We start from the raw sequence: 121,896 nt of genomic DNA, 5'->3' as shown, positions 1-121,896 counted from the left end.
TTCAAGACTGTCAATGTCCCTCAATATTGCAAGTTTCCTCTTCAGATCAGCAATTTCTGACTCTAAAGAGAGCACCCGCTCACACTTCTCACAGCGGTACGCTCCATGGAACAGCGCTCCAAGTGCACATACATGTGGCAAAATGTGCATTGAGTGGCATTTTCAATCCTGCTCATTGTAGCAACCATGCAGTTTATAACACCTTCCTTGTTTAAACTGCTTCTAGCTTTAACTGCACACTTAATAAAACCAGCACTTGAAATCAACCAGTCACGCAGATCAGGACACACGATACATCGACATCCATATATAGAGACACACACGCACTTCTTTTAAGCATTTTCTTCAACACTTCCACATCATATGTAATTTATAATATACAGTCTTTTCTAATTTTTCACTCACATCTGAAATACACAACATAGCCCAAATAAAATCAAAGCTTTTCTTTATTATTCCAAAAAAAAAAAAAAAAAATGTTGTTAGCTTGTATAAATAGTGTTGGGTAGGTTTATTCTTAATATGGCACAATAAAAGGAATTCATAGTGATGTTATTAAAATGCAAAATACAAATTTTGATGCAGCTTAAAATACCATAGTGTAGTGGTTAAAAGGTTCATGTATTCAAATAGCACTGATTTTATATAAAGATTAATTCTCTGATATTGGGATACAACAGACGCGCTTAACCCCTCTGCAGCAAGAGGGCAGCACGGGGGTTTAAAAAAGGCAGGTTTAAGTGTATTTCCCTGCGTTAATATTAAATGGTATCTTGTAACTGTTTATTAGTAGTTTTGCTCTAAATGCAGCTGTTATATAACCTATATGTGTTTTGTTCCATAGAGGGGGTATTTGGAAAACGCCACGAATTGTGCTGTCAATTGCTAGGATGCCCATCAAACTCCTGATTCAATGTTATCATTCAGATTTCACAGGGCCGCCAGCAGATGTACCCGACCCCAATCCATCCGAACCCTGCTAATAAAAGAGAAAATTCGTATTAAAAAAGTTACAATCCAATGTTAGTCTCCACAAAACATTTTATTTTACGTATATCTCCATATCTAACGACTGATTTACCATACATTAAAATCAGCGGTGCGCAAACCGGGGGCGTGAGATTCTTTGGGGGGGGGGGGGAGGTGCGGGCGGTTGCAGAGGTCACGTGCTCTTCTCCAAGGCGTTTAAATTAAATGCCGGGGGACCGTGCGAGGCCTCTGCACTCTGCAACCTGTACTTACCGAGATTCAGCCGGCTTCAGGACGCGTGACCATGGTAACGCGACGTAAAAATGACGCCGCGGCAGTCATGTGACGTCACGGTTGCCATGACGCCGCGGGGTCACGTGATGGCACGCCACCCCATGACACCGCGTGAGGTAAGGCGGGGGGGGGGGGGGCGCAATAACGGAGAACAGGCAGGGGGGGGGCGCAGCAAAAAAAAAGTTTGCCCGCCCCTGCATTAAATGATACAAATTTAAATTATACACGTACAGAAATAGAAAAAGTAGTGTTCATATTGCTGTCAGTCAATGTAACAGTGCCCATTATATAACATACAAGTTTCATATAAATTCCCATCTTAACCCCTTCGTGACCGAGTACCCTTAAGTTATTGCTTGTGCCTGTATATACAACCCTTCTACTTTATAACCTGTTTAAATAGAAACCACCTTGATGTATGTATCTATGTCTTTAGTTATATAGCGCCATACAGGTACAGAGCGCTTTACAATACACATGGCATAATATTATAGCACATAATTGGAATAAGCGCTTCAGACAAAACTATAGGAAAAAGAGTCCTTGCCCCAAACAGCTTACAATCTAAGCGGGAAGTAGTTACAGAGACAGAAGGAGGGTGTTCTGGTAAGTGTGTCTGCAAGGGGCCAACATCCGTGCATATGAGATTTATAGTATTTGCCAGCGGAACTACTCATATGCTTCTTTAAAGAAGTGTGTTTTAAGAAAGGTCCTAAAGGTGGAGAGAGAGGGTGCTAGTCGGATATTGAGGGGAAGAAGGGCATTCAAAAGGTGTGGGGCAGTGAGTGAGAGGGCTTTAGATACAAAAAGGGCAGAAAGAAGACATCCTTGTGCAGAACGCAAGAGTCGGGATGGTGCATAGCGACAAATTAGGGCTGAGATGTTAGGAGGGGCAGAAGAGAGAAGTGAGGAGGAGAATTCTGTAATGCTACAGAGTTTAATAGGAAGCCAGGAGTGGGATTTCAGCAGGAGAGACGCTGAGATAGATTTAGGAGACAGCAAAGCGATTCTAGCAGCGTTTAGGATAGATTGTAGGGGAGACAGGAAGGCTGGACAGTAGATTACAATAGTTGGGACGGTGAGAATCAGGGCCTGAGTTAGAGTTTCAGCAGCAGAGGGACAGAGGAAAGGCCGTATCTTTGCAACGTTACGGAGGTAAAAATGATAGATTTAAGCTACATTGTAAATATGAGAGAATGTGATCCCTCAAACACCTTTATTAACTGTTCCATAGAACATTTTAAAAACACTTTTGAGGCTAATTCTACAACGGCCAAAGCATCTGACTGGGCCATTTTCGGCCGAATTTCCCCATTTACTACAGTAATGGAGAGATGGTGGTGCACAGCGCAAATGAATAAAGGGCTGGATTGCAAGAAGTTGCTTAAAAACTTGATTTATTGGCCCATGGCTGAATAAAAAATAAAATTAAAACATTTACTTCAGCTGCTTTGGCAGATATAGAATAAGCGCCTTTAAGTCATTGTCTTTCTTATAATATAGACAGTAACACTATGGGTGTTCTAGTTGCTTTGGAAATGAATCATTTTTTCGTATTGGAGTCTCTGAATGAGAGCCAAGTGTTTACTCAACCTCTAGCCTGCCCTGTCAGAGCCAATATAGATAAGGGGGGCGGGGATAGATGGCGGATTTATCTGTGAAAACTCTTTCTGCAACACACTGATATCAGACAAAAGGAGCAGTCAGGGGACATTAAAATACTCCCCAAGTCTCAGCTCAACACGTTTACAAATTGACTTTAATTTTTCTATTAAAATTACATACAGGTGTCAGATTTCCTTTGCACAAAAAAGAAAGGCGTCAGTCACCCAGATGTAATCACCTCAACATGTCACTGCCATTAGTACACTTGGGTTCGAGCAGGGACCGCATGTTGCTCCTTATGCTTCTAACAGGGGAACAGCGTTAAACATGCATCTGCAAGTTATACATTTTGGCCCCGTTTTTAAAAAAAATTAAAAACTGGGGCCAAAATGTATAACTTTTCTTGCTGGCAAAGCATTTAAATATACTTACTGGCGACAGTGGCTTGGAAAAATTCATGTGTGCGTAAAGTAACATTGCAATGTCGTTCTGTCCCGCCTCCAGCGCTATCGAGAGAGCGTTGCTACCATCCTGAACAATAGAGTAAGGCAGTAAAGTGTTTAACCTTTCCACTGCAGAACAGTATAACAACTAGCAGTGCAATGCATTGCCGGAACCCTGTGGCAGCGAAACAGTCAATAAACAATTTAGACATTTTACACTAAACCCTTTCGCTGCCAGAGGCAATGCGTTGGCATGGAGTTTAAAGCAGAAACCCGCAAATCTCCATCCCTCTAAAATGTTTTTTTTTTTTTTTAAATCTTAGAAGATCCAGAAGGGTTCCGTGGAGCTGAAACGTGAGCACCCGTTTGCCGGTAACATTTACAGTGATGTCACCCCGGCGACCATATTTTGATTTTTTTTTGCCAAGGCTGACCTTGTGGACATATTGTTCTCCATGACAAGTGTTCTTGTCCAGGAGATTTAAGGGTAATTATAGCAGCAATAATACTTAACTCCTTTTTTTTTAATTTCTATATTTAGAAATATATGCAAATTCTTCATTGTTACCCAAGATGGCAATTGTTTAGTGCTTCTGTTATAAATCTAAAAATCCTCATTGTGTGGCCGCCTTTCAGTTTTAACAATCTGTCAGTCAGTGCAACTCAGCAGCTACAATGTATCCTTATATTACTAAGATAATATTATTTATTGTTACAGTTTATAGCTGAAACGTTGGGAATATTGGCAACAAATTATCACAAAAAGGAAAGGGTTGCAAACATCTTGCACTGCTTGGGAGGTTGGCTAAAACCGGCTATAGAAACCAAAGGATGCTTTACAACGCATAAAAAATGGCATTGAGTTGAATTAAAAAGGAAAATAAATAAAAATAGTCACTATTATCTAATACTACAGAACGGATTTCTGAAAAATTGTTATTATTATTTTTTTTTTTTAAACAATTTACGTTTTGCTGCTTTAAGCGACAACCGGGAGGTCTCTGGAAATGGGAACAACACAGTTGATCTCCGCGAAACTCCCCCGAGTCACCAAGGTAAGTACTAATACCTCTCCCCTTTCCCAGAATTGAGCAGCATGGATTGCTCCGTCAGGCTGCGGTTATAGTGCCGGCGACGTCAGGCTGCGCTTATAGTGCCGGCGACGTCAGGCTGCGGTCGCTGGAAAAATCAAATTGAGATGACTTCCAGCGATCGCGACCAAGCCGTCGCTCCGTGCTTACTATAAGCGCACGCGACGGCGGCGATGCTTTTGTTTTGACATGACGTTGTCGCCATCACTTTAAGCGCAGCCTTAAAGGGGAAGTCACATGTAGAGGGTTAAAAAATAAACAAACATTTGTTTAAACAATAAATCAGTGCAACCAATTCCTTAGAAAGATTAAGTCATCTTAATCTGGAGTCTATAAATGGCAGAAGACACTATTAGCCCCATGCAGTGTGCTATTGGCAGGATTGTCACCTTCTATTGAAGGCTAACCCGGTAATGTTTTGCAATAATGTTTTTTAATTTATCTTAATATATATCTTAATATATATATATATCTTAATATCTATATATATATATTTTACCGGCGGCATCATCTCCCCCTTCAAGATCCAGTCAGCATGGCTCCGCAACGTCAAATGGCGCGCGTTGCCATGACAACGGGACTTCACGCAGCGTCGTTTTGTCATGGCAACGCGGCACCACTTGACGTTGCGCAGCCATGTTGACGGCATTTGCAGGGGGGAATTCTGGGAGATGCTGCGGCCTCCCGTAAATGTCTCGGGTAAACCCGGAGATACGTGGCCGAAACCCGTAGTCGCCAGGTCAAACCCGGAGTGATGGCAACCCTCGTTACTGGCCCCTCTGGCAGTAAACGGGTTAAGGGCGGCTCCAACCATATTCAGAAAACCTTTGTATGTTTTCCTGTCTGTGTATAATGTACACAGCTCCGGAGGCAGGGACGACATGCAGTCCCAGAGCCAGGTCGGATGCTGGGGCCGCCCCTTGCAGGTCCCGTTTTCTATAACCTCTCGGGTAAGGACTGCTCCCTAAAACCTTACAATTATGACACCATACATCAATTACATTTTGGCATCTATAACAGTGGGCAATTTGTCATGACCCTGAATACATCCTGGACTTGAATACACCTATGGATCGAAATTGGATAACTGCACCCTCCCAGACCTGTGAGAGACTTATTCCTCTGCCATACAGAGCTACTTTGCACATATACCACTTTGTATCCCCTGGCAGTGGACATCTATTGTTTTTAAATGTTTCTGTTTTTATACCCTAATTAAATTTATGGTCAATTTATTACTTGCATATTCCGTGGTGTCATTTATACGACACTTTATCTTTTTTTGGATTGGTCCTCGCAAGGAACAGCCCCACAGTACATTCTGTTTTATGTACACCTATCCCTTCCCCAAACCCTCATCCATTAGAGACTGGTTGGTATAATGTACATTCACATTTAGCACATACATACTCTATGTATTTATTTAAATAATTCACTTTTACTTTTAGTGTTTTTACACTATACAGATTTTAATATAAATATACTGTGTGTGTGTATATATATATATATATATATTTTTTTTTTTTACCATACTTGCTGTAGGTAAATAAAGATAGCACTCAGTCCAGTAATCCATACATGATGTATTCAACATGTAGAAAAAACAACGCCCATTCCGACGTTTTCGATCCCGGAACGAGATCTTTCTCAAGGGGTGCCCCCCACACACTTTTGTACATGTGTATGTATGTCTAGCATTTCACTATTGTCATTTCATTTAGGTGCTATCAATTTTCTTTTGTTATATATATGTAAAAAATAGAAATAAATGCAAATATAGTGGATCCAATACAATCAGATTAGTATAAATTCACAAGAACCCGTGTAGGTAATCTACAAAGACTAACTTTCCCTTAACAAGGCTGCCTATCGGAGTTCAGCCCTACAAGTTGAAAGTAGCAAAGGTTCTTTAGAAAAGGTTCCTTGGCGCAGTGTCAGGAAAGAACAGAAAAATAGAAAACAGTGACATTAGTTTACAAATGTGAGTATTGCACTTATCTCAAGTTTTCTTTAAATGAGCGTGTCTCCCATCATGGGTATAGACGTGTAAAACTGATCCTGGTAGTCTGAGATAGATCTCCTCCCCGGCTTGTGTGTAGTAGTGGCCTCTCAGAAAGAAAAAGAAGTGGCCAGTGTGTGTACCTTCTAACATGAATTAAGTAGAAACAGCCGTGCTAGTCCAGTTGTGATATTGCAGAGTACTTTAGTATTACAGAATGAGACACTCCCATTTAAAGAAAACTTGAGATAAGTGCAATACTCACCACACAGGGAGGTTAACATTTGTAAACAAATTACACGACGTTTTCTGTTTCTTTCCTGACCCTCTGCGCCTAGGAACCTAAAGGCTAAATATCAATAAATCATCCCAAGTAATGACCTTTAATGGTTTCCCTCTGTGTGCTGCCATGTTCAGTGTTCTGCATCTCTCTGCTGTCCCACTGTCCCCTCCTGTGATGTCATTTACAGCTCTGCCTGTGACAGGGACCATTTGGTGTCAGCAGGTGAGGGGTGTTCGAAAGGAGCGGGATTTTAATATAAAGTTCTCTTTTCAGACACAGCTTCTTTAGCAGCGATGTGTGTTGGATGGATTTAGTTACATTGTATCTTCCTGTTATATGGTGAGAGCTGAAAGCTCGGGGAAATTACATTGATGTCTGTAATACCTGGAACTTCCTGTAACAAATTATATCAGCAAAGTGGCAACATGTGATACTTTCTGCCATCATTTTTTTCCCCTTCTTACATTAACTTCAAAAAGAGCAGTAGAAGTAGACTGCTCGGGACTTATAGCCCTGTAAGGTGCTACACAACTGAGATATGAGAAATCCATACAAGAAGAAGGGATAGCCCCAGACATATAGTTATAGGTGTGTGCACACTAGAATAATTGTAATAGTAAATCTATGATGAGGTGTAAATGACCATATTTGTAACATACCATTTAATAGAACTATCCTAAAATATATACATCTATAAGTATTTACAAACCAATTAAAAAAGGCGGGGTGAGGAGGGTAGCTGGAAAGAAGAATGTAGCCGGAGAATAGTGTTTCAAGAAAAAGGATAGCTCACATGAATAACAACCAAGCTATTGTCTACAATATGTGTGTATGCACTGTATGTATATATAGCGCTTCAGAGCAGTAATACAAGTGACAATCATATAAATAACAGATCATGGGAAGAAGTGCTTCAGACATAAAAGTAACATTTAGGAAAATTAGTCCCTGCTCCGAGGAGCTTACAATCTAATTGGTAGGTAGGAAGAACGTACAGAGACAGTAGGAGGGCGTTCTGGTAAGTGCGTCTGCAGGGGGCCAGGGTTTATGTATGAGGTGTATAGTATCAGCCACGGAGCTACTCATATGCTTCGTTAAGCAGGTGTGTTTTAAGGTGGGTATTAAAGGTGGATAGAGGGTTCTAGTCAGATATTGAGGGGACGGACAGTGTGGGGCAGTCAGTGTGAAAGGTTTAAGGTGGGTGAGGGCTCTAGATACAAAGAGGGTAGAGAGAAGACATCCTTGACCGGATCGCAAGAGTTGGGATGGTGCATAATGAGAAATTAGGGCTGAGATGTAATTAGGGGCAGAAGAGTGTCAAGCTTTAAAAGTGAGAAGGAGAATTGAGTGTTTCATGCGGGTTTTGATAGGAAGCCAGGAGAGGGAGTTCAGCAGGGGAGACGCGGAGACAGATTTAGGAAAGAGTAGAGTGATTCTGGCAGCAGTGTTTAGGATAGATTGTAGGGGAGACAGGTGAGAGGCAGGAAGGCCGGACAGCAGGTTACAGTAATCGAGACGGGAGAGAATGAGGGTCTGAGTCAGAGTTTTAGCAGTCGAGCAAAAGGGCGTATATCTTTGTAATACTGCGGAAGGAAAAGTGACAGGTATAAGAAACTACTAGTATGGAGTAAGATGTGCTTACCTTTAGGTTCTTATAGTGTAGATAATAATTTAAACAAGTCAATGGCATGCATCCCTGACACTCACATTGTCTGTGATGGTCACGTCACACCCCGCCTGCGCTAGCAGCAGATTTACGGTCTCTGTGCGCCCGTGCTCAGTGGCGCACATCAGGGCCGTAGATCCCTCATCATCCTGGATGTTGACGTTGGCTCCACAGGCGAGCAGCGCCTGCACCATTTCCTGTCGCCCATGGCTCACAGCGAGCATCAACGCGGTCTGACCGGCCTGAAACAAGGGCAGTGTCAGTCATGTGATAATCCACCTACCACACATCTCAGCCTGGGCTTGGCGGTGGAAGAGCCTTGGGTATCTGAAGGCCGCAACGGTCAATGGCTCTCCCCTTGTAGTGTTGTGCAAGGCATTGTGGGGCACGACTTAGGGAAGTAGTGCAGTAATCGCTCTGACAAAGATGCAACCTTTCTACATGAACTTCTTCCCTACCACCATAAATGGAGGTTCCTGGAAGGTTGCATAGGATTATACTTAGAAGTCTCCACGTTGCCACGTTGATGATGTCACTTATGTTACAGGAAGTTCTAGGTATCAGACAATGTAATTTCCCAGAGCTTTCAGCTCTCCCCATATAACAGGAAGATACAATGTAACAAAATTATCTAGCTCAGTGGTTCTCAACCTTTTGTGAGCACGGGCATCCCTGGAGGATTTTTTTAAATCTCGGTGCACACAACCACACACACAACCACACACAACCACACACAACATAGTCATCTCCATCCCCCTTATCACATGGCAAAATCATCTTTTTTCTCAAACTGCCCTCCTCCCTTCTCACATAGCACACTCATCAGATTTCGACCACACACTTAACATTCATAGCGGGGAGGCTGAGATCTGCCTTTCCTCTGTGTCGTGCTGAGAGAGGAGAACGGAGTAGACGCAGATCAGTCGCTCAGTCTCCAGACAGCTGAGCAGCCAGCAGTATTTCTCCCACGGGCCATCGGAACTCTTGGCAAAGGGTCAGTGGCTGCGAGCGGCCTGGTAGTTGTAGGGGGCCTGGTAGTTGCAGGGGGTGCAGCAGCTGGACCGGACCTCTGGTTGCCACCGCCGGGCCCCGGCTCTCCTCAGCTGCTGCCTCCTCTTCCCATGACGGGCCTCTCGCTCTCTCTCCAAGCTGGGTGCACCTGGAAGTCAGGCTCAGCCTCCGGCATGCACCGGTGGGAGAGAGGCCCGGCGGGGCACAAGGCAGCAGCTAGGGAGATCCGGGGCCCGATGATGGTGGCAACCAGAGGTAAGTGTATTTGTGGTGGTGGGGCGGTGGTAAGTGTATTTGTGGTGGTGGGGCGGTGGTAAGTGTATTTGTGGTGGTGGGGCGGTGGTAAGTGTATTTGTGGTGGTGGGAAATTGTATTTGTGAAGGGGAGGAATTGTATTTGTGAAGGGGAGGAATTGTATTTGGGGGGGTGGTTGTGGTGTCTGTATTTGGGGGGGTATTGTGTGTGTATTGCAGGGGGTTGTAAAAGTATTGGGGGGAATTGTGGACAGGGGAGGAGGGGAAAACGAGTGTCAGGAAAGGGGGGATTGAGTGAGAGGGGGTAATTGAGTGATAGTGGAGGGGGGGCGGGAATAAGAAGAGAGGGGGTGTAAGAGAGGGAGGGGGAGAGTGAGGGAGGAAGTAAGGAAGAGGGTGGGGGGGGGTTAAGAATGAGAGACAGAGGGGGAGGGAAATACAGGTGTTGAAGGGGAGGAATTGCAAGGGGTGGCACAGGCGAAGCTCTAGTCCTGGGCCCCGGGAAATCTGTCTGCGGCCCTGCAGGTGTAGCAGGTGTTACTGCTCCTGTTAAAGCTGGGTAATGCAGATAACAACAGTATTATCATAGGAGTTGGAATGCTTAGTTTAATGTAGACTTAATTCAATCTCTATAGTAGTTATGTTCGTAGTATAACTGCTTACTTCTTACCTTTCCTATCTTATAGATTAAATATGCAATTTTGTCACTTTATTTTTCTAGTGTAATTATGATTATAAATGTAGAACCGTAGTAGCACCATGAAATGGTAGTGGTAAGAACACTGCTCATGAAGTGGGGGAGCCTGGGTTCAAATCCAAGTGTCAGCTCCTCCTGGGGCCTTACAAGTCACTTTATCTCCCTATGCCTCAGGAACCAAAATTTTATTGTAAGTTCTTCAGGGCAGGGACTCGTTGTGCCTGCAAAACTCTATGTACAGCGCTGCATGCACGGACGGCACTATACATAAGAAATATTATTATTATTACCTGGCTGGCTTTGGCATTAACGTTCCCCAGGCTAAAGAGTCTGCGCACAATATTCATGTCATCCTGCTTCTCCACGGCGGCGAGAGCAGCGAGCATGATGGCCGTGTAACCCGCCTTATTCTGCCGATCAACATCGCAAACTCCTGAATTAAGATAAATAGAAGTAAAGTTAGGGAGCTCTGGTCATATTCATTCAATATCATCAATTTAAGAAACAAAGTATATCATCAATTTAGTTTGTTTGTCAATGGGAGACGGCGTTCGGGATTGGATAGCAAGAGAAAACAACGCCCTCTCCCCTTCCCGATGTCCAGGCCGCAGCTGCGGCATTGCTACACAAGAGAGAGCACATGGAGGCTGCAGACAGCTCAGTACCTACTGCTAAAGGGAGTGAGCGAGACGAACAGTTCCAAAGTGCGGGGGAACAGTTTCGGGCGAGGAGAACAGGGCCGCTTTTTACATTAGGCCGACTAAGCCAACTAGGCACAGTGCCTAGGGCCTACGAACCTTTTAGGGCCTACAATATTTCACTTGAAAAAATACCTAAAACAAAAAAAAAATCACAAAATAAGAGAAAACAGCAAATTTTAATTTAAAATGCATTTGAAGTATCGATACCTTTAAATATCGAAACAAAAGTATCGATGCCAAATATTGCTATTATCGAAAGAAACAAGCAAACGATGAAATTAGCATAAAAATGAGGAAAAATATCGGACACACAGGCCTCTAGAAATAAAAGTGCCTAGGGCCTACGAAGGTCGTAAAACGGCTCTGGAGGAGAATCCTGCTTGCGCAGCCAACACAACATAGACAAACACATTCTTCAAAAGGCAGGTCTCCTCTGGGACAGAGGTACAAAGTACATCTCTACTCACAAGCTCATAATGCAAATCTTCATTTATTGTGACAGCCAAGAACAGGGGAGAAACAACGTTTCAGGTCCCAGATCGACCTTTCAGTGAAGGAGTTGCCACGTGCGCTCTCTGCTGCAAACTTTGTGCCGGTTTAAAGAATTACCTGATATCAAAAATAGCGGAGGGCGAAAAAAGTCCTTCCAGCAAATCGAAGGTTGAAAATCAAAATCAGCTGAATCTTGAACAGTTACTTAAAGCCGCAATCCCATATACACGAGCTTTTTCACATACTAATGTGTTGTTGCCAAGGCAGCTTATTCAACATTATAGTGTTGGTTTCATTGAACCATTTGAAACCCTGTTTTCTTTACAATAAAATATAAAAACAGACAGTCTGCAAATAGAAAAGTACTGGTACTTCTGGATATTTATAAAAAATGCTGTGGCACCCCTGGATTGTAAATATAAAAGTGATCTTAAATTTGTAAATAAAAAAAAGCCACAGTACTACGTTTGTAAATATCAAAAAGCAGCGGTACTCCTGCTCGCATCACACCTCGATCACAGTGTGCGGTCCGAAAAAGCAGCGGTACTCCTGCTCGCATCACACCTCGCTCACGGTGTGCGGTCCGAAAAAGCAGCGGTACTCCTGCTCGCATCACGCCTCGCTCACGGTGTACGGTCCGAAAAAGCAGCGGTAATCCTGCTCGCATCACGCCTCGCTCACGGTGTACGGTCCATGCTACATACCTGTATCCAGCAGCATTTCAACTATCCGAAAGTTGGAGTGCGACACACTGTAGTGAAGTGCCGTGTTGCCATTCCCGTCGGCAAAGTTTACGACATGGCCCAGCATCCCCGGGGAGACTTGGGAGAAAGCCTGGAGGTAGCCGGCCACGTTGTCGGCTGCGGAAGACTTCTGGCTGGATGCCTTGAACCACTCCTGCTGTATCATGTGGCTGCTGGACAGCTGAGGGAGAAAAGTCCCAGTTAAGACTTCCATGCGCTGCTACTGTACATCTGGACCAATTAATTTGAAAGGTCCGTCCAACCCAAGATCAAAGTGAACGAATGGCAGTGTCATGTTTAACAGGTTAAATAACACTTCCTTATTTAGCAGGTACAACACTGGATTTGGGGGTCTTATACCATATAAAGACTCATTGGTTGAAGCCGAGAACCTTTAGCTAATTAGAGCAGCAAACAACTGCCAACATACATGTAAAGCAAACCGTGCGTCCGACGAATATTACAATGAGATGGATTGTATCACTGCCCCTATATAGGTTTATACAAACCAATATAATACAATATTGTTTGTAAATGGTTCTATATGCAAATTGTTAATCACTACTTAAACTGAGCAACTTATTCCTAACACAAAGCAGGGTTGCAGACCTGTCAGACATGCGAATGTGCTCACAAATCCCACCCACTTTGTGCCTTCAAAGCGCCATATCAGAGGAGTTTAGAATAAGAGAGATAATATAGCAGGCAGCTTTATACGTCCTGGTGAAATGGATCAACTGATGACAGCAGATGTTGCCATGTAGACACTCTACTGCAGGCTTTGGGCCTGTCATGAAGGCACATAAAATAAAACATAGCTAGTGAAAAATAAGCAAAACAAAGAGAGATTACAAGGTAATAACACTTGGTGGCTAGGTGGATATAACAGGAATATCCTGTAGAAACTTTGTATAAGGTCGTCTCAACATGGCAATAAATGGAATGTTCTCACCTTAAACATGCCCTGGTATATATCCTCATATATGCAGCCAACATACAAAATCCTGGGATTTCTACCCACCCAGAGCTCTGAATGGGAAGAACAACCATTAGAGAGCGAGAGGAAACAATACACCATTCTTCATAGACCAAAGTTACAGTTAAAAATCATTTTATTGTTACTAGTAAAGAAAAAAAAAAGGTAATACTGTTAAATGCCTCCGCCATCATACCCGGCCGGTTTTGGCGTGGAAGTGACACCTAAATCTGGGGTTAAAGATGGCTGGAAGTTTGGGAGGGTATGAAGACGTCAATTCCTTGCCAAAATCTGTCAGGTTTGTAACAGTGTGCTACCTTTTTTTATTTAAAACCAGCAACAATAAAAATGATGTGTAACTGCACCTTGGGGCTATGAAGGATGGTATATTGTTTCTACTCTTTCTCCAATGATCGTTCTCCCCATTCAGAGCTCTAGACGGGTAGCAATCCGAGGACTTCTGCATATATGAGGATATATACCACAGCACGGTAATCTCTTTGTGCGCTGCAGGTTTGTAGCCCAGGCTATGTCACAACAGTATATTGCATATCTGAGACCTTATCTAATTTCTGATACAATAAAAATAAGGACAGCTGCTTTATACTGTCACTCAAGTTCAATGTTATGCGGAGGATAAACCATGCCTTTTTTTTTACAATTCAGCAGACTAAATTCTGAACCGTGCAATTGCACACTAGATGTAGACTGATTATACATGTCATAATCATATCTCCAATAAAGACTATCCCTTGTGAGCACATTTACATGTCCTAGACAGGTCTGCAACCCTACCTTTCAACCATTATCACCTAGCATACAGTGCTCCCACTGCAGCAAGGGATTCTGGGAAATTACATGCAAATGAGCACACAATGTGTCACCTTTTGCCTGAAAAGCCATTTACAGGGAGTCCATATAAGCAAATGCAATGCTGTTCACACAGCTTTTAAGCACAGCATGGGATATGCAAAGCCAATAAAATTACTCACATACATGTTTCAACCTTGATGGGTATCAGTGTGAGGTTGGTTGTATTGGCTTTACAAATTTTTCAGGCTGGGTAGGTTTACCATACACATTTTAAGTTATAGTGGGGGAAAAAGGCAACAGAAAACCTCCACCGTTAGCATATAGCCAATGTGAGTAGTTTTATTTGCTTTGCATATCCCATGCTGTGCTTAAAAGCTGTGTGAAAAGTATTGCATTTGCTTATATGGGCTCCATGTAAATGTCTTTTCAGGCAGAAGGTGACACATTGTGTGCTCATTTGCATGTCATTTCCCAGAATCCCTTGCTGCAGTGGGAGTGCTGGGTGATAATGGTGAAAGGCCGGGTTGCAGACCTGTCTAAGACATGCAAGTGAACATACATTAATATTTCCATTTGCTATATGCTTTACTGTGGAGGGTTTTTGTCACTTTTTTTTTTTACACACCATCCATAACCTAACCAGGTCTGTGTATGTGTGTGTGTGTGTGTGTGTGTGTGTGTGTGTGTGTCTGACCTTTAATATTCACTCCGTTGCGTAGACACTATGGACGGATGCTTTTGATTTTATTCACCAACTGGATCAAAGTGGAGACCTTTCCAAGTCAGCGACAGTCTCTTCTTGCCAGATAAATACTGGATGCAGGGTAAGGAGCTGTTAGAGATTCCAACAGCACCGTCACACAGATGTGATTTTGGGAGGTTGATACCTGTAGCGTGACAGGTTTATAGTGTGATCTATGACCCTCTTGTATCTTCCTCCCATTGACTTTTCTCGAGATACTTATTTGTGTAGTTATCAGTGCTCTCCCAGGTCATTAACCAGCCATCCAAAAGGAAGCCCCAACTGGGGAAGTCCTGGAAGGGGTACCTTGGATATCTTCCAGGGGATTCCTCCCCCCTGCGTACACACCCACTGCCACATGCACACAGATATATACAATGGTATACACTGCAGTAGTATTCCGGTTTCCTAAATGACTGGTATAAATAAGTGGTGCTTTATATCACCTAGTACGTCACATATCACCCACTGCCCAGAACAGCCTCTTACTTACAGCCTCTTCGGTTTTCATGGTGCTGGAATCCTTTAAATGAGAGTTAACGATCAGACAGGCTTCCCGCATCTTCAGGCTCAGCCCAAACCTGGGGCAAAAACACAACAAATCAACTAATAACAGTGATTACTCAACAGAGTTGTAGCGCTTTCCTAGAAAATACAACGGATCGAAGAGCCGGACCAGCTACTTCATGCAAGATCCATAAAAGAGCAATCCCACATAGCAAGCACAAAAAAGTGTGCGCACACATACACACAATATATTTAGTGTGTGTGTGTGTGTATGTGTATATATATATATTCCACGCTGTTTCAAATATGCGCAGATATCTATTAGCTCATTGTATCAGGAGGTAATAAAGAGGACATTCCACTTAGCACATCACAAATATTTTTCCATGTCACTCACTTCTTTACATCATGTTTAGCTGCCCTCTCCTCCCTCTCTTTCTTCCTCCTCTCTTTTGCTTTCCTCTTCTCCTCTGCTGCAGGGTCCTCTACATCACTGTCGCTGTCCTCCATGTTCACGTTCATCTCTTCCTCGGACGTCTCGATGTAGTTTAACGTCTCGCTGTCCGAGCTGTCGCCCGATACTTTGTCCGATGAGCTGTCTTCCTCATTATCACTGGAGTCTTCACTTGACGTACTCTCGTATCTACACAGTGACCAGGCGAAAAAAGATTCAAGGACAAATCGATTAGAAAAAAAAGACTCAGCTCTATAATGTCAACCACTACAGAGCAAAGGGACCTGACTGTCATTATTCCAGCTATAGACAAAGCCCTATGTATGTATGTGTGTGTGTGTATGTATGTATGTATGTATGTATGTGTGTATGTATGTGTGTGTGTGTATGTATGTGTGTATGTATGTGTGTGTGTGTGTGTGTGTCTGTATGTGTGTGTGTGTGTGTGTGTCTGTATGTGTGTGTGTCTGTGTGTGTGTGTGTGTGTCTGTATGTGTGTATGTGTCTGTGTGTGTCTGTGTGTGTCTGTGTGTGTCTGTGTGTGTCTGTGTGTGTGTATGTCTTTATTTATATAGCGCCATTAATGTACACAGTGCTTCTGGGTTGCTTATAGAAAGGTTTTAGCAGCAGGAAGAGACAGGCCACTATGCCACTTTGTGGATCGTTGGCAAGACCTCACTGACCAGTGTTCAGTTCTGGAGAAGTGCTAGAACAAGAGGTCATGCTCTGACGCTGGAGGGTGGGAGGCTCAGGGGAAATGTGAGGACATCCTTCACAGAAAGGGTGGTGGACTCATGGAATACACTTCCAAAAGGGGTGCGATAGGCCAATACAGTAATTAAGTGCTGAAAAATCCCCGGGTGAGACACAAGGTGATCATAAATATGAAAGGTGCGATATGGGTTATCACAATGCGACCCTGCATTACAGGCCACTGACTCGAATGGCAGCTAACACTGGATTGTGATTAACACGGGCTAATCGATATCTTCATTTAGCGCATTGTCTATCTCTTTTGCAAACAATGTAACTAGGGAACTCTCCCTCCTCCATGCCTCAGTTCATGTTTACAAACGAACGTAAATTTTTTTTATTTAAAAATACTTTGAGGATTCTTATTTATGTAACAAAAGCATCAATCACCCAGATCTAATGCCTTAGATATGTTGGTGTTATTGGTAAATTTGCAGTGTACTGCTGGCCTTTCTGGCAGGGAAAGGGTTACACTTGTCTCCAAAAGACACACAATGCACCTTTATCTGAACTCAAAAAAATAGGTTACCAGCTACAATTATCAGTGGTGAGAGGTGCAGGAGAGATCTGACATCTTCAAGGGCTTCCTCAGCATTGAAGGTTATACAAGGACAATGTGACAGTGATGCTCCGCTTAGGAACATATCAACATTATGATGTCAACTGGATTCCAGCACACACTTAGGTGGAGATAGTGGCTTAAAAGCATATAGACACGGGTCAAAATAATAAAAAAGTTGTGGCACAGTGTTTCCCACACACACACAATTGTCAGTTTAGTTGTACTGTGATTGTGTTGAGTGTGTGAGTGTTATTTACATACATACTAGTCAAAGTACTCATAATTTGCAGTTTCCCCATAATGCTTAATTCAGTGCGTACAGCCAAGTCCAGTTCATCAAAGGACAGACTGAGCAAACTCACCACATGATGGCCGATTTTTACTCATCACCCCGATTTCATTTGTAGCATCTTCTAACCAATATATGTATGTAGTATATCTTTATTTATATAGCGTCACAGCTGTACTTAGCGCTTTACATGAGACATTACAGTGAATTATAGTACAATAAGTGTAACAAATAAGATAAGACAATAGGAAAGGGAAAGCGGACTAAGTTTGCTTGTGTGATATAATGGGGATCGGCAAGCACCCTTATCCAGCGACAGATGTAGCAGACTTTCTTGCACACCCTCGTGCCTTAGTCCCACCCCATTTTTGCATAAGCCAATTTTATCACATGCGGCTACTGCATTTACGATGGCGGTTTCTCCCACTGGCGAATTGTGTGTGTCCTGCTGCAATGCGCCAGTGGGATAAATGACAGCTGCAACATCTGTACACTGTACTGTGGTGTGGATTTAGCCTTATTGACACATATATATCTGCCCCAGAGGGATATACCCCCCAAAAGCTTTCCATGTTCCTTTGGGAAAACTTTAGGTCAAAGTTCAACCGTCAACAAGCTATGCAAGAGGTGTGAGAACTCTTCTGGCTCTCTAACCCTAGAGAGTATTAGGGCTGTACCAAGGTAATTATCTTAATGACGTTCTGACCTCGGTAATTAAGGCTGTCTGAGTCTGCAGGCAAAGTCATAATATGCAGGAATGATCACTCAACACAGTTACTGCTCTTTAAATTGTAAGCTCTAATGATCAAATAGAATGACTTATTAAGGGGCAACCCTATTAAATAGACAAATTAATTAAATCCGTTAATCCTTGATCGCCAATGTTTTAACGGAATAGTTAAAATAGTCCGCAAATGTTTTTTTTTTTTAAACAATTTAGTTTAACTTTCTTTATTCTTTATAGCAAGATTCAGTCACGCGTAAAGTTAATGTTTTATAAATTATGTGAGAAATAAAGATGTTTCTCTTTCTTTTGGTTGGAGTAAATCTAATCTGATCTGGTAGAAAACAAGAATGCGGAGAAGCTGCACTGCTAGCCTGTAAGTGAAAAAATCTAAATAGTTTGTGATACATCAATAGTTGTTGCTTATTAGTTTACATATTGAATACATATGTGTGCCCGAGGGGCCACAGAAAGTTTCCCATAGATTGCACTCAGTGTATGATATATTTAGGTAGGAACTCAGTGGTCTTCTAGATACAATGCTAGATAAGTGTTACCAAAGGCGACATAACTCCCAGAAAAATAATAACATTTTATTAATACATATATCAACAAAGTGAACTCATGTATACAGTGGTTTAAAATCCTTGGTGGTGGGTGTAGGATCGAAGTGAGGTCAATTCAAGACAAGTGAATCGCTATCCTCATTGAATGACTAAATGTTTGTACTATTAACCTGGATGATCACAAATGAAAAAGGGGATGTAACAGGAATATGTCCCAATACCACCCTAAAGTTACAGAGAAAATGTGTCTGTGTGAATGGATAAAACACAGACCTATATTAACCCCTACACAGTACACACACCCCCGGTTCAGCTCCAGAGACCCCAGCTTCCTACACATACAGACTTACTGCCCCCCAGCGCCGCAGACTAACAAGCAAAAGTCAAGCGGTGCTAGGGACAGTGCCAGCTGCAATCGCGCTGCAGGGGGTCCATACGCCATACTTCTGAATGGGACCCCCCCAGAGTTAATCCTTCTGTGCGGTCTTGGCACCAAAGACATTAAGGTTGGCTACAGCTGTATAAAAAAGAGGGAGAGGCAAAAAAGATCTAGTAGGGGTAACTGCCCCTTTAATGTACAGTATGCTGCTGTTTTCCTGATCTGTGGACTGTGGGTGTTCATCCCCGACATTTTCTGTATTGCACAGCAGTTTCAGCACAGCCTGGGTAAAAGAGGTGTAAGGCAAATCTTTAACCCAGGCTGTGCTGGAAAAGCTGTGGAATATGGGAGGCATACGCTTATACCTGTAGGAGTTATACATTTTAAAATGCATAAGAAGCAAAAGGTGACCGAGTGCTCATTTGCATGTCATTTCCCAGAATCCCTGGCTGCAGTGGAAGCATTGTATGCTAAGAGATAATGGGGAATTACGTGAATGGGCTCACAAGTCATATTTTTACTTGCTGTTTTAAAGTTGCAAATTGCTGCCGTTTAGTGGCACATAACGTACTCTCCGTTCAACACGCCAACAAACTGCAGGCTCTTTTTCCCTCTGCTCGAGTCACTTTTCGAAGGACCGTCTTTGTTTTTCATGATGGACTTCAGCGCACCTAGTACAGAGAAAAGAAGAAGAACTGTAATCGGAATATCCGTAACATTTATCCGCAGTGGTGCAAGTGGCTACAAAAACACAAGTAGGGGTAGGACGGCGAACACATTCTGAAATGTATTCAAATTGGGGAGGCTATTTTGGACAGCTGTAAACAATGATTGCAGTTAAAAATGGAGAAAGCGGGAGAGGTTTTCGTTAAATAGGAAAAGGAACCAGTTGTGTGTCAAACAAGTAGTGGAACCCACAGATTGTGAATGAAAAAGTAATGGTCCGCTGGGGCGGTCAATTGCAAAGTGGTACATGGGAGGTGATAAATTAGTGGTACTGGCTCTGTGAATAAAAAGTAGAGGCTCTCTGGGTGTGAAAATGAAGAAGTAGTGGTACTCCACGTTCCCTAGGTGCCACACACTGACCATTGCACTTGTTCCCATGCTGTAAGAAATGTCTTAATGAACAGAGATCACCTATGTAAATGTACCACAGCCTACATACAATTGTAATGATGCTTTAATGGGATCAGCTGTGCGGGTGGACCATACCCCCAGGCATCCTCCATCCCACACCAGGGAGCCACTTTACCTTTTGTTTCAGCATTGCCCCTTATTCCCTCTAGATTGTAAACTCTCACGAGCAGAGCCCTAATTACCTTCTGTATCTGTTTGCGCTTGTCTGTCCTCGTTTGGTATTCTGTTTATGTAATTTACATAACTCTGTACCCCCCCCCCTGACCTGAGCTGCGGAATGTGTTTGCGTTTAACAAATAAATGATCATTTTGATATTATGAAAGGACAAGTACTATAAACAGCCACTGGTTGGCAGTGTTGCCAAGCTTGAGATGTCATCATTTGGTTGCCACAATCTCAATTTTCCATATAGAACACAGGACTGCTGTGAATTAGAATAGAGCACAGCAATGATCCATGACCATTGCTGGTCCATGAAGACTATTCAGATAGTTCTTAAAAACCTTTTAAATTATTTTCACACCATACACTTCAATGGGATCAATATCTTACAAACCGTACACTTTACAAGGATCTCCCTTATACACACACAACACATTTCAAAAGGATCACCCTTAATAGAGGGGCAATATAAGCGGCACCTTTCAAAAAAAAAAAAAAAACAACCACACACAAAGAATATCACTTGTGAGCACATTTACATGTCCTAGACAGGTCGGCAACCCTGCCTTTCAACCATTATCACCCCGCATACAGTGCTTCCACTGCAAGGGATTCTGGGAAACAACATGCAAATGAGCACACAATGTGTCTGTCACCTTTTGTCCAAAAAGCCATTTACGTGGAGCCCATATAAGCAAATGCAACGCTGTTCACACAGCTTTAAAGCACAGCATGGGATATGCAAAGCCAATAAACATGTTTCAACCTTGATGGGTATTATCAGTGTGAGGTTGGTTGTACTGGCTTTGCTAAATTTTGCACAACAGCTATAATGTATTCGTATATCACTAAGGTAACATTATGTATTGTTACAGTTTGCAGCTGAAACTGCTGGGAATATTAGCAACAAATTATCACAAGGAAAGTGTTGCAAACATCTTGCACTGCTTGGGGGGTGTGTTAAAACTTGCATAGAATTAAAGGCTGCTCAGTACATTACAACTCATTAAAAATGGCATTAAGAGTCGAATTTAAAAAAAATGTAGTAAGTATTATCTAATACTACAGAACTGATTTAATGCTCCTTTAACGCACCATATACTTCAATGGAATCCCCATGTTGGACACAAAATGCACTTCAATTGGATCCCTTCTTACACACATGAATGGGATGTGCATTTTACACACACTGATGGAGTTCCTCCACCTCCCATACACATCAATGGAATTCCCCCCTTGACGTAAAGTTAAATGAAGCCTCCCGTACACTTTAATGGAAGCCCCCTCTTACACGTCATATACTTTAACGGGATCCCCTTCTTGTACACATCGATTATAATGGGATCCCTCCCTTAGAATACCATAAAGTTCATTATAATCCCACTACGTAAAAATCAGTATGACAATTATGTCATATACACAACTACACAGCACCATCAAAACTTCCAGTGGCTTCTCATCCCAGAGTAATACTGATTTTTAAAAAAAAAAAATGGTGTCTGATTTATCAAAGGAAAAATCCCATTAAAAGATTACATTTCTGAAATATTTTTTTGCCAATTTTTGACCCAAGTTTGCAGCTGAGAGACTGAAATGCATAATCTGCAACTGGGGTTTTGGATTTTATTGGTTATTGTCCTTCCACAGTGCTGGGAGCCGTTACTTGATGTATCTGAAGTAGCCAACTAGACTATTTGGTCTGGGAGTATTTCACCCCTCTATATGCAAACAGACTTGGAGTGCAGTGAATAGGGATCCTTGGGGAATCCTGTGATTTTCTTTTTTGTTTTTTTTATTCCAAAAACTGTCACATTCTACATACTCCCTAAAATTCACAAAGAGGGTAACCCTGGGCGCCCTATTATCTCTGGATCTAGCACACTGACTGAGAATATTTCTGGCTGGGTGGGGGGCATTCTAAAACCACTTGTCAGGAACACACCCAGCTATACCCAGGACACCACCGACCTGCTAAACAAACTTAATGCCATTGGCCCCCTCCCAACAGGAACACTACTAGCAACCATGGATGTAGAATCACTTTACACAAACATTCCCCACGAGGATGGGATTTCAGCCTGCAGATACTTTCTGGGACCGCAGGAGCCACTCACAGAGACAGTGACTAAATGCATCGAATGTATTCTGACACATAACTACTTCACATTTGGAAATGACACATACCTCCAGACAACCGGGACCGCTATGGGCACTCTGATTGCGACCACAGTATGCCAATCTGTTCGGCGCAAAACTGGAAAGTGACTTTCTTTCCACCTGTCACTTGAAACCCCTTGCATACCTTCGGTACATCGATGACATCCTGCTGATCTGGACCTCTGGTGAACAGAACCTCCTAAAGTTCCATGAGAACTTCAATACGTTCCACCCAACCATCAACCTCAAACTCACCCATTCCCCGGACGAAGTATATTTCCTAGACACCACCATTACTATAAAGAACAACTAATTACAGACTTCTGTTTAACACAAACCTACAGACAGAGCCAGCTATTTGAAGGACAACAGTTTCCACTCGACACACTCTAAGCATGCAACCCATACAATACAACCAGATATGCTTTGACACGGGATGCGGGACAAGATCATGCTTGGATGCAAGATAAAAAAACCTGCACAATGCTCAACACAGCGGGCACAATACAAATACCACACAGGAATCTGGAGTGCAAAAATCAGAGGAAGGTTCACCTGTTTCTCCAGCAATGTTGTGTACCTCATCATGTGCATGAAATGCCCAGGGGGCTGCTACTACATAGGTGAAACGGGAAAGGGGCTAAACAAGAGAATGAATCTGCATCGCCACAGATTCACACGCCAAACAAGAGACAGTCCTGTCGGCGAACGTTTCTCTGACCATAAGATGAAAGATCTGAAGGTGGCCATACTCAAAGGTAATCTTAGAACACCGAAAGAGACGGTTGCATGAATACAAATTTATGCAACTGTTCGGGACACTTAGCGGTGGCCTAAACCGAGATCGTAGTTTCATGAGTCACTACTGACACAAGAGAACTCTCTTCCCATGAGTGCTAAAGGCCATGTCTATACATACTGTGCTATATGCATGCACACACAGCTGTCTCTTACACATACAAATACTCCATGTAATTCCATCCCTATATACCAATAGGAACCACATAGTATCTTCACACACTTAGTAATGCAACATCCTCTTACATTTCTACACCTACCCACACCATTGATGTACACTCCCACTCCACACACACCTTGTGTGAAGCATGGGCTCTTTACAAATGTATATTTACTTACATACATATACACACACACACACACACACACACATCACTAACATTCAGGGACTATTTAACACCTGGATAGGTTCCAGTCACAGATTACATTCCAAGATGCAATGTTTTTAAGTAAAATCCTGGCTTGCTTTATTCAATGTAACATCGCCGGAAGAAGATAGAGTCTTTCGAAAGCTCGCACAAATAAAAGCATTTCGTTAGCCACAGAACGGTATCGTCTATTAATTTTTTATTGTGTATATATACATATGCATACATATGTGTGTGTGTGTGGTGTATGTGTATGTGTGTGTGTGTGCGTGGTATGTGTGTGTGTGCGTGGTGTATGTGTGTGTGTGTGTGTGTGTGTGGTGTATGTGTGTGTGTGCGTGGTGTATGTGTGTGTGCGTGGTGTATGTGTGTGTGCGTGGTGTATGTGTGTGCGTGGTGTATGTGTGTGTGTGTGTGCGTGGTGTGTGTGTGTGTGTGTGTGTGTGTGCGTGGTGTATGTGTGTGTGTGTGTGTGTGTGTGTGCGTGGTGTGTGTGTGTGTGTGTGCGTGGTGTATGTGTGTGTGTGTGTGCGTGCGTGGTGTATGTGTGCGTGGTGTATGTGTGTGTGTGCGTGTGCGTGGTGTATGTGTGTGTGTGCGTGTGCGTGGTGTATGTGTGTGTGTGCGTGTGCGTGGTGTATGTGTGTGTGTGTGTGCGTGGTGTGTGTGTGCGTGGTGTGTGTGTGTGCGTGTGCATGTGTATGTGTGCGTGGTGTGTGCGTGGTGTATGTGTGCGTGTGCACGGTGTGTGTGTGTTGTGTGTGTGTGTGCGTGGTGTGTGTGTGTGTATGTGCGTGGTGTATGTGTGCGTGGTGTATGTGTGCGTGGTGTGTGGTGTGCATGTTGTGTGTGGTGTGTGCGTGGTGTGCGTGGTGTATGTGTGCGTGGTGTGCGTGGTGTATGTGTGCGTGGTGTGTGTGCGTGGGGTGTGTGCGTGGTGTATGTGTGTGGTGTATGTGTGTGTGTGCGTGTGCGTGGTGTATGTGTGTGTATGCGTGGTGTATGTGTGTGTGTGCGTGTGCGTGGTGTATGTGTGTGTGTGCGTGGTGTATGTGTGCGTGTGTGTGCGTGTGTGTGCGTGGTGTATGTGTGTGTGTGCGTGTGCGTGGTGTATGTGTGTGTGCGTGGTGTATGTGTGGTGTGGTGTATGTGTGGTGTGGTGTATGTGTGGTGTATGTGAGTGAGTAAAACTATTGAAAGGTTTTGAGTGGCGTTTCAATGAGGCCAGGTTAAAAAATGTAAAGGGAATGTAATTTATATCCCTAAAAGTATCTTGTATTCCTTCTATTTTACAAGGACGCTGTCTGGATGTACAGGAGATAAGCCAAGTGTTGGCAGGAAGTATCTTACCAGCTTGGCCCAACGTAGCTAAGCTTCCCTCTGCAGCCTCTTCCTTTTGACATACACTTTCCTCCAGTGCTTTGCTTGAGTTCTGAATAATTAAACACTGCTCATCCCCCACTTCAGAGGACGAGCAGAGAGCTGTGACCTTTCCTTCCACCGTAATACCTTCCCCAGTCTTATCACCCTTCTCCACATGTTTCATGATATCCTGGTTATTCTTAGCAACATCCACCTCATCTCCTGCCAACAAAGTCCTTTTACATTTGGGTTTTGACTTTATGTCACCCATTGACTCACTTAAGGTTTCTATTATGGTACTGTTCAAAGTGGATTGTGTTTTGTTCGTTCCTTTCAAATTAGCCTGAGTGCTTTTTTCCTGATATCCCAACATCAAGTCAGGGCCAACTGCAACTTCCTTAGCTTCTAAGATACAGCCTATTCTGACACAAGACATTTCTGAAGAACAATTAATTCCTGTGTCTACCGTTTCTAAATGGTTTCCAGAAGCCTGGCTGAGCATTGGAACCACAGCTTCAGAAGATGCTTCTAGTGTTTGAGGCTGGGCCATCACTTCTTTGTCCACCATGTTCTTCTGTCTTCTGGAGCAAACCTCCACTCTCAGCTCTTCTAGTTCGTAAGTCGCTTCCTTTAAATGACCTTCCAAGATGCAAATGACCTCCCTCTGGTGGTCTATTGTATGTTGAAGGAGTTCCATCTCTTTTTCTGCCTCACAAGTCAGTCCCAACAAGGATTCCATCACCCACACACCGACGTGCTTTGTTTCAGTCTCTGGCCCCACAGCGACATCCCTGCTCGGTTTCTGAGACTTGTAATAGAACACAGCATCGTTCATGTCCATCTCATTTCCTACTCCTATTGACTTGCAACGTCTTTCCATCACTTTTGGGGGGCTGGAAGATGCCTTGCTGCCTCCAGTCTTGCTGCTCCTTTCTGGAACAGACAGTTTCTCAGTAAGTCTTTTCAGCTCTGCTATTTTACTTGTTCTGGATTTCCCAGTCTCAGATTCACCTTCTTTTTCAGGTGGTAGTTCAAGACTTTTCTCTGAGTCACTTCCATTGATGCTGGAATTACCAGTGCTGGAGGACCTCTCCCGGAAGCTGGTGTCTACTGTGACAGAAACCTGCTTCTTTTCCAGATCTGTCAGAAGCTGCTTCTTCTCCCTCTCAAGAGTGGAAATCTTCTTTTCCAACACAGGAATAGCCTTCACCTGCTCCTCTAGCTCTTTCAACTGCTTTAGAGCAGCAGCCATCTGCTCCCGGACATACTGGAGATTAGCTGAATTGATGTTAGCTGGAGTGCTTCTTCCAGAGTTCAGAGGGCTGATTCTCACTGAACTTGTGAAGGTCGGGCTGAGTATTACATGACTTTCTCCACCTCTGCTGAACTGCCCTAATGAAGACAGTTGACTCAGGTTGGGTGAACTTGAGCTAGTAACACTGAGCTTGAAAAGATTGGTAGGTGGACTTGGTCTACTATGCATCTCTAAACCACATGTGCTTAGCTGCTCTTGCTCCAGCCTCTTGCTCGTCTCCATCAAGGTTTTTTCAACTCTATGGTTCCGCAGAAGAGACTTGGGGGACGGCGGAGGCAGCAGGTTGATAATGGGCATTGGGGAAACTGGGTTGGACTTTTGCAAGTTCAAAGTCTCCTTAACATCAGAGGAACTTGACGGTGTTCTAACCCTTGGGAAAAATACAGAGGATGATCTTCCATCCTCACTGGAGTTCAAAGACTCTGTAGAGGTCCACCCACCAGCCTGACATGATGGGCTTCTCAAGGATGATGTGGATTGCCGTGGCACCCTTGGCCTGCGGTGGACAGGGACCTTCTTCAAGGTCTGACCACTCTGAATATCATCAACATATTTCAGGAAATCCAAATCCAACTGGAAACCATACGGAGTTTCCACCGAATACGAATTCTTCTCATTGTCATCCTGGTCCCGGTACAGAAAAGGGCCTCCTAAATCTGTTGTGGGGACACAAGAGGTCCAATTAGTGAATGCCCATGGAGACCTTAACATATTAATGTAATTAATGGATATAAACATTAATGAACACCCATAAATCTCAAATAATCCATTGAAGATTACTTATAATTAATATTAGGGGAGAATAACACATAGAAATGAATGAGAAATAAGAATCACTTTGTTGGGCCAAATGATCTATCCATTCCCATATTTGCTGTGAAACCTCTAACCCTATTAGATCCGTTGGTTTCTGACATATTTGGGATCTCGTTATGTCGATCCCAAGCAATTTTTAATTTCCTTACTGTATTAGGCCATCACTTCTGCTGGGAGGCTATTCCACACATTCACCCCCATTTCCATGCATAAGTACCTCCCATTTCCACCGAGACTCGCACCCTCCAGACTAATACATGACTCAGCCGTCTTGAATGTGTGATGTCACTGGAAATATCAAAGACTGCAGTACATTGAGATTAATTCTTCAGCCTTATGACATTTGCTTCTTCTGGAATCAGAACATTTCTTGAGAATATATATATATATATATATATATATATATATATATATATATATATATATATATATATATATATAAACAGTGGTTGACAAATCACCAAAAAATCTACTCGCCACACAAAAAAAATCTACTTGCCACCTAGTACCAAACGTATGCTGCTTGGGCCAATAGGCGCTCGCCACGATGTTAAATCCACTCGCCCGGGGCGAGCAAATGTATAGGTTTGTCGAACACTGTATATATATATATATATATATATATATATATCTATATATATATATATCTATCGAGCTAGATATCTCAAGAAAGGGCTAAATATATACAAATCATCCCAAGTAATGACCTTCATGGTTTCCCTCTGTGTGCTGCCATGTTCCCTCTGTGTGCTGTCCCACTGTCAGCTCCAGTGATGGTCATTTATGGCTTTGTCTGTGACAGGGACCATTTGATGACAGCAGGAGGGGGGTGTTTGAGAGGAGCGGGTTTTAATATAAAAGTTCTCACTTAAAGCTGCAGTTCAGTCAATATCCTGCATGTGTGTTTTTTTAATAAATCAGTTCTGTAGTAAGAAAAAATACTTTTAGCATTTTCTGTTTTTAAAAAAACAACTTTGAAAGACCAATTTTCTTGTATTCTATTTTAACAACAGTTTGCTAAGGCACTGCCCCTTCATGTCCTGTCACAAGCCCTGGCACATCCCTTTGTCAGCCCTACCCTCCCTCTAGCACATGTCAGTGCAGGAGTGCTCATGAATATTCATGAGCTTCCACTGAGAGACAGAAGCAGAAGAAAAACAGATCCCTTCACTAATTATGTCACCAAATTTCGCCTATCAATATATGGAGAACGAATTGACCAGCAGCTATACAGTTCTTTAGGTAATTAGAGATTGCACACATTAAACTATTGAAGTAAAAAAAAATTTTTTTAAAAAAAGACTGAACTGCAGCTTTCAGACAGTTGTTTTTAGTACTGATGTTTCCCCAGTGTTGGAAGTATCACTGCTGAGATCTATCTCTATATATCTATATTACTACGTGACATTGAAACATTCAGATTATAAATTTTCTTAAATTAGATGTAACTATCTTACCAAAAAAATAAGTTAAATATAAATACACAGACTTATTTTTTACCTGGAAGGTTCTGATTAAGATGTACGGATTGTGCCATCGTCTTACAATATTCAGAAGTGTTCACAGAATGATAGAGCAGTGCACTTAATCCTGTAAAAGAAATATGTTTTCATTCATTCTTAATTTTATAGGCATTATACAGTCCTCTAGCAACATATAATCTACATAAAATACAGTGAAAACACTCAGGCAGTGACAGGTGCAATCCCACGCAGCCAGCCCAAAGCCAATCTTTTGTAAACAATGTAACAATCTTATTGGGCTTCTGAAACTAATCTAACCATGCTAAAAGTAAATAGGTGGCTGCTAGAAATTAATCTCTTGAAATTAAATACAGGCTGCATTTCTTATGGGCCCCTGAATGGCAAAATGTTTGTAAATAGAGTGTATTCTTTCCCCCGTTCTCAGAGAGGCAATAAATATTAGGAGAGGGAGAGGGTTCACAAATTTAAAAATACTTATAAGTGTCAGATGAGTAAAAAAGGCTTGTTGTAAGACATATGTACAACTGCAGCCATAATTAAGAGGCCCCATAGAAATTATTCGGCACGAGTTTTTCTCTGACATTACAAACAGCTGGAGAGATTTAAACACCGACATTTGCAATTAAGATAGGCAAAGACATAATACTCCATGTATCTGCAGGTCTTCCGCAAGTCCGCACCACCTGCTTGCATTCGGTCCATTGTCATATAGTGGTTAAACTGCAGACAGGGATTCTGGGTAGTTGCATGCAAATGAGCACACAAGGTTTGTCACTTTTAGCTTCCTGCATATTTTGTTACATGGATAGTTCCCTAGTGTTACATAGTTACATAGTAAATGAGGTTGAAAAAAAAAATAGTTATACATCCATCAAGTTCAACCTAAGCTAAATTTAGACAACAGATACTTTATCCTATATCTATACTTATTGATCCAGAGGAAGGCAAACAAAAAACCCAAGTGACATATCATCCAATGATCTCTCATACGGGGAAAATAAATTCCTTCCTGACTCCAAGAATTGGCAATCAGATTACTCCCTGGATCAACATCCTTCCTGTGTTTACTTATTTGGTATATCCCTGTATACCTTTCCCATCTAAAAAGATGTCCAACCTTTTTTTGAACAAATCTATTGTATCTGCCATCACACTGTCCATGGGTAATGAATTCCACATTTTAACTGCCCTTACTGTAAACCCTTTCCTTTTTTGCAGGTGAAATCTCCTTTCCTCCAACCTTAAGGGATGACAACTGTCCTTTGTACTGCCCGTGGGATGAATAGTTCTTTTAAAAGCTCCTTGTACGGCCCATGAATATATTTGTATATAGTTATCATATCCCCTCTTAGACGCCTCTTTTCGAATGTAAATAAATCTAATTTAGCTAGCGTCTCCTCATAAGTCAGATTGTCCATCCCCTTTATTAATGTGGTGGCTCTTCTCTGCACACTGTCTAGTTCCATAATGTATTTTCTAAGGAGTGGTGCAAAAATGGTACTCCATATTAAAGGTGTGGTCTTACTAATGCTTTGTAAAGGGGCATAATTATGTTTACTTCCCTTTCATCCATTGCCCGTTTAATGAAAGATAAGATCTTGTTTGCCTTTGCAGCTACTGCATGACTTTGGGCACTATTGCTAAGCTTGCTGTCTACAAGCAATCCTACATCGTTCTCCATCAAGGATTCCCCTAATTTAGCCCCATTTAAATTTGTAAGTAGCCTGTTTATTCTTGTTTCCCAAATGCATAACCTTACATGTATCTGTATTAAACCTCATCTGCCATTTACCTGCCCAAGTTTCCAGTCTCCCCAAGTCCTTCTGGAGAGAAATTACATCTTGCTCGGATTCTACTACCTTACACAATTGTGTCATCAGCAAAGATGGAGACTCAAGGTCATAATAAACAAGATAAAAAGCAGTGGTCCCAGTACCAATCCTTGAGGTACTCCACTCACAACTTTAGCCCAACCTGAAAAAAGTTCAATTTATGACAACTCTCTGTTGTCTATCCTTCAACCAGTTTTCAATCCAGGTGCAAATATTTTTACAATTTGCTTTATTTTGTAGTGCCTCTGCCTGCTGCATTATACAGCGTGTACAGTACAGCCAACTATGGGACAACGGAGCGCAAAAATCCTTTTGAAATCTTCCATTTCAACTTGGTCACCAACTCTGCATTGTCAAGTTATGTTACAAGGTGATGCAGCAAAGGGATTAAAGGGCAAATGTCAGAGTTTTTCAAAAGGGGTTCCTCCAGGCATCCCTAAAGGGTTCCCTGCAATTTTCAAGTCATTTGAAAATTGTACCAAATACAGAAGCATTTACAATGCATCTGATCTCAGACGCGCTATTAGAGGGGGTTGGGGTTTCTCAGAATTTCACAATATAATGGGAGTCTCAGAAGGCTCTGCCAGAGCAGGTAGAAAAGAGAAGAGCTGCTAGGGAGCTGGCAGTATCCTCCAACGAAACTGGCTGCTGCTGCAGGGTAATGCAGCCTATCAGGAGGAGATTTCAGGAACTTGTTCCTGTAGAAAAGTTGAGCAGAAACAGGTGATTGTTGTCTGTCTGCCCCAGTGTGAGAGTGAATGTTTGTGTGTAGTAGTGTACTCTGATGTGCGTGTGCAGCAGTGTGCCCTGGTGTGCTTGCGTGTGCAGTAGTGTTCCCTGGTGTGTGCGCTTGTGCAGCAGTGTGCGTGCGTGTGCATTAGTGTGCCGTGTTTTAAGTGAGTGTAACGGTGTAGTGATCTGTTCTGTTTGGTGTGTTGCTTTAATGTTACACGACTGTGTACCCTTTTGTGTGCGCACAGTATGTCTGTCCTATTTTGTGTGCTTTAGTTTCGATTCTTAGGCTCGTAGGGGTGTATCAGCAACTGATCATTAGAAATAGGGGTGCCTCAGCAACTGATCCTTAGAAATAGGGGTACCTTGAGAGAAAAAAGTTTCAGAACCATTGCACTAAGTGGTTTGTGCTCCTAATCTTGCCACTAAAAAATGATGGGAGAAGTAGGTTCGTAGCTGATCATTCTTTAGAAAACCAAAGCTCTTCACACTGTCACTAGTACTGAATCTCCGGTTGCTGCTGAGCATTGCTAATGTCAGGGACACAATATTAATACTTCACATTCCACCACACACCTTCCTGCTGATAAGTGCACAAGAACAGCCGCCAGATAACAAATGTAAGTTAATGATTAGCATGTATGTAGCACCCATATAAGCCAAATAGCACAGGGTTACAATGTCAGCAGTATATGAGCCTGTGCAAATCTGCCTGTATGATGGTATGTATATCGTAGACAGTGCATCAGATAATTTGTACAGTGGTTAAAGAGCATCGTGCTGTGCTGCATTTGCGGTCCGCAGCTAGTGATGGCACATGCTACCATTATCCCCTTCACTGCCAGAGGGGCCAATAATGCCTCAAAGGCTGTTTTGCTGTTGCTCTACAGTGTGTTGCAGCCCGGTCTGGCAGTGAAGGGGTTTGTACAAACCATCGCTTTCATTCCATTAAAGCAGGGCTGCACAACTTATAAAGTTAAACGGGCCAAACTGCTCCAAGGAAAGCAGATTCAGACCGCACTTTAATTAAAATGACCATCCTCCCCCCTCACAATTCTTACCGGCGGTGGGGTGCGGCGATCTCCGTCTTCTCCCCTGAAAATTCTACTGTTTCCGCTGCAGGTCCTGAAAAAAAAAAACCAGACGCCGTGAGGTTACAGCGCTATGTAACATGGAGTCGCGTGACGTCACTTAGTGTCCCGTTGCCACGACAAATTTTTTCAGGTCCTGCAGGGGATACAATAACATTTTCAGGGGAGAAGACGAAGATCGCCGCACCCGGCGCCACACGACCCCGCGGGCCGCACAGTGAGTCCGGGCGGGCCGCATGTAGTGCAGGCCTGCATTAGAGTCTAGTTAGGATCTCATAACCCAGAAAAGAATGCAGCAGGGATTTTTTATATCAAATCGCTAGCAACGGTCATTTGGTCCTAAAAGTAAAATTCCCACATTTAAAATAGCATAAACTATATGAAACCGTTTCATTTATTTTTATTTCCAAAATGTTTTACCAGGAAGTAATACTGTACATTGAGAGTTACCTCTCGTTCTCAAGTATGTCCTGGGCACAGAGTCAAGATGACAAAATAAATACAAGCCCTATATTGGAAAACAAAAACGTACCTATTTTGAGATGGTCAGACTATTTTATTCATTCAATATCTCCAGTGCCCCGGCGTCAAATTATCATTTTTTTCCTTTCTTGCTTAATTAAGGTATGAGTGCTTTTCCCACCAGACTATTTACATCATTAAAACCTAGAAAAGCAGAAATGAGAGAGGGAGAGATTGATTATTGGGAGTCAGTGACCCTTAGCAAAGCACAGGAAGAGGTTCATCAGTTTAGGTATCTGCAGAATTTCACTTAAGGGCAAATTCCTGGTCATTTTTCCTGTTTGGGTGTCCAAGATAGGACATGTACATCACTGCGGAAAACTCCAGCCCTGATCCGCATCATAAATCCTACAACACTATTATATAAAGCAATACCAGTGCCCATCCTTTAAAATCCTCTTCTCTTCTTTCATGTAATGCTGCTTAAAAGTGTTGCCCACTTTAAATGGGCAATCCCACACAGGGTTAAACTCGACATTCATTAGGTCACTTTGCTCCTACATAGGACTGATCTTTAACCTTTTAAACATGACCCTCATTAGATCGCTTTGATCCCACATGGGACCGACTCTTTTTTGTACCATTATTTGCTTCATTAAATTTGCAAAGCCAGTAAACTTCTTGTCATGAAATAACCACTAAATGTGGTAGTAAAGGGATTATATGGCTAAGCATTTACAATGCATGTAGGTGAAACTGCACAGTTATACATTTATTTAGCTCTATGTATAACATAGCAGCATAACTCCATCCATCCTCACAGTTACATGTCAAACAGGACCAACCTTATCACATTACACAGCATTCTTATCTGCTTATGATTTAACGCCGATTTCGACACATACCTGGATAGAATCTCTTTCTAAAGCAGCCAGACACAAAATAAGTTATGGTGAGTACAAAAGTGGCAAAACCCCTCCACAGTTCATTGTACAGAAAATACAAATACCCCTTGTGAGCACATTCACCTGTCTCAGACAGGTCTGCAACCCTGCCTTTCCAATCCTTCCGCTGAAGCCAGGGATTCTGGGTAATTACATGCACATGAGCACTCAGTGTGTCACCCTTTGCTTCTCGTCCATTTTAATTTGGGCCCCTATAAGCTTATGCCGGCCGTATTACACAGCTTTTTCAGCTCAGAATGGGTTAAAGAAATGCATGGCCAGTAAACCTACTCGCAGACAGCTGTTTCGACCATTTGGGTCTCATCAGTGTGAGGTCTGTTACTAAAGCAGTTATTTCTTGTTTAAACTGAGGTTCGACTAAATCAGTTCAAAACGGTTTTCCTTTTCAAATGATATATATATATATATATATATATATATATATAGTATATATATATACACATATATATATACACATATACATATACATACATATACACACACACACACACACACACACACACACACACACACACACACACACACACACACACACACACACACACACACACACACACACACACACACACACACACATATATATCTTAATGAAACAGTAATAGTAGATGTAGAACACCTGCTATAAGTCACAACAACTTTCTGCGCTGGGAGATACCTGCGCCCCTGTCAAGTGAATTGGGATCCCAGTTTTAGGTTTTAACTGGGAAACACCAACAACTGATCATCTTGCACTTCCAGTTTAAACCGCTAAAAAACTGAAATCGCGCATCATTTCCTATTGGGTTGGATGTCTTGTAGCAGCAGTGTCACACGTAGGAGACAAAGGCAACCCCCAAAGGTAGTAAATAAAACAAAACTCAGATTGAAAACAAATAAACGGATTTCACACAAAAAGAATACCTACTTGCATTGCATTACTTAGTAAACATGGGCCTAAATCTTTTTTAACTATGCCATTTCTCGGTACAAATACATACGTATTAGTTTAAAAGGCAGATGACACCCTGGAAAACACTTTCTCATTTATTCTGGGGTTTTAGTAACACTTTTTTTTGTAAAGTATATTGAAGTTCTGAACACGTTGCCACTTTGATGTCACTTATTACAGGAAGTGCCATATATATATGATGGTCAATGTAATTTCCCAGAGCTTTCAGCTCTCCCCATATAACAGGAAGATACAATGTAACTAAAAATCCAGCAGCAGAAATACATCTAACACTGGGGACACATCACTGCTAAAGAAGCTCAGTCTGAAATGAACATTTAATATTAAAATCCCGCTCCTTTCATACACCCCCCTCCTGCTGTCACCATACTGTCCCTGTCACAGACAGAGCCATGAATGGCATCACAGGAGGCGACAGTGGGACAGCAGAGAGATGCAGAACACTGAACATGGCAGCACACAGAGGGAAACCATGAAGGTCATTACTTGGGATGCATTATTTTATTGGTATTTAGTCCTTTCTTGATATATTAAACACATTCAGATTAAAGGTTTCCTTAAATGTGTGGTATCTTACTTTGTAAGCAATTATTTGCTCATTAAAGCTGCAGTTCCTGCTGATAAATGTGCTTTTCTAACAATGTTTTAGAGACTGCCTATTTATCTTCCACACTGTTCCCTACAAAAACATCATCCCAATGTATTCCTTGCCCAAGTATTGATACTTGCCTAATAACATAGGTAGCTTCATGCCTCTTTTCAATAACCCAACTAAGAAGAGTGCTTTCATGAAATAGAATGAGTGGCCAACAGAGTCTCTCCCCGAGATTGAGAGACTTTGAATTTTGATATAATTATATATACTCTATACACTCAGTATAATGATTACAGCCCCAATTTCAAAGTGTTCAACAATTGTGTGCTCTGTTGGAGACTCTGCACATCAGATAAATTAATTATAATTTTTTCATGAGTACACCCTCCCAATTTTAATTGTATTTATCTAGTTTGATGTTTTAAATGCGATATAATTAAAGATACCTTTAATTTATTTATTATTTCTATCCATTCAGTCTTCATCTCTATATGGCCATAATTTTAATGCATTAAATCTCCAAAAATATTAACATCTTTTAATATTTCTGTAGTATTGGATACATTAAAATTATATTTTATTATTAAGATTTGGGCAATTTCTGTGGCTTTCTTGAGTTTGGATTTTTTTCTGAGCTGGTTAGGTGTTCCTGGCTCCTCAAATTAGATTAGTGCCACACACACACACGCACGCACGCACGCACGCACGCACACGCACACATGCTCCATCGTGCAAAATCTTAACAAAATATTTAATAACAAATGTGAGAGATGCACTCACAAGAATAGAAAGTAGTTGTAGCTTTAAAAAGCAATTCACTTGGGATTACTAGCCGATGTGTCTCTGAAGGAGAATCCGTGGAGATCCTGTGTGGAAAGGCTCCAGGAAGAAATCCAGTAACTGTCCGTGTACTCCGGTCTCTTTGCACGCTATAAATCACAAGTGCTGTATTCATGATCTGGCGTGCCACATGTGACCCGACAAATTTCGTCTCTGAGACGTGACTTTTTCAAGGGGAGCATCTCAAGGCTCTGACAAGCCCACATATATAATCAGGACGCTGCTAGGTAACTAATGGGTAAACAATTGATGTGTTTCCCGGCAGGTGCCTAATGTGGGGATATCAGATGCCTGTACACATACATGTAAATATAATAACACCGTTACTATAAAATCAGCAAATAAAAATACCACCTGTCATGTTAATTAACGCCTTTAACTTGATCAGTTGTGGTAACAAAAACAACCAAGGGGTTAATTTTCAGTTTAAAAATACCTATTTTTCTATGTCTCTTGTGAGGTCATCTGGATTAACAGGGTCTGTGTAATTATGGGCAAATAAACCAATAAAAAAAACAATATGTTCATATTAAGTAGTGACTGGTGAAAGTATGCAGATGTACCAGATCTCAAGGTTGTGGCGGTAGGGGGTAGCCAGGCTATACAATAAGGGTTAAGCCCATCTGGTAACCCCTGAAATCCGTGGGTCCCTGGCAGCTACATAGCACCATAAGCCAGGGGCCATGTAATGTAACATGCAAAAGTTAAAGTGTCCCCTGCTTTTCCACTTTTCATGTTCTCTTTGCCCCCGATTCATGAAACTTTGAGTGTAAGTTTTAGGTGGGATATTTGGGAAGAAATGCAATTATTTTGTTTGCAGACATGGAAAATACAAAAATAAAAAATAAAAAAATACTAAAAATGTGTACATAAAATAAATAAACTTACAACTGGCTGATGGTGTATAAAAAGGTGACTGGGATGTCCGGAAGCACAGCTGCAGGAGTAGGTGTTTATCAGTTCCGGACCTGTAGCTCCGTCTGCTGGAAATTCATTCCCCACACCAGTCAGCCTCTCCACCAATGAGGATTCACGCAGCAGACCCTCATGACCTCTACGCCTTTCACACTACGTGCTTCGTCAGGAGGTCCTTAGCACACTGGTCTTGTGCAGAGGGGAGCCCCATCGGGCGACGCAGATGTACACTGAAGGTGTTCAGTGTTATACCAAATAACACAGGGATTCTCGTATTTCAATCTCACAACATGTTAAGAAAGTCTAATAGGTGGTAGCGTTTTTAGGCTTTGTTTTTATACTTTATTTTATGAAACTGTACGCTTTATATTTTTATGTCGTTGTAACATTCCTTGTCTGTAAACAAGCACTCAACCACTTTTCATATATTAAATCAAAAATGTAAATCAGTACCGTCTTTGGGCTCTAACTGAACCAAGTATCTTTTTGAAGCGATTGACCTCATTTTCGGACACATTTTGGGTTTTGTGCTAATTACATATTTTTCTAGTAAACAGGAGACCATGAACTCCTGAGGGTAAGACCTTAAATTATTCATTGTGGTGGCAGTGTATTGAGGTGATGGTGAATCTTTATGATAAGTGCACAGTCTTTTATAGTTGATCTATCGTCTTGTTTCGAGTGCATGGACTTGCTTCTTCCCAATCATAACTCGCCGCTTCATCTTCTTTAAGCTTTTCATGCACGGCTCTGCAAATTCAATTCTTGTTCTTGCTTTTTGGGATTGCTGTATTTTGTTTGGCTCCTCAGTAATTGCTTTGTCTCTGTCTCAGTTTCTTACCAATTCCTCTAGTTTTTTCTGTACTTTTCAACTACAGTGTTCAAAAGTAGGGATGGGCAAAATGTGTAAAAATCAGTTTCCCCGTGGATCATTTTGACAAAATCTGTCCCGCACACTAAAGGAGGGGGAGGTCTAATTTTATTAGCGACCAGTTCTATATATATCCCTTAAAACAAATTAGGGAGACATGCCTGTGCTGAAAAAGGAGCACACCTGTGGTACCGTCCCATCCCATACTTCCTAAAAGTATTTCCATACCAACTTTATAGAGTTGATACAGGTAATAAGCCTAAGGCACCAACCTAATGTTTGGAATAGTGTCAGACCCAACAGGTAAAACCCACAGCCACTGCTTTTCTAAGCCACAGCTCTAGCAGTGTGAACTAAATCAGCTGATGGGTAATATTACTGTCACAGCTGTACTTCACGTGGTCTTTTATTGTGTGTGTGTCAGAAAACGTGTTTTATTTCATCTCTATTAGAATATGAAGAGAGAGAAAATGCAATCCTTTAGATGAGGTGTACGTCTAAATACGCCAAGTGGGTAAAATACCCCTTAGAGATGTATAATGACCTGGACAAAGTAACTTTGAATACATATACAATTAAGAAGAATGAGAAAGAACCTCCAAAGCGCTGCAAAATAGAGAATACATTAACGTAATACAATGTATCTGTGATGTATTAACCTAACAGGGTTAAAAAGTTAGACATTTATTAAGAGACAGAATAAAGTAAATAAACGAAAACAAATATAAAAAGTACAAGATCAGAGCGTGATCAAACCATAATGTGTAGTGCTCTTAGTACTTAGTGGTAATTTAAGCAAATTGTTAAGCAACAAAGCCTGTATATTTATATTTGCAGCGGAGTATAATAAAGGTTATAGAAATGAGGTGCACTTATATGACCCCTTGTTTGTAACTGCCTTGGGTGCACGCCATGTGCCAAACGGCGCAATCTATGAAGCAATGTATCCTCCTTCCAATCAGGAAAAAAGGCAGCACTCCAGAGGACTAGCATTGGATTTATTAGTCCTCACTTTAGTTTCACTTTAATAAATCCAATATTAGTCCTCTTGAGTGCTGCCTTTTTTCCTACTTGGAAGGAGACTACATTGCTTCATTTATTTATATTTGCAGACCAGAAAACTCCCGATTTAGCACTTGTTTGATAATACAGATTGAAAAATCAAAATGCATTAAAATCACACATCGGCTTCTTCAGAGGTGCTTTGAAAGAGCCCCTATCAATTTAAATTGATAGGTACAAAGAAGGGATTTAATGCCCCCTGTATAATCTATGTAAAACGAGATTGCACAGATCTAGTCTAATAAGATGAAAATGTATAACGTCCAGATAGTACCCAGAATATTTGTCAACAAATAATAATAGTGCTTACTTGTTGTCAAACCGAAGTTGTAACTGTGTAATCCCTAGAACATCAGAGGTGTCACCCATTTTCATCTAACCTAGTAGAGCAATGTTGCCCATGTTCTGTTCATCTTTTATTTAAAGGTCACCTGGCCTCAGTAACTCATAGCACTAAGTACATACAGGTAAACCCCGTTATAACGCGCCTCGCTATACCGCGATTCGGTTATAACGCACACACACTGCTCATTGCTCACACTGCACACACTGCACACACACTGCTCATTGCTCACACTGACACACACTGCACACTGCACACACACTGCTCACACTGACACACACTGCACACTGCACACACACTGCTCACACTGACACACACTGCTCATTGCTCACACTGCACACACTGACACACTGCTCACACTGACACACTGCTCACACTGACACACACTGCACACACACTGCACAGACACTGCTCATTGCTCACACTGCTCATTGCTCACACTGACACACACTGCACACTGCTCACACTGCACACACACTGCTCACACTGACCACACACACACACAGCAAGGTAACCCAACCTCTGTGGTGCCTCTTCAACATTAACCCCCTCACAGCCAGGGGAAAGGGTGTCCGAGCGTCCGGTGTGTCCCCCTCCCCTCTAGGTTGGTGTTACGGCCCGGGGCGGGGGGTGGGACGTCATTGTGCTGTGGGGGGGGGTGGCGGGGCCCTGCGCTGCGGCTGAGTGGCAGGACGACCCTGCGCTACGGCGGGCCCTGTACTGCTGCGCGAGGGCCCTGTGCTGCGGCGGGGGGGGGGGGGGGGGGGTGGTTAGCGGTCTTCCGGAGACTGTGCTTACCTGTCTCCAAAGCAGCACATCCCGACAGCGATCACTTTAGGAAACTTATGCAGGCACCCCTCACGTTCGGCGTGCGGCTCGTGAGGTGTGGATGTTGCCTGCCAGTTCCCTCTGCTCCTCCTGAAGCGGGGACCGGAAGGGCATCCCCCCTCCCATCCCGCGGCCTGTCACGCGGTGACAGGGGGAAGCGGGGACCGGAGGGACATCCCCGCTCCCATCTCCTGTCCCATCTCCTGTCCCGCGGTGACAGGGGGAAGCGGGGACCAGAGGGACATCCCCGCTCCCATCTCCTGTCCCGCGGGATGAATATGCGCTAAAGCGGCGGCCATTTTTTTTCCGCGACCCCGTTAGTAATGCGGTGGTCTCGGGGTGGACCCCGAGGACCGCGTTATAACGGGGTTTACCTGTATTACTTTATGCTTGAAGTACTTTTGCGGCTACAATTAAAAAAAATAGATATCCCTTGGAGGTATGCTGTTAGTAGACAGTGTGCACTGCAACCCATCAGCTGGCTTAGCTCATACTGCTAGAGCTGTGGCCTAGAAAAGCAGTGGTTGTGGGTTCTAGTCCAGATGTGATGTACACCATTCCAGTGATTAGGTTGGTGCCTTAGGCCCAGGCCATAGAGGGGTGGGGAGAGCGGATGCGCACTAACGCTGAGGCTCGCCTGCTTCAGTCAGCGCGATTGCACGTACTTGCAGGCGAGCCAGCGTGCGCGAAGGGAGCCGGGGGGAGGTGGGGCAGTGACGTCGCTGGGCCAATCGCCCGCGACGCACTGACGTCAATGTCACGGCGCCGACGTCACGGCGCCGTGATGTTGACGCTGCTTAAGGCTGATTGGATGTTTTCAGCCAACAGCGCGCTGAAAAACAGCTTGGCGCTCGGCTGAAAACTCCAAAGCCTGAGCACGCCTGCGGACGCTCGCGTGAGCCCCCTCTCAAGGCATCCTAATTGAGGATGCAGGGGCTCAGCGCGGAGCGTCCGCACGCCTCAGCACTGCTTGTCCTATGGACGCAGCCTTAGGCTCATCAACTCTATTTAGTTGGCAGGGGAATCCTTTTTGGAAGTGTGGGATGGGCCTCATTTAAATATACTTTGCATAGCATTAGCAGATCTCCCAGCCAGGTACTTCAGTTGTACTTCTTTTTCAGCACGGGCATGGCTCCCCAATTTATTAGGAGGGCCGTTTGAAGGGATATATATGCAACCGGCGACTGTTAATAACATTAGAAAGGTCTCTCCTTCATACAAAAGTTCTTCATAATTGTTTGTTAAAGTGTCCCCATGTTTTTCGAGCAATCTGAAGCATTTTTTCAGTTCAAGTTCAAATCCTTTGCTGTTATTTTTGTTTTTGTCTTCTTTTAATCAGTTTTTTTTCCATCGGCGCATTCAGATGTAATTTGCAGCGAACCAATTGGTGATCGCTCCTTGCGTCAAAACAACTGTGCAGTCTTCCATCACGTGTTTCTTGTTAGCTAGAATACAGTCAATTTCATTCTTGATTCCATTGGGTCCATTCCATGTCCTTTTTGGACTCTTCTTGAAAATGAATTCATGATATAGAAGTTTTCACTTTCTGTAAATTCTACCAATCTGACGCACATTAAAGCTGCAGTTCAAGCTGCCGTTTAAAAAATAAATAAAAGATATTCGCCTCCCCTCCCCCCCATTTAATATGTGCATCAATACAAATCTACACACTGACAAGTGATTAGCTAAGCTGCAGATAGATCCTTTCTCCTGTAATTGACTGTAATAGATTGCTTGCTCAGGGTTATTTAATTCAGTTCTTGCACAGCATTGTGGGCAATGTAGTCCTGGAATATGACTGACTGGGCAGTTACTAAATACAATTGGTGCACTGCTAGAGAGAGGGCGGCGCTCAAGAGCCAGAGCCTATCAGAAGGGGAAGGGAGCGGTCATTTTGTAACTGTGAGGATGGATGGAGTTATGCTGCTATGTTATACATAGAGCTAAATAAATGTATAACTGTGCAGTTTCACCTACATGCATTGTAAATGCTTAGCCATATAATCCCTTTACTACCACATTTAGTGGTTATTTCATGACAAGAAGTTTACTGGCTTTGCAAATTTAATGAAGCAAATAATGGTACAAAAAAGAGTCGGTCCCATGTGGGATCATGAGATAATATCTTGATTGAAGAAGATGATAGGCTGGGTGCCTGGTATATAAAGTGAGTATAAGAGGTATATAGGTGGGCGTATAGCTAAGACCTATACATAATGTCCTGGTGAGTGTAGTGAATGGAGATGTCTGAGCCCCACCATATCACTCCCAATTGGACCCAGGTCTGAAAAAACGCCTATGAACACCAATGCATAACCTCAATGTACAATGATAAAGTACAATGACTCACGTGAACCAGCCCGTTATGTCTTCCAGTGAGCGTGCTTCGTAGCGCCATACCGGCGTGAAACGCGTAAGAGAAGGAGGTTTTTGCACCCGTTTCCTGTCTGCACCATGATGTGTGAATAAAGTATATTTTTTATTATACCGCTGTTGTCCTGTGGAATCCTATGACTTTGCTGTGCTCTGCATCTCTGCATCTTGTGGCTACCTGATTTTATTATCTAAGCTTCCAGTCGATCTGTTCTACCGTGATCGATCAGCAAAGATCCTGCTTCCCAGGGCATGACATATGGCTGCATATTTTAGGAGAGGGAGTGCGGTGGCTTCCTAAATGGCTGCTATAGTAACCCAGGGAAGCATAAAAACCATTAAAAAATATATTTAAAAAAGGGCATAAAGAGAGTGGGGGGGGGGGGGAGGGGAGGGATGCAGTAAGTTATCCAATACTACACAACTGATTTATTTATTTATATTAAAAAACAAAAAAAAAAAAAAAACACACATGATTTGGAATGAAATGCTGATTTAACAAAGGATATTGTGAAGATTATTGTGGGAGATCTGAATGTAAAGATTGATGCCCAGCAGTAAGATGAACCCTCAGCTGGCAAGTATAGTTACAGCAACAGGAATGAATGTGAAGACAGATTGGTAGAATTTGCAGAATGTGAAAACTTCTGCATTATGAATTGATTCAAGGAGAATTCAAATAGAAAATGGACACTAGTAGACACAATGGAATAAATAATGAAATGGACTATATTCTACCAGGGTTTCATGCACCCAAGGCGAAACTTTAAATTTGCACCCTGTTGTATTCTGTCTTACCTGTGCCGACCGCCTCCATTCTGCTTTCCGGCTTCTCCTTCAAAATCAAGCGTCAAATGACATCGTGGACGTCACAAGGCGTCATGTTGCCATGGCAACTGTGACACAGCGCAGTCATGATGTCACGTTACCATGGTAACGAGGCACCGTGCAACGTCACACTAGTGACGTCCGCAGCGTCATTTGACGCTGGATTCTGAAGAAGCAGGGCGGCAGGCACAGGCAAGTGCCTAAGGGCACCGCTGGGCGTAGCTATCGGGGCTGCAATTATTAATGCGCCCCTATGACCTTTGCACCCTAGGCGACCACCTAGGTTTGCCTAATGGACGGGCTGGCCCTGTATCCTACAGTAGCTAATAAACACGATTTAAGAATTTAAGACTGCAGTCAATATCTATTTTGACGCAAGGAGTGATAACTGATTAGTTCTCTGCAAATTACATCTAAATGTGAAAATGGAAAGACGACAACCGATTAAAAAGAATGAAAAAACAAATCAACATCAAGAATAATAGCAGAGAATTTCAACTAGAGCTAAACAATCGCTTTAGCTTGCTCAGCAAATAAAAATACCACTTATGATCACATTCACGTTTCAGACAGGTCCGCAAACCTGCCATTGCACATCTCTTAGCATACAATGCTTTCATCAAAATGCATGGGGAAACTAAAACAATTCCATAAAAAAAAAAACAATTGAGAAAATATTAAATGAGACCAAGCAGTTACTGAGGAATCAACAAGACATAAAAATCACAAGACGCAAGAACTGAATATGCAGAGCTGTGCCAGACATCTCCAAGCGTATAAATTTATATGGTAATAGATTAAGCGCAAAAAATCTTACTCATATAAAGTTCCCACAAATGAATAAATGTATTATAATACTTTACATCCCATTGATAGAACAGCGCTCCAAAGATTCAGACTTTCCAAGAGTCTGTAGAAGAATACCCAAAGCAGATTTCCAGGCGCTAAAACTCAGGGGCACTATAAATGTAGATTAAAGCCTTTTTCCCCCCAGAAGGATTACATCACCTGATCCTCCACTGTGAGCTTTAACCTTTTTTATTGTAATAACCCATTGTACACTGTGGTTGTTCTCTTTTCAAGCGTTATTAAAAGACATTTCCTATACGGTGGATCAGGCGATGTCATCCATCGGGGAAAAAAGGCTCTAATCTACATTTATCGTGACCCTGAGATTTCCGCACCTAGAAATCTGCTTTATATACTTGAATATGTTACTGTGATATGGTCAAGACCATCAAAGATATTAAAAGCTTAAAGACATAACAGTGACTAATGATTGGGGGAAGCAAATCCTTGCACTCATGACAATGGATCAACAATAACAGACCCTGCACTTATCATAGAAAGTTGAGAACTTGCACATGAAATTGTAGGACAACACCCATAACACAGGGCATAATCCATCAGAGGAAGAGCAAGAAAAAAACACCAATGATGTACCACAATCCTCCCAGAAGTGATAAGGGCAATAAAATCCATGAAGAATGGGATGGCACCCGGGGAAGATGGAAGTTCAACTGAACTCTTGAAAGAAGCTGTGGAAGAAGTAGAGACATCCTTGCAAACCTTTTTGCATGCTGCTTGAAGAACAGGGACATTACAAAACAATGGAGCAATGGCATAGTTGGCTTCATCCACAAGAAAAGAAACAAAGAAGACCTCCAAGAACTACTGTCTAGAACCAATCACAAGATTTTTTTTTATGAAGATACGCACCAATTGGCTAAAACAGTCCCTGGACTTTGCTCAGCATAGAGAATATGCAGGATCTTGCACGATTGACCACCTCCAAATTGTACAAGAAATGATTTCCCTAAGTAATTAATATGATCTACCACACATTTTAGGATTCAGATATTATGAAAAAACATTTAATTTCATCTACACTTCACCGGTTTTAAAGGCATTAAGAAGACAAAGCGTTGTATAAGTGTACATTGATATTATGAGGAACATTTTTTACAAGAATGTCATCATTAGATTACATGATGCAACAAAGATAAAGATCAATAGTGAAAAATTAACAAGCACAAATAACACCACTTAAAACCAATAACATTTGAATAACATACTGTCTTTAGAGAGTGCAGCTCTCGACACAGGATTCAGACCAAATCCAACCAGCAATCGAAGAAGAAACAGGTGCGCAAATCACATCAGGACATGGAAAAAAAGTAGAGACACAAAATAGTGCAATATTGTCAACCCCAACAAGTGAAGTCAATGTTGAAAGCTCTATAAAATTTGCACTCACGTGTACAACGTGATAGTAAGGCGTTGTGGTTATTAGAAGTTACCAACTTATGTTTCCAGATGGGTACTCCAGATCCATAGAAAAGGAAGGGAAATCCATATATAAAAAAGGAAAAAGCAAAACAGTATAGTACTGCTTTTAATATTAAAAACACAAAGTATTCCACTTACATAAGTGTCTTTGTTGTGAGCATTCAGACCACCCTGGGTCATATGGACAGACAGTTGGATTCACAGCAACAGCATCTGCTCCGCGGTCGTCACAGCATGCACTGGGCTGAATGAAGTCGTCTTCCACTCTGGATGTCACCAACAAAGTGCCACTTTGTAGTCAATGATTCACCCAACGCGAGTTTCCACTTTAAAAGTCTTCCTCAGGGGTTAAGCCCAGTGTATGCTGTGACGGCTGCGGAGCAGATGCTGTTGCTGTGAATCCAACTGTCTGTCCATATGACCCAGGGTGGTCTGAATGCTCACAACAAAGGCAATTCTGTAAGTGGAATACTTTGTGTTTTTAATATTAAAAGCAGTACTATACTATTTTGCTTTTTCCTTTTTTATATATGGATTTTCCTTCCTTTTCTATGGATCTGGAGTACCCATGTGGAAACATAAGTTGGTAACTTCTAATAACCACAACGCCTTACTATCACGTTGTACACGTGAGTGCAAATTTTATAGAGCTTTCAACATTGACTTCACTTGTTGGGGTTGACAATATTGCACTATTTTGTGTCTCTGCTTTTTTTCCATGTCCTGATGTGATTTGCGCACCTGTTTCTTCTTCGAAAGATAAAGATCAGCAAGGGGGTCCGACAGGGAGACACCACGTCACAAACTTTTTCACAGCAAAGCTTGAAGAATTGTTCAGTACTTGAAATTGGGAGGAAGAGGGATTAAAAAAAAAAAAATGAACTGTGAATACTTGAGTCACCTACTGTACAATTTGCAGATGACATTGTCATTTGCGTAAGTCCACAAGACCTTCAACAACATATCAGAGAACTTGCAGAAGTAAGAAAGTGGATCTCCATACAAATCTCAGCAAGACCAAAATCAAAATAACTGGAATAGACCTAGAAGATGAAGACTAGGTCTACCTTGGCCAGCAAGGATCAATAGATCATTTGAAATGAAAATAAATAGGAGAATGAAATGGAGATGGAACGCATTTAGAAGAAACAAGACTATCATGCAAGGGAATCTTCCACTGTGCCGCAAAAGTAAAGTGTTTGATTAGTGTATCCTACCTGTGCTCATGTATGGATGTGAAACTTGGACCCTAAATGCGAAGACAATTCAGAAGCTTCAGACAACTCAAAGAAATAGAGAGAGATGTATTGCTTATTATTAGTTAGAGACAGGAAAAAGAATAAATGGGTAAGAAACCAAACAAAAGTCTGCATCATTATCACAAGGGTGAAGAAATTAAAATGGCAGTGGACCGGACATCGTTGAACAGGGATTCTACTCGATTGGATTCCAAGGGATATCAAAAGACCAAGACGACAACCTAAAGATGGGAGGATGAAATCAGAAAATATGTTGGACCAACATAGAGAAGAAAGGCTTGCAACCACAGTACCTGGAGTATCATTGGGGAGTCCTTCATCTACCAGTGGATCAACAAGGGCTGAAGATGATCTGTGTGTGTGTGTGGTGTGTGGTGTGTATGTTTTATTGCCTGTTTATAAAAGAAAGCCTCAGGCATCTTAAAATACAACACACCTGCCTTTGTACTCTTGTTCTGTATACTTATTACATACACCTTGGCTGATGGCCCAGTGTTTCCAGAGCCCAAAAGCTAACCCTGAAGGCGCCAAATTCATCCTTAGAAAGATTCCGTTTATGCAAACAGATTACAGGGCAGTGCGACTCACTGACACATACAAGACGTGAATGCATTTAGCCCTGTGACATTTTCAGCTTCTTAAAATATGCTTCTGTTCTGGTATTTATTGATAGTTACATTTTTATTAAATACAACTGCACTTTTAAAATCGTATTTCAATGTCATTTAGTTTATTCAGCTTATTCTTGAATATTATTGTTTTGATGTTTCTTTATATATCCATTTTGTTTTGCCGATTATATATCTCTTCCATTATATATTGAATTTAGACTACTGTGCAGTACTTGGCAGCTTGGATCTATGAAGGGTTAACCATGATGCTTACCAACTACTATGATAAAAAAAAATTAGGTCTGTTGGAGCCTTCGATTATGCTATCGGGTGTTTTGTTCTAGTTTTTTCTTGTTTGCTATACCTTAACAATACATTTATAAACTATTGCGTTTTTGCAATTTCAATTAAGTATTATTACATTTGATTAAGGAATTAACTTAGATACTATGAACTACCGTCGTGGCAACTTCTGATAGGCTCTCACGGGCATTCAAATCACCTGTCATTCTTTTGATTATAATTGTTTATTCTCATCAGTTGTTTCTGATTGCTAAGGAGGGGTATAAATACTATGTTTATCCCTTACCCCTCTATACTCCTTGAGAAAGCGGCTTACGGGCGTGGGAGGAGAGTTTTTTTGTCTTGTTTGCATTTTGTCATCTGTTTTTTAGTATGTAGCAATAAATCGTTTTTATTTTTTTCAATCAAAGCCGGTGATTTTTTTCATGTTTTAAGGGCTTACTGTCCCACCAATCTTTTTGTTGCTTCACTATTAAACACACACACCGTGGCTGACAGCCAGTGTTTCCAGAGCCCAAAAGCTAACACAGAAGGCGCCAAATTCATCCTTAAAGGTTCCGTTTATGCAAACACAAGATTACAGGGCAGTGCCACTCACTGACACATACAAGACGTGAATGCATTTAGCCCTGTGACATTTTCTGCTTCTTAAAATATGCTTCTGTTCTGGTATTTATTGATAGTTACATTTTTATTCAATGCAACTGCACCTTATTTCAAAACCTTATTTCAATGTATATTTCGTTTATTTTGTTTTTTTCTTAGATATTACCTTAACTTTTCCTTTTTTATTCAAACCACAAGATCAGAGTTAAGCTGGTTCTAAATATCAACCACGGTTGGTCCCTAAAAAAATCACAATGTTTATCCTAAAAAAAAAAAATTCAGCAATGCTTTGGCCCTAATAAAAGTGCAATGTTGATCTTACACGTCAGGGCAAAGATTACCATAAAGATCTGCCCAGAATGGACCGTCAAGTTCACCTTAAAAGAAAAAAACACACAACATGGATCAGTGTTAGGCCCCCTTTTGAAAATACATTTGCTACTGGCCTCCTGATTCCGATGAGGTTTTCTCAATGTACAGAGCAAGAGATGAACTAGTTGAACCAAACCTGCCAAGAGAAAATCTTTGAGTCAAATGACAATCAGCTTTGGAGCTGGATCCTGTTTTATTAGGAACTCGGAGTCTTCTGACTCATGACAGTGTCATTTATTCATTTAACTCTTTCACTGCCAGATAATAATATAATAGCATGTTCTTGTATAGCGCTGCTAATTGTACGCAGCGCTTTACAGAGACATTTTGCAGGCACAGGTCCCTGCCCCGTAGAGCTTACAAGCTATGTTTTTGGTGCCTGAGGCACAGGGCGATAAAGCGACTTGCCCAAGGTCACAAGGAGCCGACACCGGGGTTTGAACCAGGTTCCCCTGCTTCAAACTCAAGTGTCTTTACTCACTGAGCCGCCCCTTCTCATCTGATGAAACTGTAAATGCATGTCTGTCCTTTTAACCCATGAAACATGTAACTATTACGTTACTTTGGTCATACATTTAATTACATTTAATGGGTTAAAGGGCCAGTCTTACATAAGACCAAAGTGACATAATGACAGTGACATGTTTAACGGGTTAAAGGATTAGTTCTATATGTCACAATTATTTCACCTTGGTCATATATGTTGTCCTTGTGTGACTGACCATTTAACCCATTAAATACAAGAATTATGTCATTTTAGTCCTACATAGGACTGACCCTTTACCCATTAACCAAGCCACCATCATACGGTCACTTTAGTCCTATGTGGGACTGACCCATTAAATATTTCACTGTCATTAGGCCATTTTGCTCCTATGACTAACCTCAACCATTTTGACTTGCCCAGGTCTTGGGTTAAAACATGGCTGACTTTTACTCATGACTGTTATAAAGTTCCCATTGATCCTACATACTACTGACTCCTTAACCCAATAAGTATGGCAAGTGTCAAGGGTCATTAGGTCACTTTCACCCTAGGCCTGGCTGAAACATGTCATGTCACGTTCATTAGATCACTGTGGTCTTAAGAGTGACCACTCTAACCCATAGCTGTTGTAAGTTCCCTTTGGTTCAACGTGGCAGTTTCACACCCTGTACACAGCAAAGCTAAACTTGTGTTGCTGCGATAGCATTTGGCAGAGAAAGCAATAGCTCTATGCCAACCTCTGAGTGCACCAATTAACCGATCCCGCAGTCCAGGAGCAGAGAGAAAAACATAGGCAGGGAGACATCACAAGGTCATTACTTAGTGCCAGGGCTGTCCAGCTGAGGGATGCTGAACCAAGAAGCAGTTTAATGGGGCAGTCCCACTTGTTTACACAAAAATCCTTTTGTATCCAGCTTAAACCTTAGAATTCTTTCATCATGCTTAACCCCCCCTTTGCGTTTAATGGTGACCTCTGCCATTTATAGCTGCTCGGCTTTATTGGCAGCACCTAATGCCATTTAACCACTGCACAAATTCACCAATGCTGACACACTGACACACCATTACTACAGTTAATGGTGCCATTTACAGCTCCTGACAGTAAGAACACATGGGGATTTTAGCAGCAGGTAAACGCTCCCTAAAGGTTTCTGGGAATCCTCGTGTTCAAAGCAAATGTGGGAAGCCTGAGAGATGGGAATGTGCCTATGCATTGTCTGTGGTCACAGTGAATTGCCCCAGCTTCCTGAGGAAGTGCAAACGCTGGGAAGTCTCCTTTCCTTTGGAAGGCTCTGCATTGTTATGTGCCTGGAACACCACTGCGTATTGCCAGAAACAGGCACACAGGCTTCCTGACGTGCAGAGGGAGAGGAGAAGGGAGATTTGGAGGCTGTTTAACATTGTAACAACCTGACCTGCTACACCCCAGAATAGAGGGCTTCTGTCGGGTTATTTTATGAGGGGGCTTGGCTGCTTCCTTTTCTTGTACTTCACAATCTGCCTGTGCCCCATTGCATTTCTTCTGTCTATCTATTGCCCACTCTCTTGCTCTTCTCCATTACCTCCCCTTATTCTCCTCTCCCCACTTTGTTGTCGCCCCCCCCTCCCTCCATTCTTCTACGGATTGTCCATAGTTACAGAAAGTTGTCTTAACATGCCTTTCCCTCATACCACATTACCACTGATTTAAAAAAAAAACAAAAACAAGTGCAATCCCAAGTAGCTGGCCAAAAAACAACCTTTTGTGAACAATGTAACCAGCTTCCTTAAACGGGCTAAAAATCTTGCTTATGCCCCATTAAAAATTGCATTTCTTTGGATCCTCTGAATTGGACAGTGTTGGTCAATCAAGTGCTTTCTTTAACCACCCTGTTCTTATCAGAGAGATAATAAGAGGGAAAGGGGGCTTCACTTGTTCAGCTCTTGTTGAGCACAGTGAAAAAAGGCAGCAGTCTGGTAGATGGGAGGGGGACCTTAAACAGCTCACACATGGTCATAAGATGGATTTCCCAGTTTAAAGGAAATTCTTGACACCAGACTGGGAAATATTTGGGCTCTGCGACATCTTTTGTTATAAGACGGTTGTGCGTGCAGGTAGATAGTTAATTTAGACCTTTTTCCTTTTTGTATAATGCAGTCATCATTACTCAAAGAGATTTAATGGAAGGACAATCATTCCAAGAAATGAATACCCCAGGAAAGCAAACGTGTTCCTTTTTATACAGAAAATTAACAACACTCTCTCTGAGGAAGCAGATTATAATGAAGTTGCCTATAAACCATTTTTTCGCCCCATGTGTGGAATTGTCCTTTTAAAACACCCTCCTACCGTATAACGCGTGATACTAATTGTTACCCCTAGCCTATCTCTTGCCTTCAAGGCACAATTATTCTTAAGCCTAACGATCTTCCACTAATCGTTGCCTTTGTAATTAAGTAGAGATCATTAAGCAGCCGTGGTTGGTTATACATAGAATTAATTATGCCCTGCCTTGTATAATTAGGTAGCGTTAGGATAAAAAAAAAAAAAAAAAAAACTTATAGCAAATGAAAACTTTGAAGTACTCGTTATTTAAATAGGTTTTGAATTTTTGTTAAAAAAAAAATATTAACGTTCTGAACATAAAAAAATTAAATAAAGTAAAAACATGAAGTTTGATGTCACTTATGTTACAGGAAGTTTCAGGTATCACAGACATTTCAGCTCTCACCATATAACAGGAAGATACAATGTAACAAAACGATCCAGCAGCAGAGATACGTCAAATGTCTGTAATATAGTGCGCAAGCGCGCTACCGTGCGTACTATATTACAGACGTAAGGGTGAGATTATATTTACTGCGCGCGTGCGAGGAGCGCGTGCACATGGCACACACCAGCCACCGGCGCGATGTGTGAACTGTGCTCGGAGGCGTGGCAGTGACGACACGAGCGTTTCGCCCTCATTGGCTGAACCACTTCCCGTGACGCGGATGTCATGCGGCCATCGCTTGGAAAGACAAAATATTTGTCTTTCCAAAACGCATCGCACGCACTATGTACGCCTCCATTGACATTAGGTATTTGTTCCGGCGGCAAATCGCAGCCATAGGCTGCGTCCATAGGACTGCAGCCATGCGGAGGCGCGCGGAGGCTGAGGGAAAGCGGGTGCGTTCCCTGGCCAGGGTCCGCGCGCCATCCGGGGGCGTGTCGGGGGGGGGGGGGGGCGGCGCCTGTGACGTCACAGCGCTGGTTCGCCCTCATTGGGCGAACCGCTCACGTGACTGGCCCTGCGCTCCCGTGAGCGCGAAAAGCTATCTTTTGAAAAAGACCTACGCTTCGGCACGCTTGCGGGAGCGTGCGCGAGCCCCTGCTAAAGCCGCTCTCATTGCGGCTGCAGGGGCTCACTGACAAGCGTCAGCGCGCCTCAGCGCCTAAGTGCTGACCCTGGACGCAGCCTAACACTGCTAAAGAAGCTCAGTCTGAAATTACAACTTTATATCAAAATCCCGCTCCTTTCATACACCCCCCCCCCTCCTGCTGCTACCAAATGGTCCCCAGGGGGGAAGAGCAGGCAGGGAGGCACAGACGAAAAAGTTTGCGCACCTCTGATATACACCACTCAAAACAGTATTCCCAACGTTGCGTCAAATCCAGCAGTTTTTAAAAAGAGAAATCAGATCATTTTTCATGGGTGTTTTAAATATGGCCTCCCTAGAGAACTATAAAAATGTAATGCTACAGGTTGTATTGCTTGCTTTATTTTTAGTATATATGTATAGGATTGAAGCAGGCTTGTCTGCGGAACTGAACCCCATTAATTTTAGCTTCAGGGACCCCCTCCTTCCAGAGATACCTCGATCAATGCCGGTATCTCTGTGCAGTTTAAAGCACCCGGTCATGCGAGCCACAAGGATTCTGGCTGCAAAACCCAAGAGTCTACATCAAAACCCTTCCATCACTCAACCAAAATGAACTATTGGTCAGTGGCTCTTAGGACCAAAGAGTATGAATGGCAGTGACATGTTTAAAGAGTCAGTCCCAAAGTGTAATAAGGACAGTGACATGGTTGAGGTGTCAGTCCCGCCTAGGACCAAAGTGACAAGTTAAAGAGAGTCAGTCTCTCCCAGGACTAGAGATGGGCAAAGTGTTCTCCAAAGTTCAGATTTGCAGCAACATTTTTTTTAAAAAACATTTTTAAACATTTTTGAACATTTATGAATTTACTGCAGTTCATATCTTATCTGCATTCTAAAAAAATCCTTAAGTAAAATGTGTGTATATTCATGTGGAAAATATATATTTTTATTTTTTTTATTAACACACGGACACACGGACACACGGACACACTTTAAGGAACCCAGAACGCATCATTTTAGAGGCAAAATATCACCTTTCCCAACTTTTGCCCTCTTCCTATAAGAATTTAGAAATCTCCTTTTACAAAAAAAAAAAAAAAACTGTATATGAGGGTTTGAATGGAATGTAAACAATGTGAAAAGAAATGGAACAATGCAGAGGAAAGGGTGCAGCGAAATGTTCTACTTCCCTGAAGGAAAAATGCAGTTCATGCAACACAATGCATTGATGTTATAGCGTCATTCCCATGTAGGACCAAAGTGACCTATTGACAGTGACATGTTTAATGAATCAGTGAATAACTTGGGAGCAATTACAGGCACAGGAGAGGGAGGCGGTACAGGCGCAGGAGGGGGAGGCGGTACAGGCGCGGGAGGGGGAGACGGTACAGGCGCGGGAGGGGGAGGCGGTACAGGCGCAGGAGGGGGAGGCGGTACAGGCGCAGGAGGGGGAGGCGGTACAGGCGCAGGAGGGGGAGGCGGTACAGGCGCAGGAGGGGGAGGCGGTACAGGCGCAAGAGGGGGAGTTATGAAGAACTGCTACAGGAGCAGTTAGTGGAGAAGGTATAGGGAGCGGTTACAGGAGGAGTAATAGGGAGTATTTAGAGAGCGCTTTTAGGAGCAGTGACTGTACATGAGTTTTCCTATCATTGTGTCAATTAAATCTCCATGTAGCTGTGAAAATTAAAAATAAATAAATGGTATGCTGACGTTGAAGAGGGGAAAAAAAAAAAAAAAGGAACGGTAGTTACTCTGTAGATCAAGTACTATTACACTGGGTTACATGGCTCTTTGTAATACTGTAGTCAGTCATATTAAACGTTTTCCCAGACTTCACAGAAAGAAATTGACACTTGTTCTCACTTTGGTCTGAGCTTGACTTTATACCCCGGAACGGCTTATATTTATACAAAACAATGCATTACTGTTCTCTTTTGCACACATCTGTATGGTCCCATTGTTCTTCCAACGGACCCCAAAAGACTGCAGTTCAAATTTCTCAACAGAGCAGCAGATGTTGGAATAATCGCCTCTTATAAGACATTAAGCCACTGAACAATCGCTGGGGTCGGATGCTGCGACTGTCCATAAAAATAAGACAAGAAACACATGATTTCACGATCAACGGATGGAAAAATCTTTCCAGCTAGAAAGCTTGGGCCTTTTCAGGCGGGTATTTCGGGAACTGAAAAATGCCATAATTGCCATAATTGTATATAGGAATTTGCTGCAGCAGACACTGTCGATTAACCTCTTCGCTTCAAAGCAATACATTGCAGGATACTCTGGTAGGAGTTAAAGTGACATCAGGGGTTCACAAAATATAGCATACGCGTATATATATTTTACAATTTGTTAGGCAGACAAGTATTGGAAATGCAGTGTGTTTTTGTTTTCTTAGCAATTTTATTTCTAAATTAGCAGTTTGCGCCAATCACTTTTTGATTTGTCTTTTTATTCTGCTGACATTCACAGATTTTTTTCTTGCTTAGTACAGGCTAGAGATGTAAACAAACAAATCATGAAGCAGGACAAGGCTCAGGGCAATACACTAACATTGTAGGAGTTAAATTCATATATCCGTCCAAGGGGTAGGGGGTGGATTCGGCGTTAAGGACCACTGACCTGATTTGTATCAATAAAAAACAATGCACAGTTATAACAGGTAAAAGAAAACTGTTCCTAAAAACCCTTTCCAAGTAAGCAGGGTTACTTTTCATGCAGGATAGAAAAAAATGGCAAAAGCGCTCCAATGCCAGGGCAATGTAATATAATAATGCCAAAACCAGTATCATGCAATCTTATAAAGTCTTAGATGCTCTAATATCCTGACCTTAAGAGCTCTGATCGTTCTCCCCACGTACCTTTTACCGCAACCACATGTTATGAGGTATACCACAAACTGGCTTTTACAATTTATAAAACTTAATATAGAATTGCTTGCAGGTAAGAGGGTATTTAATGGGTGGTGTTACACTGTATATTTATCCTTGATAAAGAACGCTGTGACGTTCGAAACGCGTTGTATGGGTCTCATGGCACATTAAGTACGCTTTTATTTATTTTTTGTTTCGGGGTCCTTCCTGCTCCATTTGGTTTGTGCGCTCCTCCCAATTTTTTTCACTCTTAGGTCTCGGCCATGTTCCTTGCTTGCTGGCGGGAGCGCGCGAGCCCCTACAGCCGCAATTAGAGCGTCTTTAAAAAGGGCTCACCTGCGCTTCCGCGCGCTTGCGGAAGCGCAGGTCTTAGGGGAATTTAAAATTCCCCCGCTTGCTGGCGAGACAGGCCGGTCACGTGAGCGGTTCGCCCAATGAGGGTGAACCACCTTCGTGACGTCACTGGCCCGCCCCCGGCCAGTGATGCGCCCGCCCCCGGACCGCCCCCTGACGGCCTGCTTGCGCTTGCGGTAAGCAACTGCAAGGCCAGGGAAAGCACCCGCTTTCCCTGAGCCTCAGCACGCCAGCGGTAAGCGTGTCCGAGGCCTTACTTTTCATGCAGCTGGTTGTGACAGGTTCCATGATAGGATCATTCTTCCTCTAATTACATAGGTAAATAAGAATTTTAATCAGTTAGTGTTAGGACCTGCGAATTGGTCATGCCTTGAAGTGGCTCACAGGCTTATACGCTTTGGCCAAAGGGTTAACTAAATGAACCTTTTTCAAGAGATATATAGGTATTTCACTGTATTTTTGTCACATTGGATGTTGCTCTGGACTTCTTTGTTTCTTGTCCTAAAAACCCTCCCCCATGAAAAAGAAAGAAAACCTGCTTACACCTTAACCCCATCTCTTGAATACACGAGAGTGAATTTGAAAAAGTTGATTTTTGTATAACTCGTGATACACACGTATGCACCCAGATTCTTTTTATGGACGGTGTAAGCTAAAAGGTCAATTCAATATTTATTCAGCTTGTCATCCCATACACATGTAGGAACGCAGGACAATGACAGGAAATCCTAAGGAAACCCTGTATTAAGCTGTGACTCATATAGGACACTTCTAAATAACAGTCGGTGATGCCATTTGCTGACAAAAACCTAGTTTTACAAAGAATAAACTCCCTATATTTATAGACATCATCTTGTGCTTCTATAATGCTGTTAAAAGGTTCAGTGCCATGCAGCATGTAAACAAAGTACAATATATAAAACACCTCATCAGTGGAATCAGCTCCTTTGGACCAAATCCCCCTCACAATTAATGGTTTCCATGCCCGTTTAGTTCTCTTCATTAAAGATTTCTTCCCCATTCTGTACTACCTGTGTCTACTTTTACCTGTCTAGTTATTTACCTGCTCACTGATTGTTTGGAACTGTGTATTTTAGTCCGAACAATGAGCACAAGACCTAAATGAATGACGGCTCCTGTACGTAGTGACATTACTAGACTTCAAAGAACACGATTAAGAGAAGATATTTTTCTGATCAGGCCCTTTGTAGTCTGCAACAAAAACAGCTCTGTGCTGCATAGGCGTGTGAAAAGTGTGAATAAACAGCAGGAGCTGCCATGTGGACATTGCATCTTTCGGCATTCCTAAACACAAATAAAATGAAAATAGCTAGGGAAAAAAAACAAAAAATACCCAACAACATTAAGGTTGGTAATCTCGTCTAGGGCATCACACGGGGCTCATTTTCTAAATACGTCATTATTGGGGGGCACTGAACCGTTTACCCTTTTGCTTCACAATCCGTTGAATGCCTGTTACTTCTTCAAAATCACAGGGGAATTTTCAGTGAGGCTAGACAGCTTCCTTTGGAAAGAGCGAAATACGGGAAAACTCTGGGACTGGAAACTTCAGAGTATATAAAGTGGTTAAATTAGGCAGTGTCTGCACGGCCTGGAGCCTACAATACAAGGAGGGAGACTGGGAATCCCACACACAACACTCTTATAGGGTCAATGACCAGGACTTCTTTGAATTTCTGATTAGTGATATATATTGGAGTTGTAATAAACTGCCTACACCTTATATTAATCCTATTTGAAACCCTGTATAACTCAATGGGGTTAACTTCTTGATCACATTGTTACATATTTTATCTGCTTCTGCAGAGTTTAATGGGATCACCCATTCAAAAATCAGAACACACACACACACACAAGATTTTAATTGGGTCACCCTCTTCATATTAAGGATCCACCTCTTACAAACATCTCTTATCCCTATAACAATGAGATTACCCTTTCAAAAGCTAGGATCTCCCGATTACTCACTTCAGCTGTCCCCTATAAACTTCAATGGGATTTCCCTTCTGAAAGTAAGAATCATCCCCTTACACAAAGCAGTCGCTCCTATAAACTTCAATAGTATCCCCGCCCCCCCAATATTAAAATCTGAAATCCTGATGATGAATTTATAGACCGAGAGCTTCTACCTATGTAATTCATTAGGAACACCACTATCTGGCTCTGTAAATTTTAAAGGGACCGCCCCTTTAAAATTCAGCATCCCCCTTTCACACACCCTAGTTTTCCCCCATTAAATGTTATGATCACCCCTATTTTTAACCCCTACACTGCAAAACTGGATGCAAAGCCAAAACCGCCCCTGACTTATTCGAATATGTATATTGAACAGATTCCTAAAAAGTGTCTTTCTTTTCATGAAATATGTAGGCAAATACCCCACAGCCTCAGACTGTTCTAGTAATATCAGTTATATGGCTGCAGCAATTAAAGGGTGTAGAGGTCTACTATTGATATTGGGGAAGGGGGGATGGTTGGTTGGGGGCAGACTGGGCAAATGCTCCGGGAACACAAAATTCCAGCATATCCCAGATACTTCGGTTTATCTGTCTGGCCAATGACAGCTTCATAATTACTTTACAAAAAAAAAGAACCAAAAATAACAATTTGCCTGGGCCTTTCATGGCTCACAGCGTTCTCTTTATTATTTTCACTTTCCCGGTGAACCCCGCATCAAACATGAGCCTCCATTTTTAAAAAGCACTCCAAAAATAATCGGAATTTTTCACCTCTGTTCCAAAGGAATTGGCAGGCGCATTACACTGTACTGGTTGCTGGATATAACATTGCATTAAGAGAACCGTGCGGCCCCCACAAATGTTATCTAATTTGTAAAACAATCGTCTGAGAACATTTATTGCGATAGCAACAAAACAGAAGAGGCCAAGAGCAAAACAGCAACCTAGAGATGTGCCAAAAACACAGATATCTGCCATGTGAATCACGGCAGGAAACCTTAGCTTCTAGTTCACATTTTAGCCATGTTAGTGTGTTGGCAGCTGCACTTAATAGTGTGCGCACACACACAAAATATTAGTGTGTGCTCATTTGCATGTCTTAGGCTACGCTTATAGTGACGGCGACGCGCCGGTTAGGCGACGGTCGCTGGAAAATCAAATAGAGATGACTTCCAGCGATCGCGACCAATCCGCCGCTCCGCGCTTACTATAAGCGCACGCGACGGCGGCAATGCATTTGTTTTGCCGCAACATCGCGTCGCTGTCACCAGCACTATAAGACCAACCTTAGACAGATCTGCAACCCTGCATTTCACCATCACCCAGCATACAGTGCTTCCACAGCAGCAAGGGATTCTGGGAAATTACATGCAAATGACCACACAGTGCCACCTTTTGCTTCAAATCCATTTTGACTTGGACACCTATAAGCTTATGCTTGCTGCATTGCACAGCTTTTCAAATCAGCCTGGTTTAAGATGCATAGCCTGAAAACCTACCCACAGACAGCTATTTCTGATAGAGATATAGATATATATTTACAAAAGATACAAATACTAAAACGCGCACACAAAATAAAAAAATTATATATCTTTATTTATATAGCGACCACACTGCTCTCCGTGCTTTACAAAAGAGAAAATATAGGTGGTCCTCAGTATCCGACGGTCCGTTTTTTCCGTACGCATTATCCGATGTCAGAATTGCTTATCCGATGCTGATTAACATGGCCCCACAATCTGCCGGTCCGTTATTTGACGGCAGTTTGCGGGACGGATTCCGGCGGATAAGTGAGGACCACCTGTGCAGGGAATTATAATACAATAACTGCAACAAACAAAATCAGACAATAGGAACGGAAATCCCTTCCACAGAGAGTTTCCAATCTAAGTGGTATGTTGGGAGAATTATATGGCCAGCAGGTGAGGGAGTAATTAAAAAGTAGATGGCTGTGTTTGGTCACAATGGTTGGTAGGAGAGACTGTTTGACATAAAGGTGGGCAGCGAAGGGGCTTGGAGCATACTGAGTGGGAGGGCGTTCCACAGGTAAGGAGCGATGAGGGAAAAAGTTTAAGGCGAGAGAAAGCAGTAGAGGTGAAAGGAGTGGGAAAAAATAAATAAAAAATAAATAAAATAAAGAATAGTCATGGGTAAAGAGCAGGAGACGAGCAGGGGCATAGCGAGAGATCAAAGCTAATATGTAGGGGGGAGAGTATGAATACACACATTTGCACACCTATATATTATATGCACAAAGATCATATCCCTCTCCTGGCTTCCCATCAAGTTTCGGATCTACAAATTTTTCCTCCTTACCTTTAAGTAGCAAAGGAGGGAGAGAGAAGGTGGTATGATACCTTTTATTGGATCAACAAGTAGTTGATACCGTATGTTACAGGCTTTCAAACCTCTTGCTAAAGGACCCTGAGAGGTTCGAAAGCTTACTACTATGGAAGAAAGGACCAACACAGCTACCCACCCTTCTTTGCTCCTGAGGCTGCGGTCACGCTAACGCTGAGTGTGCGGCGCTTGCCGAGTTTAGTTTCTGCAATTTAAAATTGTCCCGTCCCCGCGGTGCGTGCACGCTCTCCCAAGCTTAGCGCTTGGGGAGACAAAAAAAAAAAAAAAAAGAGAGAGTCTGAAGCGCGCTCAACAAGCCCCATGCGCGCGCTTGCAGAATAGCCAGGACACCCGGCGCTCGTGCTTGGAGAGCTGGTGATGTCACCACTCAAGCATGAGCGCGGTCACCGCCAGCGGGGCCGCAGCCTTACCTTTAAAACTCTCCCCTCATCCGTTCCTCCCTACATATCTGCTTTGATCTCTAGCTATGACCTTGCTCATCTCCTGTGCTCTACCCATAACTGTCTCCTTTCCACCTCTACTGCTCTCTCTCGCCTTAAAACTTTTCCCCTACATTGCCCCTTACCTGTGGAACTCCCTCACACTAGGTATACTGTTCGCCAAGCACCTTCTCTCCCAACCTTTAAGTCAAACCTTAAAAACTCACCTCTTAAATGAAGCATTTGATGAGCTCAGACAAATGGTTACTGCCCCAAACCCACAGTGGCTCCTACCAACCATTGTGGCCAAGCACTGCCACCTACCGAACTTATTCCCTCACCAGCTGTCTCTGTAAGGCCGGTTCTATAGTGCGTGCGCGCGGCAGTTTTAGTTAGCTGAGGTTAGTCAGCCATTCTATAATGGTTCCGGACGCGCACGGCAGGGAGCGTGGAACCGGCCGACGGGGGGGGAGGGGGGAGATGAGAAAAAGAAAGAATTTGCGCCGCTAACGCCTTTGAAGGTGTGTGTGTGTGTATACAATATTATTAAAAAAAATTAAAGGATTCATTTATTTATTTAAAACCGTATTTAAACACACACACACACTACCTCACTCGCGTACAGTATACACACAAAACGTGTACGGCACGTGCACGCGCCTTCGCACAGGCACCCGTGCACACACGGCCGCGCACAGTATATAAAATCCCTAAGTCTCCCAACATACCACTTAGATTGTAAGCTCTCCAGGGCAGGGATTTCTTTTCCCATTTTGTTTGTTACACTTATTGTATTATGATTCCCTATATTGTCTTCTGTAAAGCTCAGAGTACAGCTGTGGGCATTATATAAAGATATACATATATACATACAAACTCTACACACACAAACCAGTCTTCTCCTTTTGGGTTTACCAAATTGAATTTGACTCCTGGCTGTCTGTACTGTCATGTTAAAAACCGGCTACAATGCAGATGCAAGTTTACAGGTAAAATAAAGGTCAAAGATAAAAAAAAAAAAAAAAAACACACTTGTCTATATAGGGTTTCCTTGTGTCTAGTCCAAATGTTTTTGAATTCCACAAGCATGAATGTTTAAGACTCAGCGGGTATCAATTTACAGGTTTCCGGCTGGTAAAAAAACATGTGAAAATCTGCAGTGTGGCAGTCCAAATTATGAAGAATTCCTGAGATAGATAGTCAGTCCCACATAGGAGCTAAGTGACCGAATGACAGTGACATGGTTAATGGGTCAGTCCCACATAGGAGCTAAGTGACCGAATGTAATGGGTCAGTCCCACATAGGAGCTAAGTGACCGAATGACAGTGACATGGTTAATGGGTCAGTCCCACATAGGAGCTAAGTGACCGAATGACAGTGACATGGTTAATGGGTCAGTCCCACATAGGAGCTAAGTGACCGAATGACAGTGACATGGTTAATGGGTCAGTCCCAAGTAGGACTACAGTAACCTAAATGGCAGTGATGTGTTTAATGGGCTAAATGCTCAATTGTATGTAGGACCAAAGTGACCTAATGAAAGCTTAAATGAGTTAAATGAAGGGGGGGGCTTAGAGAGGCTCTCTATAGAGGGGATACAATGGGGGGACATTAAAACATAAAGGTGATCACTGGAATCTTTTTAAAGCCTGGGATCCCCGTAAGAGGTGGTCACTTAGAGCTTGTCGCATGGAGTATCTAAATAGGGAGTAAGAGGAGGGATCTAAAGTGTCAGTAAACAGAGGGTTCATCTAGGGGCTCATCACGGCCCCCACTATAAAGGAAAAGAGAGTGAATAAGGGGGGTACGATCAGAAATCCCAAGTTCATCATGCAGAAATGCTGAAAACCTCCCTTAAGGCCCCCCACTCCTAATAGTCATAGAGCAGACTCTTACCTGCAGCCGCAGCCTGACCGGCTTAGCACAGCACTACCAGCCTGCATGCACAGCCACTGGACGAGCAGCCCCGCCCACCAATCAGGGGAGGGCATCTCGTGCATTCGCCAATCACATGCCGAGGGGTTGGTCTATCGTAGGAGAGGGGAGCATTCAGAGTGTATCTATGAGCTCTGCCGCTGCCACACATAATGCGTGGGAGTGGGACCTAGGGAGAGCCCCAGTGGAATTATGGTAGTTTCGGGTTACACTTTTTTTTTAATTTTTAGGAAAATTCCAAATGTTATCTGTGAATTAAATTGAAGTTGCCATGTTAAGGCAGTTGCAATAATGCAGAACAAATGAGTACTGCAGATACGTTTCTTATTTGGATAACAATTTAAATTTTAGGGCAAGCTTTACAAGTTATTTATATGATTGTCACGTGTATTACTACTGTGAAGTGATATGTACATTAATGGCGCTATATAAATAAAGACATGTATACATACAAGTGTAGCCTGGTCCCCCCCCCCCCCTTGGCCCCTTGGCCCCTTGCCTTGCGGTGCGGTGGAGGCTGGGGCGAGTGATAGCGTAGGTGGGGGAAGTTGCGGGAGCGATGCAGCAGATAGAGAGGCGACCGGGTCGCCGGAAGGTCCGCGGCGGCTACCTTCGAAGGGTGTCTTGCTGTTTGCTGCACATGCGCAGTGACGTCTCGCGCATGCGCAGGTGGTATCAGATTTGCGGCGGCCATTACAGGGCATTGCGCATGCACAGGCGCCTTTTAGAGGTAATAGGCTCCGCGAGGGACTACAACCCCCAGCAGCCTCAGGAGTTGCGATCACATGGGCGCGAACAGCCAATAGGGCTGCCAGAATCACGGCCAGCTAGGGGTTAGGTTTGGCGCGAATCTAGAGCCACGCCAGTCGGAGCTGGGACACAGAAGGGTGAGGGTGTGTTCAGGGTGCCAGTGGCCCCTGAACTAGGCCAGAGACCCCCTTATAGGACCCAGCTAGGCCCCGACTCACCTTAGGTTGTGGCTGCTGCAGGGAAGGCTCACAGTCAGGGACACTTTCTTCAGTAGCTGTCTATAGTGAGATTACCATACTGCACTGTGTCAGGGACGCAGCCGACGCTGTCCAGAGCCTTGCGGCCTGTGGTCTGGAACCAGACCACCGTCGCGAGACACAGAGACTCTTCACGGTGGGACACGCCAGCGGGAGTCCACCCCACGTAGAGGCGGCCAGACGGGCCCCTTTCATCAGGTGGTGCTACCGGGTGCTGCAGAACCTGGCAGGTATCACACTCCAACAAGTGCACCAAGATAACACACCTACTGTGGGCAGCGCTGTCACACACACTTGGGGTGGGAGTGACAATTGTGGGCTGGACACTAGGACACTGGTGCCCCTGCACCCAAGTACTGTGGAGATACTCCATGGGTTATATTGCATTCTCTGTGTTATAAGTACATGTCCAGTAAATATTATTGTACCATACTCTGGTGTGTATTACTGGGTATGTTGTCAATATAAACAAAACCTTTCCTGCCTGTGGTAATAGAAAAGCCTTGGATGAATGCAAAAACAATGACCAGATCATTAGACAGGCCGATGAGAGATGGTGGCATTGTTCCTCAGGACAAGTATAACTATCGTAAAGAGGCCTACAGACTTATAACTGATGTTAATTCTTATCTTAAACTTGCCCATGATCCCACAAAAGATTATCAAATACTTTTTTTTTGAGAATCATCTACAGGATGCTTTGGAATTGAATATCATCTCGAAAATTGAATATACATTTTTGGACATCGAACATCCCAGGGTGCCGATTCTATACCATTTACCTAAAGTTCATACAAATCTGACAGTTGCTCCTGGTCGACCCATTATCTCCGGGGTGGGGTCGATGATGTTCAGCTTGTCCCAATATGTGGATCACTTTCTCCAACCTTATGAGGTTCAACTCAGGTCTTACCTGAGGGACACGCTGCTCGTGATCGACTCCATCTCGGGGATTAAATGGAAAGATACATTCATTTGGGTATCCTAAGATGTTGCATCTTTGTATACAAACTACATAATACCGCGCTCCTCCCTATAGAAGTTTGCTGCAGGTAAAAAGATAGGCCTTACATATAGAAAAACAAAAAGAACGATTCCTGCGCTCCTACCAATTAGGCTAAGATAAAATAATATTCTCATGAAAAAGGGTATTTTGTAAAACCCTTTGGCCAAAGCATTTGTAAGCCTGCATGCCACGTCTTTGTATACATGCATAGATCATGACCTCAGAGCCGGCAATGCTGCTCGCCCAACCCCCCCTCACCCGTCGCAGCATCCCGCAAATTAAGCAAACACAAAGGTTTGGAGGTAGAATGGCCGCGGCTTTTATTCAAATACAGCAATAGGTGGTTGCTAACCCTGCCAGAGTGCTCCACTCACAGGTAAGTGACGTGGGCTACTCACGGTCCCCTCTGGATCACTAGCACCACTCACCTCATCACTGCCACACCGCTTGGCACCTTCTCCAGGCAGGAAAGAAAAAGTAAGCAGTAAGTCCATAATAAGGGGGTAAGGGGGGGTGCGCAAGGGCTATCAAGGGGGGGGGGGGCGAACAGGAGCTTAATGTCAATGCCCTCCACCTTACTACTCACCTGATTAACTAAGCATGCATGCTACACACCTGGATAGTTCCTACAGAGCCACGCTTCCACCCCTCTCTACCCAAATCGCAGGACAGCTGGCACCACGGCCCAGGACCAGACCCCAGCCTGGAGCTGGTAGCAGAGCTTCTGCGCCCAGGACAGACACTGAGAAAACACAGTGAGGGGTACAGCATAATCTTCTAACCCTCAATTCCTACCTTTAACTCCTCCAGCTGTCCCCCTCCAGAGTGTCACCATTGAACAAGAGAGGAGGGAGGAGGCAGGAGGAAAGGGTGGGGGATGGGGGTGAGCCTGGGCCTTGCAGTCATGCCGCTCTTTGCCTAAAGCTCCATGCTCTCTTTCTAGATGGGTATCGGCTATTAAACATCACTTGGATACTGATGGAGCACTTCCAGATTCTCAGAGGCAATTCATTGTGTCCAGTATTGATTTCATTCTGATACACAATTACATGACGTCACGGCGCTCACGCAGCAGCTCCCAGCCTGGCCGCAGTCGAAGGCACGTCTGCAATGCCTTCTCCCTCACAGCACACGCGCTCTCCCCGCTCCGCCTGTCCCACCGCACCGAGCCGCCAGCCCATACGCTCTCGATATTGGAACAGGGGAGGTAAGTGGCGGTTCTTTATTCTTGACATTTAGGATTGGGCAGGCGCTGGCAAGAGGGAGAGGGGATCGGGCATGCACGTGTGCTCTCACCAATGTAATTCATACATCATTTTGTTTCAAATACATGGAATTGGTTAATATAAACTCTATTGGATATTTAAGAAAAGACTGGGTTTAATTCAAGAAGGTTATCATGGAAAAACTATGGAATGTCCATAATTAGAGGAGGAGTCAGTATTGTTGAGCAACACCAAGTGGATGACATTCAAAGGGAAAGGTAGCGAGGGGTGTATGGGGGATGGACAGGGTCTTAGCAGCAGAACTGGGTATTGTCTAGAAAGTGAGCTTAATTGTCTCCATTTTTTATTATACATTTTAACTCACTTTCTTGACATTAGCTAATTCTGCCGCTAAGACACTGTCCGTCCCCCATACACCCCTCACTACCTTTCACTTTGAATGTCACCCACTTGGTGTTGCTCAGCAACACTGACTTCTCCCACTGTTTTTATTTTTGTGCCTTTTATATATAAATTGTGTGGTTCTTAGTGGTAATGTTACCCGTGAGAAAGTTCCCCCTGGGACAGAACCGTCTGGCTTTTTGTCTGCTTTATGGACCAATAAATGACCCCTTTTTCAGTTGCTGCGCTGTACTGGTATTGGATCACTCCGGTGATTTACTCCTGACATATTACTATATATATGGCTATCACGGTAACGATACCTCTGTATCTCTCTCTCTCTCTCTTTCTCTCTGTCTCTGTCTCTCTCACACTTTCAAGCTGAGAATTTAGGAAATGTAAAATATTGACAATTTTCCTGGAACGTCCTCATGAACATCTTTCTATTGATGTATAAGGCGGGGAGCACAAAGGGTGTAGGAGGGAGAACGTGACAGACAGATTAAAAACTTGTGAATGATATATTTTATATACCTTCTTAGTAGGTTTTTCATTTGCTTGGACGCTCTTCTATCCCAACACTAATGGAGGAACTACAGTACTTATTTTTAGGTGTAGAACAATCAGTGGCATAGATAGCCTTTGTTCAAAACAGGATATAAAAATGTGTGAGTCTGTGTGTATTTTTGTATATGTGTGAGTGTGCAAAGTTGTGTATATCATTGTATATATTAGCGTCTGTGTGCATTATTGTGTTAAATGTGTGTCTGTATGTGTATCAATGTGTCTGTGTATCAGTGTATCTTTGCATGCGTTTGTATGTGTATGTTTATCTGTGTGTGTATGAATGTGTATCAGTGGTTATGTATATCAGTGTGTGTGTGTGTATCAGGTTTTTTTTGTATGCATCAGTGTGTATGAATATATATCATTTTGTGTGTGCATATCAATGTGTGTGTATATGTATATCTATGTGTATATTACTGTTCGTCAATTTGTGGAGTGGTTAAAGAGCATCAGGTGGTAGCATTAGTGGTTAGCAGCTAGAAATATCAGAAGGCACCATTAACCCCTAAATGTATAAACCAGAGGAATCAGACAGGGAAAATATTTTGCGAGCAGAAATTGTAACCCCTTCGCTGCCAGAGGGTCTCGCAACGCATTGCAATGTAATAACATGCAGAGCAATACGCTGCAGCCCTCTGGCAGTGAAGGAGTTATTGCAAAAGCGTAAAGTTCAAATACTCAGAAAATATTTCCGCTCACTTTCTTATGAGCTAGAAACCAACACAAGTGCGAGTTACCATGGGAATGTTATGCTGCTGCGGCAACAGTGAAATGGTGAATTACATAAGCGACTCTCAAATTGTGTAATATTTACTTTAAATTCCAAAAACCATACACATGTTCTTCAGAGAGCTCATTCAGACAGCTCTGAGGTGTAGTTATGGCAGTCAATTTAATGTATGTTTTTTTAATACTGAATGTAACCACTGCTTATAATTCCTCTTATTGTTCTAAATAACCAGTGGCGGATTTCCCATTAGGTCCGGGCCCAGTGCGGCAAAATTTTTGGGTGACAAAATTGTCCGCCCCCATATACTTTTGCCGTGCTCTCGGGCCTATTGGGCCTGATGGAAGTCACTTAGCTGTTGCGGCCGCTTCCTTACCTGCCTCCCTCCTTCTGAACTATAGTGTCAAATGATGCCACAGACGTCACCAACGTGACGTCACACGGCGTCTAATTTGATGCTGTGGTTCAGGAGGAGGAGGGGGGTGTAAATAGCCATTCCTAATAACTCTACCTAACGCCTCCTATTGCCCTTTCCCACCTTTCCCTATAACTCCTCCTATTGTCCCATATATACGCTCCATATCATTTTCCCCCTGGCTCCCAATAACCATTTTCTATAACTCCTCCTATTGCTCCACATAATTTATCCTTATAACTTCTATTGCTCCATATAACCGCTCCCTATAATTTCCTCCCTTGCTCCAAATAACCATTCCTTATAACTCCTTCTATTGCTCCATATAAGCCCTCCCTATAACTCCTCCTAATGCTCCATATAACTGTTAGGCCTTGACCCCGCTGCCTACTACAGCATCCGCTGTGGCGGACACTGCAGGGACGAGAGCCCTCCCCTCAATGGCGCCGGGCCCGCTGCGAGGGGGGGCCGCAGCGCTGAGGCGCGAGCTGCTCCTGCTCTCAATAGAATTGAGAGCAGGATTCGCGTCGAGCGATACGGCACGCCCCCCCGGCGGTTCAGCCAATGAGGGCGAACCTGCCGGGTGACGCCATGGCCGCGCCCCCGTCACTCCCCCGCCACGCCCCCCCGGTCTCTCTTCCTGCAGCTCCCTGCAGACCAGGTAATCGGCTGCACGCGCCGCCAATCTCGCGGGCGCGCGTTGCAGCTGAGTTACCGGGGCCTTAGCCTTACCTGTACTGTAGCACTCCCTATAACTCTTCCTATTGCTCCATATATAACTGCTCCCGTCCCTATTCCTCCTCCTATTGCTCCATATTCCTTCTCTCTATAACTCCTCCTATTGCTCTATACAACTGCCCCCAATAACTCCTCCTACTGATCCATATAACCACCTGTAACAGAGCCTCAACCCCTGTCTAACAGGGGCTTCAATAGAAAGCCTTTATTGGTCTGAGGAATATTGCAGGGAGAGGGTTAATTGCCGCTAGAAACAATTAACCAGTCTCCACCTGGCTCATCAGACAGGTAGAAAAGACTCCTGCTTAAACTGCAGGAGAGCTGTTGAGCACAGCGGGACTGTGTTGCCAGAAAGAGACTCACGGAACCATTGTCTTTAGCACAGAAGGACTGTACTGCCTGCAAGATACTAGGAACCAGACCTCTATTCCAGGGCACAGCAGATCCTGGAACCCTTAACAGACACAAACCCATACCCAGAGACTGACATAAAGAGCCCCATGCTTACAGGTACCTCTTTGGACTTTTGGGTCATAGGTTGGAAAGAGGCCTCAGATAGGGACTGGGAAAGTGAGTTAGCCCTTACAAAGGGATAGGATATTTATTTGTGTACTTCCTTAAAATGTATTGCTTAAAGCTACGGGCTGAATAAAAGCCATGGTTTAGTTTTCCCAAATATGTCTCCCTGGTCATACCTCTGCGTGTCTCTTACACCACCCCATATATTTTTTTTTATTAACAAATTTAGTTTCCTGATCTTTTTAAGAAAATCCTCCTTTCTCTTTCCACAGCATTCTGTACCAATAACATAAAAAATACAGTACAAAACACTCAACAGATGTAGACATATCTAAATAATGTTTTGATATCTCCTTCGTTGCTACAATTGCCATAATTCTAAAAGTAAATATGTGGCTGCTTTTGTTTCTCTGGGAATTAATTACAAATTGCATTTCTTCACAGCCTTTGAATGGGGAAGTATTTATCACTCAAGTGTTTTTTACCCTCAGCCCACCCTGTGCTTATCAGGGAGCCAATAAAGATAAGGAGAAAGCTAGAGAGGGGGCTCTTCCTGTGCAAACTCCTGTTGAATACACGGTGATATCAGACAAAAGGGAGAAACCAGAGGAAATCAAACCGTCCCAGATCTCAGCTCACATAGTTTACAAACGAATGTAATGATTTTAAAATACCTCTAGGTGTTGGGGTTTGGTAACAAAGGCATCAATAACCCAGTTGTGACCCTTTAAATATTTCCCTGCCTTTAGTACAGTTTATTCCTAGATGGGACTGACCCCTTAAACATGTCACGGTCAAATCAGAGTTGGTCAATTTGTAGCAAGCTGATCAGGCCTTTTTCCATTTGCTGCATCCTCTGGTCCGTCACGTGCTGAGGGGGATAGTGTGCTGTTTAGAGACCCAATCTAGGTCTCGAAAAATTGAGGAAAATGTTTAATCCTCCATCTGCCATTTCCAAACACCTCCCTATAGTGGGTAATCTCACCGCAGGAACAGAACCATCAGTTTTTGACATCTGGACCCAAAGGGGTATTCATACTGTGGGGGACTGTTTCATAAAAGACACAGATTTTTCCTACATTTGACCAACTTAAAACTAAATATAAGTGTAACCCCTCTTTATTTCCCATAGACTGACTTCTGTATGCAAAATTGGGGGCCCAAGTCCTACACCCTGTTATGACCGATGCTATCCCACTAGCTGGGTGCGTGGCTGGATGTCAAACAATAGGACACAACAAAGGGCTTTGAATAACAAGAACATATTTATAAAACTCCTGTAACACAGGTATCAACCAATCCATGTGACCCTCTAGGGGAGGATCATACATCAAGTCACACTACAATATAAGACTGTACAGTTATATGCCAGTGTCACTCCCAAGTTCAACGACCATGTTTTATATGGGGCCCACTTATAATTAACCAGACATAGACTGGAGCAATGAGGTTAGCATTATAATGAATGGAAACAGTTTTTTTTTGTTTTTTTTTTTAATATAAATTCTTTTTTATTCGGGGCATTTCACTGAGACATAGCATTTCATTGAGGTAGTTACAATCACAGGTTACATATAATACATATGATACTTGGTACATTAGATACTTTTGGTAATGGTGCAATACAGGTTTTTGAGGATACTTAAAGCTGCAGTTCAGTCAATATCCTGCATGTGTGTTTTTTTTAATAAATCAGTTCTGTAGTAAGAAAAAATACTTTTAGCATTTTCTGTTTTTAAAAAAACAACTTTTAAAGACCAATTTTCTTGTATTCTATTTTAACAGCCATTTGCTAAGGCACTGCCCCTTCATGTCCTGTCACAAGCCCTGGCACACCCCTTTGTCAGCCCTGCCCTCCCTCTAGCACATGTCAATGCAGGATTGCTCATGAATATTCATGAGCTTCCACTGACAGACAAGCAGAATATAAATAGATCCCTTCACTAATTATGTCACCAAATTTCGCCTATCAATACATGGAGAACGAATTGACTGGCAGCTGTACAGTTCTTTAGGTAATTAGAGATTGCACACATGAAACTATTGAAGTAAAAAAATAAATAAATTTAAAAAAAAAGACTGAACTGCAGCTTTAAAGACAATTACATGACCCAAATTATCGAGGAAAACAAACCAGGAGAGGGGCAGTACTGGATTTGGTAATATCAAATAATGCAGAAGTAATAACAAATATTCAAGTCTGGATCATAACATGTTCTCATTTGAAATAAATTATCAAAAACCATTGGTTGAACATGGGTTCAACAAAGACTTTACATTTTAGAACGATACATTTTAATAAACTGAGCAATAATCTACAAGGAATAAATTGGGATGATGTTTTTGCTGGAAAAGATGTGGAAGATAAATGGACAGTCCTTAAATCATTGTTAAAAAAGCACACTTCCAGTGTATACCCTTGGGTAATAACTATAAAAAAATCAAGTTTAACCGATGTGGCTAAATAAATAGTGAGGAGAGAAATGGAAAAGAAGAGGCAGGCGTTTAGGGGCCTATTCACTAAACCGATAAATTCAGTGCATTGCCGAGTGGGTTTGCATTTTCTTACCACACTAAGAAATGTGTGTCAAAACGGTACAGGCATACCCCGGTTTAAGTACACTCACTTTAAGTACACTCGCGAGTAAGGACATATGACCCAATAAGCAAACGGCAGCTCGCGCATGCGCCTGTCAGCACGTCCTGAACAGCAATACCGGCTCCCTACTGCACCGACACACTTTATTCGAGCAAATACCCAGTATGTACCTGGCAGATACCTGGAATGCGCCGCTCCTCACCTCTGACAAGCCCCGTTGCGTTTGCCTTCCCAGCCTGGGTTCATGCCTGGCTGACGGGCGGCTGATCTGTTAAATGATAATGATTAGCATTTAATAGGCTGCAATGCTTCGCGTGTCTACCAGATGGCATAAATTCATGAATTGTACTGCAGTATATATATATATATATATATATATATATACTGTGCAGTATTGCAGCCAGCGGGAATAAAATGCTTCAATCCCTGCTTGGAAAATACCTCAATGCACTCGGGCAGAAAACAGTCACAAACCTCAATACACCCGGGTATACCCGAATTCGTGGGACTAGCCAAGCTCGAATAAAGTGTGTCGCCAGTGTACCTGCACCGAAGCTGTGCGCAAGCGGGGAGACTATAGAGCCTGTTACAAATGTGTTATTTACATCAGTTATGCATGTATATGACGATTGCAGTACAGTACATGCATCGATAAGTGGGAAAAAGGTAGAGCTTCACTTTAACTACATTTTCACTTTACATACATGCTCCGGTCCCATTGCGTACGTTAATGCGGGGTATGCCTGTATTCACTAAGAAAAATCACAATTTTTATATAGTGCGTTAAGAAAATGTAACATCGCACTGCTGTGTGTGTAAAACAATTTTTAAAGACATTTAAAATGTATCCTAATGTAGCAAGCATTTTTGTTTCTATAGAAACCATTTACAAAGTTATTACCCCCTTTCTCTTCTGAGACAGGCTCTGGCTCTTGAGCCCTGCCCTCTCTCTAGCAGTGCACCAATTGTATCTAGTGTCTGCCTGGTCACATGATCTTCCACACAGAACTTTGCATCTTGGGAACTCTTGTGCAGCCCTAACAGTGAATGAATGTAATAACCCCTGATTCGGTGATCGATTACAGGCGAACGGATCGAACGGCAACTTGGCTAATCACGTGTCAGTGTGCAGATTGTATTGATGCACATATTGAATGGAAAAAAATTATAATTTAAATGGCAACTTGGACTTCTGCTTTAAGTGAAACTTCTTTGTCTTTTGTCACAGTTTTGTCACAGAAATTGTATTAGTGATGGTGGTGATTTTTTTTTTTAACGTATATATTTTTTATTTTTCAGGAAACATGGTAACATAAAAAGGGGGGAAGGGAATGGGGGGGAGGGGGCTACAGAAAATAAAAGGGTTATGGGGTGGGGGGGGGTAGGGCGATGGGGTAACATCCATCACTGGCTTCATGCAAGAAGCAAACATTCCATGATACTTGTCGCATCCTATGCTAGGTCTAGATCTACCTAACCTTTAGTAGTTGTTTCTGGTTTCCTTTCTCTTTTATGGTTCCTATTGGGTTCTTCCATATGTAGATCTCCCAGGGGTCCCATGTTGTCAAGAAGGTGCTGTATCTGTCGTGTATTAGGCTTGTAGGTCTCTCCCTCGTCATTATATAATTTATCTTGTGCAATACCTCATTGATCGGGGGGGGGGGGGGGTCGTTCTGTTTCCAATGTCTTGCGATTAGAGTTTTGGCTGCGGAGAGGATCTGCGTTATCAAAGAGTCTAATTTTCTCTCAAGTCCGTCGGTCGGTTTTAGTAGGAGCACTGTTTCTATGTCCCATGTTAGCTCTACCCCTGTTGTCCCTTCTAAGGCGTCTAATTCTTCCCCAGAATAGGATGATTTGGGGGCAGGACCACCATATATGTTTAAATGTGCCTATTTGACCGCAATTGCACCAGCACATAGGGGAGGTTAGCGGGAAAAAGGAATGGAGGCGAGCTGGTGTGTAATACCATCTGTGTAGGACTTTCAGGTTTGTTTCCCTGATCAGGGAGCATCGGGAAGCTTTAGCTATCCTTTCGTGGATTTCTGCCCAGTCCTCTTCCTCTAGGGGGTTTCCTATGTCGTGTTCCCAGTCTAGGATATTTTTGCTTGTTTGGTCATCATATTGTTTTAAAAGTACCTGATAGAGTTGGGCAATCGTCCCTTTATTGTATTGACCTCTTTGGAATAGGCTCTCAAAGTTGGTGAGTGGCCTGTTCCAAGTGTCACTTGGTTGAATTGAGGAAACATAGTGGGCCAGTTGTATGTATTGGAATATTTGTGTAGTTGGGATATTATATTCCTCTCTTATTCCCATGAATGATTTAACTTTTCCTCCTTGCTGCATGTCTTCTAACTTAGAGAGCCCTTTCTCGTCCCATTGCTTAAAGATATTTGAGTTGTGAGCTGGTGTAAATTTGGGGTTGGATCCAATGGGTGTTAGGGGTGAGGGGATGGAGGAGATTTGCCTGAGTTTGCAGTTTTTATCCCAGATGTTTAGGGAATGCAGTAAGACTGGATGGGCTCTATAGGCTATTTGTCTGTTCCCCCTTTTTACCCATAGAAGAGACGCTAACTCCTTTGTCCCTGCTTCCGCTCTCTCTATATCCACCCACGGCTTTTTCCCTGGGGCTGCGGACCAATAGATTAGTGGGCTTAGTCTAGCCGCTTCATAGTACTTTGCTAGGTCTGGTTGGCCCAGGCCACCTCTTGCCTGGGAGGGATCGGTTTCTTCTTTATCCTAGGTTTTCTACCGTTCCATATAAATTTTGTTATCTCTTTTTCCAAATCTCTAATTACATAGGCTGGAACCGTTACTGGGAGCACTTGGAATAGATAAAGTATTCTAGGTAATAGGTTCATTTTCACTGATATTATTTTACCCGTCCAAGATATCTTGTATCTTGACCAGGATTCCAGGTCTTTTTTCAGGTTTTTAATAAGATTCGGGTAATTTGCTCTGTAGATATCATCGTATAGTCTCGTAATGTATATTCCTAGATATCTCATCTTGTCTGGCATCCATTTTATTGGGAATTTTTTCTTTAGTGCGCTTTCTAGTTGATGGTGATGTTTTTAGTTAAAAATTGAAACACAATTTCAGTGCCAAAACGCAAAGTTTGACTTAGAACCCGTTTTAGCTATTTGCACTTCTATATTTATAGTAACTGTGAATTCCTCTTGTGTGTGTCTGTGTGTGTTTGTGCGTGTGTGTCTCTGTGTGTGTGTTCTGCACATGCGTGCCGAACCGGCGCCTACTGTGCAGGCATGCCAAGCCGGCACCTACTGCTCAGGCGCACCGAGCCGACACCTACTGTGCAGACGCGCCGAGCCGGCGGCTACTGCGCAGGGGCGCCAAGACGGTGGCTACTGTGCAGGTGCATGGGGTAAGGGGATAATGGCTCCTGCACCGAGCTGCCAACACTGACGTCGCGGATGGTCTCTTCTGCAAGCAGTGACGTAACTTCCGTGACTGTACTTCCGTCACCATGAAGGCAATTTACTGCATGGGAAATTTTGTTAGGTGCCAGCAAGGAAGTTTCACTTTAAAAAAACACATAAAAAACACAATATATTACAATGATATTAAAAAAAAAAAAACATTTGCCAAAAAAGGCATTGCTTGTCACTGTGCTTATATATTCCCTGAAAGGGGCATAGATAAACACATTGGCAGTCAATGGGCAACCTAAAAAAAATACAATCAATGTGTTTCTTTGCTTGATTCAGCCTCGTCCTACTCCAGCACCAACTCTTGACCCTCGATGCAATGATCAACAGCCTGAGGCGAAGAAGTCCACGTGCCTCTGTTGATTGAAGAGACATCTCCAGTAAGTTCTTTTCTTCTTTTCTTTCCTACTTTCTCTTCTTCTGTCTTCTCTTCTTTTTAATCCAAAAGCGGCCGAGATGTTGCCCTGACGGCTTCTTGGACTCAGACGGGACAGGCCTTATATAAGGCCTGTGACGTCACATTCAAGAGTCAAATGGTACACCCCCAATCCGATTATTCGGTGTACCATGTGACAGCTTCCATTTTTTTTAAGGATGTGATGTTATCTTAAAGGGAGGGAAGCCAGCCAATCAGGTAGTATTCACTTCCTTCTAAGATGACATCACTTCAGCAAATAAATAAAAATGGTAGCCATCACATGGTACACCAACCAATCGGACTGGTAGATATACCATGTGATGCCTTTCCTTTTTTTGGAGTGATTAGTATATACAAAAAAGGCTGCGTTAATGTATATCGCAAAGAGTACGCTGCTCAACATATAAGAGGGAAAGGGAGAGGTGGGCCAAACAGCATGAGTGGGGTAGTGCTCACAGGGAATAGGGATAATTGACAGTCTAAGATAGAAAAGAATCCCCTAATTACAACATAATCTTTATTAAGGTGAACTTAAAATAAAACTGTTTGGAAACCACATACACACGATGCAAAACTGATAAAAACAATTAAAAGAACCGAAGAGGTGTGGGTAGGTGTAACTGAAGTACAAGTATTGCAGTCATTTATATATAACTGTTACTAGACATAGTATAACACTTAAATGTCCTGAAAAGACAGGGTGTATCCTGAATTAGCACAGTATTAGTCCACCGCGTAAGGGGAGCCCTGTATAGGGACAACTTACCACCAAACTACTAGTGGTTATAGTTGTTTGGTAGGAGTATGCACTCAAAGTGCTGCCAGAGAAAAAGATAAACTGTGGCAGACACGGGGGTGCTAATAAGACCATATACCTTCACATATCTGGGTAGAGTGAACAGCACTAGGTGATGGCTAATCACTGATCCCAGCTGACACATATACTGATAGCCCTTCAGGTATGCAGGAGTCCTCTAGGAGACCCCCTATCTGCACGCTGCTAAGGTAATAGCTGCCTGAAGGCTAAGGGAGCTGCCCTATGTATATATTCCTCAGGTAGCCCCACTATTGCTGGGTATAGTTGAGAGGTAAAATAGACAAACTCTAGGTGGCTAAATAAAGGACAGGCATATCCTTAAGTCTGAGTGCTGTTGCTGCCCACGGACACAGTCTGCAAAGCACTCAGACAGGAAACAGGGTCACACCTCTCCAATGAGCAGACGTTACGTGGCGGTGATGTCAGACGTACCCTACGTACGTTTCACCGTAACTGGCTTCATTGGGGGCAGGTTTCAAGAGCTACTGGTAGGATTATAAGCACTGGCGTTGCTATGGTAGCTGTGACATCATCAAAAAGGGAGGGAGGCATGCTACAGTTTTTTTTCCAGATAGATTATGTCTAGTATGATAGCTAGGATAATCTAAAGTCTCATTAGGTGAGGTCTAATCTGGGTCCAGAGACCCATGGTCAAAAAGATCTAGTTGTTACTCCTGGTATAAGGTATATGGGTCAGCTGGTGTCACTAAAGATAGAAAAAACAATAACAGTAATGGCCAATTGGCTACGGTGACAGTATAATAACCAGATGATATCCTCATGCTCTGGGCGATTCAAGGGGACAAATTCTTCTGCTGAAGGACCCAGTTCCGGGCTGATATTCATTCTAACTCGGGTGACTTTGCTGGTCATATTGACAATGGCTCTCGTGGAGGGTTGGTATCGCCATAACATCGGACAAGTGGTCTAACATTCTTTCCACCCCATAGCCATCATCCTCTTTGGATTCATTACCGTCTCCTCTTGTGAATTATTTACTCACGAGACTCTCGAGATGGACCTTGTTGTATTTGGAATAGAGGCCTACTCCCTTATGGGGCATCTTACAAGCTGGCCTATTGGCAGTACATGATTCCTATGGAGGGTTTTGGCTTATTCAGGTCTTTTCTCTAGTTTCACTCTATACACTGGCAATCCCTTTAGTTTCTCCAATATGACATAGGGCTCCCATTTCCACCATTCTGCTATTTTGTGTCTTTCAGGTATGCCCAGGTTCCTGTACTTGTCGGTCATACCACCCTTTGTTTCATCTGTTAGTAGAGTCGGCAGCGTTCGTAGCTAGTTTATACGCCTTGTGTAATTGTTCCTTGACCCTTTGTGCATACTGCATGTATGTAGTAGGGGATGTACCATCAACTGCAACTCTGAAAGACAGGTCTACCAGCAATCTAGTCTCACTTCCAAACATCAGGAAGTACGGAGAATATCCTGTGGTGTCATTGTGAGTACAGTTGTATGCATGTACTAAGTAATTTACATGTTGACTCCATAATACAGCATAAGTGCAAGATCTCTTTAATAAGACGACGCTCAAAGTCTCTTCCCTAGTCAGAGTGAATTCTGGCAGGTAGTCCGTAGTACACAAAGTACTTTTCCCAACTCACTTTGGCAACTGTAGTTGCATGCTGGTCCTTAGTCGGGGAAGTCTTGCGCATAACTAGTGAAATGGTCTGCGACCACTGAGATATTGCTGGTGTTCTTTCCATGTACAATAAGGCCAGGGGTCTACTGGTGGTTATACTCAATAGAGAGGCTGCCCTCTTAGGGAGTGTCTTCCTTGTCACACAGTGGCCACAATTCTTTCAATGCTCTTCAACGTCTCTAGGCATATGAGGCCAGTAGAAATGGACTTGGATCAGTCCCATAGTTTTATTGGTGACCCTGGTTATCATGAACCATTACTTGAGCTCATTACTTTTTGATTGTATTTTAGGGAGAGCACCAACTGTTCGGGGACTAAATGCTGAGGTGTCTTGGCAACTCTGAAAAACACCTCACTTTTCATTACCAGAGTAGCCTACTGTCTTACTAACAGGTGAACATCAGGATGCACCTTCTTAATGGACGAGGCATGTTTCTTCTGATTCAGGGCTAACCACACTTCACCTATACCTGGGTCTGTCCACTGTTGTTCCTTCAAATCCTGTCGATTTAGTCTGGGCCGTTCAGTCATGGTCAGTTCCCGCCGGATAAGTGTATGCGGTGGGTATAGCGGTGTGGGGGATTCCCAAGCTATCTGCTACACGGTTTATATTTGCAGAAATCACACATCTGGGTGCCTCGATTTGTTTACACAGAGTCTGTACTCCTGTGGCCATAATCTGCTCCCACTGACCATCAGGTTCCTGGGTATTCTGGTGGATTCTCGACAATGCATCAGCATCAATATTCTGTTTTCCTGGTCTATACTTCAAACTGAAATTATATGTGGCCAATGCAGTTAGCCACCTGTGACCAATAGTTTCCAACTTAGTGGAAGAGAGAGCTTGCTTGCAGCTGCTACTGCAGTTTTTTGGCACACATCATACGGTCATTACTCGTGACGCTGTGTGGTAACGTCACTAGCCGCTGCTGGCGACAATGCTGAGTACAGGACTCCAACTTCGAACGGCGTCTCTCCATCGACGGGGTCTGTGTGCTGACAGTTATACCAAGGAGACGCTCCTGTGCCTGTCTGAGTATCGTGTTCCCTGGATGGTGCCGACTACCCAGCAAAGACCTGCTACCCTTACCTTATCCTGCAAAGGACTCAGCGCTGATGGTGGTCGATCCCCAGTGTGGTAAACCCATGTCTATGTAACATGAAATGCATTAAAGAGCTGCTTTGATGTACACACAGTACAGTACTTACCTTTTACTCACAACTATGCTTATTACAAACTTTGCTTCACTATGAGAGTTTTGCGCTGTTTTTTTCTCCTTTGTCCTATAGCTGGGAAATGTATACCCAAATGGAAACCATATCTGAACAGCCTATCTCCAGCAGTCTTTAAGGAAGTCATGACTGTTTAAATACTCATAATGGGTATCAGTTGCATTATTGAGGGGATCCTGGCAAAAACGGAATTTGCTATAAGGAAATCAGAGGTTTTCTTGCCGTTGGAAGGTCTCAAATGGGCATAAAGTGGTCCCCCCACATTTATTTTATTTTTTCATTTACAGTATTTATTCTTTGTCTTTCTCAAAATAGAGAGGAGGTGGAGTTGAACGCTTCACTATTGAACTCTATTATATACACTCCATTTAGAAAAGTAAATAATGTCCTTCATAGGCTGATAAATGCCGATTTGGGCGGACAAATGGAACATGAATATAAAGATGAAAGAAGTTCATTCTCCAGCCTAGGAAGGAAAGCATTTGTAAAGATAGGATGCCAGCCAAATATACGTCAGATATACTGTAAGTAATGTGTTGCTTAATAGCAAATGGAACATCAGAACAACTTAACCTTTCCACTGCCAGGTGGAGTTGCAATGCATTGAGTCACCGCCTTTTAATTTGGTATAATCTGTGCCAATGAATAATAATGATATATTTTATGCAAATTTGGCACAGCAATTTAATGGACAATCCCATGTAACTGGCTATAAAAAAAATATTTAAAAATTAATTTAAGTCAAATTGGCGTCCTTAAATCTTAATCTTACTGTGCAATAGCAAATATTTGGCGGCTTTTGTTTTTCTGGAAATGTATTACACATTGCATTTCTTCTGGACTCATGGATGGAGGAGTGTTTTTCAATCAAGTGTTTTCTGTACCAAGAAGCGTTGCCTGTGCAATCTTTTGTTAAACAGGCAGTGACATCAGACAAAATGGAGCTGCCAAGGGAAATTAAATACTCCCAAGCCTCAACTCACAATGTTTACGAACTCACTTTAAAACATTATTTAAAAATACTTATGTGTCAGATTTTGGTAACAAGGCATCAATAACCCAGATGTGACCCCTTAAACATGTTACTGCCATCTGTACATTGTGGTCATAGGAGGGACTAACCCCTTAAACATGTGTAGCGCTGTTCCCCCTCCCCCCCCACCCCCCTCTGGGAGATTTACTCTGGCTACAGTCCTGTGTGGTGCTCGGTACCTGTTTGGCTCAGGAGATGCTGAGTGTTCTGCAATGACATGGGGAAACAGGACAGGCTCATGGTGATCCATGATGTTCTTTCTTGGTGCCAGCGCCTCCAGCCCTAGTGGACTGCAGTAGAAATTAAGGCAATCCCCACCATGACAGTCTTTTATCCCCATACATCTGTCCAATAGATTGCGACTCAGCCAGATATATAAATAGGGATGTTCTTTATTCTGCAGCCACTGCATGATGTTCTTACAGCGATTGCAATCAGTTGTCAGGATAGCTTCCAGGCTCCTGGATGGTACAGGCCTGCTGGTAATGATGAGGCCTCACAGCCGGGAGGAGACCTGACTTACATCCTCATCCTTAGGCCTGGGACATAGTGATTTTATGCGGGCGGAGGCGCGCTGAGGCTCAGGGAAAGTGGTGCTTTCCCTGGCCTTACACAGTGCGCCGTCCGTGGGCGGGTCAGTGACGTCACGGAGCTGGTTTGCCCTCATTGGGTGAACCGCTCACGTGATCGGCCCAGCGCTCCAGCAAGCAGGAAAATCTGAAACCTCCGTGAGACACGCTTTCCCAAGCGTGCGGACGCGTGCGCGAGCCCCTGCTAAAGCTGCTCTCATTGCGGCTGCAGGGGCTCAGTGCCGAGCAGCAGCACGGGTTAGCACGGGTCAGCGCATAAGCGCTGACCATGTCCGAGGCCTTAGAAGGGGAAGAGGGAACTGCCTGAACTGAGAGCTGGGTTCAGCTCTATAATTTAGGACACCTCCTCCTTGGTGCAAAAAGGGAGGGAACAAGATCTGCATCCTTATTGGACACAAGCAGACTCCCAGGTCACCTCCACTTTGTCACTCATAGAGGCTGTAGGAGTAGGGGAAACCCCCACAGGATAGCCTGTCACTGTTTGGATTTGACTAGACAGGGAAAGGAGAAAGGTAGCTGGCTCAGCCATGGCTACACATGTCACTGCCATTAGTACAATTTGGTTCTAGGAGGGACTAACCCTTTAAACATGTCACTGTCTACAAAGCATTGTTTTTGGGTTACATGGAAGACTCAGACCGATAGCCTACCCAGATTGGTGAGGATGTTCACGTTGGTGGCTCATAAGCTAATATTGGTAAACTGGCTAAAGCCCTTCCCACCAAATATTGAATTAGAATCCTATTTATTTTTTTTCACAAGATGAGCACTGAAACATTTGATGCAGTTTCTAATATCACTAATAGAGCTGGGAAATGTACACTTATGTGGAAGCCATGTCTGAATAATTTTTCTTATGCGGTCTTTATGGAATTAATGGCTCCTTTTAAATACCCCGAATGGGTATCAATTGAATTGCTGAGGGGAACTTGGCAAAAGCTGAATTTGCTGTAAAGTAGGAATCTGAGGCTTACTGGTAGATGGAAGGTTCTTGACAGATATAAAGTGGTTGGAGTATGTCAGCCTCAACTCCCCCCCCCCCTTTTTTTCCACCTTCTTTTTCCCCAAATGGAAAGAAGGTGGAGCTGGAGGGTTTTCCATTGAATCCTATTAGATAGACTTTATTTAGAAAAGTAGACAAAATTGAAAAATGTGTGAACCATGTTGAGTTGATGGCTAAAACATAGCTTATTGATCTATAATTTTGGTAGATATGTTATGGTGATATTTACTCTGTACTTGTCATTTTCAGTGCCAGCCATTACTTTATTTGTGAAAAAATGTAGCATTGAAATGCTAATACTGTGTTTACTTGTCAATACGTGCCTCATATTATGTTCACACGCATTAAACAAATAAAAACATGCCATTGCCATCAGTACACTTTGGTTCAGTGGGGCACTGACCCCTTAAACATGTCACTGTTATTAGTCACCTTTTAGTGACTTTGACCTTTAGGCTACTGTTTTCTCTCCCAGAATCTTCTGCTTGTTTTGTCATCACTGTTATGATTAATATGACTACATGTACAGTACCATATTGACTCATTGGGACCGGAAGATTTTTTTCACATTCATTTCTGCTCCAGTTCTTTTGATCATGACTCAATTGACTTTTTATACAGTCGACTATACTTGGAGATTTTGTATCTCTTGCTCTTGATGAACGAGTAAGATAGAATATCACTCATTTAAAAAAAGTATTCACTAGTCCATATCTCGTTGACTTATTCACATGACAGAAACCTCTATTGTGCAGATATTTATTGTTTCTGACATTGTAAAATTGAGAGATATTGAGGTCAGTATCTATGTATTAAAGAGGACTGATAATAGCATTATTAGCTTACAGTTAAGCTTTGTGTATGCTTATATAATGAAGCATATTTCATGTTATTGGTAAGAACATGTAAGACATGTTACACACTGCTTCGCTATTGGTGAAACACGAAGCAGGAAGAGTTTCTATTGGGTCACGGTCATTCATTTGCTCCTATTGGTTCATGTCACTTATATATTTTTGTTTTATATTGTATTGAATCTAATTTTTTATACCATTTGCAGTCCTCTAAGACCCATTCCAGGTCCATATTTATACACATCATTATATCTATTTATCACAGCTATCACAAAATATTTACTTTTGGGTTAAAAATACACTAGCGCACCAGTTTCTTTTTTGTTTGCAAAAGATTGGTTGAATTCAGAATACAAATTCCCCAGACCTGTTAACTTTCAATTCTTGATACGGTCGGTAGACATGTTATTGAGAAGAGAGAAACTTGCACAGTTTAAATGGTATTATGTTATACCTAGATCTTCAATGTAGGGGCTACTGAACTTTAAAAGATTCAGTTTCCTGTAACTGTTCTACTTATTTGTATCTTGTGATAAACAAATGTTTTGCTTTTCTGCGGGAACACTGAATTCCAGCATATCTACTACTTCTATTTATCTGTTTGACTAATACTGCCTTCATAATTACTTGGTAACAACAACAAAAAAAGAACTAAAGAAAAATCCCTATTTACCTGGTGCTTTGAGTACAAACGTGTCTGCAAAATGTTAGATAAAGGTTGTAAAAACGCTTATTTTGTTTACCATGGAAATGTTCAAAATGAAAAAAAAAAAAAAAAACATTTAAAAATAATTATAGTTGTCCATTTTAAAAGGTGTTAAGCCCATATATTTAGCCTATCATTAGTTCATTTAACAGTCATTAGTTAACTTAAATCCCAAGAGGGACTGGCTATTTCAATTTAAACTAAAAAAAAATGAAGTTCTCTTCCTGCTCTTTTTTTATTTGTAAAAAAAAAAAAACCCATCATTATAATGATGGCATCATTATTACGTAAATAATAGTAATTAAAAAAAAAAAGCATATTAAAGATGTCAAAATGTATCACAGGAAGTCTCCATGTTGCCACTTTAATGATATCACTTATGTTACAGGAAGTTCCAGGTTTTGCAGACATCAATGTATTTTCCCCGAACTTTCAGCTCTCACCATATAACAGGAAGATAATATGTAACTAAATGATCCAGCAGCAGAAATACATCTAACACTGGGGACACATCACTGCTAAAGAAGCTCAGTCGGAAGTGAGGAATTTTATATTCAAATCCCGCTCCTTTCCTACACCCCCATCCTGCTGACACCAAATGGTCCCTGTCACAGACAGAGCTATACATGACATCACAGGAGGCGACAGTGGGACAGCAGAGAGATGCAGAACACTGAACACCGCAGCACACAGAGGGAACCATGAAGGTCATTACTTGATTTTTCTAGATTATTTTATTGATATATTAAACACGCAAATTTATTAAAAGACATGAAAACATTCAGATTACAGATTATCTTTATTTGGGTGTAGCTGGTCTCTTAATGCCAAATACTAATTCCTGGAGGAGCGATTGTGATCTGTGGAATGTAGTTTAGAAAAACATGGGAGGAAATGACTGACATCCGCAAGGATTTTTCGTGTGCATTCCATAATGTGTATACAGGATTACATGACTCTAAGAGGAATATTTCTCCGGGTAGGGAAAGAGTTATAGAAAGCGGTTACTGGAGCAGTAAGAAGAGGAGTTATAAGGAGAGGTTATAGGAACAGTCAGGGCAGGTGTTATAAGGAGCAGTTAGGAGCGGAGTTATAAGGGGCTATAGGAGCAGTTAGAAGAGGAGTTATAGGGAGCAGTTAAGGGAGGTGTTATAGGGAGCAGTTAAAGAAGCAGCTAGGGGAGAATTTATATGGGACAGTTAAGGGAAGAGTTATAGGGAATGGTTATTGGAGCAATTATGGGAGGGGTTATAGGGAACGGTTATAGATGCAATTAGGGGAGGAGTTATAGGGAGCAGTTAGAACCAAAGTTATAGGGAGCAATTATAGGTGCAGTTAGGTCAGGAGTCAGGTCAATCCCTAGGTTATGTGTTGCCCTTGGGCAAGAACTATAAGGCCGGGTTATAGGATCGAAGCAGGGGGTCTCCAGAGCTGAACTGCATTAATTTCAGCTCCAGTGACCCCCTGCTTCCCGATATACTTATGTGGGGTTATTGAAATGGTGGCTTTAAAGCTCCTGCGTCATGCCAAAAGGAAGCTGTGACATCATCATCAGCTTCCTATTGGCCTGCTTGACCGGGAGATGCTACTGGCACCTCCTATGGAAGTATATATCAATGAAAGGTGGGGTCCCCAGAGCTCAAATTAATGGGTTTCAGCTTCAGAGTCCCATTGTTTCCACCTATGGGAGCATTTTTTTTGGGGGGGGGGAAGCATTTTCTCCATTAATTATCACTAAGCATTTTAAAGAGACACTCAAGGCGACACCATTTTTTATTTTAAATAACAGGGGGTCTGCGGAGCTGAAACACATTGGTTTCAGCTCTGGTGACCCCATGCTTGCCAAGATGCTTACCTTGGAAGGGGGTGCTGGTTGGAGCCCTGGCTAAGTTCGACATTATGGTGGTTTAAAAGTCCTGCGTCCTTCTAGCCAATAGGAAGCCGCAATGTCATCCCTTGTGTCCTCCTATTGGCCCACACGTGAGTTTTAAACTGTACAGATACAGTATACTGGCAGCACCTACCGAGGTCCGTATCTCGGGAAGCAGGGGGGTCCCGAGCTGAAATCAAAGCATAGTGTCACCTGGAGTGCTCCTACCACTTTTCCTCTTTTAATTTTGCCGCCCCCTGAGACGTGCTGTCATTAGGTGGTACCTTACCTGCTTACCACCAAGGGACGTGCCTGGGAAGAGTTATAGGGAGTGATCATATGTGCAGTTAGGGGATGAGTTATGGCAGGCAGTTAGGTTTGGAGTTATAGGGAGTGGTTGTAGGAGAAGTTATGGGAGAAGTTAGAGAAGGTGTTATAGGGAGCAGTTATAGGACCAGCTAGAGGGGTTACAGGGAGTGCTTATAGGACCAACTAGGGGAGTTACAGGGAGTGGTTATATGGGCAGTTAGGGGAGGAATAGCTCGGCACAATATTACAATTACATAGAACAACATTTGTGTAAATGCTGCAGTTTTCCAACAGATGTAGGGCCTCATGCAGTAAGCCCCGATAAGGCTTTTTCGGCATTTTATAGCCGTTTTTTGCCCTCCTGATTCAGTAAGCCCCGATAAGTGGGAATTATCGGCAACTTTTCTTGCGAAAAATTTTTTTTCGCCACCCGGCTGCCGATAAGCCACTTATCGGGACTTTTTTTTCCCGCCTGAATTCAGTAAGCCCCGATCAGCTTTTTGGTGCTGATCGGCAGGCCAGATTGGAGATTTTATGGCCAATCCAGCCCGCCAACTAAAGTTGGCAACTTGCTGAAGGAGAAGCATCGGCAAGGGCGACACTTAGGAAAAATCAGCCCTTTTTCCTGCCTGTGATTGATGCCGGGGGTCTCCGGAGCTGATACCCGCACCGGAGCCCCCCGGCATGCATCCGAGGCAGGAAAAAGGCATTTAAAAGCCACTTCATTACCTTAGCGGCTAACCGCTAAGGCAATGAAGGGGTTAACCCACCGTGCCAGCGTTATTGTGGGTAGCGGGGATGGGTGAGGGGGGTATTTGGCCCTGGGTGTGAGTTTAGGACTTGCGGGGGGGATGCGGGGGCACTTAACCCCTTCACGACCGTAGCGGTTAATACCGCTACGGTCCTGAAGGGGTTAAGGCCTCCCGCTACCCACCCGCAAGCCCTAAACAACCACCGTTGGGGCTAATGCCCCCTTCACACACCCCCACTACCCACAATAATAAAAAAAAAACACCCCAGCACCACAATAACGAATTAAATAAATAATTAAATAATTATATATATATATATATATATATATATATATATATATATATATATATATATATACCCAACAACACCTATACCCCCCTAACATACAGTATAGTAATGGGCAGAATGACTATTATCCACAAATGGATAATAGTGCAGTTGTCCATTTACAATACTTACACAACAATAAAGACTTTAAATACATATAGCACTCACCCATGTCCCACTGCCACGATGAAGGCCATCCTCATCTTCATCCTGCCCATGCCCCATCCGCTTCTGCAAAACAAACACAAGAATTACAACATCCAAATTAATGTCCCCTAACCCCTTAATCACCATAGCGGTTATTAACCGCTACAGTTATTAAGGGGTTAAGCCACCATCACCCACATACCCTCCCCCACAAAGCCCCCCAACCACCCTCACCCAATACCCACAGGGGAGTCCTACCAAATACCCTTGGGCCTAATACCCCCTCCCCCAGCACATACAGTACAATAATGTGCCAAATAACTATTATCCACATAGGGATAATACATTATTTGGCCATTATTAAACACATTCAATAACGTTAAAATGTAAATAAAATTGTACTAACCTCATCAATAAGAAGTCTCCGTCGCCAGCATCATCCTTGGGGTCCGTTGCCAACATTAGAAATAGCCACAACATTTCAATATCATTAACATAACACTGAACCCCTTAATCACCTTATCGGGTACTAACCTGAAAGGTAATTAAGGGGTGAAGCCATCCTGCAATGCCTACAACAGTTATGCATAACATCTTCAGTGAAATAAAAACCAATTGCCTAACCAAATTCCATTTAATCATTCAATCTGTAGGCTCACATGCCTCATAAAACATTGCATTTACAGTGTATACATGTAGCATAACATGTAAACTGCATGTACACGCTGCAAATCAATGTTAACAATACAATAATGCCACTCAAATCGCCATACATCACAAGAAGTATATTATTTAATACAATAAACTCACCATCAATGAATTACCACACATCAATTACATCCCTAAACAATTAAAATACCATCCATACCAATTACACAATGAACTAAAGCTATCCTAACAGAGAACCACTTCAAAACATAGAAAAAAGTACACCAACAAATACAATATACTAAAGCAAGGCTTTCCATATCCTATTGTACGGCCTGGAAGCCCAAAACTTACATCTGTCTAAAAATAAAATACATTTAGCACACATCAATGCATAGCCACAATGATTAACAATACAGAATTAGAAGCTTTAACAACACTATCATTTCTTACCCTGTATATATATCTGTACACATACATACAGACATACATACAGTGGGAAGAAATGATATGCATTATAAAAAATGAAAACATGAAAAAGCAACACAAAAAACAGTTACATTAAGTACATTTCTTTATTTAACTTACCATTACTTGCCCCCACCGACTCCCGTTGATCAGCTTACTCACGAACCAATCCACGACACCATCCACGACACCATCCAGGAACAAATCCACGACACAATCCAGGAACAAATCCACGAACCAAACCAGGAACCAATCCAAGAACAAGTGCAGGAACCAATCCAGGAAGCAAGCCACGAAGAAATCCAAGAAACAATCCACGACACGATCCAGGAACAGGAACCCATAAAAGAAAAGAAAAAAACAAATTAAACATTAAAATAATAAAACATGACAATCAAGGGTTGTACTAGTTTTATTCTTAGTGAATCTGTATTACAATACCTTGTTCCGGGGTCTTCTTGACATCCGGTGCCACGCCCTGGTCTTCAATCTTCAGGAGGAGGTCCGTCCTCCTCGGCATCTGCCTTCAAAATGAGACGACATAGGCTTTTATAGGCCTATGACGTCACATTTGTCGTCATATGGTTCCCACGGCCCTGATTGGGCCGTGAAAACCATGTGTTTTGGCCGATGTAAAAAAATTGATGACGTCACTTAAAGGCAATGCCAGCACAGCCAATCAGAATGGCTTTGCTGCTATTGCCTTTAAGAAAACGTCATGAAATGACACATGGCCGGACTCACATGGTACTTGAACCAATCAGAGTAGGGATGGAGTTCCCACGCTCTGATTGGCTGGCTTACCATGTGAGTCCGGCCATGTGTCATTTCATGACGTTTTCTTAAAGGCAATAGCAGCAAAGCCATTCTGATTGGCTGTGCTGGCATTGCCTTTAAGTGACGTCATCAATTTTTTTACATCGGCCAAAACACATGGTTTTCACGGCCCAATCAGGGCCGTGGGAACCATATGACGACAAATGTGACGTCATAGGCCTATAAAAGCCTATGTCGTCTCATTTTGAAGGCAGATGCCGAGGAGGACGGACCTCCTCCTGAAGATTGAAGACCAGGGCGTGGCACCGGATGTCAAGAAGACCCCGGAACAAGGTATTGTAATACAGATTCACTAAGAATAAAACTAGTACAACCCTTGATTGTCATGTTTTATTATTTTAATGTTTAATTTGTTTTTTTCTTTTCTTTTATGGGTTCCTGTTCCTGGATCGTGTCGTGGATTGTTTCTTGGATTTCTTCGTGGCTTGCTTCCTGGATTGGTTCCTGCACTTGTTCTTGGATTGGTTCCTGGTTTGGTTCGTGGATTTGTTCCTGGATTGTGTCGTGGATTTGTTCCTGGATGGTGTCGTGGATGGTGTCGTGGATTGGTTCGTGAGTAAGCTGATCAACGGGAGTCGGTGGGGGCAAGTAATGGTAAGTTAAATAAAGAAATGTACTTAATGTAACTGTTTTTTGTGTTGCTTTTTCATGTTTTCATTTTTTATAATGCATATCATTTCTTCCCACTGTATGTATGTCTGTATGTATGTGTACAGATATATATACAGGGTAAGAAATGATAGTGTTGTTAAAGCTTCTAATTCTGTATTGTTAATCATTGTGGCTATGCATTGATGTGTGCTAAATGTATTTTATTTTTAGACAGATGTAAGTTTTGGGCTTCCAGGCCGTACAATAGGATATGGAAAGCCTTGCTTTAGTATATTGTATTTGTTGGTGTACTTTTTTCTATGTTTTGAAGTGGTTCTCTGTTAGGATAGCTTTAGTTCATTGTGTAATTGGTATGGATGGTATTTTAATTGTTTAGGGATGTAATTGATGTGTGGTAATTCATTGATGGTGAGTTTATTGTATTAAATAATATACTTCTTGTGATGTATGGCGATTTGAGTGGCATTATTGTATTGTTAACATTGATTTGCAGCGTGTACATGCAGTTTACATGTTATGCTACATGTATACACTGTAAATGCAATGTTTTATGAGGCATGTGAGCCTACAGATTGAATGATTAAATGGAATTTGGTTAGGCAATTGGTTTTTATTTCACTGAAGATGTTATGCATAACTGTTGTAGGCATTGCAGGATGGCTTCACCCCTTAATTACCTTTCAGGTTAGTACCCGATAAGGTGATTAAGGGGTTCAGTGTTATGTTAATGATATTGAAATGTTGTGGCTATTTCTAATGTTGGCAACGGACCCCAAGGATGATGCTGGCGACGGAGACTTCTTATTGATGAGGTTAGTACAATTTTATTTACATTTTAACGTTATTGAATGTGTTTAATAATGGCCAAATAATGTATTATCCCTATGTGGATAATAGTTATTTGGCACATTATTGTACTGTATGTGCTGGGGGAGGGGGTATTAGGCCCAAGGGTATTTGGTAGGACTCCCCTGTGGGTATTGGGTGAGGGTGGTTGGGGGGCTTTGTGGGGGAGGGTATGTGGGTGATGGTGGCTTAACCCCTTAATAACTGTAGCGGTTAATAACCGCTATGGTGATTAAGGGGTTAGGGGACATTAATTTGGATGTTGTAATTCTTGTGTTTGTTTTGCAGAAGCGGATGGGGCATGGGCAGGATGAAGATGAGGATGGCCTTCATCGTGGCAGTGGGACATGGGTGAGTGCTATATGTATTTAAAGTCTTTATTGTTGTGTAAGTATTGTAAATGGACAACTGCACTATTATCCATTTGTGGATAATAGTCATTCTGCCCATTACTATACTGTATGTTGTGTATTGCTGCTATGTTTATTGGGGGCATTTGTCCCCAATAAACATGCTACTATGCGTTAACCCCTTCATTGCCTTAGCGGCTATCCGCTATGGTAATGAAGCAGCATTAATGTATTTTAATAATATTGTGCGGAAGCAGGAGGCCCCCTGAGCTGAAGCGCATTTATTTGTGGCTCAGAGACCCCCTGCCTCCCGAGTTACAGGCCCCGGTTTGGGCCATCGGTTACAGTGTGGACGCCATGTTTATTGCGGGGACGCTATAAACATGGCGGCGACACTGCCACCCGATGACACATACCGGGGCCTGTAACTCGGGAAGCAGGGGGTCCCTGGTCCACAAAGCAATGCGGTTCAGCTCAGGGGACCCCCTGCTCACTGTACAGTATAATTAAAAAGACATTCATGCTGCTTCATTACCGTTGCACATAGCCGCCAAGGTAAGGAACGAGTCTTTATTGATGTGTGTGTGTTTTATTTATACTATACATGTGCAGAGGGTCTCCGGAGCAGAACAGCATTGGTTTGAGGTCCGGGGACCCCCTGCCCCCCGAGATACAGGCCCCTTTATGGGGTGCCGGTATCCCTCTGGTTTGTTTACAGGCCGCGGTCACGTGATCGGGACCTTTAAACGCCGAGGGATACCGGCACCTCATAAAGGGGCCTGTATCTCGGGGGGCAGGGGGTCCCCGGACCTCAAACCAACGCGGTTCAGCTCCGAAGACCCCCTGCACATGTAGAGTATAAATAAAAGTTGTTTTTAAATACTTTTTTTGGTGCCGAAGTTTGCGCTGAGAGAGCGGCTTGTCTCTCTCAGCTGCAAACATCTATCGGCACCAAAGGCTTATCGGGAGCCTTATCGGGAGCCAGGCTGTATCGCCACAGCTCATCGGCAGCTTTGCTTTCGCAGTGCTTCAGCAGGGATCGGAAGGATTCGGCCCTTACTGAATACTGCGAGGGCAAATCGCCCAAAAAATACATTTTCGCAATTCGTGCCGAAAAGTTTGTATCGGGGCTTACTGCATGAGGCCCGTAGTCTGTCCGATTTTGCCCATATCCACGGCTGTTGGAACAATATGCCAGGAAACATCTGTGTCTCTTTCCATCATCCTTCTCTGAGTTACCATTAACCGCTGTGCCCAATAAATCAGCACTACACAGAAGAAATGCAACTACCATTACATACATTTGATGTTAGCACTAACTGAACCAAGAGAACATTCTTGCACAGTGTCAATTAATACATTCATACATATCCCACTAAGGAAAGCTGGTTCAGGAGTAATTGAACTTACTGTACCTTACAAAGACAGACAAGCAGCTGCAGTACATTCTGCTAAAGGGCAGTAACATGCTCTTGAAACCGAGTCAGCAGTTTTAACACGTGGGAGATGCGTAGGATTGGACCACTTACATGAGTGAGTATCATCTTGTTATTCCATGTGTAGGAGTTCCTGCAGAGGTTTTTCTAATTAATATTTTTAGTTCTGCTTACAAGTTGCCAAATCTGAAAAGAGCATTCCCATGTACCAACATAAACTAAGGCTGTCTCACGTTTTAATCTGGTCTGCAACTGTTACATAAGCCTATAATATATATTTTCGCTAACTGTGCATGCAGTGTCTTGTATATAATGTATACCCTGTTCACTTATGTAACTGTATTTGTAACCATGTATTATTTGTCTTAACTCTGTGCCCAGGACATACTTGAAAACGAGATGTAACTCTCAATGTATTACTTCTTGGTAAAATATTTTATAAATAAATAATACTAAAATCAGAGCCAAATATCACTGGTCCAGCAATGTATTAATATGTATAGCAATATATTAACATACAAAGCAATATATTAACATGCAGAGTAATGATTAATGTGCAGAGCAATGTATTGAATACGTGAAGGTGATAAAAGAGGCGCGAACACCATTAAGTGAATAATAACAATAGTATTAAGCTAAATAATACAACACATAGGAACTAATCCAATAGTGACAAAGTGAAATATAAGGTTTAATATCCCAGCTCAAACCCTCTGGTGGGACCTGTCTTCACGGTTCCAAGATGTAAGGATATTTCTCAAACAATCCAGGAGGAGCATGTAAGGGAAAAGAAGGCAAATAACGCAAACAATATAAGTGCAGGTGTTTGGAGTATCCGGGATATGATGTCCGTAATCTTGGATCTATGCACAGCCTACTCACTGGATACAGAAGATACTGTATAAAGGCACTTGCAAGGGGGGCTGCTACCAGTGGTTTTCAGTGGATATGTGCTGATCAGGACTCCCATCCAATGGCACAGAGGGTGATGAGTCACCAATAAGGAGAGATAGAAGAGACTACATAGCACAGATCAATTAAGTAAATGAGATTGTTATGTTTAAAATATAAAAAGCGTACTCACAATTGTGCATAAAAATAAGGGCATATATCACTCAATAGTGAATAACAGGGTCACCGCACCGTGATGTCTCTCACCGCCTCCCTTCAATTGGATGCCTCCAGCTGTCCGTGGAGTCTTTGCGGGGACTGTCTGTTTGCTCCGTCGCGTCCGTCGGAGCGTCTGACATCACCCCTGCTGTTGAGACTGCTTGGTACGGATCGCCTGTGTGGCCAAACTCCATGCTACGCTTTTCGCCCAGTGAACTGTTGCGGCTTCGTAGGGCTGCAGCAAGGAGGCGGCCGACACATGTAAGTGCCTAGGGTCAGGGGATTTGCCCCTGTATGGTATGTAGCGCCATCCCGGTACATAATGCTGTACAATTTACGTGTAACCCCCTCTACTTTTAGCTCCCGGACTTATGACTATTGATGAGGCTGGAGAGCCTACTGACAAATGGCAGAAAGAATACAGACACAGTATGGGTGATACAATTAGTTTACTTATACTTGACTGACTCTGGAACCGTGTGATCCTCAGGTGAGGCTCACTGCACACAGTATTACAATTTGCTTAAAAATTCCCAATAATGCTGCACAGTGTCAGTGTCAGTTGTGTAGTAGCCACCCAATCCTGGGTAGGGTGGCTTGTGATGGTGCCAGCACACCGTGGGAGCTCCTTGTATACTGGGCCTTTTCTTCGAATTTGGAACTGTAGCTCTCTGCTCCTGATGCCACGTGCATACGTGTCCTCTCTGCAGACCTCGACTGAACCTAATATCACTCCACACAGATCTGATTTAACATGGCTGCCCCCCTTCTTAAAAACTCCTCTCCCTTTTAGTCCCTCCTATTCCCCAAACGTTATTATTGGTATAGCCATGCATAATAATGGTATATTGCTTTCCTCTCTGTTGGCAGTAAGAACAGGTATGCCAGCAGTAGTTATGGAGGTTTTCCCTCATCCAATGGTGAGGTGCCCTATGTATGGAGGGGAGTGGCTGTATGCTCTGAGTCCCTGGATAGTGACATCAGAGATGCGCCTGCCTCCTGAAATATATAAGGCACAACACAGTTAGTTACAGTGCGTTCTAGCAGTGTGTTCTAGCAGCCGTGGAAAGCTGTTAGGAAGTTGTATTTTCCTGCATAAGGGATTGTAGGAACACTTTGTGACCCTAGTGACGTAACTAGCGGTCCAGGTTGACCAATCAGCCTGTCTAAGCCACTCTGTGTCCATGGACCTGGCACAGAGAGGATCTCCCTAGGAGAAGAGGGGATCCCACTCCAATTTGGGAGGGTGTACCTGGCGAAGGGACAGCATGGAGAGATGTGCGGCTAGAGCCGGCAGCTGCATGGGGCAGTCTGCTACATCACCGTCTACAATAAAGATGACCTTGTTAACGATACCCCCACTGTGTGAGTGTGAAGTTACTCAGCAGTGGATGGCACCACCTAGAAGGAGTTCCTCACCAGGACCATCTCCCTGCGGAAGCATAGACCCTGATGAGGTGGAGGCGCTGCACATGATGTAAGTTGAACTCGCACCCACTACCTCAGCTCCCTGTTCTGTTGAAAATCCCCTACTAACATCAAGCGGGAGACTCAGGAGTTCTGTTGCCTACAGGTGCACCACCAAACACACACGTAATGGGGGTTGGTTATTAAAGTACCCGGGCCAATGTGAGATTGGGGGGGGGGAAACCCGTTACATTGGCTATTCTCGTGTCCATCACAGTCACTTGTCCAGAGCACATTGGAGAGGAGCCTGCCAGGGGGCAGTATGGGTGTGTGAGCTCATCACACAGGGGGTTACACACGTGAGATATTATAATAACACATAATGGGAAGAAGCACTTCAGACAAAAAATAATAGGAAAAGTAGTCCTTGCCTTAAAGAGCTTACAATCTAAGTCCTAAGTGGGGAGAAGTTACAGAGACATAAGGAGGGTGTTTTGGTAAGTGTGTCTGCAAGTGGCCAATGTCAGTGCCTATGAGATGTATGGTATCAGCCAGCGGAGCTACCCATATGCTTTGTTAAAGAGGTGTGTTTTAAGAAAGGTCCTAAAGGTGGACAGAGGGTGCTAGTCGGATATTGAGGGGAAGGGCATTCCAGAGGTGTGGAACAGTGAGTGAGAGGTTTTAGATACAAAAGGGGTAGACACAGTGGTGGATTTAAAAATATGTCGCCATAGGCACTTACCTGGTGATGCCCTCCTCCAGCGTAATTTAACGCTGTGCCATCCTGTTCCCATGGCAACGGGAAGCCATGTGATGTCACGTTGCCGGTCATGCATTCGTGCTTGGCGGTCGCGCATGCGTGATCGGCGCTTGTGGGATGCACATGCACACAAGCGGCTGGCAAGCACAGATCGTGCATGCCTCCCCCAAATGTTGTTACCTTAAAATGTTGTCACCCTATGCCCGGACCTAATGGAAAATTTGCCAATGGGTAGACATAAGACATCCTTGCACATAACGCAAGAGTCGGGCAGGTGTATAGCGAGAAATTAGGGCTGAGATGTAACGAGGGTCAAAAGAATGTATAACCTTAAAAGAGAGGAGGAGAATTTGGAAGTCATACAGCATTTAATAGGAAGCCAGGGGAGGTATTTCAGCAGAAGAGATGAAAATACAGATTTAGGTTGAGAGTAAAGTGTTTCTAGTAGCAGCGTTTAGGATAAATTGTACAGTAGACAGGTGAGAGACAGGAAGGCCGGACAGTAGGAGGTTACAATAGTCGAGAAGGGAGAGAATGAGCGCCTGGGAGTCAGAGTTTTAGCAGTAGAGCGACAGAGGAGAGGGCGTATTTTTGCAATGTTATGGCGGTTAAAACTACAGATTTTAGCTACATTGTGAATGTGAGAGGAGAATGTGAGGGAGGAGTCAAATGTGACACCTAGGCAGCGTGCTTGTGATACTGAGTGTATGATTAGGGTAACCAGATGTCCTGGTTTTTAATGAACTGTACCGGTGTCCCAACAATTTTTGAAATGTCTTGGTTTTGAGGAGGAGCAGGGGCTGCAGCACGATGACTCCTCCAGCCATTGTGGCAGCTCCTTTTCTCCCTGGGGGAGGGAGAGAAAGACATTGGAGAGAGAGAGAGACCGGGAAGGGGAAAGAGACATAGGGAGTGAGAAAGACACTGGGGGGGAGAGAGACACTGGGGGGAAGGAAGAGTGGGGGAGGGAGAAACTGGGGAAAGAGACTTGGGGGAGAGGGTGAATGGGAAGGGAGAGACTAGGGAGGGGGAGAGATAAAAAGATTGGGTGGAGGAGGAAAGATAAAAAGACTGGGGGAGGAGGCTGGGAGATTGGCGAGAGCGAGGGAGGGATGGAGAGAGACTAGGTGAGCAGGAGGGAAAGAGATACTGGGGGAAGGAGAGACACACTAGTTGGAGGGAGAGAGACACACTGGGGAGAGAGAGAGACTGGGTGGAGCGATAGAGATTGAGGGAGAGAGCGAGACAGACACTGTGCATGTTTTATCCAACTGGGAGGAAGGAGAGACTGGGGGGAGCAAAAGAGACATATTGGTTGGGAGGCGGAGAGAGACATTGGGGGAGCGAGGGATGGAGAGACACTTGGGGAGAGGGAGGGTGGGATCGATTGACACCCTTGGGGGAGACTGGGAGGAGGCGTGAGAGAGACTGGGGGAGAGATGGAGACTGGGGGAGGAGGAGAGATGAACAGACTGAGGGAGGGGGAGAGATAAAGAGACTGGGAAATGGGAGAGAGAGACTGAGGGAGGAGCAAGACTGGGGGAAGGGGAGAGACACTGGGTGGAGGGTATTGAGTGACTGGGGGTGAGAAACAGACTGGGAGGTGAGAAGGGATAAAGAGACTGAGGGAAGAAGGAGAAGAGATAAAAACACTGGGGGTTTAGATTGAGACTGGGGGGTAGAGGGAAGGAGAGAGAGAAAGAGACTGGAGGAGGGGGAAAGAGAGTCTGGAGGTAGAAGGAGAGAGAGAGATGAGGGAGGGAGTGACCAGAGGGAGGGGGGAGAGAGAGAGACTGGGGGGAAGAGGGAAGACATTGGGGGAAGGGGCATAGAGAAAGAGACTTGGTGGGGGAGAGAGAAAGAGACTGTGGGAAAGGGAAATTAATAATGCAGCATAAATGGGGATGCTATTAGGCAAATAGTGATGCAATTTGTTTTATAAATATTTGTTTGTATCCCAGTTTTAACTTTTTTAAATCTGGTCACCCTATGTATGATATGTAACCCCCTGTGTGATGCAAGCACCACATTCACACTGCCCCTGGCAGGTTCTTCTCAAGTGTGCTATGATCATGTTACTGGTGATGGATATAATCAGGGCCGCCAACAGGGAGGGACAGAAGGGACAAGTCTCCCGGGCCCGGTGACTGTGTTAGGCGCTGCAAATTAGACCCGACCTCTGGCCAGGCTCTTCCTCACTATGTCCCACGCCGAGCTTCCAACCTCTGGCGGTGCACAACGGAAGTAAGCTTGGCCTCAGATTCTGGTGCGCGCTGACTTTGGAAGCTTCTGCGTAAGACATAGAGTGAGGAGGCCTGCAGCTGATGGAGACCCGGGGCCCGGCCGCGACTGACAGGTCAGCCCGAACTTGCAGCGCCGTCCACCGGATCCCCACAGCCACCGGGCCCGGCCTGATCATCCCCAAGGTGTCTACTTTTTTTTATATGTATTGGGGGTGGGGGGGGGGGGGGAGGAGGGGAGGGTCTTTTGATATGTATTGAGGGGAGTGTTTTTGATTTTTATGTGTTGGGGCTGGGGGTCTTTTTTTATATGTATTGTGGGTGGTCTTTTTATTTGTATTGGGGCAGTGGAGTCTGTATATGTATTGGGGGGGGAGTGGGGGTCTTTTTATATGTTTTGGGGGGAGTGTTGGGTCTTTTTAATATGTATTGGGGGGGTCTTTTTAAGATGGAATGGGGGGAGAGGGGATATTTTTAATATCGAATGGGGGGTTGTTATGTATTTTGTGGTGGGGGATTGAGTGAGAGTGGGGTAATTGATGGAAGATGGGGGCAAGTGAGAGGAGAGAGGGGGTGAGGGAGTGAGTGAGTGAGGAAAAGATGGAGTAAGAGTACCAGACTAAACGATTTTATTTTTATATATTTATCAAATGTTTTACCAGGAAGTAATACATTGAGTTATCTCTCGTTTTCAAGTATGTCCTGGGCATAGAGTTAAGATGACAAATAATACATGGTTACAAATACATAGTTACATAAGTGAACAAGGCATGATGCAGTTAATAAAATTAAAAAAAAAGGGCCGGGCCAGGGAGGGGCGTTGAAGGGCTGGGGGGAGGTGAAGGGCCGGGCAGGGGTGAAGGGCCAGGCCGGTTGAAAGATCCCTTCCCCTGCGTTTACTTACCTCGCACCGGGCCGCGCTCCTCCTCTTCCTCGGGTTCCTCGGCGGCCTCTGTTCCCCCCGGCGAGGCGGAGCTGAGACGCTCAGATGAGGAGGTGGTGTGGGTAGCCAGCCCGTACAGCTCCCGACTGAGAGAGCCGGAGGAGCGCTCTCGGGGATGGTGAGCTGGGGGCGCGGCCTCAAGGCCTTAAGGTGAGAGCGGCGAGAGCGTGCTCTTGGGGTGGGGGAGCGGACTGTGGGAGGGAGTGCCGGGAGAGAGGGTGAGCGCCGGGAGAGAGGGTGATCTTTGTGTGGTCCCGCGGAGTGGTGATAGGGGGTGGTTCCGTTGTTGCGGGCCAGCCGCCGGGAAGGGCGGAGGGGTGAGAGGTGGATGGACAAGGCCGGGCAGCCGTTGAGGAGGGCCAGGGGGGGGTGTGGTTGGTGTGTGTGTGTGTGTTTGTGTTTTGGACCTTTGGCCCGTCACTCCGCCTCAGGCCAATGAGAGGTGTGCGGGGGCGGGCGGGCCAAGGGAGCCATCTCATTGGCCTGAGGCGGAGTGACGGGCCAAAGCTCCAATGCGATTGCCGCTAGGGACAGAGGACACGCAGACAGGCATACAGTGCTTTCAGAAATATATAGTAGAGATATATATATATATATATATATATATATATATATATATATACACACATTTTTCTTTTCTTTTATTCTTCTAAAGTGGAATTATTAGTTTGTGAATAAAAAAGTAGCAGTGCTTTGAGTATGAAAAGCAAAAAGTTGTGGTACTCTGCAACCCCCTAATGCCCTCAACCACAACCAATGGCTGCAGGTTCCTCCGGCGCAATGTCATTTCAGAGCACTCTCACATAGTAGGTTACAAATAATATTTAAAACAATTTGTTAGTGTAATAGGCTCCTTAGTAAGATTCAATGCCCCTTAAAGTAACTGTTTTACTGATTTAAATATGTCTTGCTTTTCTCCCTGAACACAGAGTTTAACTAGATCACTTACTTGTGTTAATCTGTTTGACTAATGATTGCTTCAAAACTTATTTGCAAACAAAGAACAAATTAAATAAATCAATTTACTTGGGACTTTGCAGGTTGACACACAGTGCTGTCAGTAAAAGTCATTAGCAAAAGCTGATAAAAAAAATCTTCAGCATACCATGAAAATGTTAAAAGTTTAAAAATAATTATACTTGTCCAATTCTTTTTAAAAAGACAGTTCCCCATCAGTGCTATATAACCTATTAAACATGTAATTATCGTCAGTTCGATTTTTTTGTACTAGGATTGACTGATCTTCAAAAGGATAAGTCCCTCCAGGACACAAAGTGTAATAATGGCCGTGACATGTTTAAAGGGTCAGTCCCCCCTAGGACAAAAGTGCACTAATTGCAGTGACTAGAGAGGGGTGAATTCTAATTCGCTGCAAATTTATGGCATTTATTCGCAAGTGAGAATATTTTTTTTATTTGCCCAACTTAAACATTCGTGCAAATGTATAGAATTCTGTCGGTGGCCACTATTCGCACTAAACATTCGATGCATCAAGAGCCTGAAATATGGGTTTTGCTGAAGAGAGAGGGAGAATTAAGTATTAATAAAAATTCGGCAAATTTTTATACATTCGCTCATCCCTAGCAGTGACATGTTTAACGGGTAATTTCCCCCCAGGAGTGGACCAAGGTGTACTAATGGCAGTGACATGTTTAAAGGGTCACATACAGATGATGTACGCCCTTTTTTTTTTAACCTAAATCTGACGCCTGTAGGTATTTTGAATAATGTTTATACACTTGTAAAGATGGTGAACTGAGACTTGGGAGGGGTTTGATCTCCTCTGGCTGCTCCTTTTGTCTGATATCACTGTGTGTTCAACAAGAGTTTGCACAGAAGAAGCCCCTCTCTCTCCCCTATCTTTATTGGTTCTCTGATAATAACAGGGTGGGCAAAGGGTAAAGAAAACACTTGATTTACAAACACTCCCCTATTCAGAGGCCCCAACGAAATATAATTTGTAATTAATTCCCAGAGAAACAAGAGCAGCCAAATCTTTGTTTTTAGCACGGCTAGATTATTTTAAAGAAGGCAATCAGACTGTTCAATTATTTACAAAAGGTTGCTAAGTGGGACTGCACCTTTAAGAAGAATCAGCAGATTCGCAACAATGGCTCATATTTACTAAGTGGCGCTCTTATTGAAGACACCCGCCGGTACCAGAAACCCAGGCACTTCCATGGGTTATACGGTGTCTCCCAGCACTGGAAGGTGTCTTCTGGAATAGCAGCACTTTGTAAATATGGGCTAATACGATTTGAAACTCTGTGCAGAATGTGGTTGGATTCCAACCATGCAGACCACTAATTTGTTCAGCTGCACTCAGGAAAACATTCAGCTGCTCCTCGGATCATCTTTCCTTCCCGGTTCTGGATAAAGGATTATTGTGGGCCAGGGTTTAGTCATTTCCCCTAACAATGTGTCTGTGTTTAATTTACTGCCTTACCACAAATCTTAAAGATTTGGGCCCATATATACTAAGCAGCGCTATTCCACAAACCCCCTCCTCCTGATAGCCTCCTTCCTATAACTCCTCCATATAACTCCCATTGCTCCATACAGTATAACTACTTCCAATAACTACTCCAAATAACTCCCCCCAACGCCTATTGCTCCATACTGTATAACTACTTCCTATAACTCCTCCAAATAATTCCCCCCAACGCCTATTGCTCCATATTGTATAACTACTTCCTATAACTCCTCCATATAACTCCCCCCTAATGCCTATTGCTCCATACTGTATAACTACTCCTTATAACTCCTCTTATTGTTACATGTAACCCCTCCTTTTAACTCAACTGCTCAATATAACTGCTCCCTATAATTGCCCATATTGCTCCATATAACAGCTGCTTCAAACTCCTCCTATAACTCTGATGAACATATTGATGGACAGGAGGATGGAAGTATTTATTATACAGAGGAACCTAGGTCAAGAGATTCATGCACTGAACCTGGAGGTTGGGAGGCTCGGGGGTAATATGAGGAAGCCATTTTTCAATGAAAGATCAGTGGATACATGGAACAGCCTTCCAGAAGAACTGGTGGAGGTTAATACAGGAAAATAATTGGGATAGAAAGGGTTGGGATCCTAAATATGTGAAAAAGCCAGCTATCAAATGGGGTCTGGGGCTTCATAGCACGTAGAGAAATGGTAAGAGGGTGGGCTAATTGACTTGTTCCTTATTGAGTGATGATAATCTCAATGTTCCTGTGACATTAGCAGGTACAGTAACTGTCTCTCCCAGAATCACTGTATATAATTGTCTGCTTACCTGGTGGTCCTTATATAGGTTTTAAGGGGGGAGGTTAATTATACCAGGACCATGTTTTAACAAAGAGCAGGATCAAAGGAAACCCTATAATATGGGGGATTAAAGCCAGGCACTGCAGCAAGAACTGTACAGTATATTTCATTCTCTTCAATAATAGGAATGAGTCATAGACTGGCTCAGAAGGGACATATTTTAGTGTCGTTTTAAAAGATGTAGTGCCATGTATGCCTGACTGAACTGACATAATGACAATGACGTTTAGTCATTTTATGGATCAGTGGCAATCAGGACATAACGACAGTGACATTTTTATACCAACACGATGTTATAAATTTACAGAACATATATATATATATATATATATATATATATATATATATATATATATATATATATATATATATATATATATATATATATAAAAAAAAAAAAAAAAAGGTCAAGACACCAATGTAGATAAAAAGTGCAGTCCTTTGTGGGACCAAAGGGGATTTAATGGCAGTGGCTAGGGGTCACATCTAGGTCATTCATGCCCTTTTAAGTCAAATCTGATACCTATAAATAATTTGTAAAAATGGTGAGCTGCGACTTGGGAGGGGTTTAATTTCCTCTGCCTGCTCCCTTTTGTCTGTAGTATTTGGGTCCAACACAAGTTTGCACAGGCAAAGCCCCCAGTTTCTTCCCCTACCTTATCGGCTCGCTGATAAATACAAGGTTGACTAAGAGTAAAAAATACTGTTGATTGAAAAACACTTCCTCAATTTGTAATTCATTTGCAAAAAGTGAAATCAGACAACTCTTTGCTATTAGAGTTATTATAATTGCTTAAGAGGGGGGGGGGGGGATTTAAACTGTTAATTAATCTTTTATGCAAAAAAAATACCCACAAATAATTGAAATAAATACAGATGCAAAAGCCTAAAAAAAAAAAAAAGAGAGCCCTATCAACAGGGCTATTTATTATGAAGCTGGATTAGATAATTACTGTGACTTTCTCTGATCTGTGAGTATAACAGCATCTGCAGGGAGTACATCTCATGACATGTACTGTGTAATTGCAAATGAGCCATCCAGTTCAGAATGAATAGGAAAAAAAACCAGAGCAAGCACTAATTAATAGGCTGGCAACAGGATTCAGCAGCAGCTTCTATTTAGCTATGGAAACGATAACTCATTCCTGACATACCAAGGTTATTATCTGCATGGGTGAGACTAAGCTGTAGTCACATTGTGCGAAGAATAGGAGCGGGGGTTTAAAACAGCTGATTAACTTAACAACTTCAAGAAAGCCAGGGGGACGTAACCCACAGGTAATTAGCATCCGGTGTAATTAACAACCTGGCTCTTTTTGGGACGGCTCCTCTGTTATTAATAAGGAGTTGACCCCTTCTAGTAACAAAGAAACCAAGGGCAGCGGCCTCCAATCAAAATTACTTTAAAAAGATTTATACAATGTTGACCATTTCAATTGCAACTCTTCTGGAGAAGAGTCTCACTTTTGCTTTAGTCGCTGCTCTTATCCCCACTGTTTGTGCTTTTCTTATTATGTAAAGTGTTGCGTACACTGAGGGCGCAATATAAATAACATGATACACACATTGATTCTCTAAAAATAAGAATGGGAGGGAATGTTTCTAAAACAAATTCCCCCTTTTTCTCTTAAAGCTGCAGTTCAGTCTTTTTTTTTTTTTTTATTTTTTTTTTTACTTCAATAGTTTCATGTGTGCAATCTCTAATTACCTAAAGAACTGTATAGCTGCAGGTCAATTCGTTCTCCATGTATTGATAGGCGAAATTTGGTAACATCATTAGTGAAGGGATCTGTTTTTCTTCTGCTTCTGTCACTCAGTGGAAGCTCATGAATATTCATGAGCACTCTTGCACTGACATGTGCTAGAGGGAGGGCGGGGCTGACAAAGGGGTGTGCCAGGGCTTGTGACAGGACATGAAGGGGCAGTGCCTTAGCAAATGGCTGTTAAAATAGAATACAAGAAAATTGGTCTTTCAAAGTTGTTTTTTTAAAAACAGAAAATGCTAAAAGTATTTTTTCTTACTACAGAACTGATTTATTAAAAAAACACACATGCAGGATATTGACTGAACTGCAGCTTTAAAGGTAAGTGGGATTATGAGTGCGTCAACCTTAAAGGACTGAAATAGGTGAGATTTGGGAGCCCCAAAATAATATTTTTTTTTCATAGAAACGTGCTGATTTTTATCAGTGAGACTATTCAAGTCTATGAGATGCTGAAATTGAGTGAGGCTGACTCCAAATCAGAGAGACTCTCAGAACGGTCTATGACTTTTCGATGCAGTGTTTATCCACTGCCGCTTCACCACCAGGACTGTTCACTGCCACAGGTAATGTGTCCTCTAACCCAGGGGTGTGCAATCTTCCCCCCCGTGTCGGCTTCCCCCTCCTCCTCGTGCCCCTCCTCCTTACCTTGGCTCTGGCGTTCTGACGTCAAAACGTCACGTTGCTATGGCAGCGCCACCATGCGGCATCATTTGATGGCGCCTTGCCAGAAGCCGCCTGAGCCAAGGTAAGAGCGAGTTTCAGAGGCCTTCACCGCTCCCTGGCATTTAATTTAAATGCCTTCGAGAAGAGTGTGGGGCCTCTGTAACTTCCTTGCCCCCCCAATTTGTGCACCCCTGCTCTAACCCTTTATCTCCTTACCCTAAGAACCTTAACCCACTACCTGTTAACTGTAAAATCCCATACCTGAATTCAGTAACATGATGACCGTAACCCGTCAATCCCTCACCCCATAAAACGTAATCCGTTAACCCCTTATCATAGAAACCTTAACCCCTAATCGTAAAGCTAATCACCTACATCAGTGCCAAAACAGCCAGTGGCTAAATAGTGAATGCCAACTGTCGCTCAGCGGCTGCTAGTCGGGTATTAAGGGGATGGGCATTCCAGATGTGTGGGGCAGTCGGTGAGAAAGGTATAAGGCAGGAAAGGGCTTTAGATACAAAGTTGGGAGAGAGAAGACATCCTTGATGGAACGCAAGTCGGGATTGTGCATAGCGAGAAATTAGGGCTGAGATGTAAGGAGGGTCAGAAGAGTGTAAAGCTTTAAAAGTGAGGAGAAGAATTGAGTGTGAGATGTGGGATTTGATAGGAAGCCAGGAGAGTGATTTCAGCAGGGAAGACGCTAAGACAGATTTCGGAAAGATTATAGTGATTCTGGCAGCAGCGTTTAGGATAGATTGTAGGGGAGACAGGTGAGAGGCAGGAAGGCCGAACAGCAGGAGGTTACAGTAATCGAGACAGGAGAGAATGAGGGCCTGTATCAGAGTTTTAGCAGTCGAGCAACTGAGGAAAGGACGTTTCTTTGTGATATTGCGGAGGGAAAAGCGACAGGATTTAGATACGTTTTGAATGTGAGAGGAGAGTGAGAGAGGAGTCGAGTGTGACCCCTAGGCATCGTGCCTGCGCTACTGGGTGTATGACTTTTCCAACAGTAATGTTGAAGGAGGTAGTTGGGTCAGGTTTGGAAGGAAGTATGACGAGCTCTGTTTATGCCATGTTAAGTTTGTCGGCGGAGGGCCATCCAGGATGATATCGCAGAGAGACATTAAGAAACTTTGGTCTTTACAGCAGGTGTAAGGTCAGGGGTAGAAAAGTAAATTTGTGTGTCGTCAGCATAGAGATGATATTGGAACCCAAGAGATGTGATTCGGTCACCTAGAGAGTGTATACAGAGAAAAGAGGAGAGGTCCCAGGACAGAGAACGGGGGTAACCCCACAGAGAGGTCGATAGAGGAGGAGGTGTAGGCAGAAGAGACATTGAAAGTACTATGGGAGAGGTAAGAGGAAATCCAGGATAGAGCTTTGTTACGAATGCCAAGAGTATGGAGAAAGTGAAGGAGAAGAGGGTGGTCCACAGTATCAAATGCTGCAGAGTCAGCTGATGTAAACTGCTTAAGAGCCAGCAAGGTGGGATATATACAGTGGTCACATTTTGTTGAATTTAAAAATAATGTACAGTATGCACCGTTTTTCACACAAACTTTTTTTATTCTAAGCTACAATGCAGGAGTGGCTAAACTAAACACTGTTTTATGAGAAAGTAAAATGTCAGCAAAAGAAATTTACAAAATGAAATTAACTGGCTGTAAAGTATTTTTGGATGAGTCTCTACTAGCTTTACACAGTAGGATAGTGACATTTTTGCCTATTCTTCACAGGAAAATTGATCCAGTTCTGATAAGTTTGTTGGGGATCGTCGATGGACTGCAGTCCTCAAGTCTCACCATAAATGTCCGATTGGATTTGTGAGGACTTTGACTGAGCCACTCGAGAACATTAATTATCTTCTTGTTCAACCACTCCAGTGTGGCTTTGCTCTTCGGGTCATTTTCCTGCTAAAATGTGAATTTCCTCCCTAGTTTTAGTATTGGCTGACTCGAACATGTTTTCCTGAAGGATTTGCCTGAACTTGGCACCATCCATTCTGCCCTCTACCCTGAGAAGCTTTCCAGTACCTGTTGAAGAGAAGTATCCCCATAACATGATGTTGCCACCACCATGCTTGATAGTTGGATGATGTGCAGTGTTGGGCTTGTCTGACCACAAAACCTTTTTTCACATGTCTGCAGTATCATCTTTAAAGAGTGTACCTAAGGGTTTGAGGGAGAGCAATGCCATCTTGTGGTAAAACTGATGTCTGACATTTAATAGGGTAGTGCCTATAGGACCAACGTGACCTAATGACGGGGATATGTTTAATGCTTTACAGGAAAGAAAGATGCAAAACAGAACTCACAGTAACATGTATTACACTTTCAGTGCCAAGGGTCCTGAATGCCACCGAACTTCATGTAGTCCCGCATCATGCGATCGCACCAGATACAACCAGGCTCCAGATGCTGGAATCAGAAGTGCAGGGATCTCCATCAGAGCGGTCAGCATGGTCTGACCCTAAAAATGAGCACAGGCCCATGACGTAAAAAGGTCAGTCCCATGTAGGAAAAAAAGTGACATTAAGCCAATGATATGTTTAATGAGTTACAGGGTCAGTCCCATGTAGGAGCAAAGTGATATAATGACATCTTTAAAGGGTTAAAGTCATTTCTACATATGACAAAAGGGACAAATTAGGATTGATATGTTTAATGGCTGAATAGTCATGTAGGAGCAAAGTGAAGGTTTATTTAATGCGTATACTAATATTTTACTAAGGAAAGCTTTTTACGTGTCGGCACCATGTTGTTGAATATTTATTATAAACAATTTCACCAGACCTGCTGTAGCCTCGGATCAACCCCTTATTTGCACGGCTGTGCTCCGCTTTACATTCCCTGCTGGGACCACCCACATACACAGTACACATGCAGTACAACATTTTTCACCCTTTATTTGGTCCCATTCCCACGGAGGGGCCGCTCCTGGTACTCTATTGATGGTCGCATCATTGACCGTATCTGGAAACGTTAGGATTAACACTTTGTTACAATCCAGGCCGTCCCGTGCGCACCACTCACTTACAATTGCTGCACTCATGGTGAGGAACTGTCGGTTATACTCAACATGGAGCGCTATGAAGTGAATTTTTCGAGTAGATTCTAAGCCTTTGTCAGGCAATATTGACTACTGGGTAAAATTTAACTATGCCCTTGTTTGACCATTTATACATATATATACAGGGGGAGGCATGGTGTGTATCACACAAATTACAAAAGATCTCAGCAGTGCCACCAATGTAACCCCTCTAATTTACCTCAGATTAAAACCTTGTCACAGACACTGGGGTTTCAGGTGCAGCATGGACCTCAGTGGCCGAAACAGCAGACTGAAGTGAAGATGTAACGGTCACAGGCAGGGATCCAGGGCAAGTGGCGATGTATTGTTGTCGGGGGCAGGCAGCAAAGAGGCAATAACAGGATGGGAATGCAGGAACAGGACTGGGATGCAGGAACAGGACTGGGACAAAGGAAAAGGACTGGGACAATGAACAGAACTGGGACAAGTCAAAGTACAGGGAAGGACCTTTTAGTCCCAATCAATTTTCCAGACTTTTCCAAATTTACCGTTTAAAATCTGTTCTGCCGTGTAAAATCCACCGACGGATTGTTTCAATCCACGCGGATTAATCCAAAATTGCCATTGGATACAATCTGCTGGTGTATTTTAACAATCCATCTGCGGATTGCTGAATCTGCGGATTGGGTTCTTAAAATCCATCAGCGGATTGTAGAGTCCACGGATGGATTGTCAGTGTTAAAATATATATATCTTCTGCAAAAGGTGAATTGCCATTTTTGAGACTGATCTGCTGAAACTCGGCGCCAAAGGAAACGATCAATCTGTGGAGGATCCAAACAAATTTGCCCCACCTCTACCTTTAATTAAGCTACATATCAATACAAACCTAAACAAGGGCAACAGGCAAAAACAGAAGTCAGGCAGAAAACAGGCAATGGGCAGATAAGGTTCTGTTGCACATATGAAAAAAAAAGCAAAGACTAGACAAACAGGAAACTTATAAAGACAGAGAATCAGACAGAAGACCGGGGCATAGATGATATTAACTAAAACAAAGAGGAAACCGTAGACAGAAATCCCACTGAAGGCAAGAACAGCAGCACACCAGGTGGACATGCAAGGGAACTGTGGACAGAGTGAGAACTATATAGATATGTCAGGGATGTCCCTGACAGTACTCCCCCATCTGAAGAGCGTTCTCTGGACGATCCTTCAGGCTTATCAGGATGTCCATTATGGAAGGCCAATTTAATAGGGGTCAATCCGATACAGGTGAAAGGCAAAGTTACAGAATCGTTCTCTACCATGGGATTGGCCTTCAGTAGGAGGCAAGTATCTTGGGGCAGTGGAGTGTCAGAATGCATCAACACCGATGCCAGGGGATCTGTGAGTGGAAAACTTGTCCTGAAAATGATAGTTTTAGGATCAGAAATTGGTACATCAGATTGTGCACAGGAATTAGTGAGGGGATTAGCCTCCTTAACCCAGCAGAGGACTTCTCACTCAAACTCATTTTCCCACTGGTTTGATAGGGAATTCTCCCAGGCATCGTGCCTTTTACCTCTTCCTTGTTGCTGGCATGGCCATCTGCATCTGGCTCAGCATCTTTGATCTCCAGCAGCTCAGCCTTGGCTTAAAGCTCTTATCCACTCTGGTCTGTACCCCGTGGCATCTTTCTTTATCGATGCATTAATTTATTCAGTTGAAAGCACAGCTGAATAAACAGTGACACCCTTCTCATTGTGTGATAGTGGATACATCTGTCTCATTCTAGTCACAGACTCAATCTTGATAGTGACGCCTTTCATAATAAGGAATCTGTTTCGGATCACGTGGACATGGTAAAATGACTGGGTTTGTACTGCACTGCGCTGTCTTAACTTGGTTCTTATTTTCAGCATGTGGAAAGCAGACTGTAGCACCGAGTCAGCATTGTGAATGTGCCTATAGGAACACACAGCTTTCTTGGTTATTACGCAGGATCTGTATCCAGACTGAATCACACAAGCAGCCTTCTTCATATTCCTGTAGCGTCTTTGTTGCTGAACCTTTCTAACATTTGACTGGAGTTCAATCTGCGAATGTTCATAATTCCTCCTTTGTGGTTGCATTCTCCAAATTTCATTCCTCTGTAGGCAGTCTGTATAACGAGAGTTGTGGAGCGTTTGCGCAGATAACTTTCTCTATCGATCCGTCCTTGGATGAGGGCTCTGTAGTAACTCTGAAGTGTTAGGATGCTTTTCTTCTTTCAGAGTCTATTCTGATTTTCCGAAAGTTCGAACTGGAAACATAGGGATTTGCCTCTTTCTTGTTCCAAAGCGCTCCTTTGCTTCTTCCAGTGCTAATTGCATCCTTGACTTTTCTTGTTCTAATTGTTTCTTTACCTTTTTCCATTTCATGGAGTTTCTTATTTCCTTCCCTGATCTGGTCAGTCAAAGCTGAATTTCTGTGCTCTCTCTTTCCAGTCTCTGAATCACTCCAGGCTTTTCATAGGTATCCTTCCACGTACTCACATCTAGAGTTGTGACTTTGGGAAACCTTGGGAAGCTCTGAAGCACTTATTGCTCAAAACTTCTGTACTGTATGTTCCCCATACCCATCACTCGTAGGATGAGAAATGGGTATCTCGTGCTCAGCTCAGGAGTCAGTGAGAGACAAACTTTTCTTTTAAATGGGAAAACTAGAATAAGAACTAGGGAAACCAAACACCCCAGGAAAACCAATGAAAAGTGAACGGGTATTTAAAGCAGGAACCTTGGGATTAGCAATCGAGATATCAAGCACAGCAGGGAAACCAGAAAAAGAGGAACTTGCTTTTAAAGCTGGGGCTTAAGAATCAGTTATAAGAATATCATACAGTGAGAGAAAAACAATAGAAAATGCTCTTGTCTTGAAACCTGAGAATAAACAGTGGACGCACCAGACACTGCAGATTAATCTGGGAAAGATATATTTGTCTCTGAAATTGAGTCTTTAGCACCAGCAGTGGTTAATCCATGCACTGCAGAGGAGTCAGGAAAATATATACTTGTCTCTTGAGTGGGTCTGAAAATCCAGTGATTATACCAAGCACTGCAGAGGAGTCAGGGAAAAGAAAGCTTGTCTCTGAAAAGGAAGTCTTAGAACCAGCAGTGGTTAAAGCAGACCCTGTAGAAGAATCAGGGAAAAACACACTTGTCTCTGAAGTGGGAACCTGAACATCAGCAATTGTGATAACAGGCACAGCAGGGGAGAAAGGGAAATGGGATCTTGTCTTTAAAGCAGACGTCTTAATATCAACAATAGGGGGGATCACTTATTGAACTACAGTATAGGAGGTAAAGAAGGAGCACCATAATCAGCAATAAGGATCTCATATAGTATAGGGAAAAAAGTGGGAACAATTTTCTTTGACTCCAGGAAGGCAATCTTAGCTTTGGTTCCCTCGGAAAGGAGATTGGTCAGGCAGGCTGGAGGGGTGTGACTGAGAGAGTACGTAGCTCATGCAACAGAGTCTCAGCATTATCAACCTTAAAAAGCACTTCCCCCAGTTGTTTTTGCAGGGATGTGACCACATGTATTAAGTGGGTCACCTGTTGAGCCTTGAGCCAGTGTTTAAAGTAGGGTCCATGCAACATTTGCTTCTAGACTCCAGAAAAATAGTCTTAGCTTGGGTTACCTCAGAAAAGGAAAGGGATATTTTTTAGGAAGAGTCAGGTGGACCACTGACTGGAAGGCTGCAGTAAGATTAAGCAAGTGTGCACTGCAGTTGAGTTTCAATACTTTCAAGCAGTGCCTCTGCCTGCTTCAGTTGATTCTGTAGGTCAAAAGCGAGAACATTCAAAGAGGCTACTTGCTTTACTAGGTCCGAGTCTGTTCCGGCGGGATCCATCGATGGCTTTTGTTTTCTGTCATAGACCCTACGGTGTCAGGCATAGGATGGACCTCAGTGGCCAGAACAGCAGGCGGAAGCCTTGAACCGAATTAGCATTGTCTGGGTCAGAGGCAAGCATCGGGCAGATAAGCGTCTGTAGTAAACAAAAAAAGGGCAACCCCTAGAAAGAAACAGGACATTTCTAGAGACAGAGAATGAGGCAGAAGGCAAGTACAGAGAGGATACTAAATAGAACCAAGAGGAAACAGCAGAGGGAAATAACAGTCAAGACAGGAGCAGCAGCACACCCGGTGGACATGCAAGGGAATTGTGAACAGAGTGAGAACTATGTAGATACAGGAGGGCCCCGGGTATACGGCGGGTTCCGTTCCAGGGGCCCGCCGTATAGTGAAAATAGTTGGAAAGTGGATCCGGCGATTTTCAGTTCTGCGCATGCGCAAACCGGCATTTCCGCTGTTCTGCGCATGCGCGACCTATGGTCTGCGCGTGCAAACTACGGTATACGCGCGCAAACTACGGTCTGCGCATGCCCGCCGGGCGCAACCGCCCGTTCTGCGCATGCGCGACTTACAATCCAACATGGCGGCCCCCTTCTCGGTGCCACCGTATCGGCGGATCGCCAAAAAGCGGAGCGCCGAGAAGCGGGGCCCTGCTGTATGTCAGGGCTCTCCCTGACACACCTAATAGTGAGGTGCAGGACTGAGTCCTTCTTCCCCATGGGTGGATTTCCAAATCCACCGCCCTTAGGCACATGCCTGTGTCTGCCGCCCTGCTTCCCCTTCAGTATCCAGCATCAAACGATACCACGGACGTCACCAACATGACATCGCACACCTGTGATGCCATTTGTGATGTCTGTAGTGTAATTTGATGCTCAATTTTGAAGGATTAGCAGGGTGGCAGAACAGAGGCAGCCGGCACAGGTAAGTCCCTTATGATTAGGTCTGATAGGCCGAGAGCGCGGCAAATTCAAATGGGGGAAGACATTTTTGCCGCCCCAAAATGTTGCCGCCTAACGGGCCTAATAGGAAATCTGACACTGTTCTTCCCTATACATTATCCCACACTTGGCTGTAGGTCAGACAATGGAGGCAGACTACAGTATTATTTACTGTACAATGGTATTTATAGAGAAATGAGCAATAGATACTCAGGTATCATATGACCCTCAACAGAAGTATCATACAATGCATTCACATTACATAGGCACATAACACTCCTCACTAAGCACTGCACAGCTGTGTGTCAGTGTTTTTTCCTGTGGCCTCCAAATCCTTGGTATAAGGCCTGTGTAATGGTGCCAGTACACCATAGGAGCTTCTATTTACTGTATTAGTGTGGCAGGCCTGTACTTCGCAAATGCTTCAGTACCCCTTTACTTGGCTTCCAGTGAGGATCCCCTTTTTTGCGCCGCCTGTCTCCTGATGCTATGTAGATGTCTCTCCTCTGGGCTTCCACTCTCACGACCAACCTGCAAGGCTCCCTTTAGCTAGCATCTGCTAACTCGTGCGGATCAAGGAGTGGTTTTTAGCCACCATTGGTCAGTAATGAGATCTCTCAGGAGCCAGCAGCTCTGCCCCTGCATGCTCTGCCAGGGACTCTTAAAGATCTCCTCCTTTGGTCCTGCCTCTCTAGAGTTTAATCTCATTGGCTGAGGCCCTGTCTCTCACAAGTCACATCCTCCTACACAGGAAGTGGCTTCCCGATGCAGCACAGCATGCTGTGAGATGTAGTTTCCCATTGCAGGCAAAGGGCAGGTTATGTGTGTCAGCGCCATACATTTTACCAGAGGTTACACTGTGTTATTGCTATAACACCACTCTCAGATGAATTCTTCTTTTTGTACTCATCCATTCTTTTTCTGCTCAAAACGTTGCCTCTGTGACAAGGACAGGCCAACCTTTTGTGGGTGTGTCTTATCTACCACTCATCAATCTTTCATGACCTGTATGGCTGGGATAGAGAGAATACTTTTAAACCCAAAAGAATCTGAGAGTATAAAATACCCCATAATTCTCTCCCTAGAATGCTATCCTCATCATTGCATTCATATGATTTCAAGTAATCCCTTGGCTACTTCAGTGACCATCAAAACATGCATAATGCAGGACCACTATGGATTCCAAGGGGTTAATTGTATTTGTTTTATTGGGAAGGCAAATACCAAGTATGTATTGCATTGCAACCTGGCATCTTCCTTAGCATGTGACTAACGCAAGCCAGCGTTATTGCCAGCTAGCACCAGGGTGTCTTATCCCGACGTTCGCTATATGCAGACGAGTGGCCTGGCGGACATTGTTTTGGCCTATATTTAGCTTTGTGGATCTCTGTTAAACTCAGGAAAGCTAACGTCCATTAACTATTACGGTAACGTGACGTTAATTGTCCTGAGTTAATGGAGCTTTATGGATCTACCCCTGTCTGAAATTATTTTCTCGCATTACAGCCACTAAATTTCTTTTTATGTAGCTGTCGAGCCACTAGAGGACAGCATTGATTTAGTAAAAAAGATATTATTGCCACCTAGCTAGTTTATTTGCAGAAGCCATAGGCATCATGTGTGAAACTTATTTGAACTTTTGTGAGTTTATTTTGTCTAATGCTGATCTCTTGGGCACAGAGAATAACATTATCCAAGACTTTCTTAATAGAAAACTGTTATAGGCACAAACGTTGATACATCTGAGTATTATATTGTGCAGAAAAACTCCTGCCACAACTGTTCCTTTAACAGCTCCCTATAGCTCCCCTCTAACTACTCCTATGACAGCTCCCTATAACTAGGGTGACCAGATTTACAAAAGTAAAAACCGGGACACATTAGAAAAATATTTATACTGCACCGACACACTTTATTCGAGCAAATACCCAGTATGTACCTGGCAGATACCTGGAATGCGCCGCTCCTCACCTCTGACAAGCCCCGTTGCATTTGCCTTCCCAGCCTGGGTTCATGCCTGGCTGATGGGCGGCTGATCTGTTAAATGATAATGATTAGGATTTAATAGGCTGCAATGCTTCGCGTGTCTACCAGATGGCATAAATTCATGAATTGTAATGCAGTATATATATATATACTGTGCAGTATTGCAGCCAGCGGGAATAAAATGCTTCAATCCCTGCCTGGAAAATAACCCAATGCACTCGGGCAGAAAACAGTCACAAACCTCAATACACCCGGGTATACCCGAATTCGTGGGACTAGCCGAGCTCGAATAAAGTGTGTCGCCAGTGTAAAACAAATGACATCACCAACTGTGTCCTTCCCCTTTATGTCTCTCAGCCCCTCTCTGTCCCCCCGTCTCACACACACCCTGTTTTCTCTCTCTCCCCCAACCCTCCATTTCTCTCTCTGTCTCTCTCTGTCTCTCTCTGTCTCTGTCGCTCTCTCTCTCTCTCTCTCTCTTTCTCTCACTCTCGCTCTCCCTCAACCCTCATTCTCTCTCTCTCTCTCTCCCATCATCCCTCCATTCTCTCTTATCATCCCTCCATTCTCTCTTTCTCCCTCCCATCCCTCCATTCTCTCTCTCCCTCCCATCCCTCCATTTTCTCTCTCTCCCCCCATCCCTCCATTCTCTGTCCCCTTTTCCCATTCTGTCTCTCTCCCCATTCTCTGTGTTTATCTCTTCCCCCCCCCCCCTGTTCTCTGGGTGTCTCTCTCCCCATTCTGTGTCTCTCTCTCCCCATTCTGTGTCTCTCTCTCCCCATTCTGTGTCTCTCTCTCCCCATTCTGTGTCTCTCTCTCCCCATTCTGTCTCTCTCTCCCCATTCCGTGTCTCTCTCTCCCCATTCTGTATCTCTCTCTCTCCCCATTCTGTCTCTCTCTCCCTATTCAGTGTGTGTCTCTATCTCCCCATTCTGGACCCTACCGGTCACTGTGGAGCATGGGTGGGGGGGAAGCTATCTTGGGCCCTGCATCAGACACCGGAAGTTCTCACTTACTCACCTCTGAGTCTTACTGCTGAGGCTCTGCTGAAGCTAACCCCGCCCTCACCCTCTGCAGCTGCAGTTAGACCCGGCCTCCGCTCTCCTCCTGCTCTCCTCCCTGCCGGCATCCTCCATTCTCTGATGCCCTCACCCCCTCTCTGATGTTCAAAACCGGGTCAATCAGCAAAAAACGGGACATTTTAAAGAATGTCCGGCAACCAGGACAAACTTTTAAAAAACGGGACTGTCCCAGCTAAACTGGGACATCTGGTCACCCTACCTATAACTCTTCCCCTAAATGCTCCTAACTGTTCCTTATAACTCTTTCCCTAACTGTTCCTATAAAAACCCTGCATATCTATCTACTCCGTATAACTTTTTTCCCCTAACTGATCCTATAACCACTGAAATGTGACCCATGATTGAATTAGCATCATCTTAACATATTATTGGTAATTTACAACTCTTGGTACATATTCCTCAAACTCTCCAACACTATGTTACGCCGGTGCTGCCCGCAGACCAGACCCGTCCCTTCTACCGAGGTGAGGAACGTATATGGGCACGCACCCGCAGCAAAAGGAGTGTGTCCGGAGTGTGGTATTTAGGCGTTGCCAGGCCAGGTGATGTTAGCTAGCAATGCTTGCCGGTACCGGAGAAGAGGTGCCGTCATCGTTGCCGTTTTAGCCAAGGTCAGGGATTGGAGAATTCCGGAAGGTCGTTGTCCAAGCAGGGGTCGAGAGCCAGAGAAGGACGTCCGCCAAGCCAAGTCGTAACCTGAGAGAGTAGGAGAGAGAACGCCAGAGTAGTAATCCTAATGGAAACTATGTCGAGCAATGAGTGAGAGAAAGATCAGGCATTATAAAGTGTGGCTGACCAATCAGAGGTGGAGGCAGGCCCGGAGGAGTGCGTGGAGCCATCCTGGATAGGTCCACTTGATTGGCAGGTAGGTGAGGACTCTTGTTTTGGCAGGAGGTCCTATTAGTCTGCTGGGGGCGGGTTTTCACTACTAGAGCAGTGAATAAATTATCTTCACCCGGCGCGCGCTGTTCAGACGCGCGGCCGGGACACATGGCAGCCGCATGGGAGAAGGAAGATCTTGCAGGAGTGCGAGAACGCTGAGGACGGCGGGGAACCCCCAGGGCAGCAGGAGGTAAGTGACGCCAGCGGGGGGCGCGCGCCATGGCAGCGGGGGTTAACGAAGGTGAGGAGGGGCCAGGGTGCGGGTGCTGCGATCCCAGACTCCTCACAGTACCCCCCCCCCCTTCAGGATCGGCCTCAGGACGATCCTTCCATGGTTTTGATGGAAACTTCTTTCGGAAGCGTTTGAGGAGTCCGGGAGCATGAATGTCTTTCAGGGGTACCCATGACCTCTCTTCGGGTCCAAAACCCTTCCAATGGACCAAGAAGTGTACTTTACCTCTCGAAAGACGGGAATCCAGTAAGACCTGTATCTCGTACTCTTCGTTACCCTGTTCCATCACAGGATCTGGTTTAGAAGTGTGGTCCAGAAAGAGGCTACTGGAGATGAAGGGCTTGAGAAGCGAGGTGTGAAAGACATTCGGGATTCTCATGCTTTGAGGAAGTTGGAGTCGGAAGGAAACCGGATTTACCTGTTCCATGATGGAAAAGGGACCCAGAAACCTAGGTGCCAATTTGAGGGAAGGAGTTTTGAGATGGATGTTCTTGGATGATAGCCAAACCTTGTCCCCGGGTTTGTAGTTGGGTGCTGGACGACGGTGACGATCAGCCTGGGTTTTAGATGTCAAGGATGCTTTTTGTAATGCAGATTTAATTCTGGACCAAGAGTTTTGTAGGAGGGCAATATGCTCGTCCACGGCTGGTACTCCAGAGGAGTTTTTAGAAATAGGTAGGCGAGCCGGATGGAATCTGTAGTTGATAAAGAAGGGGGTCTCACGGGTAGACTCATTCCTGGAAGAATTAAAGGCATACTCAGCCCAGATAAGTAATTCCGCCCAGTCATCCTGAGAATTAGAGACGAAGCACCTTAAGTATTTCTCAAGGGATTGATTAACCCTCTCGGTCTGTCCGTTAGATTGAGGGTGATATCCAGAAGAAAAGGAAGATGAGATACCCAGTCTCTTGGTGAAATTCCTCCAGAATTTGGAGACGAACTGGGAGACACAATGGATGTGGGAATCCCATGGATACGGAAAATCTCTTTGGAGAAAATATCAGCTAGGGCGGGTGAGGAGGGTAATCCTTTGAGAGGGATAAAATGTGCCATCTTGGAAAACCGGTCCACTACCGATGAATGGTGTTCATGCCATTCGACCTAGGCAACTCCACAATAAAATCCATCGATATGTGGGACCAGGGACGCTCCGGAATAGGTAAGGGTAAGAGAAGACCCTGAGGTTTCTGACGAGGAATCTTGTTACGTGCACATACCGGACAACACCGTGCAAATTCAAGAATGGTTTTTGCCATATTGGGCAGTGAATAAATTATCTTCACACATGGCAGCCGCATGGGAGAAGGAAGATCTCGCAGGAGCGCGAGAACGCTGAGGACGGCGGGGAACCCTCAGGGCAGCAGGAGGTAAGTGACGCCAGCGAGGGGCGCGCTCCACGGCAGCGAGGGTTAATGAAGGTGAGGAGGGGCCAGGGCGCGGGCGCCGCAATCCCAGACTCCTCACACACTGGGCACATAAATAAAGATACAGGACACCTATAGTCGATCTTTCAACGTGGGATCCAAGAGCTTAAAAAAAGTGAGCCCTTCTATGAAGTCATTGTAAGGCATACCATTTATTAAATTCAGAAATCATTCTATAAATAAAACACTTTTATTTCTAGATTTATTTCTGTATACTTAAGTATGCCCCCTTTGGTACTACTATTTCAGTTAAGAGGTTAAAGGCCTTAATGGGTTAACTGTGTGGGCTCACTCAGGTTACTCCCATCCCAAACATGATGTAGGATGTTGCAGGATGACTGTGAAAAATGGATAGCCACTCCCTAGTATGCCTTGTGACCAGTGATGTAACTATAGAGAGATACACGGGTATATATAGCTCCACCCAATGTTCAAGTAACAGGTTCTTCAGAGTTCAGATTGGGGCCACACTGTGAGTCCTGTAAATAGTTGTGTGTGTGTATAGATTAATGTATTAAGATGTCATGTCACCCTTTGTTGTTTTCAGTTAAGGAATGTGCCCTTTTAAGTAAGCACCAGTAATATGAGTCAGAGATTGTTCTCGCTATTGAACGGCAGGAAGCATGCTTTTAGTATGGTGTTCTCAGTGTTAGTAACTACAGAGTGTGTTTGTATTAGCCCAGCCAGAAGATCCCTAATGCAATTCTGATCAAAAAGGTATGGAAGAAGTATGCCTTACACAGTAGCGGGTTCCTAATTCAGCAACCTGAAGTGTATTGCAGAGAGGTCAATTTAACATGGGGCATCACTGACTCTATGCAGGAGACTGCCAATTTAAAGCCTTAGTGCGGATAACAAGCCAAGTATGTCCCCAACATAACAGTGAGAGCTACAAAGGAGATGAAGTTCTGCATATTATCAGTCAAGTGTGAAGTATGTCAATGTCTGTGAAGCTTTATTGACAGATGCCCAATAGAGCATGACATGATGATATCATGAGATATTATGGGGCTTATGCTATAAGCCTCGATAAGCCACTTATTGAGCACTTATCGGCCAAAATGCCTACTGCTATTCAGTAAACCTCGATAAGTGTGTAATTAAGGCATATATTCAGGGGAAAATGTTGTGTTACAATACTAAGACTGCCTATATATTGCAAGAAAAGGGGCTGAAAAAGCACTACTACCACATTATAATAGTATCCACTTATTTTAAGAGATGGTAAGTCCCACAAGGCAGAACCACCAGAGACTCCAAACTAGGGCACCCTTAAAGGTGGGTACAAAAGTAAACAATTTATTAAACACACAAATGACAAGAACAATACTGACAGACTAGAATATTCTCAGCTATCTCTCAATGGGACTCAGACTAGCCCTAGGTCACTCTTGATCGAGCCTGGAGGCATTCAGGCTCGTGCAGCTCTCCCACACACGTGTCATGCCTGCCTCTTAAAGGCTTCTCTCCCTCTTAGTCCCACCTCTTCCATAGCCTTTGTTACTGGCTGTTCTTAAGTCCATATCAGTCACATGTCCATAGCACACTAGAGAGGAACCGGCCGGGGGGCAGTGTGCGTGTGTTGCTTGCATCACACGGGGGGCTACATCGTCTTTTCTTAATCTTCTCAGATAAGGTTAATTTGGTCAGGAGTAATCAAAGAGCGATCCACGATAACACGGCCTAAGTTTTGATACCTGCCATTAAAGTTAATGGCAGGTATTGCCGATTCGGCCGCGATATCGCAGATCACACTTTCATGACTCCTGACCTTTGAGCTCTACTAATGTCACTATGTGAGAGGGACTTTGCAGCCTTATTAATTTAAGATTAGGAATAAAATAAACAGTTAAAAAAAAAGATCAATGAGCAGGGAAAAAAGTAGAGTGGTGAAAAATGACACGGTATTGTACAGGCCGGTGGAAGAAATCTTTAATAAATAAAAAATAAACACGCAAAGAGATGTTACTACATCATCTTCTTCCAAAACTGTTTTCATAGCATGTGTTTTCTCAGTTTATAAGGTGCTTTGTATTGTGTTTGGCATAGAGTTAGTCCAGTCTCATGTTACATGTTATTGAGACACACTACACATCCCTTGCCAAATGCCATAAATTACCCATAGAGATGACGGATCTGCCAGCTAATTCAAAGGCTCCGTATAATAATGATCCATAATAATGACATAATATATACTGTAAAATAATGATCTATAATAATAAAACTTACGGTATAATAGTGATTCATAACATAATAGTAATCAAAGGAGTCCTCAGCACTTACACACAGCCCATTTTAATAATAGTATGAAAGAATGCACTGAAGAATACAGTTAATTAATAAAAAATGCAACAACCATATCCACATACTGTATACAGTAAGTGTCACATAGATTAAAACAGAAACTCAGGATTGAATGAGAAACCATATGAGACAAACGACACAATGTGCAAATCCACACACTATCAAAACCACCCACTATCAAAAAGCCAAGGGGAAAGGGACAAGTGCACAAACAGCATCAACTGCTCAGTTTCTGCTTTTTGTGTACTTGCCCCTTTTCCTTTGGCTTTTTGATAGTGTGTGGTTTTGATAGTGTGTGGATATGCACATTGTGTAGTTTCTCATATATTTTTGTTTGCATTCACTGTGTCTCTGTTGTGACTCTTATATGTGGATATGGTTGATATTGCATTTTGTCATGGAACAGAAATACCCATGTCTGCCTTCTCTGTTTTAGCCCCCCCTTTCCTCGGCAGTTCTGCCTGCTAGCTGTACTTGGATGTTACTTTCCTTGCAGTTTTACTCCCAGTGCAGATGGAATAGATACATTATGTAGCCCTTTTTCCTTCCAGTCTGTCACACCCCTGGTTGCTCTGGCAACATCTCCAGTCCTCCAAGTTAATGGACTTTCCCACTCCCCCCTGTCCTTGCTGACAGTTAGTGCAGTCTCACTTCACTTTTAGTGTAACCCTTGCCCCTCACTTCCTTTTCCACCTAAGATCACAGTGAGTACAGACCTGTCTGCATCCACCCCTGGTAAGGCGTTTCTGTCTTACCGTAGTCTAACCTTATAGAAGCATTCCACATAGAGAAGCACTCTCTGCCTACACCTACAAGTTCCTGTTGTTTTCTACTTCTGCAATAAAGTTAAGAAAGACATTAATGACTTGTCATGCTTTGGAAGAGGGAAGACATGAGTTAAAGCTAACTGAAGCTATTCATACCTCAAAACGTGACCCTAGCTTCAGGATAGTAAGACAGAGACTGTGTACTAGAGGTCTACGCAGAAGCTATCACTCACAGCCTTCATGCTACAAAAGTGCAGCTCTACACAGCTATACAGCAAACAGCTACAGCTTTCTGCAAAACAAGCAGCAGTTTAAACAGCACAGCACAGTAACAACGGATTCTATACTCCTTGAATTCAACACAGAGCAGTCTCTGCAGACCGACAAACAGCAGTCTCTCACCACCACTGTACAAGCATTCTGCTACACATTGCTACACAGAGCCACCAGCCTCTATACAGCAAACAACTACTACTTTATGCAAAGACAAGCGAGCAGCTTTACATTGCTAATAAGAGCACAGACTTTCTGCAGCAAAAAGCCTTACAAACAGCAAGCAGGCTTACACTGCAAACAACCTTGCACACAAGGCAGCAGCTTTGCAAACAAGCTTACACAAAACTTGATTGCCTTTCTCTGTCTGAGTTCACCCTCTGCACAGCTCCATAGTGAGGGATTACCATCTCACCTTACCCTGCGCACGTCCCCACGGCTAGCGCCACCAAGGGCCACGCCACCGGATACCCGCCAGGACACGGGTCAGAGACACTGGACACATGTGAGTACAGCTACCCCTACGCTGCACGCTGCAGGACACCGCTGGGCATCATCTGAGACAGACGCCCATCGCTGACACAGGTAAAAGACCGCACGCCACACGCACTGGCTAAAGGCCTACACACACCTACAGCATGGCAGAACTCAGAGCCTCACCAGATATCACGCAGGAGAGTGATCACTCAGGCACAGAGACCGCTGCGCAACTGCAACTGGCGCAGGCAGACGCAAGGCCTAAACGGACAGTCACACTGACACAAAAGGCCCGCGAAAAATATGAGACTGACATTGAAGCGCACCGCGCTAAATTAGAGTTGGCCTGGGATACCATCACACTTGGGATATGCAATGTCGC

General features: G+C 43.4%; 1 protein-coding gene across 9 annotated transcripts; it reads right to left on the bottom strand.

Annotated features, from left to right (window-relative positions):
• Positions 1-431: 431 nt before the first annotated feature.
• Positions 432-62,524, bottom strand: KANK3 (KN motif and ankyrin repeat domains 3). 9 transcript variants are annotated; one of them, XM_075611687.1, is made up of 14 exons: positions 62,452-62,468; positions 33,576-33,652; positions 32,801-32,934; positions 32,239-32,302; positions 28,630-28,719; positions 24,987-26,969; positions 19,585-19,684; positions 15,684-15,929; positions 15,273-15,360; positions 12,210-12,429; positions 10,603-10,745; positions 8,392-8,592; positions 3,301-3,399; positions 432-979 (listed from the first exon to the last, which is right to left on the bottom strand). In XM_075611687.1, exons 5-14 carry the CDS (start codon positions 28,664-28,666, stop codon positions 920-922), a joined length of 3,177 nt encoding a protein of 1,058 aa, XP_075467802.1. In that variant the 5' UTR covers positions 28,667-28,719; positions 32,239-32,302; positions 32,801-32,934; positions 33,576-33,652; positions 62,452-62,468; the 3' UTR covers positions 432-919. The 9 variants fall into 9 exon arrangements, with proteins under 9 accessions (XP_075467802.1, XP_075467800.1, XP_075467805.1 ...); XM_075611685.1 differs by lacking the exon at positions 33,576-33,652 and having other exon boundaries at positions 62,452-62,524; XM_075611690.1 differs by lacking the exon at positions 33,576-33,652 and having other exon boundaries at positions 432-976; positions 62,452-62,524.
• Between the last annotated feature and the right edge of the window lie 59,372 nt (positions 62,525-121,896).

The sequence above is a fragment of the Ascaphus truei genome, chromosome 8, assembly GCF_040206685.1.
Source record: "Ascaphus truei isolate aAscTru1 chromosome 8, aAscTru1.hap1, whole genome shotgun sequence".
NCBI lineage: Eukaryota > Metazoa > Chordata > Amphibia > Anura > Ascaphidae > Ascaphus > Ascaphus truei.
This window is presented reverse-complemented; position numbering and strand designations above follow the sequence as displayed.

What these genes read in the sequence shown, in the direction of transcription:
- KANK3 (XM_075611685.1), bottom strand. Translation starts at nt 28,666, where the DNA reads ATGGCACAATCCGTACATCTTAATCAGAACCTTCCAG. An exon ending in GCTAAACATGATGTAAAGAA is followed by an intron (nt 15,361 to 15,683) that starts GTGAGTGACATG and finishes TTTTTGCCCCAG; the next exon opens with GTTTGGGCTGAGCCTGAAGA. An exon ending in TTAATGCCAAAGCCAGCCAG is followed by an intron (nt 8,593 to 10,602) that starts GTAATAATAATA and finishes CCCTTGTTTCAG; the next exon opens with GCCGGTCAGACCGCGTTGAT.